The sequence below is a fragment of the Coturnix japonica genome, chromosome 16 (assembly GCF_054131305.1).
Source record: "Coturnix japonica strain WE chromosome 16, WE-NBRP24, whole genome shotgun sequence".
Classification (NCBI taxonomy): Eukaryota; Metazoa; Chordata; class Aves; order Galliformes; family Phasianidae; genus Coturnix; species Coturnix japonica.
This window is the reverse complement of record NC_140678.1, coordinates 15,635,601-15,779,779: the sequence shown is the minus strand read 5'-3', so window position 1 is coordinate 15,779,779 and position 144,179 is coordinate 15,635,601. Positions and strand designations below refer to the sequence as shown.

General features: G+C 46.7%; 1 protein-coding gene and 3 long non-coding RNA genes across 5 annotated transcripts; 3 read left to right on the top strand and 1 right to left on the bottom strand.

Moving 5' to 3' along the window:
• Positions 1–16,380: 16,380 nt before the first annotated feature.
• Positions 16,381–18,110, top strand: LOC146758295 (uncharacterized). The gene is made up of 3 exons (XR_014934914.1): positions 16,381–16,522; positions 16,835–16,968; positions 17,959–18,110. It is a non-coding gene; the product is annotated as an uncharacterized LOC146758295 (long non-coding RNA).
• A 10,217-nt stretch (positions 18,111–28,327) lies between these two features.
• LOC146758294 (uncharacterized) lies at positions 28,328–34,487 on the top strand. 2 transcript variants are annotated; one of them, XR_014934912.1, is made up of 3 exons: positions 28,328–28,474; positions 30,738–30,817; positions 33,690–34,487. It is a non-coding gene; the product is annotated as an uncharacterized LOC146758294 (long non-coding RNA). The 2 variants fall into 2 exon arrangements; XR_014934913.1 differs by lacking the exon at positions 33,690–34,487 and adding an exon at positions 31,868–32,287.
• An 11,471-nt stretch (positions 34,488–45,958) lies between these two features.
• Positions 45,959–47,052, top strand: LOC146758293 (uncharacterized). Its single transcript, XR_014934911.1, has 3 exons — positions 45,959–46,034; positions 46,126–46,227; positions 46,936–47,052. It is a non-coding gene; the product is annotated as an uncharacterized LOC146758293 (long non-coding RNA).
• A 23,125-nt stretch (positions 47,053–70,177) lies between these two features.
• On the bottom strand, positions 70,178–132,503 carry LOC146758292 (myosin-binding protein C, cardiac-type-like). The gene is made up of 3 exons (XM_085517305.1): positions 132,257–132,503; positions 131,053–131,289; positions 70,178–70,278 (listed from the first exon to the last, which is right to left on the bottom strand). The coding sequence occupies exons 1-3, from the start codon at positions 132,465–132,467 to the stop codon at positions 70,178–70,180; spliced, it is 549 nt and encodes a 182-aa protein (XP_085373431.1). The 5' UTR covers positions 132,468–132,503.
• Between the last annotated feature and the right edge of the window lie 11,676 nt (positions 132,504–144,179).

The window sequence follows — 144,179 nt, the reverse complement described above, 5'->3', positions numbered from 1 at the left end:
AGAGCAGAGTAGAGAGGGACGATCACCTCCCTATCCCTGCTGACCACCCCTCTCCTGATGGAGCCCAGGATCCCATTTGCTTTCCAGGCTGCCAGAGCGCACTGCTGGCTCATGTTAAGTTTCTCATCTATCAGGACCCCCAGGTCTTTCTCTGCCGAGCTGCTCTCAAGGACAACTCCTCCCAGCCTGTACAGGTGCCTGGGGTTCTTCCGGCCCAAGTGCAAAACCTTGCACTTTGCCGTGTTGAACCTCATTAGGTTCACCCGAGCCCAGCTTTCCAGCCTGTCGTGGTCCCTCTGAATGGCATCCCTTCCTTCCACCGTATCAACCGCACCACTCAGATTGGTGTTGTCAGCAAACTTGCTGAGGGTGCACTCCATTCCCTCATCGATGTCATTAATATAGATGTTAAGGAGCACCAGTCCCAAGACAGACCCGTGAGGGACACCGCTAGTTAGGGCCTCCACCTGGACATAGAGCCATTGACCACCACCCTCTGTCTGCGGCCTTTCAACCAATTGCTTATCCATCGAGTTGTCCACCCATCACATCCACTTCCCTCCAATTTGGATATGAGGATGTGGTGGGAGACCATGTCAAAGGCCTTGCTCAGGTCCAGGTAAATGACATCGGTTGCCTTCCCTTCGTCCACCAACATTGTCACTCTTTCATAGAAGGCCACAATATTAGGTAAGTATGACCTTCCCCTGGTGAAGCCGTGCTGGCTGTCTCAGATCACATGCTCATTCTTTATGTGATTGAGCATGTTGTCCAGCAGGATCTGTTTCATGATCTTCCCAGGCACAGAGGTGAGACTCACCAGCCTGTAGTTCCTTGGGTCCTCCCTGCTCCCCTTCTTATATATGGGAGTGACGTGACCCATCCAGCTGCAGCTCAGCACAATGCTGCCATGCCATGTGCAGGGTGCCTTCCATCCAGCTGCAGCTCAGCCCAGTGCTGCCATGAGTAGTGCAGGGTGCCCTCATTCTGCAGATCAACCCAATGCTGCCTTGCCATTTGCCACGTTCCCACCCTCTACAGCCCAGCCAATGCTGCCATGCCATGTGCAGGGTGCCCCCCATTCAGCTGCATCTAGACCGAATGCAGCCATAACTTGTGCAAGGTGACTTCGGTCTGCAGCTCAGACAAATGCTGCCATACCATATTCAATGTACCACCCAGATGCAGCTGAACCCAGTGCTGCCATGACTTGTGCAGGATGCCCTCCATCCATCTGCATCTCAGTCCAATGCTGTCAAACCATGCGTAGGGCACACTCCAGATGCAGCTCAACTCAATGCTGCCATGCCATGTGCAAGGTGCATTGCAGCTGCAGCTCAACAAAAATGTGCCATGTCATGTGAAGGGTACCCTCCAGATACAGGTCAACCCAATGCTGCCATGCCATGTGTAGGGTGCACTCCAGCTGCAGCTCATACCAATGCTGCCATGCCATTGGCATGGTGACCTCCTTCCAGCTGCAGCTCAGTCCAATGCTGCTATGCCATGTGCAGGGTGCCCTCCATCCAGATGCAGCTCAACCCAATGCTGCCATGCGATGGGCACTGTGCCTTCCAGCTGCAGCTCAACCCAATGCTGCCATGCCATGTGCATGGTAACCTCCATCAACATGCAGCTCAACCCAATGCTGCCATGCCATGTTCAGGGTGCCCTCCAGATGCAGGTCAACCCAATGCTGTCTTGCCTTGTTCAGGGTGTCATCCAGATGCAGCTCAACCCAATGCTGCCATGCCATGTTCAGGGTGCCCTCCAGATTCAGGTCAACACAATGCTGCCATAAATAGTGCAGGGTGCCATGCACATGCAGCTCAATCCAATGCTGCCATGCCATGCGCAGGGTGCCCTCCATCCAGCTGCAGCTCGGCGTAATGCTACCATGCTGTGTGCAGGGTACCCGCCCTTTGCAGCTCAACCCAATGCTGCCGTGCCATGTGTATGGTGCTATCAAGCTGCAGCGCAATCCAATGCTGCTATGCCATGTGCAGGGTGCCCTCCGGATGTTGCTCAACCTACTGTTGCCATGCCATGGACATTATGAACTCCACCCAGATGCAGCTCAAACCAGGGCTTTTATGCCATGTGCAGGGTGCCTTCCATCAAGCTGCAGGTCAGTCCAATGCTGCCATGCCAAGCGAAGGGTGCCCTCCAGATACAGGTCAACACAATGCTGCCGTGACTAGAGCAGGGTGCCCTCCCTTTGAAGCTCAATCCAATGCTGCCATAGCATGTGCAGAGTGCCCTACCTCTGCAGATTAACCCAATACTGCCATGGCATGTACAGGGTGCCCTCCATCCAGCTGCAGCTCAACCAAACGCTCCCATGCCATGTGCAGGGAGCCCTCCAGTGGCAGAACAACCCAATGCTGCCATGCCATGTGCAGGGTGCTTTCCATCCAGCTGCAGCTCAATCCAATGCTTCCATGCCACATTCAGGGTACCCTCCCTCCTTCTACAGCTCAACCCAATGCTACCAGGCCATGTGCAGGGTGTCCTCCAGATGCAGCTCAATCAAATGCTGCCATGCCATGGGCAGGGAGCCCTCAATTCAGCTGCAGCTCAACCCAATGCTGCAATGACTTGTGCCAAGTGGCCTCCATCCAGCTGCAGCTCTACCCAATGCTGCCATGCCATGTGAAGTGTGCCCTCAAACCAGCTGATGCTCAACCCAATGCTGCTATGCCATGTGAAGGGTGCCCTCCCATTGTAGCTCAACCCAATGCTGCCATGCCTTGTGCCGGGTGACCTCCATTCATCTGCAGCTCAACCCAATGCTTCCATGCCATGTTCAGGGTGCCCTCCCTCCTTCTACAGCTCAACCCAATGCTACCAGGCCATGTGCAGGGTGTCCTCCAGATGCAGCTCAATCAAATGCTGCCATGCCATGTGCAGGGTGCCCTCCCTTTCCAGCTCAGACAAATTCTGCCATGCCATGTGCAGGGCACCCTCCATCCAACTGCAGCTCAATCCAATGCTGCCATGCCGTGGGCAGGGAGCCCTCAATCCAGATGCAGTTCTAACCAATGTTGCCATGCCATGTGCCGAGTGCCCTCCATCCAGCTACAGCTCAACCCAATGATGGAATGCCATGTCTAGGGTGCCCTCCATCGAGATGCAGATCAAACCAATGCTGCCATGCCATGCGTAGGGTGCACTCCAGCTGCAGCTCAACCCAATGCTGCCATGCAATGGGCAGGTAGCCCTCAATTCAGGTTCAGCCCAACCCAATGCTGCCATGCCATGTGCAGTGTGCCCTCCAGGTGCAGCTCTTACCAGTGATGCCATTCCATGTGCAGGATGCCCTCCATCCAGCAGTTCTTCATAAAGCTGCCATGCCATGTTCAGGGTGCCATAGATCCAGCTGATGCTCGACCCAATGCTGTCATGCCATGTGCAGGGTGCCCTCCAGCTGCAGCTCCACCCAATGCTGCTTTGCCATATGCAAGGTGCCACACCCAGGTGCATCTCATCCCAATGCTGCCATGCCATGTGCGGGGTGCCCTCCATCCAGCTTCAGCTCAGCCTAAGGCTGCCATGCCATGTGCACTGTGCCCTCCAGTTGCAGCTCAACCCAGTGCTGCCATTTCTTGTGTAGGATTCCCTCCATCAACATGCAGCTCAACCCAATGCTGCCATGCCATGTGCAGGGTGACCTCCCTTTGGAGCTCAACCCAATGCTACTATGCCATGTGCAGGGTGAACTCCATGTAGCTGCTGCTCAGCCTAATACTGCTATGCCATTTGCAGGGTGCCTTCCAGTTGCAGCTCTGCCCAATGATGCCATGCCATGTGCAGGGTGCCCTACCTCTGCACCTCAACCCAATGCTGCCGTGCCATGTGCAGGGTGCTCTCCAGATGCTGCTCAACCTACTGTTTCCATTCCATGGTCATTGTGAACTGCATCCAGATGCAGCTCAAACCAAGGCTATTATGCCATGTGCAAGTTGCCCTCCATCCAGCAGTTCTTCCTAAAGCTGCCGTGCCATGTTCAGGGTGCCATCGATGCAGCTCAAGCTCAACCCAATGCTGCCATGTGATGGGCAGGGTGCCCTCCAGGTGCAGCTCAGTCCAATGCTGCTATGCCATGTGCAGGGTGCCCTCCATCCAGATGCAGCTCAACCCAATGCTGCCATGCGATGGGCACTGTGCCTTCCAGCTGCAGCTCAACCCAATGCTGCCATGCCATGTGCATGGTAACCTCCATCAACATGCAGCTCAACCCAATGCTGCCATGCCATTTTCAGGGTGCCCTCCAGATGCAGGTCAACCCAGTGCTGCCATAACTAGTGCAGGATGTCATGCACATGCAGCTCAATCCAATGCTGCCATGCCATTGGTAGGGTGCCATCCTTCGAGTGGCAACTCAGCCTAATACTGCCATGCCATGGGCAGGGTGCCCACCCATTGCAGCTCAACCCAATGCTGCCATGCCATGTGCAGGGTACCCTCCATCCAGCTGCAGCTCATCATAATGCTGCCATGCCGTGTGCAGGGTGCCTGCCTTCTGCACCTCAACCCAGTGCAGTCATGCCATGTGCAGGTTGCCGTCCATCAACATGCAGCTCAACCCAAAGCTGCCGTGTCATGTGCAGGGTGCCCTCCAGATGCTGCTCAACCTACTGTTACCATGCCATGGACATCATGAACTTCATCCAGATGCAGCTCAAACCAAGGCTTTTATGCCATGTGCAGGGTGCCTTCCATCAAGCTGCAGGTCAGTCTAATGCTGCCATACCATGTGCAGTGTGCCCTCCCTTCTGCAGCTCAACTCAGTGTTGCCATGCCATATTCAGGGTGCTTTCCAGCTGCAGCTCAACTCAAAACTGCCATGCTGTGGGTAGGCTGCCCTCCTGAAGCTCAACAAAATGCTGCCATGCCATGTGCAGGGTGCCCTCCATCCAGCTACATCTCAGCCCCATGATGCTGTTACAGTGTGCTTTAAATAGTAGTAGCTATCTAGTACAAAGACTACTTTGGTCTCTTGTGTGTGTGATAAAAGCAGAGATGAGACAAATGTCCCATTTCTTCTGCAAAGGCTCAAGATAGAAAGGGATAAAAAAAAATTTGTATAAAAATATAACTGCAGATTTCCCCTTCTTAGAAGGACCTCCCACTGACTATAACATTATCCGCCTCATGTAGGATATTGGATTCAGGATCTATAGCAGTGAGCTGTGTTAGTATTGAATCTCATTTGATGTAATAAACCTTCCTTCTCCCTTACCCGCTTGGTCTTTCCAGTCCTTTTCATATGATTGTAGCCCCCCCCATAGTTCTGACCATAGAAGGATGTATAATTCACTGCCCTCTCTGTGGCAACATGGGGACCTACATGTGCTATAGGAAATGCAGATGTTTGTTTTGCAAATACAGCTCCTTCTTCCCCCCCATTATGCATGTATGTCATATGGCCCATTTTATATGTTTGCTATTTGCTTGCTGTTGTTCTCCATAGGTGGACCCATTTACAGTGAACTTTTTCATCAATAAATATTTCTATTGAGCAGACTTAAGATCTGGAATTATTTCAGGGTTTTTTTTTAGTGTACGAAATACAGGTTTGGAAATAAGCTCTCTCAAAATGGGAGGGAAGAAAACGGGGGAAAGGATTTAATCTGTAGTGGAAAAGTGCATCATGAATGGTTGTCAGTGGACATTTTCAAGGCTGTAGGAAAAGGAGGACGTTAAAGCAGAGAGTAGAGTTTCAAATCTTGCAGAATTAACTGTGTAGCAAAATCAGTGCTTCAGGAAGAGGGAGCTTTCAGAACCTGTCTTTAATTTTCACATGGGAGCTTTTCTTGCAGGATGCGATGAGGGCTGGTGTGTCTCTTGGAATGTATACGGATAGCAAACTCGGTGTCTATGGGCTCCAATTTACCCAAAAGAATTTAAATAAACCTTTCTCAAGCCAATCCGAGCTAACAGTACAGTAAGAAAATGTGCTCTGTGTCTATATGGAGATTGGAAAAAATGGAATTTTTCTCTGATGTGTCAGGCAAAGCTGGCTTCAGTGAGTGTGCAGATGTGAGATTTTGCTTCAAGAACTGGAAAAGACTGAGGCTTGACTGCAGGCAGTAGGCAAACCAGCAACCCTTTTCAGTTTGTTTTAAGCATATGATGTGTGTAGGTCTGAAGGATATTAAGTTGATAAGAATTTTATGGCAATGGGGTGCCTGGTGAGTTCTGGGTTCTAGCTTCAGAAAGAGCTGTATTGTGAATGCAACTCCCAGTTTTACAGCAGAGGCTCCATGAGATCAAGCCAAAAGGAATGTCCTCACCAGAAGCCAATTAAAGCCTGTTGTAACAAGGAGATCCAAAGATATTATATTAATCTGTAAAGTATGGTAACTAATGGAGCAACTTGAAGATAATATGCCGTGGCCATGGGAATTAGGGTAGCCAAATCCTCTACATCAATGCCATCAATATACACCAAGAGAGGTTCTAAAATTCACCTGCCTCTGCTGTAGGTTACCGACTCAGAGGAAGCAATGAAAACTTGGATCCCAGTAATTTCCAGCACAGTTTTTCAGACCATTGAAGTACTATTATTCCTACTCGAGGAGATTTGTGGACAAAAGCACCAAATCCCATCCCCAAACACAGTAATTGTATTTTGAGTGCCTCCTTCAGTCTCTTATCAATCCCTTTGCCTTCATAAGGGGTGTGCATTTCTTGATCCTGAAAGATGCAGTGTCTCCTAAAGCACTGCCCAGCTGTGCCAGGCAGTGGGAAAGGTGAGAACTGTTGTTTTGAATTGTAAAATCACCCTATTCATAATGCATGAAAGGACCTGTGCCACCGCACAGTGTTTCAGTCCTCCTGCAGCTCTGGAAAATTGGACAACTTCATAGTCTTTTATGAAAATATAATGTATCTTTGCTGCCTTTTGAGTAGTAAATTATGAATTTGAAAGTGACAAATATTAGCAAGCTGCCTTTATTGCTAACAAAACCAAAAGAGAAAAGGAGTCTGCAGAGCCTTTGGCAGAATGTTTAATAACTTTTGTGATTACTGTTTCCCAGAGGTAATGTGTATAATATGTACTTTTCCTCTTTCATTTTATCAAAACACTTATGCTGGAGACCACTGTTGTGTCTCTGCATTCCTGAACTTCTTTGTCAATTAGGGGTTATAGAGGTTTGAGCAAGCACAGTAAAAGCAAAGCTGTGAAGGCTTCAGCATCCTTTAAAAGAGAATTGCACTACTTCAGCTTGGCCCAAAATTATGTAAATAAGCAGTAAGGTGCTGAAAGTCTGCAGTAGTAGAGCAGCTGTGACAGAAACATTTTGCAGATGGATGGTGAATAATAGTAGATCATGCCAAAACAGACTCTATCTTCGGGGTATTCAGGTAGAAGAAAATTCATTTTAGCTGATGGCTTTGGTATCTTGACATAGAGACATTCATAGGATTTTATATACAAATTGATTGTTGAATAAAATTTCACGAGATTGCATTCTTAACTTCAAGTATAAAAGCAATATTTTTGGACTTAGCACACAGAGTGCAGTTGTAGTTGATGTGAAGGAAGAACAGAGGATGGGCAGCAGCATGTGTGCTCCTGGGACAAGCACTCAAGGAGCTCGCCAAGGCTGTGGTTCTCAAGTCAGTGATAACAGGATGAGGTTGCAAGATACATTTAGGATGATATCATGCAAACAAGGAACATTTCTTTTGAATGAAAACACCAGAGCTGGAGTGAAAGCTGAGTTCCCACTGAACTAAGGAATGGGTCCCACAGCTTCTAGACTGAATTACATCTATTTCTTTGCATCTGTTTTTGTAAATGCAGAAAGAACTGCTCAGAATGGTTTAACATCAAGGAACCAATGCTGCAGACTGTTATCCATGCTTGGATGAATGCTGGTCAAGGATGCGGATCAAATCACCAGCAACCATCTACTCTGCAAGGCCAAAGCCAACCATAAAGAACAGCTGTGCTATGGAGAAAAGGAGGAGTTTTCATCCTTTCATCAAGCTATCGGTTACAGAACACAAATGCAATTAAAGTAAGTATTAAAAGAGTGATCCTAACTTTTGGCATTGGTAAATAGCTCAGCTAAAGCAGTGCACATTTGCTGTTATTACGTAGGTTTGCCGCGAGGTGGGTTCTAGACAGCATCTGGATCCAAAACTGGTTGGTTCCTTGTAACAAAGCTCAAGCTACAGTCAGACAAACGTATTGAAACCTAGTATGAGCTTTGCTGCCTGCAGTTTGGGGTGGGCTGTCTCCAGTTTCACTTCTCTTTAATATATGGAAAAGTATTCAAACTCTGAGTGTTGCTTTGAGGGTAATCTTCACCATTCCTAAAGACATCTCAAGTGCATTGAAGCACCTACACTTCCTGGTCTCCAGCTTGCTCCCTCTTTACTCTCATCCTGGCTTCTCTCCAGTCATGGCTTTGTACTGCACTTCATAGCACCTCCGAGTGAGAAAATGTATTCTAGCTTCCCTCCTAAATCTGACTTCATCACCCTTTTTTTCCCCCTAAACTTCAGTTTTTTTCTGTTTTGGTTCTTGGGTTCCCTTAAACATATAGGAAGATAAGTGGAACATGTTGTCAGTCTAAATGTTTTCTGCTCTTGGGTAAGGTGATACAGTTTTGCCCACTGACAACTTTTCTTATTGGTAACCTCATAGTTTGTGTAATCAGAAAGCATAGTATTAGCTTCACAGACTGAAAGCAGAGAACAGATGCCTGAGAAAGGGAGGTGGAAAGTCACTTGAACTGTTTTTATTACCGGCTGTAGAAAGCCCAGGAGGGTTCCAAATTTGGAGATGGAAAGTAAGACATGATGCTATTTTTATTTGCCTGCTGTCCTGAGAATAGAACAACCAGTGGAATGATGCCCCAAAGTAATTTCTGGTACAGATGTACTTATGTTGTTAAGATCTACTAAAAGCCTGGATTTTCAGTGCTTAAATTCAATTGAAAATATGCCTAGGGACTCAAACTGCACAGACTTGCTGAGAAGTTTGTTTTGAGGGAACTTCTTCGTGGGATGCTCTCTCATGGAGCAACCCCCAAAATATCTCATTATTTTAGGGCAAGGAATTGCTCTAAGTCATCACAGAAGTTCTTCGGCAGCACAGTTTGGTGCTGGTGATAAAATACACGTAGCTTTTTCATCTTGAAATATTTGGTATTTTAAAAAAGAAGACAGTGTTATTTACTTCCCCCTTTGTCCCCCCCAATGGATGGTGTTGCTTATGTGCTGTTGGCAGATGGGATGTGGATCATTTTAATTAGATTTTATTGGACTGTTATACGGCCCATAATTGTGATCATTACTCATTTTCACTGTGGTTCAGATAGATCCTCTATTTAGACATGATGATATTTTGATGAGACAAGCCCCATGTAACTTGTTATGTTTGGGGCCAGTAGCCAAAGCAGTGGAATTGGGTGTTTTCACACCATAAAAATTAGAGTAGATTAATAAAGGACATAATGGTCAATTTGTGTTTCTAATTGTGCTCAGACTGCGTATGCTATGAGCAGAGTGTCTCCTTGGGCTGCTGGGTTCTGCTGCAGGCTTTTGCAGCCAAAGGAAGGGAGATGTGGCAAGGGGACAGGGGTTAGAAGCAAGGTCTGAGCTGCGAATGGATCCATGATCCAACAGATGCTTTTGTGAGGCTGTGTCCTTTTCTCAGATAGGACTGTCTGCTTACCTCCACCCCATGGTCTCCTTATTGCTTGGTGATCAGAATCAGCTTTCGTCTCCTGGCTATCCAGAAGCACAACTGGCATTTTGGATGTAATACTTCTGGAGTATGGAGCTGCCTCTCCTTTTGTGCCCTAAGGAACGCTGGTCATACATTGACAGGGATCATGGTTCAAGGATGTTGCCAGAAATACTTGGAAGAAAGATGTAGGTTTTGACATCTTCTGACCTCAACTACACTGTGTTTGCAGATGTTTGTGTTGGAGAGTTGAAAGTATTGGGGACTGTGGGCTTTGGGGTGCAATATTAGCAGCTGCTGATGCACAGATGTTAACTGAACTGCAAATATCTCCATCCCAGTAACAAAATGGTGAATATAGTTCAGTAAAGCAATCAGCCACCTCCCTCCAGCTGCCTGGTTTGTGTGTAGAGCCTTTCTCTACTTTTACTTTATCTGTCTCCTCCTCCTTTTAAACAGGGGATGAAACAAAGCAGAATATTCCAACAAATGGATACAGCTGACTTATAGATCACTTTATTAGCCATTATGCTCTTGTTTATGGTCAATGATTGTCTTACGCTTGAAAAATAAGTAGTGCTCCAAATAAAATGCTTCCTGTGAAGAATCAGTTAGAAACTCAGTTGCTTCGTTCTGCCTAGTGGTAAATATTCTAATTTATTAATAAAATGCCTTTTTTTTCCTTCTTGGAATTGGATGAGCTCACCTAAGAACACTGTTTTTCTCTTTCGTTTAGTTCTAATAGACTCCAAATCAATGTTACTGCATAGGATGAGAGAACCTTTCCTAACAAGAGAATAATAGTCACTAAATTCTGGTGTGAATTTTCACAGAATGAAAGCGTACTAAAATGGATGAAACATCATGTTTCATTTTCTCATGCTGATTTTTCAAGTGAATAATTGCGAGCCATGATTAATGTCACCCCAGAAATCTGGCATGCTTATTTGTGAACATATTAATGAGTCTAGTTTTATTATTATTCAACCAACTCTAATGCCTCAGTGTGAGCCTTACATTTCCCAGTGTTTCTATCCTTATCCTTACAGAACTTTTTTTCTTCTCATTGGTTTTGCAATCCAGATTTTAAAGGCAGTAACTTTTGGCTTTTCAGGACTTTTAACAGTCCCCTTTGTGCTGATGGTGCTATGGCAGAAACTGCTTTCCTTGTGCCATTTAATCTTAATGTAGATATGCAGGATAGGCAAAATAATTACACTAAGAGCGCTGGATGAATCTTTTATTTGGTTCTTAAATGCTCAGATAAAAAACATTACTCATTAAAACTGAATCTGTTGGGTGGAAAATTCATGCACATTTTCGCTGCAAACCAACCAGGAAGCCTTTCCGAGTTGAATGTTTTAGGGAGTGAAACATGCATTGGTTTTACCCTTTGGTGTGTATACAGTTTGAATAGACAGTGATGTTTTTGTCCTCTTATCTCAAATACATGTTGGGAATCGGAAAGGTAGAGCAAAGGGGAACAAAGGTGATGTAAAAATACAAAATAATTAGTCACACTCTATGGAGATGCGAACTTTGGATTCTTCAGCTTGGAAAAGGAATCTCTGCTGTGATAGAAGTGAATAAAAGCCTGAGCTGCCAGGAGGAAACACGTAGGGAGAACCTGATCATTGCGTTTCTCACAAGAGAAAATGAAAGACATCATAATGATTTATCAGGTTGCAAATTTAATATAAACAAAAGATGATACTTTTTCATATGACATATGGTTACATTAAGGAGCTGTTTGCCATGCAGTAATGGGAGATGGAAGTTTGCCTGGGTTCCAGTATCCTGATACATGGGAATAATGTTATCACTAGATACTGAATATGTTGTTACGTATCTTGCTAAGGCTGCTTGACTTGCTCCTACTTTTTGTTTTTCCCAGGCTGGCTGCTGGTTGGAGGAAGGTCACAGAATCAGATGGGCTTTTAGCTGCCCCATTTCTGTCATTAATTGTAATGATTTCAGGAGGGATGTGAAAAGGATCCCCCAAGGCCTGACATCTCATTGATTTCCCCATCAGTGTACCAAAGGGTCCAAGAAGCAGTTATCTTGGAGGTTAACACCTTCAGGACTGCACTTGCTGCCACCTGGATGAGTTTGTTCCAGCAAAGCCCCGCTGAGGTCTTTGAGAAATACTTGCATGCAAGTCGCTGCAAAATCTGAGTTCATTTCTGCATTTCCAAGGATGAAAAGGGGAGCATGTCTCAGAATGGCAGAGAGGAAGGTAAGGAAGAGGGGACTGTCAGCAGCAAGAAAAGTCCTGCTTTACCTACCGAGAACAAATCGGACTAGGAAATATCTGGCAGAGTTCACAATAATTCAGACATTGCCCAGACCTTAATTGCTGGCACAGGCAACCGTGTCCCTGGTAGGAGGGAGGTGGATCATGTCTGTGTGCTCCATCTGCTGCCTGCAGAGACGGGAACATTCCAGGCCAGGTGTTGCTGAGCATTGCTCTTGTCTAGCAGCAAGATAAGTTTAATTAAAGGGCTAATTATTCCCATTCTGGAACGGACCTATTCGTTGTACTTGCAATTGCTTTCTAACTCTCTTCCTCTGGTGTTCATGAATTATACATTTATCTTCCATTGTCACATTACTGACTTGTTTTGCTTAAGTCTTTGGTGTGTGTGAAAATTGGAAACAAAGGGAATTGGCGAGACTTGAGTTTAGGTGATACTTCATTGTAATGGCATTTGTCAGCACAAAAAGGCACTTCATGCTGGCTTTCTAACTTTCTTGTGAAATAGGTATTTTACAGTTGTGGTAACGAAGGGCTCCTATCAGTGGGGAATTGGACCCAGATGTTTGTGTTCTGCTACAACTGTTAAGAGCATCAGGCAAAACTTTTCTTCCAGTTCAACAAGGAGTAACCCACTGATGTCCAAAGAGCTGCTGGATTTACTTCAGGAAGGCAGTCCACTGGAATATGTCTGATTTGAAGTGTTATTCTTTTACATTCAGTTTAAAGTCTTTAATGTAACCTATGCTTGCTTTCTTTGGCTCTGCGGGTCATGCAGAGCTTTGAATCTTTGCACTACTAGTAGCAGATGATAGTTTTCTCTGCCAAAATGTTACAGACTTGCTCATTAAGATGCTGTGTTCTTGTGGGTTACCTTCCTTTTGACATTTTTGGACCTTACTCAAAAACAGCCAATCTGGGTGAAACATTGGTTTAGAGCCATACCTTCCTCCTCACTCTTTGGAAACCTGTTGTCCTTTTGTAGGGTCCACAGAAAGGATGGTCATAGATCACCCTGTTGACAGTGCAGAGCTATTTGTTGGAAACAGGAGTAATTCAAGTCAAATCTATTCTGAAAAATGAGCAGCTTAATTGCATTTTCACTCTTCTCTTTTCTACCATACAGTGAGGACTTTGGTTTCTGCACATGTCCTGGAGGACTGGAAAGAGAGAGGGAATCTTCCTGTGCCTAGTTTTGTACCTATGACATCTTACATTAAACATAAATGACTACTTTTATCTAGAGCAGGAATTTAATTTCATGTCTTTTTAGGCCTTTTGTCAGTTAAAGCTTTGAACCAGGTCAAACCTACATGTGAGATTTTTCTCCCTCCACGTAGCCAAACTTCAAAAGACATGTTACTCACCCCATTTTAGTGTTCAAGGCTTGCATTAATTAACCACGAAAGGCATCTTCCATTCCTTTTCCTTTCCTTCTTTTCCCTGGAAGCAGTTTTTATCTTAATCATGGAGCCAGGAGAACCATCACTAGGATGGATAAGGATATACACACAGTGTCGGTAACCTGAATATAATCTCTGAATATTCCATGACTCTGTAATGTCTGTCATGCTGGGATTGAGCCCTGGTGCTGATGAACTGCCTGGGGCACTGTGTTGCAAATGCATTCTTTCACAAGCTAAAGCAAAGCGGAGAAAACCATATAATGAATTCCAGTCATGTAACATTATGGACTAAGCAGAAGTGCCACTCCTTTACTAGGATAGTTGTAAGAAGACATTTTTGAAACCACATAGCTCAAATGATAGCAGCCACCAGCCAAAACCCCAAAATATTTCTGCATATGAAACAGGCGCATGTGGAATACATGGAAAAGCTACGGACTGGTTTATAAACTATATTTGTAGAAAGACCATGAAATTGGAAAGTGATAGCATTGCAAAATATACTGCGAATATAGTTTTGTCAGAAAAACTAGAGGGAGGATTTGGATCTGAGTGTTGATCAGAAGAGCCACAGTGTGGGCAATTCTGCACAGCAATCTCTTCTCATATTTAATGCCATGGAAGAGAACAAGGGACATTCAGTGTCCTTTGTGAACAGACAGGATCTGCTCATTGACTCCGCTGTTAGTCCTTTTCCCCTTACACAAGAGGAAAACTTGCAAGTACCCAAATTTTTTGCTAACTACTGAGGACAAAAGGGGATAAAAATAATCTGCAATCTCTTGAAACCTATGCAAGCTATCTAGGATATACAGAACTGTGACAGGGCATAACTAAGCTCTGAGATCTCCTATCTAAGTTTTCAATGTAAATACATCTAACATGCATCCCATAAGTACAGTTGAAGGCTGGAGAGAGATAAAACCCCAAACCACAATTAAACATTTTTGCACCACGGGAAGACTGGAAGATGTAAAATGGTGGCAGTGGGGCTCAGACTTGGCAGTATTTATGTGAGGAGACATTGATTTGTTTCAGCTTGTGTTTTGAAAATACGGTGTTTCAGCAGAGGTTTATTGTTGATGCATTTGTTGTGAAACCAAAGAAAACGTACATGAAGTTCTTGTCAAAACCATCATAGGAAGGAAAAGGGCAGCCAAAAGTGGAGGAATGGGCGTTCAGGGGCTTGTCAGAGAAGTCAGATGTATTTGAATGTATGGGTCCAAGAGAATCCACCCAAAGGTGAATTTCAGACCCGTGGGTTTGAAGGAACAAGGTGAGAATCTGAAAAAATCAGCATGGGTTTATGAAGGGCAAATCATGCTTGAGCAGCACAGCTGCCTTTGGTTAAGAAATAACTTTATGGGTATAGCACAGGACAAAGCGGCCCATCTTATTTATGGAACTAAAACCATAGCCTAGTGCTGGCAACAGTATGGAGCAGCAGGTGGGATCAGAGGGCCCTTCCAACCATCATTTCCTAGATTTTGTGGGTTGCTGAGCTGAAGCAAACGAGGAGCTGTGAAAACATTTGTATGACTTGGTATGGTACTCAGCTATTCAGTGCCATGAGGAGCTATTAGCTTTGGGAAGAGTTCTAGTATATACATTTCTGTAAGAAGAGAGGTTTGTTCCAAACATTCATAGGAAAAACCAACCTTCTTTACTTGAATGCGGTCAGAGAAAGAGTTTATATAATCAGGAAAGAAACCTGGCCTGTCATGGGTAAGCAAGGACCAAAAGCTAGGAACCCAGATTATTTATATTACCAGTGTCTTAAAATAATTTAAACTTCAGTCAGTTTTCAAAGCTTCCAAAAACATTAATCCACAACAATGTAGAACTCAGAGATCTCCAGCTTTCATTTCCACAGCCTGTGCCACTCAGGCTGAGCTGGGTGCAGAGAGGCCAGGGTGTGAGCAGGATGGATAAATGCTGCCCTTATCCACGCATCAGATCCTGCATGTAGAAATCCTTTGTATTCGTTATTCATGAATGCAATATGGCATGAGGATCCATGATCTTTATGGACAATGAATTCTGAACTCCCTGGGAGAGGAGAATATTTGCCTGTGGAAACCTGAGTCCAAGAACTGAATGTGCCCAGCTGGGGAAAGCACACACAGAAATAGTCTCTTGTTTCTGGCTGCAGCTCATACAGGCAGATCGCTTATTTACCTCATCTAAATATTTGACCTTTATGCTTTTTGGAAATTGTATTTTTTTTTCTTCTTAATTATGTGGAAGGAGTACCTCCTTTCAGTGCTCTGATGGATTTCTCTATAAATAGCCCCTCACATCCCAGAACTTCACAATGAAACCTTCAGCAAAGTCAGCATCCTGAGGACTTTTTAAGCCTGAGATGGGAACCATGTGGAGTTTAATCATTAATCACCAGCCTTTAATTAACAGTTCTGGGCTTTGAACAAAAGGTGCTTGCTGCAAGGCTGCTGAGGGGTCCTGAGCTCTTCTGTGCGCTTTCATTTGAGGGACCCAGTGGCATTCCTAAAGGAGGCTGTTGGAGTAACCTTCTCCTTGTGGGAAGGGGTCATGCTTCCCAAGAAGAGCAGATGTTTGTGGCCCAATCTCCATTTTCACAACTGCCCTGCTGGCAGGCTGGAGGTCTGAGATGGCTCAGTGCAGGGATGCTACCAGTTCCCTAAGCCCTACTTTGCTCTGGAAAGGACTTGAGCATCTCCAGAGCCTTGTTGCCTCCATCAGGTGAGGTGGGCTTTAACCAAAGGAAAGAGGAAAGTTGCTCCAGGCTTGGAAAATTTTATAGGGGAGTGTTCAAAATTGAGCACTTGGGAGAGAAAGAAAATATTGCTATAAAAGTTGACTCAGCCAATATTTTCTACATTCTTGCTGCTGTGATTGAAGATATTTGTTTTTAATATAGGTTTCTCCCATTTGTAGTCTGGCTTTCCTGTAGTAAAAACTAAAGGGCAGATCCTCAGCTGATATAAATTGGCTCCACTGAAGTTAATGGAGCCATGCTGGTTTGTACCAGCTGAGGGATCTGGCTTGTGCTGCAGTGCTCCATACCCCCATTATCCTGCCATGATTACGATACTAATTCAGTAAAATGGCTTCGCAGTGTAATAAAACCAACCCAGAGCATGGAAGATGAAAGGACTCCCTTCTCCATTTGACCTGGTATTTTTCACCAGAGTGTTTTCCCTTATTTTCTCTTTTGTTAGGAAATGCTCTAAACTTTTTTCTTGCTTTCTTGCTTTTTGGCTTCAGCACGAAGGCTGTGTGTGTGCAGAAAGCATGTGGCACATGCAGTGGTGTGATGGGTCAGGGCACAGTGAGCCTCGTGCAAGGGAATGAATTGGTTCTTCAAAGGGCAGGACTGATCCTGCAGAGCAGCTAAAGCCCTGAGCTAACCTTGACTCCTGAAAAATGGGAGTTATCATACTCCAGGGCAGAGCATTGATCATTTTACTCATTCTCTGCCCTGTGTAGTTTTTCTTGATCTGCCTGTGGTGGAAGACGCAGCCCAAGAAGCTCAATAAAGCTGCATCCACTTCTGTCACAGGGGAAAAAGACATGTTGGTGGCTTTCCTCCTTGTGATCAGCTCTTCAGCCATAGCAGAAAGGTGAGCAGTGGGGAGCAGGACGAGGTGTGCTATCTGGTTGCTTGGAGCTGTTGAAAACCGAAGGGAATAAAGAGACACAGAGATCTGAATAAAGGCAGACAGATGCATGGCTGGATCCCTAGGATGAAATGTTTTGTTTGCCACAGCGCAGCTGAACTGCACGGAGGTTTTGTTCTGAACCAGGAGGGAGTTTCACAGGGATGTTGCTAAATGGAGGCAGTAAATTTAACTTTAAAGGGCCGTGAATGGAGGCTTTTGGCTAAAAGCTGAAGTGCTGTTACTTTTTACTGGGCCTGTTTAACTCCACTTGGAACAGGACAGTGTGTTTGACTTATAAGGCTCCTGGAAGGCTTGGCCTGTGGGTCCTGCTCCTGGCAGAGTAGCAACGAGCCATAAAGGTGAGTGTGTGCCAGCCTGGCCCTTCTGTGCTAAAGGAAATACAAACTGATCTCACCTGTGGCTTAGGGAGAGCTGTGGGTGTAAGTGCTGGGAGCAGGGCTGTGCCATGGCAGCACAGTTTTAACTGTCAGAATAGCTAAAGGGTTCAAAGGCAGTCAAAATGTCCAATGTCCAGAATTGGCAGGTTTGCTTGAATCCTGCTCCCAGACCTGTGCTAATCCTCTAATATCATTGTAATAATCCTGATTCAAAGAAGGGTTTTCTTACCAGCTCATCATTTCAAAACAGTCTGAGCCTTCTTGTAGTATTATCCAATTTAAAACTGTTTAAACCTTCTGCTTCTTTTAGGGAAAAACATGTGTTTTGCACTAAAGTCTGCTCAGAAGCAGCAAAACCTCTCATGCTCATATCTACTAGTGTCTCGTTGCAAGCAATTTTAAAACATGCCCTGTGTTTGGATTGTGTTTGAGACTCGGTTATTTGTTGTGGGTTTAGCAGACTGCAATCACCCACTTAAGGTGGAACTTGGCCACCTTCATTCCTTTCCTCCCAATGCTAAGGAAGCATCCAAAATTCTTGTATTTGGCACAGGTTGGCAGTGGATGCTGTCCCAGACTGAGAGGACCATTCCTCATGTTGTGTGGTTGTGGTCTGAGTGTCTTGGCAGTGGGAAGCTCTGTTTACCAAGAAAGATGGACCCAAGCTGCCTGGCTGAGGGGACAGGAGCATGCACACAGGCCTTACCTGTGGGGTAAGTGCACCCTTTTCTTGCATTAATTGGAGAAAAGAATTAATGATCTGGAAAGCTCTGCAGAACACAGGTGTCCGTGTCCTTAACCAAGCATTGGTGGCCAAGTGATGGCTGTGCAGAGCCCAGGGAGCCTCTGTGCCCCCAGTGATTGAGCACTGTTCCTGAGAAGGGGAGGCAGAGCTGCAGCAGTGGGTGCGGGCAGACATCACTAGACCTAATCAGGCAAGGAAAAGCTTTGGAGCATATGGACCCCAATGTGTGGTCCAAGTACAACAGCTTGGTGAGTGTCCTGCAGGGAGACTTTTACTAGCGCTGCAACAATAATTCATCACTGCCTGAAGGCTTGATGGGTCTGGTACTCCTTGTCTTAATTGACCTCGGCTGGTGACCTGCGTTTCAGTCCAGCTTAGTCACAAAGGACTTGGTCTGTACCTGGGCCTTAAAGAGGATATTTATCAGAAAAATCATATGATTAATGGAACTGAGTGATGTTCGCTTGAGAGTGGATGGGAATTGAATTAACAGAGTAGGGATTTTGGCAGGTGTGAAGTGCTGAGACCGATGATGTCTGGGGGACAGAGCACCCCAAGCCCCACTGTTGTGCAGCCATAGGCTGGGAGCTCAGGGTGGGGGGCTGAGAGAAACACAGTGCCAGAGTCTGGGCTTGTATGTGGGTAACACATGGTGTGCAGCTTGTTAAGCCCTCACACCACAGTGCCCAAATTGCCATTGCTGCCAGCCCTCTCAGAAAGGGCAAGGATAAAAAGGAAGCTGATACCCCCAAGTAAATGGTGATGGAGGGGGAAGAACAAGTGAAGAAATAATCAGAAAACTCCCAAAGCTTACTTTCTTGCCTGCTTCTTTTTCCCCACTCTTCTTTCTTTTTCCCTCCATGTCAACACCAAACAAGACAGGACTAAAATTAATGGGGAAAGCAGCAATTAGCAAATTAGGTTAGCAGTGTGTTGCAGTGTGCCATGGCTGCCAGGTGTGAGGGGCTCTGGCAGTATATTTATTAATGGCTGTCAGAAAAGTGACACTTTGATGAATGAAGCTGGGTAATCGGCACCCTCCGACAGCGAGCACTGAGAGGCCTCAACATGCTAAACTGCAAAATCAAACCTTTTTTAACCCCCATACAAAAATACAACAACAGAAATCGCTGCAAGAGGAGTGTGTTTTTCCATCAGGGGCTGGAATTCATGTTCTCCCCTAAATACCTCCTTTCTGTAACTTGCTGGGAGGAGTTGTCAGCATGGAAGGTTTTCCCTTTCCTTCAAATATGGGCCTCAAGAGTTTATAAATGCAGGCAGCTTAAAAGTATGTTTTGTTTTGGGTATATATGGCAACCCTATTAAAGGCAAGGGTCCTGTGCTCGTGCTTTTTGGCCTTTGCCCTTTAAACATGATGGTATCAATAATCTACAGACTGAGATGGTGTGTTAGGTATCGTTTTCTCTTGACTGGTGGTCAGCACTTCTCCTCATTAGTGCCACTGATGTGTGATGTCCAGGAGCCCACGCTGCCTACAGGAAGAGAGAAAATGCAACAATATGTAAGGTTAAATGTGTCTGATGAAACTTCACCTGCAGCACTGTTGCATACTGAAGTTTCCACTCTTGATAACCTCAGCTGTACTGAAGTTTCCACATTGATAACCTCAGCTGTGGGCATCTCCCTTCTGATGAATGTGTGTGTGCTGTGGGACATCAGCTGCCATGCTCCCAAGTGAACGTGGCTATATGGTATAATGGCAGGGTGCATTGCTGGTCACTTGGTGAATGGGAATTCAGAATTACTGGCCAACGAGATGTGAGTATAGAAGTTCTCTTCAGGAAAAAAAGACCACAACAGAACTGTACTGAAGTTGTTGAGGAGATCAGCCCAGCTGCTGGGATAGCATCTGGATTAAAGATTGCTCTGCAAAATGCTGCATTATGTGAAATATTTCTTCCAAGTTTTCAGGCTTTGCATTGCACGCCGGAGGTAAGTTCTGTGCACTGCTTTGATAGCTCAGCACGGGGTTGCTCAAATCCCCCAATTCCATAGAGAAATTGAATACCTTTCTACAAAATCTTGGTTCTGGGTTTGGCCAGCTAAAAGGACTGTGTAAGTTTTGATTAAAAACATGAGAATCAATGTAAGTCATATCCCAGGCATTCATCTGGTCTTCTAGTTTGAAATGAAGCTGAGTGATCTGTGTGGAGTTACTTGCCAGGATCTGTGGGCTTGTTAAGTTTGAATTGGCACTTGTAGCAGATCTGAAATTATTCTCTTATGCTTTAATAATTGTATTTAGTTTCCTAATTTGGCTGCTGAGTTTATCAAAAGATAATTGAACTTTTAAAAACATAATCTGATCGGGCTGTAGGAAATACTTTAAAATAAACTTCTTCTGAGACTTTGATCTGTTTTCACGCCCTCTCTCACGAAAGCAGCCTGTCTGCAGGGCTCCAACCTGCTGAGGTGCGTGTTCCTAAACCAGGCAGTTCTTGAGCAGAACCGGGTTGCTCCCTGTATGCAAAGGAAGCCAGCAGCTCCCTGCCAAGACAAACTCTGGCTGCATGGACTGCTCCTGGGTGCAGCCACCTGCCTGCATGCTCTGCCTGGGTGCAAAAATCCCCTTGTAAATGATTCCAGGGAGCAAGAGAAATGGCTCTCAAGTAACTTCAGTTTTTTGATACAACTAAAATTGTTACTTAAAGGTCAGAGTATTGTTTTCTTGTGCACTGAGAAGCGGATCAGTTGCCTTGCATGGAGCTGTGGGCTCAGTTCTCCTGGGCAGTTTGGGTTCCTTGCGAGCTGTGGTTTCAAGTGATGTGAGCTTTCCTGCCTTCTGCTGTTGGCTTCCGTTGAACAGGCATGTTTTCCCTTTTTGGTGAGACTTAACCCAATTCCTGAAGTTCTTATAAGCAGTTCCTGAGTCTTGGGGGTAATGGAGTGTGGTTCTCCAGTTTCAGTGATAGCATGTAGAAGTTTATGGGCCCACTGCAGGCCTGTAAACTCAAGTTTTCCAGGTCCTACATTAGCACATTAACTACTGGGCTGTTTTTCCTGCTCACCTACCTGACTTCCTTCCTGTTTTAAAAAGGATTTGCTGCTTTTCATGTTCTCCATTTTATGAATTTGCAAATACTTCTGTCATTGTATAAGCATGCACCAAACAGTTTATTTTCACTTACTTCAGTGCTTATGGTTTATATTTACTTCCCATTGACTTGCTCAGGACTCAGCCCAGGGAAGACCTCTGACTTTCCTCTTGGTCTATGACATGGCTGGGAGGCTCCCAGCCCAGCAAGCAATCACTGCACCAAAGCTCAAGGAGTAAGCAAATATGAATGATTGTCCAGGCTGAGCTTGTCTTGGTTTTTAAAGGGGAAACTCTGCTTGAAGTTCCCTCTGTGAGTGCCAGGAGGGTGAAATCACCCACTGCTCACTGTGGCTCTGCTGCACAAATGGTCTCTGGGCACCTGCAGTGCTGCCCCTCACAGCTCTGTACATCCCCTCCATATAGACACGAAGGTTTGTCCATGACTTGTTCCACCTGCACAAGCTATTTTCTGATTCCTTGTCACTGTCAGCTCAGTAGTGCTGTCATTTTCCAGATACGTGGTGTGTAATTAATGAGAATGTCATTTCCAGATTGTTTCAAAAACTAGATTGAGCATCTGAGAAATTATTTCACTCAGTGCCTTAAGATAGCTCGTTCATTCAGAAAGCTATCTTGGCTGCTTGATTTGAGGGGAGTTGTGGAGGGAAGCAGCTGTGCTTATATTATTAAGGACTGCCAGCTTTGAACTCTTCATGCAGATGCAAAGCATGGGTTCACGTGCTGCCAACCAGGCAGCTGGGTGACAGGGCAGGGGAGGGATGTGCCCAAATTGCATCAGCCCTGGCCATGACAGCCTCACGTCTGTGTGTTGTGAGGATGGTCTCCTTGTGGTGGTCTCTGGGGGCAGCAGTTGCATGCTGCAGGGCTGGAGGGATAGGAGGACACATTGTAAGTTGGCTTTGTCCACTCGCTGCCCCTGGGGGCTCACCAGGCTGGGCAGAGATGTTGGCCGGGATATAAGTATTTTATTAGATCTATTATTTCTTTCATGGGGGCAATAAGTCTGCTTTATGTGAGACCTCAAGTGACTCTGTATGGAGCACAGAGATTGGTATTAGCCACCTTTGCTCCCCAGGACATTGCTGTCCAAAGCACTGGAAGACTGTGCCCAGGTGCAGGCTCCAGAGATGCATGGCATATAGCCATGGCAAGGGCATCTCCCTTGGGTTCTTACTAAGAGCTGTGTCTGGGGCTCATTTAGGGTTATTCTCTGCCATTTTTCTCCTGAGCAAACATCTCCAACTGTTTCCACTGAGGCTTATATTGCTCTATAATTTAATTTTATTTTGCTGTTTGTAAAATGAGGGGTGAAGGGAAGGACTTTGTCAGCAAATGCTTCTTTGCCTCCTTCCTGCCTCAGTGGGTTAAAGCAGCATTCCCCCAGCTGATAATGCCTTCAGGCATTCCAGCAATGCTTTGCTATGAGCTCTGCAATGCCCCTCATGTCCTACAGGCTGGCCAAGGCTTTGCCTCCGTGTGCTGGGGTGGGTTTGTGTTTCTACATTTTATATGTTTAATTTTTATATATTTGAAAGTAATTATTGGAAAACAATGAAGTGGTTGCTTCCATCAATTTTCTGTGGTTATTTTATTCCCAATAATCTTCAGGTGCCTCTTGAATGGGTGAGATTTGCACAGAGCTAAGCGTGTGCATGTGTCCGTGTCTTCTGTGATATACGGAGCTCTGGTGCTGCAGCTGCCATTAGTGTTAATGGGCTAAAAACCCCCCACATCAAGCTGAGAATACACTCCTGCTAATTGTGTACCAGCAGTCCCCTGAGACCTCTGTGAGAATGATGCATCCGAGGATAGGCGCTTCCAATGGTAGGTTGCTTTGGGATAAATAAATAAGGGGCTAAAGTTAGACGCTGGGTCAGTGCCAGCATTATAACACAGGGAAATCGGCTAACGGCCATGCCAACCTTTATCCTCTTCGTCCTGGCCTGGTCCACTGCTGCACGGTACCATCTTCTGAGCCATACATCACTACTCAGCCTCACCTTGATGTATGATGCCCATAGATCCTTATAGTGGGAGTGCACTCTGATGTATTGCGCCAATACATCATGGACAGGGATCGCCCAGGTGATGTATTAGTGCCCCGAGAATGTATTACTCAAACGCTGGTATTGTTCAGGGATAAAGCCAAGCCAAGTAGTGGATTCAGTTTAATTACAGCGCAGATGATAGTCCAGAGCCAGCAGCACTTTGATGCTGAGATGCTGGCACCCTGTGGAAATATGAGTTGCGACTCTGGTGCTGTTGAGTCACATCGCAGTGTGCCATGAGAGGAGGTGCCGTATTTTAAGGGAATGGTCATTTTTCAGAGAAATATAGGAGGACCATTTCAAGAACTCCATGGAGAGCAATGTGGCTGCGTGTAAGAACTCCTGAGCAGCAGAGGAGGGACGTGGTGGTGCAGGTGAGACACGGGGATCTTTCTGGAAGGCTCTGAATCCAACCTGCTTGCAAATATTTCTGTTGTTTTTGGCAGAATGACATTATGAGAAATTTGGAGAGATGATTCTGTAGTTTCCTTGGATTGTCTTATATAGATGCCATAAAAAAAAACACCTGGAGAAAAAACACTCAGGCCATTAAAAGCAGCCCTGATTATTAAGGGTGGGAAAACCACCTAATGATGCAGTCAAAAAAAGATGGAGAGCCAGGAGGAGCAAGATGGCAGCAGTATTTGGCTCATGTTCATCGTTCTATGTCTATAAATGAGTGCATTTTCTAACAAAGGTAAATATAGTTTTGCAGATGAGACGCTTTCAGCACAAACAGATGAAGTGACTTGTGCAAGGTCACATAGTGAGCTGGTGGCAGGGCCTGGAAGAGAATCCAACTGATCTGACTCAGTTCTCCTCCAACATCCCTAAGTTTGGATGCAGAATGGAGAAGGCTTAGTCTGCTGCACAGGAACAGTGGATGCTCCCAAGAAAGTGAGTTCCTTGCAGAGCTCCTCAGTTGTCCTTCCCTGCCATAGCCATACCTGCAGGTAAAGCAGCACAAATAGTTTTCTGTTAGTTGGCTGCTTAAAATACAAGAGAGAGGCAGTATTATTCAGGAATTCATACTCCTTCTTGCAGCTCCTGAGCTTTCTGAATTTGGAGAAGAGCATGTGGTGATTCTGAGTGTGTTCACAGAATCCCAGAATGGGCTGGGGTTGAAAAGGCCCAAAATGCTCATCTAGTTTTAACCCCCCTGCTATGTGTAGGGTCGCCAAGCACCAGACCAGGCTGCCCAGAGCCACATCCAGCCTGGCCTTGATTGCCACAACCTCCTTGGGTTCCTTCAGGGCTCATCCTTATCGTGCTCCAGGACACACACCAATGTCCCTATCTATGTGTGACCTAGGAAGCTGTTGATTCCTTCTCTGTTGTGTGGCCTCCTCCTGTGACTGGTTCATCACCACTTGTCAGCAGAGCCTGTGGTTAACAGTCATCCCTATCGCCCTGTGATAACCATAGTAAACATTTCTATAAATAGAATTTTCTCCTGTCCAAGTCATCTTGCTTACTCAGCTGTTTTATTTTTAATAGAAAGGCATGTTGATGCTAAGCAGATTTTTTTTTTCTTCTTCTTCAAATCTCTATTAAACATAAGAAGATGCTGTGTCTGAATAAAAAGAAAAGGTGCCCCTTAGATATTTTTAAAGCTTCCAAAAATAGTCTCAAGTCTGCGACAAAGATTATTGAGTGGGAATATTGCGGACAGTGGTTCTGCAATGGAGACAGTCATGGCTCCATGCGCTTTTGGCTGGGAGCTACAAGGAGGGAGACTCGTAGGACAAAGACCTCAAAAGGAATGAGTTTACTGAGGGGCTGCTCTTTAGATGGTGAAACCACAGCACTGCACAAGTAGTTCTGCTGGTGATCTCATGTCTCTTTTCCCTTCTGGGTTTGCAACTGCCCTTTGAGGCTGGCATCTCATAGCTGGAATTCAGTCTTTGCTGGAGACCTGCAGCCCCACTGTGAGAAGCACCGCTGTGCAGTACAGGGGTGACGAGGGAAGGCAGTGAGTTCTCTGTCTGGAATTTCTGAGTATAAAGGCAGAAGGAAAAGGGACTGCTGATTTTTGCCTTGTAAGCACAATTGATGTTTGACTTGAAAAGAAGTATAACTTGGGTTATTGTTTCTGCCGCTGCACCCTCGGGTCAGAGCACTGCCATATAAGCAGTTGGTTCAGAGCAAGAGGGGAGGCAGAAACTTGGAGGGGAAAGAAGCACATGGGAGTGGAGCTGTCCCAGCAGGGTTCCCAATGCTTTCTTTCTCTCCCATCGTGAAGGCTTTTGTTTCCTTACTTGTGGCAAATGCCAAATCTACCGCTTGTGCTTTAATGCCTGGTGAGAGGGGAGAGGTCTCCAGAGAAACCATGAAAATGGGGAAAGATAAACTGGTGATTATTGAAATGACAAAATATTGCATTGGTGAATGCTGAATGGCTTATATGGAGAAGAGAGCGTTGCAGAATGGAGGGAGCTCTTCTATTGTTTGCACTTAGGAAAAAAAGATAAAGGGGTAGTAAATATTCGCCTGCGTTGATCACGCAGTGAGTAGTTTGCTGTGCCAAAGCAGCCTGCATCAGTGCTCAGGGTTAGTGCTTATTGCAGGTGAACTGCCCATGCAAATGGTGGGTAGTTTGGAGGAGCACAGGTAGTTTTCATCCTGTATGGGCAGACACAAGGTTGGTTCTGGTGGGCTTTGTTGGCCCTCAAAGCAGAAAAGGAACAAAATGGGACTGAGCAGTGGATAAGGATTTGAGGCTCAGTTCTTATTTCTCCTGTAAATACCCTGTATCTCCTCAATAAAACTGATTTATGGCTTTTAGCCATGGTTCCTCACCTGTAAAATTGGGAAAAAATACTTCCTTTGTGCCCCATTTATTTACATGGTCATCTCTTCCTATCTAACACCGCGCTTGGTGCAGCGGGGCCTCGTTCCTTTCTCAGCACTCCATGCGGAATTTATATTGCAGCGATCCTTGTAACTATCAGCAAAAGAAAATTACTGCAGACAGGCCTGAGGTGCCGGTGCTTCAGCTCTGCTCTGATAGTGCTGCTGGCTGTGGTTTGGTGGCTGTCCCCTGCCCGTGGCTCTCAGCGTGTACCCACAGCTGTCAGTGTGAATGACAGATTAACAAATGCACAGTGGCTTTGTTCCTCACTGTGCTGCCCCAGTGCCACGCTGGGTCTGCAGTGCAGAGGGATGCATGGCATTGTCTCACCCACTAACACTCTGTCTGGTAACTGGCAAAAGCAATGCTTTTCACCCGTTGCAATGGGTGTGCTCTAGAAAATGAAGACCGTAGGGATGTGAGGGTCTCGTTTAATTTGTTTTATTTCTTAATCCAAGAGTAAGAGAATGCAAAACTTCCAAGCTGAAAGGCTTTGTGCTCTGCTTGCTCCAGGAGATATTAGTGAGGGATCAGCTGGGTTCACCAGACTCCACAAGGTACCTTTGTTTATGGATGAGGCCGTGCAGTTGGGGATCAGAGGTTGTGCATAGCTGCTGTAGAGCACGCTGGGCTGCGAAAAGTCGGGCACCAGAGATTAATTTCTTGGTTTCTTAGAGCCAAGGTTTAATAGCAGACCTGGGGAGGACAGTGATTGAGCTCACAACCAGCAGAACCTATAGTTCAGGTCAAGTGAAAGGAAGGAGCTAAGGGACTCATGCTGCTTGCAGGAGGAATTCTAATAGCTTCATGGTATGGGGTCTGCACAAGGCATACAGGAGCTAGTGCCCGGGCTGCCCCATGAAGCCTGCACAGCCCCGACCCCCTGCTCACTGCCCTGCTCACAGCTGGGCATGGCAAGAATAAATCTGGAAGGGAACAAGAGAAAACAGAAAACGCTGGCAGTTTTTCAGAAGGGAGAATGGTGTGTTTGAGCTGCAGTGGAGAGGGACAGCTTTTGGTTCTAACTTTTTGAGTTGCATACTTCAACAAACAGTGTAAATTTGGCAGGATGAAGGCTGGGTGACCTATTCTGGCTGGATCGAGGACTGATTCTGAAGCTGGGATTTAACTCAGCTCTGACATTTCATGCTGCTATTCCATTCCACTTCAGTTTCAAAGTTTTCAGACTTTTTTTTTTTAAAGATGTGCCCTTTATGTAACTCATTTAATTGTGTCTAACTACACGGTGATTTTTTTCCCCTCCCTACCTTCACAAATGCGATTGGATATACATGTAGATCTCAACTTATAGCATATATTACAGTAGGGGCAAGAGAATCTGCCTTGAGCTTTCATATTTATCCTGAATGAGGCTGTACCAACTGGTTCTGCCTTAAATTCTCTACCTCAAAGTCTCCTGGTGTTCTGTTTTCTCAGGAAGGAAACAGGTTGCACTGAACGCAAACTGCGCAGCATGGATTTACTGGTTAGACACAGATGGGATTCCTCTATCAAAGTACTCTTGTGTTGTCTGCATTCATTACACTCACTAGAAAAGCTACTGACATGACAGCATTCTCCTGTTAGGATTTTTTCTGCTCTTTTAGAAGTGCCTGTTGGGTTGCAGTGGCCTGAAAATGCAGTGACCAAGATTAGAGGTTTGGACCTTGAGAGCCACAGGAGAGGAGCTTTCAATGTCTCCTGTATTTGTTATGATCAATTCATAGTGACTTGAGTCTGCAAATGAAGACGTTCTTATGAAATGTTTTTGATTTTATGCATTTTGATTCTGGTATTAAGTAGTGTGAGAAAAGCAAATCAGTCTTTTTGTTTGGCTGCTGGTTTAACGTCCAGTTCACATTAGCAGGATGCAAGGAATCTGGATGCTTGTTTGGAAGCCACTTATGAGATGTTCGATTTCCTTCTATGGAAGGAAATACTGGAGAAGACTTCTAATCTTATGATTCAAAGCATGAATCAGTCCCCAGATTGGATCTGTGCCTGCAGCAGTAAAAGGGGCAGATTGTCACAGGGTTCCTGCTTTGTTCTTCTCTGGAGCACCCTGTACAGCGGCTATCAAAGGCAGAAGAGCAGCATCAATGGAACCTGCTCTGCTCAATGCAAGCTCTGAGTCTGGTGATTTTCAGCAGCATGTCATCTTAAATATATATGTTTTTTCTTTTCTCTTTCTTTGTTTCATGTTCCAGCTGACTTCCTCCAAGAGAGGAACATGCTTTCCCATCAGAACTACGTGAAACACCTGAGTTCATTGGGACTGGAAGAAAACTGTCTCAGAGACAAAGATACACAGCTTCCCTGGATTGCTGGCTACGTGCCTGATCTGAGGTCTGTGGTCATTTACTTTGCAATGGATTTTTCACTTTTCATTTGCCTTGTATAGGTATCACCAAGTGGTTTATGCTTTCTGCTTTGCACTGTCTTTTTTTGGGGAAAAACTACACAACAGCTCTGCACACTCCTTGTGCTGATAATCCCTGATGTGGCTGAACTGAAACAACACCCAGCCTGTGCCACTTAGGTGCTGCTGGACAGGACAATGCAGTGATGGTGGTATTTGAGGGAATGATATTCTATCACAAAGGGAATTTGTTACAACCATAATTTTACCAACACAAACGCAGAGAACAGCACTGATCTTGAAAAGCCAGAGCCCTGCCTGTGAGTGAGCACAATCTGCAGATGGAGAGAAGCAACTTTCTGATTTCACTGCTAAACTTCCCCTCCTCAAACCAAAACAGTTTAATCAGTCAGATTCCTGTTTAATGAGTTGCACTGCTGCCTCTAACCAGGAACGTATCTTAGATGATGGAAATAATGGTTTCAGTAAGACTTACTGTGATCTCATTACCCCATAGATGGCCTGTGTACATTCTTCCCCTGCCTCTACCACTCACCTTCACAAGCAGGACCCCAAGTTTGAGACTGAACCCCTCTGGCTGTGTGAGCTGCCACATGAAGGTGCTTTGCTGCACACTGTCCTCTAGTTGCTGCCATCGAGCAGTTGGTAAAGTCTGCAGCTTGCGGACAACTTTTCTTGCCAACCATGCATTACAGAGGGCTAATTGTAAAAGTGGTGCACCTGCTGGCTCCCTTGGTGGCTGGAGCCAACAGGAAAAAAAAAAAAAAAAAAAAAAAAAAAAAAGTAATAGTAATTTATTAATGATCAAGTCACAAATAGTAATGAAAACAATAGGAGCATCTGAAGGAAGCGCTGCCGGGGGCAGAGGTGCAGGTGCTCTGTGCCCTGAGCAGGCTTGTCAGCATTTTTATAAAGCTACTTTACAACCCTTATCAATTTCCTACTGCTTTCTGTGTACCCCCTGCCCCTTTGCAAATGTTTTGCCTGCACAACAGGCTCAGCATTTCTTCTTGTAGGTGATAAAATAGCTGTCACCCTGTGGAGGGAGAAAGGAGGCAAATAAAATAAAATAAAATAAAATAAAATAAAATAAAATAAAATAAAATAAAATAAAATAAAATAAAATAAAATAAAATAAAATAAAAATGATAGGTCCAGGGAAACAAAGCAGAGGAAGCAAAGCATTTCGGAGCAAACAAATGAGTTCTAAGGGAGACGCTGAGTCGGCACAGGGAGAGCGATGATGGGAGCTGAGCTGAGGAATGGGGAAAGATTGGGGATAGCAAGAGCTGGAGGGCGAGGGTGGCTCTGCTGAAAGTGATTTGTGCATGGCCCTGGGTTTCAAAGGAGACTGTATGTACAGCCAGCGCCATCCATGAGGAGTTTGGGATCTGAAAATCCCAGCCGTAGTCTGAATAACTGCACTGCATTGGCAAGGTGAGAATTTGTTTAAGTAAGGAGAACAGAAGGCATATGAGCAACACCAGTTCAGGTGACATCCCCATACCAAGTGTCTTAAGTAGACATGGTAGAGATTAAGTAGACATTAAGTAAAGATGGTCGTGCTGTATCTCAAAATACAGTTTCTATATCTATATCAGAAGCCATGCTAGAGCTGATAGAAGGCAGATAGAGCAGACACCAACCAGCCCAGTGTTGTTCTTTGAGCCGTAGGTAGGGTCTGCAGTGCTCCTTAGGGGTACATCTGCTAATGTAATATAGCAGTTTAATTCAGCTTGCAACAAAATAAAGCTGAACTAAGTGGAAAACTCTAGAGCTGCGATGGCTTAATTGCTCATACATGAGCCTTTACTATGCAATTTGGAAACTTTAGGCCGTGGGAACTTGCTTCTGTGTTCTTGAGCTCATGAACTGCCTTAGTCTGTGGGTCTAACAACAATCAGCTCATAAAATGCTGTGAGTGCAGATTTCAGAGGTCAGCCTGAGTCCGTACCCAATCCATGTGGCTCCTGTGCCCTGCATTCGGCGCTCCAACGAGGTCAGTGAGCTGTCGAGCACACAGTCAGTGCTCTTTAAGCTACTGTGAATCTACCCCTGCTTTCTCTTTTCCCTTTTCTCATTCTCTCCTTGCTCTCACACACCCCCAAATCACAAACCCTCGCACCAATGCCAGAAGCCTCTGAGGCTGTCGTAAGCCTGCAGTTATCTGCATTAGGAATAAAGCTGCCATTTTTAAAGCTTTTATACTTTTTATTCTTAACTCCACAGGACCCAGGAATCTTTTCCTGAAGTTAATGTGAATTCAGGGGGTGCGTGTTTTAAGAACTGAGCTGGGTCCTGTAAAAGAGGTAAGAACCAGCAGTTGGCAATGCTAATTATTGCCCGGTGATTTGAGGGGACCTGCACAACGTGCTAACGTGCCTATGATGACACGCAGCATGATACATGGGGAAAGGTGAAGGCATGGCTCGTATATCCCCATAACACTGAAGGCATATTTCCCTCTCTAATAACTTACAAACAGTCACCATTTGCTGTCTGCGAAATTAACCTCTCATCTCCTCCAGCCTGCTGATCTGGTGCATAGATATAGGATTTTAAGCTTCTCTATTGAAAAATGTCCCTGCAAAGCTGTCCATCAGAACTCCCGCTGCTTTCCAGAGAGTATTATTAATAAGTTCTTCCTATCAGAAATGGGACCCTTTTAGAGCTCAGATAAGGTTTTTTTCCCTGTTAACCAGCTGGGCTGCTTGGCTGTGGACAAATGCCATGATGAATGACGGGTCAAGGATGGAGCAGGCTGATTTCTCTCCGAGCCTGACCTTGTCTCTGGTGTGACATCTGAAATGACAGGTGCATTAAAAAGTTATTTATGTAGGGGAGCTGCGATGCATTGTACCCTTTGCAAGGTAGCACCCAGTCTTGCAAGAGTATTAGAATAAAGGCTGCCTCTGTGTCTGCTGCCTCTTGTACTGCTGGCTTTCTGTAAGCAGCTGCTGTGAAAGCAAGAGGAGAAGCACGAAGCGTTTTTTAGTGCACAGAGGATGCTCTGGAAACTGAAAGGCAAAAAAGGGAGCAGGGTCTGAGAGCAGCAGCAGCAGACAGCTTCCCAGCAAATCACCTGCGTGTCTGCAGATTACTTGCTTGGAACAGCAGTAATCAGCTCTGGAAATGCACCTGAAGGGTTCTGGGCTGTTGAAGGGCCAATGTTGTGGATAAAATGCAGCACTGAGGATTAAATGATTTCTACTGTTCAGCTCTTTATGGCCTCAGTGCACTTGTAAGACTTTCTCTGTTGAATCTCAGACTCTTTGTGAGTAGTTGTGCTGTGGCTCCCTTCTGTCTTTACTGTTGCTGAAATTAAAGGGACACTTCTGGCTTTGTCCTTCTTCCTGTAGGACACATAAGTGGAACTGTAACCATCCTGTGAACAGTCACTTCATTCTGGGAGATGAATAGTTGCTGAATGGCAAGAGATCGCAGCCTAAATCTCCAGAAAAATGCATGCAAACCCTATCAGGTTTCTATTGTCATCTGCCTGACATTGTGCTCCAAGTAGGAAATAGGAAAGGCAATAGGAAAGCTGCCTGTGTTTTGAAATCCAGAACTTTCTCTGGACAAATAACACACTTGCTGTTGCATGGCCAAATGAGGACACAACATCCTATGGCACAGATTAAGTTGTAGAGCAGGGTTCATGGAAGAGCCCATGTGCAGTGATTTCTGCATCCTTCTGAGTGCTGATCAGATTAATGAGGACCACAGAAACATTGGAAAACTGTCGTAGTGACACATCAGTATCCTGTTAGCTTCAACAGAATTACAGCATTTGATATCGGCTCTTCCTTCCTTGCTGTTTCTCCACCCCTCCAAAACACCCCCTGAAACACTTGCAGGAGAAATTGTAAAACACATGTAACAGCTTATTTTGTATGATGGGACTGTTAGAAGAGCTGCATGCTGGTGTGCGTCCAACTCACATTAACTTCAGTTTTGGGCTGCAGCCATACTCGAGTGACTTTGCAAGTCTTTTCTGACTGTCCAATTAAAGTTGATGCGTGCAGTAAATCTGCAGTATCCAAACAGTATTTGATATCTCCATTTTGGATCAGTGGTTGGGTCTGGGAAGTGGATGAAGCTTGCCTGAAGGCAGCATCTGCAAGTTGTTTTTTTTCATCAGAAAAATGAATGGTCTGGTATAATGAATGATTTTGTATAATATCAAAGAAAGAGAGTATCAGCTGTGCACTTCATACGCAGTATTGATTGCAAGTACGCTCATTAATTTGTGTGGTACAGGAAATTCCAGCCAAGGTTAGGAGAGCTTTGCTCTGTAGTGGAGCTGTGACTCCTATTGCCTTCAAAGAGGTTTGAATCAGGTTGCAAACAACCAAAATTCATACTTCAGTTATTTCGCTATAGAAGTGTGTTGTCACAGACGACTTTGTAGACTTCTGGTAGAACAGCAAGGAAAAATGGAAATGTCCTGTCCCTGTTTGAGCCTGCTTAAGGGTTTGATCTGTACAGTTTGGGTGCTCTGGGCAAATGTAGGATGCACGGTGGAACTCTGTTCTCAGTGTAGCACAACAAAAGAGAGGAGCTGGGGAGGGGAGGGAGAAGGTATGTTTTCCACCATGGCCTGTTTAAAACATTATGAGCTACCTCTCTTCCATCATGAGTCGTGGTTTAAAGCTACTGCCCAGGGGCATAAAAATCAACTCCTAACAACTTCCAGTGGGACCACCATTCCATCAGTGCTCCCATCAAATGTTGACTCCATGATTAATATTCACCCTCTTTCTTCGTTAATCATCAGTCTTCATTCATTTCTTTGTAACTTCCTGCTGACAGGGGCACTGTTCATACAGAAGCTGGTAGGGAAAACAGAACGAGCTGAACTGCTGCACGCAAGCTGTGAAGGGAAAAAGCCACAACAGTGCATTGTGTCAGCTCAAAATGATTCCTACGGATGCAGCTTTTTCTTTTCTCCTTGCCCTATATGCTCAATTTTCAATAGACGTTGTGAGGCAGGACCTTCAAACAATCTGTGGTTACTATCGCACTGCTTTACCTTGAGTGCCATTGGCACTTGGTAATTTAGAGCAGGAACTCTGCTGATGAAAAGTGAACTGTCAGAATTTGGCTTGTCAAATAAAATCTGTGTACAATCCTAAAATAGACAGTTTTGCAATTAACGCTTGCACTGTGATTTGCCAACAGGAAGCCCACTCCCAGCTTTGCCACAGCCCTCCTGAAGACCTTGTGTGTGAGACCAAACCTCTTCCCCATTGCCCAGCCTATGAGCTGAGAAGAGCTGCTGATTTCTCTATCATTCTGACTCTTTGGGCAGCTAATATTGCCCTTCTGCAGCACAGGGATCCTGTCCAAGATGCTCAAAGGGTACAAGCTCTGCACCAAGGCAATACTATTCTGCAAAGCCAAGGAAGTTACTTCTTCCTCCCACTAATTTATTCCCCAAAAAGCTGCAGTAGATGCTGCCACGTTTACAAGTACACAGATATTTGCTCTCAGTGCCAGTCAATGAATGCTGCAGCTATGCAGTGTAACTGGAACACCATTGAAGATAATTCCATTTACTTGTGTGAGGGGCCCAATAATTAAATTTGGACATTATTCCTTTAATTACTACAATTTCGGATCACGGTTAGTATTCTTCTAAACTGATGTGATTTCATGCTAAATGTAGGATGCAAGTCTGTCCTTGCTCAGACCCCTCAGCATTCTGGAGTAAGATCCTGCACTGTTGGTTTTTGCAGACCTACAATATGACGTAGCTCCTGGTGCAGGAAAAAAGCATTGGATGGTTCAAGCCTTGTGATACTTCACTGACAAGCTGTGCTGTTTTTTTAAGCCCTGTGCTATGCTTGTTCTTCATGCTAAATGGTGTTTTGATCATTTGTATTATAATAATTCATACTAATTAATTTGTAATTCCTAAATTAAGTGCACATGGGTTTCAAGCAGAGAGGTTACACTCAGGTTAACTATTGATTTTGGTCTTTGCTGTGAAGAAATTTAGATCTCGTGTCTGTCAGATTTAAGACAGCCATCTTGACATCTATTAAGAGAGAGATACAGTTAAGAATCAGATTTTGTGCCTGAAAATATGCTTGCCTGGTGACTTTTGGGATCTGTTCTGCACACAGTACTGCATTCCTTAAGGCACCAACTGCTATACGTGCTGCAATGCCACTCAGCAGTGAATTGGTGCTCTTGCAGATGCTGATATTATTAATGTCTTCTCAAAGAAACTGTGATTTTAAGAAAATCCAAGTTGAGTAGAGTCTCTGTGAAATAAACAGCTGTTTTAAATACATATGATGCTTTTGCACCCTGCAGAGTAATGCTTTAAACAACCACTCCCAAACTGCAAAGGAAAATAAGGTGTTTGATTTGTTTTCACTTCTTTCCAGCCCATTTTCTTTCAATGAATAGATAGAGATTTTAACAACTTAATCATTCTGGTGGACTTGGAAGGAATTTGGCTGGATGCTACTGGCAAACTCCTCAAACCTGAGGCTGGAGGTGCCACAGTCCGTTTGTTCTGGATCGAAGGGACAGAAGGCAGCTGCTCATGGTTATGGATAGCTGGACGTATAGAGTGCTCTGAGCATCAGGAACAGTTTCCAACCATATAGAAAGAAGAGTTTCCTTGAACATGGTCACAATCTCATGTTGCTCTTGTGCCTATAGGAGTATGAATTCTGGAGTGGGGGGAAAGATAAGACTTTGCAGGGGAAGTAAATGTTCCTATTTGCAATAACCACGATAGATTTTGCTTTTTTCCTTTTCCCTCTATTCGATGGAGAGGAGTTCGATTACTTTTGGATACGTTTTCTTTTGCATAACCTTTTCATGCACTGTGTTTTGAGCGATGTGACCACTAGAGAGCAGACTTAGCCTAGTAACAGGAGTTAATTAGTTCTTGGCCTCTTCATTTCCTCCTGTCCCCTTTCCCCTCCCCCTGAATACACAGGCAGAGGGGGTTTGGGTGGCTCTGAGCTTGCCTCCAACGCTGTGCAATCTTAGGCCTAATTAAAACGCCGCAGACGGCCTGAACCCCGCATTAAAATTTGATGAGGAATTGATCAGCCAAGCAAACAGGAAATTTAGCTGTGTGAGTGAAGGTAATGTTTGCTCAAATGTGTAATGAGGTCCATGGGGAATATTTATGGGGATCTCAGTGACAGTTTCAGCAGTTCCTTCTCCTTGAAGTCATCTTCCCTACTTGCCCTCTCTGTTATGAGGCTGTAGGCAGAAGGGAATCCAACACCGCATCAGCCGGGCGGTGGAAAATGGTCTGTGTGTGGCTGCGATGGTGCCATGGAAAGGTCTGCAAGAGGAGTTGTGAAACTGCAACCTGACTTCTTTAAAAACATCAGTGGCTCCAAAATGTAAGGAGTTGTGTAGCACAATTGCTGGTGGAACTCCTTGCAGTGTGTTAGAAAGCAAACCTGCCCCCTAAAAGGGTCAGGTGTTGTGTTACAGCAGATGCTACCTTTATCTCCATGGACTGCAGGATAAGCTATACATGCTGTCAGCACAGGTATTTGGAGGCATGGCAGTACGTTCACAGGGTAGGGAGCAATGCCCTCCTCAGCACATCTTACCTATTTCTAATAATCAGTAAAAGTGTAAATGCCTTCTACTTGCAGCAAACAGATAAATTTACATGCTTCTTATTTATCACTACTCTGTCAAACGTAAATCAGCATGAGAGAGTCTTAACCTAAGCTGTTACTGACGGGTAAGATCACCCTCACACCTGTATCTGCAAGTCACTGCTGTTGCCCTCAGCTCCTGGCAGAGGCTTTGCAAAGATGTAGGGCTCTGCATTCAGGGCTCACACAGGCCCCGAGCTGCAGATGTGCTCGTCCCAGCCGTAGGACTTCTTGTGGTTCCTTCTTGTACCACTCGTGGCTACTTTTGACTGGTTGCAATTAAAGTTGAAGCTGACTCTGTAAGGACTTGGAGCGAAAAGCAGAAGGATGGGCAGCCAATAGTCTGTGCCCAGTGGAACAAAGTAGGAAGGAGAGATGATGGGTGTCTTGGTGTGAGCCCTGCAGATGGGTGAACATGGTGGTTGCAAGCCAGTGCTTTGCTTTCTAATGCAACCGAGCTGTTCAACCTTGTGGCTTATCTGGTCTGCACTGTGTGAAGATGAATTGTCTTGGGCCACATTGAAGAGCAGAAAGGACCCCATAATAAATGAAAAGGGAGCACTTTGCTACTGAAAGGGAAAGGGGGCCTCATAGAAACCAAAGCAAAGGGTAGTTACAGGTAGTTTATGTTGAGGGGGAACACATCAACATGTACAACATTATATATGGTTTATATAAGTAATATAATTTATTTAGTATATATTTAAAGAAAAAAAAAAAAAAACAAAAAACAATTGGGAAAGATACAAGGCCATAAAACTGTTGGGATACCAGACCTTGTTTTTCTGAAACAAATGCATCTGTCTGGTTTGGTGACAGTGGCTGCCATTCTCAGTAAGGCCATGTTTGGTTGTTGTGAGTGACGGGTGTGCACTGGGGCCAAACTGAGATTCACTGCCATGATGGCAGGGGATGGCTGCAGGATGGGGTGGGTTGTTTGTTTGCGGGTTGGGATAGGAAAGGGAAGCTGCTTACAGTGACGGTGGGAATGACTGTCACTGAATGCAGCATGAGAAGTTGGTAGAGCTGTAGGATTTCTTGTTGCCAATAAAATCCAGGAAGATTTGCTCAGTCCATAGCATGTGTAGGGTGGCACTTGCTATATACATCTTCCAGGTGTTGCATCAACAGCAGGGATGGGATTAATGCAAGAGATGGCGATTTTTTTTTTTAGATTCTGGTGGCAAAAATCGAGGGGAGCTTTATGTCCCATTTCAGGTGCACTCTAATTTCTTGACAGTGTCCCGCTCCCCGTGCACCGTGTGTCGCAGGAGGGCCATCTCAGCCCTATGGTCGTGGTGATGATGTTCTGTTCTTCCAGCTCTCAGCTGCAGCTCTGAGCTCTGGGTGTTGCTGTTCCCGGCTGAGGTTGGGCCGCCCGCTCACACCTGGGGCCCGTCGTGGCGCCGCGCGTGGTCTCCGGCGGCCATCCGCCGCTCCTGGGCCACCCGCCTCAGCCATTCCCCGTCCTCTTCTTCGCGGGGTGGCTCCTCGAAGCAGCTGCGCTGGTTGGGGTCCCCGTGCCAGGAGTTGCTGCGCACCAGCGGGCGGGGGGGCCTGGAGGGGCTGCGCTGTGTGCGCCGTGCTGGGACGCTGCGGGAGCGATGGGCAGATCTTGATCTCGTCTGCCGCCGCTCCCTGGTGCGCTGCAGCCTTCCCCGGGGCCGGCGGGTCGGGGGGCGACCTGAGGGGCGCCAGCTGAGGTGCAGCATGCCGGTGATTAACCCCCGGCACAGGGGGCAGTTGGGCGTGTTGGCCGTCCAGTGCTGGATGCACTCCCTGCAGAAGATGTGCCTGCAGGGCAGAGCGCGGACGGCGTCCTCCATGGGGCCCAGGCAGATGGGGCACGGCTCCTCGTGGGCCTCCACTGGCCATGTCCACGTCTCCCTCCTCCTCCGGTTGGAAGCCGCCTCCCGGCTCATGGCTGCGGCTGCCCTGGCGCTGTGTGGCTCCAAGGATGGATTTGGATGAAGCTGCCTCTTGCAGAGCAGTCGGCAGCCTCTGGGCCTCAGCGCCTGTCAGGCGTCCTACCTGTGGCAGACAGCTCGTGTGCCACCGGCAGAAGCTCTGAGCTCTGGGGATCCTCCAATGGGATCCTCAGTGACTCGCAGTCCTCTCGCAGGACTCTGATGTCTCTCGCACTGGCAAGGTCTCAGTGTCTCGTGCTCCCACAGGAGACGTTCACACCTCGAGAGTCGCCAGCAAGACTCAATGCGGGCTGGGCCCACTGTCTATGGGTAGGTACCCGGCCCACTGTGAGGTCACGGGGCCACTGTGACCCTGCGCTGCCATCACAGACTGCACAGATAGGTGGAGGTTTGCTGTCCGGTGGTTGTGGCGTTGATATTTGTGGCGTTTTCCAGCCAGAGTCCACCCTAGGGCTTTAACTGGGACATTTTCACTAACAGTGAGAATAAATGATCTATTGAAGCTAGAAATGTAACAGATTTGTGGATGCTGTTGCTCAGTGCTGTGGCTGTGACTGTGCTGGTATTTGGTAGCAGTGCTAGCAAAGCAAATGCTATCCTGGGTGTTTTTCAGCAGGAAGTGAAGGGGCAGTGCTTACCAAGAAGGGATCCCTGTCTTGGTTAGGAAAGCGCAGCCCAGCTTCTTGGTTTCTCTCGTCTCCTTAATCTCTCATCCCACCCCTCCTCTGCACCCTCCTGTACTATCCCTCACATCCCAGCCTTCTCTCTTCCCTTTTTGGGTGATGTTTAATATGACTTGGATGGAGAGTTGTGAACATCAGCCTCATGTTTATAGCATGTTCTTATGGATTGTGTGATCCTACTCAGGGCTTTGCTCTTTAATATTACACCTCTGCCTCCTGCATGTCATTTGTTAGCCATCAGTCCCCCTGTCTTGTTTGTTGGTGGGATGTGGGTTGAATATTTTCTGTCCTCTCCCTTTTCTGGCCAATGTACTTTGGTAGCCTCTGTTTGTCTCCGTGTCCCTTGCCAACATTGCTTCCCCGGGGCTTTTCTACAGGGTTGCTTTCCAGCTGGTCACTCCCCACATTCCCTGGTGCCTCATTTAGGTCCTCCACAAGGGAGGAACTTTGCCCTTTCCCTTGGTGCAATCTTGAGATTTCCCTCAAGCTGTTTCTGGCTGCACGGCCTTCTGCTGCATCAGCCGCTGCTCCCAATTTGGGATCCTGCGTTGCCCTGTGAGGGTACGCTGTGTTCCATCACCCAGAGCATCCTTGGGGCTCTTCTATGGGACTGGACCCACTTTTGTCCCCTGCAATGATCCTGCAGGGTGGCTGCAATTCTCCCACATTCAGGCAGAGCAGCAGAGGTGTAGAGTTATGAGGAGAAACAGGTGCCTCTGCTTTTCATTGTCTGCATGTTGCCCTGAGTCATTTTCCAGGTGCAGGTGAAGTTGTTTCATGGCACAGTTACAATTGTCACCCTAACGCCTGCACTTGCTGATGGCACTGCTAGCATGTAAACATCCCATACTGCCATCTGAGTGTGGTCGCTCAGCTTGCAGCCCTGTCTCTGAGCTTCGTTTCCCTTGGTCAGGATCCGGCCTCATGTCACAAACTCATGTTTCACTCCCATGGCCTGATCTTGTGAATTGCTACGTATTAACAGCTTGAGGCTTTAATATTTCCAATCCCAACAGACTTTCCTGGTAACAATTCTAAGCACAACTGCATCTCTCTGTATTCTTGGGCTCATGTCATGGCTTAGGTTGGAAAGGACCTTAAAGCCCACTCACTTCCAGCCCTTTGCCATGGCCAGGGTTTCCGTGCAGCTGCTCAGGCATCACGAGCTCCATCCAACTTGGCCTTGGAAGCCTTTGGGGTTGGGGCACCCACACTTCTCTGGGCAGCAGTGCCAGGGCCTCACCGCCCTCTGAGTAAAGAAATTTCCCTTTGTGTGGAACCTGATTGTCCCTTGTTTTGCTTAAAACTCTTTCCACTTGTCCTGACAGTGGTAAATGTTGCTCTCCCTCCTGTTAGGCTCCTTTTAAGTGCTGGTTGATTTAGAATCCAGAACCAAGAGGTGTGAGATTTGCTTGTAAGCATATGGGCAGGTGAGCCTTACAGGCAGTAATGAGCCGCTTGTTGGGGCAGAGTCACTGCCATGATGGCAGGGGATGGCTGCAGGATGGGCTGGGCTGTGTGGCTGTGGGTTGCAATGCAAAAGGGAAGCTGTTTACAGCGATGGTGGGAATTACTGTCACTGAATTGTCCGTGTGCTGCTGCACAAAACCATGTGCACACCAAACCCGCTCTGTCTTCAGCATGGTGCTTCACTGTGCCATTTCAGTGTGTGTATTTAATTCAAGAGCAGCTGTATTTAATTCCTGTCTGCAGCAGATTAGAAAAGTTGAGGCCTGGCAAACCAATCACACTGCAGCCTGCCTCTGGTGGGAGCTTCGGCCACCTGGCCTCGTTTGGTTGCACAGGGGAAGTGTTGTAGAAACCAAAAAGTGTGCTTGAAGTCGAATCTGATCATTTGTGTTGTAGCTGGGGGTCACATGTTGTCATCCAGCTTAATGTCCGTTACCAAACGTGCTGCTTCCATCCTTGCTGACGCTTTGGCTTATGAGATGTGGCATTGAACAAAACACTGGAATTGCTGGGAGCTGCCGACTGACTTGGGTTGGAAGGGACCCTGGGATGCCTGTTGTCTGTGGTTCCCCGTAGACTCGTGCACGTTCAGTCTTATCAGGCTCCTGTGGCAGCCTCTGCTCTGGCCGTACCAAGTCCACCTCCCTGGCAGCCCCACACTGCCCTGCTTGCAGCAGCAGCCCCAACAGGGCAACAGCAGGCGGAGAGCTGGCACCCAACATGGGGGCTCTGGGCATAGGGGAGAGATGGGCACCAGGGAAGGGTTCCTATTGGAGGAGTTGAGTCTGATGGTCTGATGGTGCTGAGAATAACTAACTCCACGCAGGCCATTTTACATAGAGTGCTGGCACCCAGTTCGGTGTTATCCATCTGAGGGTTTGGAGTCTCAGTGTTCTGGGAGTAAAGTGCTGAAAAGCTGTGGCACCTGGGTGTCTGAATCGTTTTCTTTTTGACAGTCTTAGGCTGTTCTGTTCCTAGCCGTCAAAGTCACGGTGGTGGATCTGACTGGATGGAGTTGCATCACAAAGCAGGGGTCAGCCTAAGCAGCCTGAGAGATCTTTTCAGTATGTTTGTTTATCATTTGCAATTAAATGTCGTTGTACCTCACAGCAGTGGCAAGTCGTCAAAGTAGGGAGGAGAGATGATGGGTGTCTTGGTGTAAGCCCTGCAGATGGGTGAACATGGTGGTTGCAAGCCAGTGCTTTGCTTTCTAGTGCAACAGAACTGTTCAACCTTATGGCATATCTGGTTTGCACTGTGTGAAGATGAATTATCATGGGCCACAATGAAGAGCCGAAAGGACCCCATAATAAATGTAAAGGGAGCACTTTGCTACTGAAAGGGAAAGAGGGCCTCATAGAAACCAAAGCAAAGGGTAGTTACAGGTAGTTTATGTTGATGGGGCAGAGGGGGAACAAATCATCATATACAACATTATATATGGTTTATATGAGTAATACAATTTATTTAGTTGTTTTTTTAAATAAAAACTGGGAAAGATACAAGATCATAAAACTGTTAGGATACCAGACCTTGTATTTCTGAAAGAAATGCATTGGTCCGGTTTGGTGACAGTGGTTGCCATTCCCAGTAAGGCCATTTTTGGTTGTTGTGAGTGACGGGTGTGCACTGGGGCCAAACTGAGATTCACTGCCATGATGGCAGGGGATGGCTGCAAATTTCACTTCTGCTCCATCATCGTTCTTAGTGACGTTCTTTATGATTAGGCTGTGAGTAGTTTGGGTTCTCTTGATGCTGCAGGTCTCGCTTTCCTGTAAGACTTTACTATTGGGTAGTATTGGGTTTAATACTGGGTGATAAGGAGGTTATCAGGAGTACCCAGCATGGGTTCACCAAGGGGAGGTCGTGCTCGACCAACCTGGTGGCTTTTTATGAAGATGTCACTAGCTGGGTAGACGGGGGGAGAGCAGTAGATGTAGTCTACCTTGATTTCAGTAAGGCTTTTGATACTGTTCCCCATGACATCCTTATAACAAAGCTGAGGAAATATGGGATAGATGAGCAAACAGTGAAGTGGGTCGAGAATGGGCTGACTGGCAGAGCGCAGAGAGTTGTCCTTGGTGGTAGGGTGTCTGGCTGGAGGCCTGTAACTAGCGGCATCCCCGAGGGGTTTGTACTGGCTCCAGTCTTGTTCAACGGCTTCATCAATGACCTTGATGAGGGGATAGTGACCACCCTCAGCAAGTTTGCTGATGACACGAAGTTGGGAGGATTGGCTGATACACCTGAAGGCTGTGCTGCCATTCAGCGAGACCTGGACAGGCTGGAGAGCCGGGCAGTAAGAAACCAGATGAGGTTTAACAAAAGCAAGTGTAGAGTCTTGCACCTAGGGAGAAATAATTGCATGCACCGGTGCAGGCTGGGGGAAGAGATGCTGGAGAGGAGCTCTGCTGAGAGGGACCTGGGCGTCCTGGTGGACGACAGATTGACCATGAGCCAGCAGTGTGCCCTTGTAGCCAAAAAAGCCAATGGCATCCTGGGGTGCATTAAAAAGAGCGTGTCCAGCAGGTCGAAGGAGGTGATCCTCCCCCTCTACTCTGCCCTGGTGAGGCCTCATCTGGAATATTGTGTCCAGTTCATGGCTCCCCAGTACAAAAAAGACAGGGATCTCTTGGAAAGAGTCCAGCGGAGGGTCACAAAGATGGTGAAGGGCCTGGAGCATCTCCCCTATGAGGAGAGACTGAGGGAACTGGGTCTGTTTAGCCTTGAAAAAAGAAGGCTGACAGGGGACTGGATCCAGGTTTATAAATAACTGAAGTGTGGGAGCCATAGTGGTGAATCTGGTCTCTTTTCAGTAGTGCGTGGGGACAGGACTAGGAGTAACGGGCTGAAACTTCAGCATAGGAAGTTCCGCATTAATGTGTGCAAGAACTTCTTTACGGTGAGGGTGACGGAGCACTGGAACAGGCTGCCCAGGGAGGTGGTGGAGTCTCCTTCTCTGGAGCTATTCAAGACCCGCCTGGACGCCAAGCTGTGCAACATGGTGTAGTGAGCCTGCTTTGGCAGGGGGGTTGGACTCGATGATCTCTAGAGGTCCCTTCCAACCCCTACAATTCTGTGATTCTGTGATTCTGTGATTCTGTGATTCTGTGATTCTGTGATTCTGTGATTCTGTGATTCTGTGATTCTGTGATTCTGTGATTCTGTGAAGTCACCTCACCACCCAGGCAGGACCGCTGAAATCAGTGGGGTGCACCTCTCCTGTCCAGGAACCTGAAAGAGGTGATAATAATCCCAGGCCAGCAATTGTAGTATTGATATGATGTTAAACAAAGAGGGAAGGAAGGGAGGGGTGCGTTGGGGGGGGAATGGGAGGGGTGGAGGAGGGTTGATGTCAGACTGTGAAATCAATTTTTTTAATCTTAATTCTGCTTCAGAAACAACATCTGATTACCATGCTCTCTGCTTGGTATTTTGTCTTTTGATGCAAACACATAAGCTCCATTGGTGCCTGGTTCAGCAGTTCAGCTTCCTTTGCGCCCTTTGCCTGGTTGTAGGGAAGGTGGCAGGCTCTGATTCAATGAGGGTGTTGTATGGACACAGTATTTATCGCCATGTATCCAAAGGTGCAACAGTTTCTGGAAACCCAGGTGGGATCCTATAGGTGATGGTTCTCTCGCCACCAAGCATCCAGTTGCCAGCAGTGGGCGAGTTTACTGGGACTTAGTATAGGAAGTGCCAACTAGCAAGCCTTCAATATCTGCTACTAAAATCAGACTTGGAAGCACGTTACACGTGGGAAATACACTTGGTGCAGGAAAGGGGATTTCCTTAGCCATCAAAAAAAAGATGAAACTGCAGATCTATCAACAAAAATGTAAGCACGTGACACTTGACTTGGCGGGTCTGTGGGAAGGTCAGCTTCTCCGTGTTTGTATTTCAGCCATCATCCTCCACACTGGAGAGGATTTATCCGCTTGGCTTGCTTAATTGCAGCACATTTCACATGCGTGGATAACCTGTGCATATTGCGTCACTACCCCTGTGGCCTGAGGTGTTGCACCAGGCTGGAAATAATGCCTTCTTGGGGTTGTTGAAGCTCTGCAAAAGTTTGCCAAGCAAAGTTGTGGATGCTCCATCCCTGGAGGTGTTCAAGGCCAGGCTGGATGGAGCTCTGGGCAGCAAGACTCTGTGGGTGGCATCTCTGCCCGAGGCAGTGGGGCTGGGATTCTGAGTTCTTCACTGTCCCTTGCAAGCCAAGCCATTCTATGATTCTGCATTTCTATGATGTAAGCACCAGCCCCACACAGCCCTGGTGCAGTGCATCACAAGAGCAGCAGCCTGCGGGGAGCCACCACCCGGAATCACAGAGATGTGAGGTCACAATGCCCCATCCTATGACTGTGCTGAGCTGCGTCATGAGCTCACGAGGCCTGGCCGCAGGCTTGGCTCAGTGCAACACTCACTGTGGCTGCAGCAGTGGTGTTGGAAGCGTGGTGCAAGTGTGGGGGTGGCCATGGACCCTGCCCGCCTTGTCCTCTTCCTCCTATTGGTGGCCATGAGTTTCCAGGAGAGCTGTGCTGCTCCGTGGCGAGCACGGGGAGCAGGTGAGTGGGTAGAGATGGGACCCAAACTGAGCAGCGCTGGGAGCAAGAAGTCAGGCTGTGTCCCCACGGCCCTGTAGTACACTTGCCTGGGGCCTGCCTTCCATGGGGGTGTTGCTGGGTAGGGGGTGATGGGCAGCACTGCAGGAGCCGGGCAAGAGCCCGTGGCTGCGCTGCTCCCCAGGGCTGGCTCCAGCCATGCCAGGCTGTAGCTCTGCTAATTGCTGGCTGCAGCACAGCCTTCGTCCTGGGAGATGCCCGGGGAGAGTTCAGAAGAGGCTTGCTGGGCGTGCATGAGCATTTCTGCTTCAGGCTCATGGCACTCCCCAGTTTCCAAGCCAGAGCCCCTGTCCACAGCCCAGGGGAAGAGACAGGTGTGCTTTCCTCCAGTGCCTCAGTGTGACCTTGCTGTCCATCAGAGGCCTCCCAGTAAGAAAGCCCTGGGGGGCTGCATCTTCTTCCACGTAATCTGTGAGAGATGTGGCACGTGGCCCGGAGAGAGCACTGCATACGCTGCCAGGTGCCAGCCTACGGGTCATCCCGTCCACCCTGCAACTTTGGAAATCATGACCTGAGTTATTCTTCACATCCAGTTACTGAGGGAGAAGGAGATCACACCATATAGTGCATATAGTGGGAACTTATCTCATCTGTTCTTGATTCTAGATGATGAGCTTCGTGCTCCCTTTCCGGATGCTCCTTTGGATCCAGACTTCATGCCTGTGCCTGGGGGACAACCCAGGGGTGAGTTGTGAGTGTCTGTTTCCTTGGAGGCTGAAACGTTCATGCTCTCATGGTTTACCTGGGTGCAATTTTACTGGAGATCCTCTCCAGGTCTTCCAAGCCTGTTTGTGCTCGGAAGGGTTTGCACAGATGAGCCCATGAGTATTTTTTCTCTCGGAGAGCTGCCACGTTTCAGTGGGAAGGTTACCGCTGCCCCTCTGCAGCTGAGGGAGCCCAGACCTTTGTATTTGGGCTGTGGCATTCCCCAACCACCGCCAGACCCTACAGGTCACTCAGGGAAAAGGAGGCCCCCACATGTGCCGGAAGCTCTCCTCACCTGTGTCTGATCACACTTGTGTCTGCAGGCCCTCCCCTGTATGCTCTGCTACTCAGTTGATGCTGTAGTGTGTGACTAAAACTTTTCATGGGTCTTTGGTTGCAGAAGTGTCCCCAGTGTGGGCCTTGCCCGGTCATCGGTTTCCTCCTGTGCTGGAGCCCAGCTGGAATCCCAGCAGTGAGTACTCTGTCTTCACTGACTTGGCTGACTCGCCGCTGATCTTCAGATCTTCATGCACATGATATTTAACTTCATACGTTCTGTTAAGGTCCGGAAAGAGAAGAGGATGAATCCAAACGAGGAAAATACTCTCAGGGCTCATCCCGTCTCCTGAAGCGACTGCTGAAGGAAATGGAGAAGGCAGAGCGTGGTGGGTATACTTCAGTCTGTTCACTGTGGGACCTGGGAAGCTGAGGTGTGATATACAGGTGTGGGCAGGCTGTAGCCTGCACAGCAGGAAGGGATGGGTCAGAGCCGTGCTGCAGCCGTGTTCCATGTATCACCTTGCAGGTGCTGTCAAGCACCAGAGCTGGTCTGCTGCCAGATGGTCTGCATCCAGCCAAGACCCAGAGGCAGCTGCTCCCCCAGCACAACCATTACTTGTCAGAGCTGCTTTGTGCAGTCATTGGCACCTAGATGGCAGCAAGTGGCAAAGTGGCAAGCGCTGTGCTTCTGTTCATCCAAAGCCCTCCGTGCAGCTGAGCAAGTTCAAGGCAGGAGGAGCATCCCGAGCAGGGTTGGCTGCCTTTGCTAATGCTGGAAATGAGGTGGAGATGCTAATTCTGAGGGCTTGGACTGTGTGTTAGAGCTTGGATTTCAGCCTGCAGCTACCTGGCTGTGACGGGCTGGTGACAGCACAGAATGTGAGGGCCTTGCACAGGAGCTGATTTCTCAAGAGGTGTGAGGGAGTCAGCATTGTCCAATAGCTGGGAGGGCCCAAATGCCCTTGGGTAACAGAGGGGTTCACAGTGTACTTGGGGGGGGGCCTGGACTTTACCTGAGCTCGGGATTGGAGAAGCTCAGTTTTTGATGAGGGCACGTGACATCCCAATCCTACTACCCTGCTTTCTTTCTAAAGGAACGGACCAACAAAGTGAGCGGGATGCACTCCAGGAAGGTGGATATCCCACACTGCCGGTCCCGGATGCACTGCAGGAAGGCGGATATCCCACACTGCCCGTCCCGGACAGAGGAATACAGGCAGCACCAACTGGCATGCCAGGTAATTTCTGTCCCATGATCATACGGTGTCACGAACCAGAGTCACTGCATTCTTGCAGGCTCTTGCTGCCAGCTCTTGCACACCAGGTCAGCAGCCAGACCTGAGCGTGTGAGCATAGAGCACATGTAAAAGAAGCAGGAGTGTTTCTCCCCTGGGCTGGCTCTGGCTGTGCCCTGTGCTGGCTGAAGCCTGACCTTCAGCCTGGGGGACGTCCCACAGGAGAGCTCAGGACACGCATGCCGGGAAAAGTGTGAGGGATTCTGCTCTGTAGCTCTCCCCACGGATCAAGCCCAGACCCCAGAGTACAGCCCCAGCTCTCGGCCCAGAGGAGGACACGGGTAGTGCCTGTGCAGCCTCTCCATACCCAACGAGAGGTGGAAGCAATCCTTCTTGTCCTCCGGTGCTTCGGCACCAGAGACGGAGGCACCCACTGACAAAATGACCTCTTGGGTCCATGAAGCACACTGAGAGATTATCTGTAGCGCAGCTGAAGGTAACGTGGGACATTGTCTCATTTCTTCCAGGGATGAACACAGGCAAAAGCACAGAGGCTGCTGCTCACACATCTGTGCGGAAGCGCCGCATTCCGGTGACGGTCTCAGCGATGCTGCTGCCTGCGCTGGTGCTGGCCGTTGGTGTTGTGATATGGGTGCTCAAAGACTACCTGTGAGTTGTCCTTTCCCCAGAACACCTTATTGCTGCATTTGGCCATGAAGCATTTGTGGTGCCAGGATCCTGGACGGCCAAATCAGCCACTGGCAGTACACTGCCAGGACTTAGGTTGCAAAGTCTTTCAAGTTTCCCCTTATTTCCTGTCAGTGAGTAGTGCTTTCTGAAACTCATTCTCACAGAGCACGCAAGAGGGAAAAGAGAGCAGCAGAAGCAGCAGATGGAGCTGGGGAAGGCAACGAGACAGACTCTGACCCAGTCAAACAAGAATCTCCGTAATAGCTCCAGTCCATTCCATTCTGCCATTGAAGAGGCCCGAAGTCTTCAAGGTCATCTGGAAGACCTGGAGCTTGAACTGAAAGCCATGAAAGAGATCCTTGGGAACAGTCCTGAGTGCTGCCTTCTGTCAGAGGACGGCCCTGAATGTGAGAGCAGAGCTTTTGTCCTTCATCCTGCATTCTCCAGGACAGGTATCACCAGCAGTTTGAAGATTCTTAGCTCGACACAGCTACATTCCTGTTGAGGGTCCTAATAAGGACCCAGAAAACGAGCTTCCTCTGACTGCCAGACAAAACGTAATGTCTTTGGAGATGCGGGTGAGAATGGCTGGTTTCAGGGAGAGCTGACAGATGGCACAAGAGGACTGGTCCCTTCCAATTTGGTTGCGGAGCTTTCAGTTGATGAACTGGTTACACCTGGAGATCCTGTCAGAATTCCTGCACTGCTCCATCTGCAAGACTACCATTGCTCCACTCAATGGAACAACTCGATGTTGAGCAGAATGTGGTTGAGCTCCTTCGGGAACTCTCTGAGGCGACTGACAGCAGAACTGCATAGCTTTATTGTATATTAAAAACAACCAAACAACTGTCCCCTCCCTCTCCCTTCCCCTCGCACCCCTCCACCCCTTCCTACCCCCTCCCCCCCCAATTCCTCCCCCCCCCCCAAAAAAAAAGACAAAAAAACCCAAAAAAAACCCTAAAAAACCAACAAAAAACAACCCACCCTCAATAAAACAAAAAACCAAAACCAATTAAAATCTCAACGCTGTTCTTTTTCTGGGATACACTGAGGTGACGCTTCTTCTAGCTTAGACTTTGCAATGAGTTTGTGTCACGGAGTTCTCTCTAGAGCTCACTCGGTGACAGTGGGAACAAACCCAGGGACAGAAGGAACAAGGAACCTCCCCTCTCTAACAGCGCGGTGTGGCGCAGCCAAGAGCGGAAGGGAAGTAAGATTGCGAGTGGGTCTAGGAGGGAAAAAATGAAAAAAAAACAACGATCTGAGAATGAACAGCAGTTTAATGAACCCAGTGACACTAAACAACAACGATGTTGCAGAACGGCGGGAGAAAAGCAGACGACCACACCTGTCATTGACATGATCAGCGAATCTCGTTTATTCCTTGGCTGCTTGTACCTTTATAATACGGATAATTAGCTCATACATATTGCAAAAGTGGAGCTCATCATTGGTTCCCAATTACATACCATCCCCAAGTATCTTAACAGCTTGTTGTTATCATCCTGAAAGATACTCCCTTGCTGAGTTCCCAGAACCATGGCTAGTTTCTAACCATCACAGGGCATCCTGATGTTCTCACTATCCTTGCAGGTGTTATGGCTGCTTGATTAACCGCACCGTGTTTACGACCCTTCTCAGCTAACTAGCTGTAAAAAACACTCTCTACAGGACCCCACAGATTACCTTCAGAATTCAACAGTTAGTTCTGTTTCCTTTCTGAGTGCATAACAACCTGAGCAAATGAATTGAATGACGTGGCTTGTTAGTCTGGTACAAACTCTGCTGTACACTGGAACTTGGTCCATTTGTAAGCAGGACTTCGTCCATCTCTGCAGGACAGCAGAAAACCCTTTGTGCTAATCATGATGCCAAGAAGCAGAATGCGGCAAATGGCAGATGATCCAACTGCTTCAGGTGTTCATTTCCTTAAAACTGAGAATAATTTTGGGCTGAGAGTTTGTAAGCAGAATGGAGCTCTTAAAGCTGTCAGAGATTATTTCTGCACTGTTCAATTCTATCTGCATAACATACACAGGATCTCAGAACTGCGTTGCTTGAATTGGTGGAACTTGTTGAAGTGAACTGGGATGTGCAAGTTTAAGAACTTAGTCAGAATGCAGTAAAAAATGGATAATCTCATGAGTATTAAGGTACAGGATTGCTATTTCTGCACTGAATTTGTTTTTATTTTACATGGCTGTGATCTGAAAGTTGCTTGAAACGCAGGCACCTAGGCACTGTTGTGTAACTGAATTTCACACATGATAGGTCCTGAAATATCCTGGAATCTAAAACTCTGACTTGATTTAAGTCTGCTGCTTGAGTCTAATCAGGGTCATAGTGTCTGTGTGCAGTGTTTCTTTCCCTGTAATGCTCCACATCATTTCATTTTGGGAATATTGAAGGAAATGGACTATGTGCCATAACTGTTGTTAGAACAAAGTATGTCTGGTGTGATCTTATGCATAGGTTCTGTAACTGCTCTTCACAGCTCAGGTGTTTGACCTTCCTTTTGGTGAAGTGATGAAATACTGCTGGTTTCTATTTGTGCTTCTAGGCACCTTGAAGCTCTTAGGAATAGAACAATTGTCTCCAGTTCTTTTCAGTGATATCAGTAACAGCTCGAGTGCTGCTGCCCACTAGATAGACCCAAAGAAGCGGATTACAGTGAAACAACACATGAGTTGGACCTGCATGAGGATCACTTTCAAGACAGTGGCTCTGTTGCTTGAAGCCTATTTGCTTCTTCCTGACGCCACTCTATTACCAAATATCAACAACCTCTTTCATGATTCAACTTGCAAACGTTTGACACTAACCCTTGTGTTTCTATGCCTTCCTAGGTGATTCGAGCCCTTGTCAACCCCAAAGATCCAAACCAAGTAGTGATGTGCAGTGTGTTTCTATCAATGAAGAGTTCTTATTAAGCATGAATCGCTGCAATTCGGATGACAGCCTTCCACATGGTAACAGTGATGGACACAAGGGGCTCATCCACGTTCATGCTCTCATATCTCCTGGCTCTGCTGAAGATGCTGACCTGAGCCTGCCAGACACAGCAGTCACCTGCCTGGATTGTGACCCAGCGCCTTTGCAGTGCTGCCCATCCCAAGCACAGCCCGAGTGCCCCAACAGCAGCACCACCATGCAGGAGCAGGTCAGCATCAGTGAGGTGAAGCTGAGCATCTTAGATGGGGACTTAGAGTCAGGCTGCAAGTCCCAGGCACCAGGCAGCAGCACCAGCTCTGAGCCACTCTCATCTTGACAAGAGGAGTCCCATCTTCACCCTTGACCTCTCAAGCCCTCCTGTCTTTTATTGAATAAAGTCACTCTCATGCTCAATCATCGCCTTGACTGCATTCCGAGTCTTCATTCACAGGGATTGGGATGAATGCAACAAACAGCAAGGCAGCTCAGCTTGCAATGCTCTGGCTGTGGGGTTCGTGCAGGCAGAGCTCTGGGTTCCCATTTTGCCTGGCTTTGGGATGTCTGCAGCAAGATCTCTACCATTTTGTATGGGAGCAAATACTCTCTAGCATCCAGGTTGCTGCTCATGATAATCCCAGTCTTCCTGGATGTTGCTTTGTGATACCTTTCAAAGCCTTTTGATACTCTTTGATGCCTTGGCTGCTCCCTAACACCTCTGTCCTCCTGCCATGTTGACTCACGTCTCCCACTTTTAAGCTGGCTTTGCAGATCATCTCCAGCCCTGTCATCATCACGCTGCAGCAGGAGGTGCTCACCTGGCCCAATGTCTGGCAGTACTGCTTGTTCTGCAGATGAGCAGCTGCCTCCTCATCTCTTCAGCTACAGTAGTTTTTCTCAGGGAAGTTAGATGCAGTCATGCTCCTCTGGATTTGGTGTGTTAAATCCATGCTGCGTGGCAGCAGTCAGTGCAATACAAAGGTGTTCTGTGTGCCACAGCATTTCTCCAGGGGCTGCCAAAGGTAGAAGCACAACACAGCACCATCCTTCTGACAGTAATGTCTGTGAGTGTTAGACATGTGAGCACTGCATCATCCCCAGCGTGTCAGTGCTTTTCCACACCAACCTGACTCTCACACTCTGCACTGAATGTAACTCTGCTCTTGTGGAGACAAATGCTTTCTGTCACATCCTCCATCCCTGCAACCATTTGCCGGCAGGCAGCTCTTGCAGAAGAATCAAGCAGCAGAACCTTTTGCTCACCCTACAGCATGCAAATGCTATGAAAGCAGAAATAACCTGGCGTGCTCTGGGTCTGCAAGTCTGCACAGATGGGAGAGGTAGATTGTGTTCTTGCAGTGGAAGTTTCCAGTATTTTCAGTACATAGTGTAGGCCCTAACTGAATGTATAACCCTCTTGTAAAACAGCTGTATAAGTAGTTTTTCCACCAAGAAAGTTGCTGAACAGAGTTAAGTTCAGACTGGGGGCATTCTGACATGGGGAGAATTGAGACAAGCACAAGATAAATACAGGGTGGGTAGAGCCCAGCACAGGACAGAATGAATGTACTGACTTTTGGAAACATTGCCCTTCTCTGTCCGCAGAAAAGTACAAGGCAGACCTAAAAACAAGAGGTTGGTAATTGACCTCCTATGGAAATGAATCCTAGCCACAGTCTCGAGGAGTCTGTGAGCCTGAGATGCTCAACCAATGAGAGCCATGAGAGCATCACCTGCAGTGGGTTTAGGGCATAGAACAGAATTAATGTCACTGACTGGTGTGCAGTTTCTCCCTTGCCAATAGGGGATGTGCGCGCAGTATTGCAATAATGAATAAGCACTGCTGCTATCGCTGCCATCTTTGCCTAACTAGAAATCTTTGACTTTGAGAGTTTCTCACACAAGGGGAGAGGGTAAGAAAGTAAAGAGGCACAGAAAACTAAGGGAAACTGCTCTTCTTTATCTTATCTATAAAAATTGATACGATGCTGTTGTGCATTTTTTTTAATTTTATTTTTAATTTTTTGCTAATGTCAGTTAGATTGTTTTAAAATATCCACACACCAAAATCTGACTACCAAGCAAATGTAATGAAAATGAAATGAAGGTGAGTTAGTGGAAAGCACAAGGCCATATTATATTAGGCTCCAGCAAATTTACAGGCAGTCACTGCACGAAGAGGTAGATCTGAGTTGCACATTATATGATTCCCACAAAGATTAAGGAAATCTGAAGCTTTCAATATATTTTTTTAATTCTTTTTTCATTTCATTTTTAAACACCTGACCCAGACCCCAACCCTCACAGGAGCTGTAAAGATAACAGCATTAACCAGCAATGTAACTCTAATCCTAACCCTTACCCTGATTCTAAAATCGTCCCTAACTCCAAATGCAACAACAAAAATGATGCTAGAAGTTTGTAGCAAAAGGAACCTTAACCCTGATCATAATCCAAAAAAAAAATCATTATGGTAACAATAATCTTTACCTTAAGAGTAATATTAATCAGAGCCCAGATGATGCCTGCATCCAATCAGAAGCATGCTTTGCATTATTTAAGAGTTGTATTTTTTCCAATGAACTCTCTCTATTATCACGTTTATAAAGTAACAGAGTCTGTTCTTTTTCTCCTGACACTGTGCCTTACTCCTGACATCCCCTGGAAATGACCCAGATAGGGCACCATCAAAGTAATGCTAATAGTAATGTCAATCCTAAGGGTATCTCTAGCCTCAGTGTTAATGGGACGCTAACAACAATCCCAACAGCCTTAAACATTCTGGTGGTGTGAAAGAGGTGCTGCCTTGCACATGCTGGGCAGTCCCATTGCCTGTTAAATGCAGGCGGCAGTGTAGAAACATGATGCCCGTGGTCAGAATGCCCTGTGGCAGATCCTGGCACCGGAGAACTGACCGGAGAACCATGAGAGAACTGACAACAAATCACGCGACATCAGAACCGACCCAGTGGTTATTTACAAGCCTTGGGAGACCCAGACAGGATCTCAGAGTGGTGAATGTAGGTACAGAAGTTGTTACTACTCTGTTTTCTTCTAAAAGAAGTGGTTTTTTTTCATCTCAGAAGTTGGGGGGGGGGGTGGGGGGGGGGCGGGGGGGTGGGAAAGGGATATCAATTTAATTACTCATTAATTTATTGACAGACATTCACGTTTGCTACGTTTGGAGAAGTTTTTATTTGTTTGCTGTGGTTTGATTTTTTTTTTTTTTATTTTTTTTTTTCCCCCTTCCCTCCTCTTCCATCTTTGTGTTCTTCCCCTATAATCAAAAGAACGGATCCCCAGGGTCTGTCCCGCAGACGTTCTTTCCGTGGTCTCTGCTGCCACCTGCTGGCCAATACACGGAACTGCCACTGTTGGGCGTTTGGTGCCGCAGGAAGCACAACGCAGATCTGAGTTCTGACCGGTCTACGCAGCAAATCCGCCAATCTTTATTGCGATAAGCCCTCCAGACAAGAGCATAAAGTCTTTGCCTGAGGGCAGGGTTAGTAGTAATGGATGTCAGTTTTGAAATTTCCAGTCCATTCACCATAGCACTTTCTGCCTCCATGTCCCATAACCAGAGCAGCTATGCTGGCATGCTCTCTTGGTTTCTGTCTAAACCACTGTACTATATCCATCAGTTCAGCTGCTGTATTATCGGCAGCAGGGTTTGGGGGGTGGACACTGGTCAGGGCACTCCCACCAGCCTATCCTGCATTTTTTTTTTTTTTTTTTTTTTCATTTTTGGGTTACAATCAGTCAGATCTCAAATAGATCTAGTCCAAATGGAACCTCAAAATCTGACCTTTTAGTGCCTTCATTTACAGAGTCCATTTTATACAGATTCCCTTGTACAGGGCCCCCATGGTCCTCCAGACAGTTGTTACTGATCTTCCATAGGAGAATGATTGAATTAGGTTTTTTCCCATCAAAACTGCCACCTGTCTTTCCAATTTTTCAACACTATCATTCAATAGCTGATTTGCATCAGCCTGAGCCTCTTCAGTTATGTTCAGACAGTTCAAGGCCATTAAAAGTGGCCATGCCACCATGAACACAGCTAACTGTCATTCTCAAGTTGTAAGTATGTCTTTGCTAAGACCATGGAAATACTCAGTCAGGTGGGCCAGGGACTCATGGACCCTCCCTCCGTCCCACACAGGGCCCCATTTTTCAGTGACAGAAGCAGTGCTGCATTTTGAGGATCCTAGGAATCCCAGGACATGCCCTGACAAAAGGTCATTCAAAGGGGTAGTCTTTCCCCATCCAAACAACTCCATGATATTCACAGAATCACAGAATTGTAGGGGTTGGAAGGGACCTCCAGAGACCACTGAGTCCAGTCCCCCTGCCAAAGCAGGTTCCCTACACCACAAAAGAGGTACGAAGAGGTAGATCTGAGTTGCACATTATATGATTCCCACAAAGATTAAGGAAATCTGAAGCTTTCAATATATTTTTTTAATTCTTTTTTCATTTCATTTTTTAAACACCTGACCCAGACCCCAACCCTCACAGGAGCTGTAAAGATAACAGCATTAACCTGCAATGTAACTCTAATCCTAACCCTTACCCTGATTCTACAGGGGACTGTCTGAAACGGACATCAATTCAATTACTCATTTATTTATTGACAGACATTCAAGTTTGCTACGTTTGGAGAAGTTTTTATTTGTTTGCTGTGGTTTGGTTTTTTCTTTTTTTCTTTTTTTTTTCCCCTTCCCTCCTCTTCCATCTTTGTGTTCTTCCCCTATAACAAAAGAGAACAGATCCCCAGGGTCTGTCCCGCAGACGTTCTTTCCGTGGTCTCTGCTGCCACCTGCTGGCCAATACACGGAACTGCCACTGTTGGGCGTTTGGTGCCGCAGGAAGCACAATGCAGATCTGAGTTCTGACCGGTCTACGCAGCAAATCCGCCAATCTTTATTGCGATAAGCCCTCCACATGGCATTGCGCATGCACTCGAACACGAAACAGGCACAGATTTCTCCAAACTCCTTGAGGAGCAGGCAAGCAGAACAACTGAGCGCACCACTGCTTGTGATTGGGCCACCCCCATCATAGAGATGTGTGTTAGATCTTTTACCCACCCCTGGACTGGCCTTGTTGTTTAATGATAACCTCTGAAATCTGAGTTACTGGTTCTACCACCTGTAGTGTAGAATAGGTAGCCAATAAATGCTTTTCAACTGTGATGTATCTTTATTCTGCTCCATGCCAAACCTGTGACCAAAACCTCATAGGGGTTCACAAAGAACTCTGGCTCTGCCAGAGCCCCCATCCAGACCCTTCTTGAGTTACATTCACATCTAGTTTGGCAGTGCTTGGGCCTGTTTAACAGATATTTTTTCCTGATTATGCTGTCCATTGATCTTTTTAAACTGAACTCCTGCTCTAATCTGGTCTTTAAACATTTGTTGTCTCAAGACCCTAATGGGTCCAGACTGGATTACCTTAGGGGCTGGACACCTAAGTCATGGCAGCAGATGGTTCTCTGACCTTTCCACCACCATTCAGAGCCTGCATCTGGCCGTAGGCACTCTTGTCTCCCCATCAATTGGGCAGCCTGTTGTATTACAGCACCTGAGGGCCACTGGGGGGTTCAGTATGGATAACATAGACCCATACTGATGTAAAGGTGATGGCTGTAGGATGAGATCCCTCGTTCCTGATGAAAAATTTATTGACTGGGCTCTCAAAATCATCTTCATAGATTGCCTCTTTCATGCCTAATTCTCTAATATATTTGTGTTAATCCTCCATAGAGGACCACAGGCTGATATTTAATGGTATGTCATTCTTATTTGGCCATGTTATATGACACACAGCCATAAATCATTCACTGATCAAATGGCTATCCTCATTATGTTGGACAGAGCATACAGTCTTTGCCTGAGGGCAGGGTGAGTAGTAATGGATGTCAGTTTTGAAATTTCCAGTCCATTCACCACAGCGCTTTCTGCCTCCATGTCCCATAACCAGAGCAGCTATGCTGGCATGCTCTCTTGGTTTCTGTCTAAACCACTGTACTATATCCATCAGTTCAGCTGCTGTATTATGGGCAGCAGGGTTTGGGGGGTTGGACACTGGTCAGGGCACTCCCACCAGCCTATCCTGCATTTTATTTATTTATTTATTTATTTCATTTTTGAGTTACAATCAGTCAGATCTCAAATAGATCTAGTCCAAATGGAACCTCAAAATCTGACCTTTTAGTGCCTTCATTTACAGAGTCCATTTTATACAGATTCCCTTGTACATGGTCCCCATGGTCTTCCAGAGAGTTGTTACTGATCTTCCATAGGAGAATGATTGAATTAGGTTTTTTCCCCATCAAAACTGCCACCTGTCTTTCCAGTTTTTCAACACTATCATTCAATAGCTGATTTGCATCAGCCTGAGCCTCTTTAGTTATGTTCAGACAGTTCAAGGCCATCAGCAATGGCCATGCCACCATGAACACAGCTAACTGTCATTCTCAAGTTGTACGTATGTCTTTGCTAAGACCATGGAAATACTCAGTCAGGTGGGCCAGGGACTCATGGACCCTCCCTCCGTCCCACACAGGGCCCCATTTTTCAGTGACAGAAGCAATGCTGCACTTTGAGGATCCTAGGAATCCCAGGACATGCCCTGACAAAAGGTCATTCAAAGGGGTAGTCTTTCCCCATCCAAACCACCCCATGATATTCACAGAATCACAGAATTGTAGGGGTTGGAAGGGACCTCCAGAGACCATTGAGTCCAACCCCCCTGCCAAAGCAGGTTCCCTACACCATGTTGCACTGCTCGGCATCCAGACAGGTCTTGAATATCTCCAGAGAAGGAGACTCCACAACCACCCTGGGCAGCCTGTTCCAGTGCTCTGTCACCCTCACCATAAAGAAGTTATTGCACACATTAGTGCAGAACTTCTTATGCTGTACTTTCATCCCATTACCCCTAATCCTGTCCCCACGCATTACTGGAAAGAGACCAGCCTCACCACTATGACCCCCACACCTCAGGTATTTATTAACCTGGATCCTGTCCCCACTCAGCCTTCTTTTCTCAAGGCGAAAGAGACCGAGTTCCCTAGGTCTCTCCTCATAGGGGAGATGCTCCAGGCCCTTCACCATCTCTGTGACCCGCGGTTGGACTATTTCCAAGAGATCCCTGTCTTTTTTTTACTGGGGAGCCATGAACTGGACACAGTATTCCAGATGAGGCCTCACCAGGGCAGAGTAGAGGGGGAGGATCACCTCCTTCGACCTGCTGGACACGCTCTTTTTAATACACCCCAGGATGCCATTGGCTTTTTTGGCTACAAGGGCACACTGCTGGCTCATGGTCAATCTGTCGTCCACCAGGACGCCCAGGTCCCTCTCAGCAGAGCTCCTCTCCAGCAGCTCTTCCCCCAGCCTGCACTGGTGCATGCAATTATTTCTACCCAGGTGCAAGACTCTACACTTGCTTTTGTTAAACCTCATCCGGTTTCTTACTGCTCAGCTCTCCAGCCTGTCCAGGTCTCGCTGAATGGCAGCACAGCCTTCAGGCGTGTCAGCCAATCCTCCCAACTTCGTGTCATCAGCAAACTTGCTGAGGGTGGTTGTTGATGAAGATGTTGAACAAGACCGGACCCAGCACAGACCCCTGAGGGACGCCGCTAGTTACAGCCCTGCAGCCAGACACTGCATCGCCAACGACAACCCTTTGCGCTCTGCCAGTCAGCCAATTCTCGACCCACTTCACTGTCCACTCACCTATCCCATACTTCCTCAACTTTGGTATAAGTATGTAATGGGAGACTGTATCAGTTATAGAGGTTATAGAGTTCAATTCCTGTAGTCAATTTGGCAGCCCAGGTGGGACCAGCTCTGTTCGCTGCAGGACCAGCTGAGAGGGAGACACTTTTGGCGCACCCTGAGATTTCTCTGAAGGACTCCCTTCCTCACCTGATCACTGCAGGGACAGACAAGGACCACCCATAGGTGGACCAGGTATGTGTATGGTAAGTGGAGCCCATATGTCTTGAGGAGACATCCTACAAAGTTTACAGCCATACGTGCTGCTCCCAGGGAGGTGAGCTCATGGCTTTGGTTGCCAGCTGGGGTAGGAAGACTCCTTGGGTGAGTTCCTTTGAAAGGGAACTGTATGTCATATGAATGGAAAGAAGAACAAATACTCTCTCCCAGGTGGTTGGCGATAGGAGGGACCTAGGTTGGTCTCTCCTACGGGTATGGGATATAGTGGATAGCCTGTCAAATGGTAGCCTGGGTTCTCCAAGGTGTAATCACGGGGCTTATAGGTTGTATGTTCAATATTATCATCTGCTTTAAGTGTTTGGTACCGTGTGTCAAGCCGACTCTGGGAAAAACATTAACGTTTGCAACTGGTCGACCAGAGTATGAGTGTTATTAAGATTCCAGCTAGAAAACGTTGTCAGCATTGTGTAGTATGAATAAACCATGGTTTTTGATCTAAATGTCAGAGTGAGTGTGGTGTGAGTGAGACACAGAACAGCTGCAGGGTGAGTGTCGAGTTCCGATCCATGTTTCCTTCCTCCTGTGAGGGAAATGGCCAGACACGGACAAAGTGAAAGACTGTGTTGTCTGTCCACTCATATGTACTTTCTGCTTGTATGTAAGAAGACGGGAGTTTGTACTCTGTAGATTAATAAGATGGTCCTGAGGAGAGGTGTACATTCCACCACCAATGAGTGTCAACCCATTTATGTAATACTATGTACTGCTTGCGAGGAAGTGTGTGAGGGAGGTGGTTCAGTCAGTGCTGGTTCTGTGGCACAGTGTTTATAACTGAAGAATACAGACTGTATTAAGGGAGTTTATGTGAACTGAAGAACTGTACTGTTTGACAAACTGTTTTGATGGTATAAGAAAGTGTAATTGTTAATTATTTATGAAAGTGTACTTGAGGGAATGTGGAAGTGTATCTGAGCATAGAAACAGAGGAAGCATTTACAGAGGAAAAAGGGTTAAAGCGAGTTTACCTGCACTGACATGAGAGCAACACCCTGCCGGACCGCTGCCCTGTGAGCTGAGCAGAGCAGAGCGGAGACACAGTCCCCATGTATCAGGTAGTGTTATTCTGCTTACCAAATGAATGAGTTCACTACAGAAGAGGCAAATCTTCCCCTCTGCTCCATCTGTGGCATACTCTGGAATTCAAGGCATTGCAAAGCTATGGCACATCTACTTTCTTTCAATGATGACACCTTAGTATGCTCTGGGCTCTCATTTCAATTGCATCTAAAGAAGTCTAGGGTCATGCCAGCTGACAGGAAGCTGGCAAATGTTGACTCATTGTAAGGAAGAGCAAGAAAGATGACATGGGCAATTAGGGACCTGTCAGTCCAGAGCCTGGTAAAATTATGGAGAAAATGATGGTGGGAGTTATGGAAAAACAGCTGAAGGACAATTCTGTCATTGGTCGCAGCCAACACAAGTTTGTGAGGCGAAGATCCTGTTTAATTTAAGCTCATTTTGTGACACAGTTATCCGTTTAGTCGACCAAGGGAAGCCAGTTGATGTAATCCTTGAGGATTTCAGTGAAGATTTTGACACTGTTTCTCACAACAACCTTCTGGACAGAATGTTCTGCATATGGCTAGACAGAAACACAACGTGGTGGGTGAGCAGTTGGCCCGTAGGTCAGTCCCAAAGGATTATAGTCAGTGGGTTCCATCAGGCTGGTAGATGGTCACTGTTGGGGTCCCCAGGGTTCCATTTTGGGGCCACTTTCCTTTCATGTTTATGCAGATGACTTGAATGCAGGACTAGAAGACGTTCTGAGCAAGTTTGCTGATAAGACCAGATGAGGAGGTGCTGTTGCCTTGACTGAGGGTGGAGAGGACTTGCAGAGAGATGTGGACAAGTCAGAGAACTGGGTACCAGTTGGTACTAAGCACCAAGTGCATAAAGTATAACAAGAACAAGTGCCTGATTGTGCACCTGGGTAGGGGCAATGCTGGACATACACACTGACTGGATATGGGACACTGGAGAGGAGTCTGACTGGAAAGGGTTGGGGTGCTGGTCAGCATCACACTGAATGTGAGTCAGCAGTGTGCCAAGGCAGCCAGGAAAGCCAACAGTCCCCTGGAGTGCATGAAGCAACTTATTGCCAGCTGGGTGAGGGAAAGGATCATCCCTCTGCTCTGCATTGCTACTGCGTCACTATGTTCTGGGCACCACAGAACATAAAGGACTTCAAACTCTGGGAGAATGTGCAAAGGAGGGCACTGGAACTGAGAGATATAAAGTTCAGTTTCACAGGGATTGACTGCTTGTTCAGACTGGGCCCTTCTCACATCCCACATCCTGTGATGAAACATAGGTCTCATATGGGACATGAACCTCACAGTGTCCTTGCACCACATGTAGAGCCTGGGATCTTCTGTCCCCATGTCTTTCATTTAACATCATACAGACCTCCAACCCATTGCCCCAGGAAATGCCAGGAGCCAACATGAGAGACGGGATCTCTCTACCACTGGTCTTGTAATCAGGGCTTGACCTGTCTGCTTCGCAAGGCAAAGGAGAGGTTTCTTAGCATGCCAGTGCCTTTGCCTGCCTGTAGTCATGGCTTCCAGTTATCTTCTCTAACAAGTCCCTTGGGAAGCTTGCTTGTTAATGGTCCTCACTGGGCCCATTAATACTCCAAGAAACTTCACTGTTACTTCTGACTTTGTCTTGTTGAGCACTTTGTGCAAACTTCTCTCTGCACTGGAGGTTGATCGACTCAGCATCAAATGCGCCCTGGGGCCCATTATAACCTAAAGAATCTCCTGTGCCTTATGCCATCTTGTTATCTTCTTCAGGTTATCAGAACTTGTTCAGCAAAAAGGAGGGATATCTGGAGAGAGATTAAAGAGAAATAATCCATTAAAAATTTATTGTCTCTTTATTTATAGCTGGGTTTAAAGCAGCACTGTGCAACTGATAGCAATCCAGGTTGTCCCAATGAGTTCTGTACTGTTACTGCGTTGACAAAGATCCTTCTCAACCTCCCCACACAATTTCTGCTCACAATGGACCTATGGGACTTGCATCACTTTTCTTCACATCACTCTTCTCCTCTGCATTCATCCGCTCAGTGTTAAAACTGCTTTGCACCAACTCCCACTGGCTTTCCTCAGAGAACCAGCTACACATGGAAAAGGAAAGATTTCTCTTTTTTATCTGGCCAGCTAATGGAAGGAAAGGTGATGCAATTGAATGAACAGTAAAACACAGTGATCAACTGCATGCCATGTTCAAGCGGCATCTATTGAAGTTTGTCTTTCATATTGAATACTTTTAAAATAAATGATTAAACTGAGATAGGATAGGATAGATTGAATCACAGTGAAGGAGTTGACAACAGAGGCCATCAGACTCTGGGAGATGGAGCAAATTCCAGTAATCTTCCTGGGATAGATCAGCCAGGTAGTTGAGAGGTATCAACTTAAAATTGATCAGGACTTGTGAGTATTTCACACATTGAGATGGGTTTACACATTCTCATTGATTTCTATCTTTGTCTCCAACTCTGTTTTTCACTTTTACTGACATTAATGAACATCTTTCAGACTTCGTGCCTTAATAAAAAAGAGACAGTGATTGAGAAAAAGAAAAAGTATAAGCCCGGGGAGCTGCCCAGGGCGCTGCGGGGAGATGTGTGGGGGGAAGGAGCCCCCCGGCAGGGCTTGTGCTGCCACAGCTGCTGCCTGGGGCAGGGGGATCACAGCTCCACTGCACAACTGAATGTTTCTGAGGGTTCTCTGCAAGAGCAGAGTGAAGGCAGAGATTTTCCATGCCCTGCTCCTAGGAAAGGAAAAAGGATTGGAGGCAGGAATCTAATAAGGGCTGTAAAATTTAAAACACAGTTCTGAGACTCCCCGGTATTTCTTCAATCCATCACTTGTTTTGTGAACAGTCACACAAGTTGTGCTTTCAGCCTTTCTTTCTGAAAGGATACAGTCACTTTCAGTTCTTCTGTTTTTCTGCAGACATTAATAGTTCGCTTATATTGCAAAAAGGCTGATTTCTCTATGAGAAGTTGTAGTGCACAGAGATAGGGGCTGGAGTCTTGAAAAGCAGTTGTGCTAAACAGGAAAATATCCAGGAGGCTTTGATATGATTAGGAAATGAGAAGCAAGTAAGAGCTTCCTCATCTTCTGCTCCTTAAGGGATGGTGTAGCTCATGAAAATAACTTCAAATTCTGGAGTTAAATGAACATTTTGCAAAGGGAAAGAAAATCTTTTACAATACAGCAGAAAGCAGAAAGGAGAACATCTATAGTATAGCAGAAGGAGTGTCTCTGAGAATGGTCTGGACTTGTCATTATCTTCTGCACTCTGAACAGGACTCCAAGCCCAGGATCAGCAGATGCCCAACAGCAGCTCCATCAGCGAGTTCCTCCTGCTGCCATTGGCAGACACGCGGCAGCTGCAGCTCCTGCACTTCTGGCTCTTCCTGGGCATCTACCTGGCTGCCCTCCTGGGCAACGGCCTCATCAGCACAGCCGTAGCCTGCGACCGCCGCCTGCACACCCCCATGTACTTCTTCCTCCTCAACCTGGCCCTCCTCGACGTGGGCTGCATCTCCACCACAATCCCCAAAGCCATGGCCAACGCCCTCTGGGACACCAGGGCCATCTCCTATGCAGGATGTGGTGCACAGATCTTTTTCTTTCTCCTCTTCATGTCAGCAGAGTATTACCTTCTCACCATCATGTCCTATGACCGCTATGTTGCCATCTGCAAGCCTCTGCACTACGGGACCTTGATGGACAGCAGAGCTTTTGCTACCATGGCAGCAGCTGCCTGGGGCACTGGGGTTCTCAATTCCCTGCTGCACACTGCCAGTACATTTTCACTGCCTCTCTGCCAAGGCAATGTTGTCAACCAGTTTTTCTGTGAAATCCCCCAGATCCTCAAGCTCTCCTGCTCAGAATCAAATCTCAGGGAAGATGTGTTTCTCATTTTTAGTGTCAGTTTAGCCTTTGGGTGCTTTGTTTTCATAGTGGTGTCTTATGTGCAGATCTTCATGGCTGTGCTGAGGATGCCCTCTGAGCAGGGACGGCACAAAGCCTTCTCCACGTGTCTCCCTCACCTGGCCGTGGTCTCCCTATTTGTCAGCACTGTCATTTATGCCTACCTGAAGCCCCCGTCCATTTCCTCCCCACTCCTGGATCTGACAGTGGCAGTTCTGTATTCAGTGGTTCCTCCAACACTGAACCCTATTATCTACAGCATGAGGAACAGGGAGATCAAGCAGGCTCTCAGGAACATGTTGCAATACGCACTATTTCAGCTTACATAAATTGCACATCTTCATCACACAATTCACTGTGATGTTTCTTTATGTTTTATTCTTGTTTGTATTTTTTATTTTGTTCAATACTCTAATCTGCAAATACGTTGCAATTTATTTCACTACTTCTTTCCTACCTACTTTCCACTTTCTTACTCCCAGAGCTTGTGTAAACATTAAACCAGAATGCCTGAATAGGTTAAGAAATAAATAAAAAGCTTTAAAAATAGACTTTTCCTTAGCTCTTCTCTCTTCCTACCTTGTCTGGGTCTGGGGTAGGTACAGACATGGACAGCAGCACAATGTGCTCTTTTCATTCTGGCATCATTTACACAGCCACAGTGCTCTCAGGTCCTCGCATCCGTGCAGGCCTGAAGGTCTTGTGTGTCTGACAACAGTCCTGTTGCCTCTACAGCAGCACTCCAAGACAGCAGTCAGTAGCCAGCAATATGAATGGCTGTGTCAGGGCTGGTTTCCTTGCTAGCACTGTCATGGATTTATCTAGGTCAGTCTATGTCCATGACAGAGGGGGCAGTAGACCCGTGGTCCGCCTGGCCCCAAACAAATGGGAAGGGAAAAGAGAAAGGGGTAGGGAAGTGGGAGCTCAGCTCTAGGAAACAAACATAGCAGTGGCAAAGACCTAAGGAGGAAAACTTGTTTTACTAGCTGTGATATGTGGAATACCAATAGAAAGAATGACAAAACCATGACATTCCACCCTTAATTGTACATCACTATATCATGCTTAGAAAACATATCTGTGTACAAATAAACAATAAATAAAATGCATTACACACACAAGTCTGTATACATATATAGTCATGGAATTACTGTCTTCACTCCCCCAACATCACATTCCCTTGTGGTACACATTGAACATCCCCACCTTTCTGCATCACCCACCAAGTGCACCCTGTGCAAAAATGGTTCCAAGGGGAGGTTTGCACTTTCCAGAGGCTGGAAGGACCCAAACAGATTTTCCCAACATGTTCTTTACATGCACTGCAGGGACTTTATCTCCCTCTACAGTATGTAGGGAGCTGGACTGTGTAGCACCATCTCTACTGACAGATCCACTTGTGTTAACTAGCCATGTTCTTAATTCTTAAATGTTCAGCCTCCCATTGCTTTCAGCACAGTTTTTAACAACCCTTTGAAGCATTCAGTCTTACCAGAGGCTGGTGTATGATAGGGGATATGATAAATCCACTCAATGCCATGGTCTCTGGCCGAGGTATCCAGAAGTGAATTTTTGAAATGAGTCCCATTATCAGACTCATTTCTTTCTGGGGTGCCATGCCACCACAGGATTTGCCTATCCAGACCCAGTACGGTGATGCAGGTGGTAGCATGGGGTACTGTGTATTTTTCAAGCCTGTGGTTGCATAACGCCACAGAGAGATCGTGGCAAAGTGATATAATCATCCTGCCATGCCTCTCCATATTTATACTTTTGCCATCGCCCTTCCCCCCAAAAAGGTTTCATCCTCTTGGCTTGTTTAATTATGGCACATGTTTCACAGTCATGAATAACCTGAGTAGTAGCATCCAGAGTTAAGTCCACCCCTTGGTCTCTGGCCCACTAATATGTTGCATCCCTTCCTTGATGACCTGAAGTCTCATGGGCCCACCGAGCTAGGAATAATTCACCCTTGTTCTGCCAGTCCAAGTCTATTTGAGCCACCTCAGTTTTGGCAGCTCGATCAACCTGATGGTTATTTTTATGTTTTTCAGTAGCCTTACTTTTAGGCACATGAGCATCTACATGGCTCACCTCCTCATATCTATAATTCTGCCATCTCCCTTCCCCCCAGAGGCGTTTCATCCTCTTGACTCATTTAATTACAGCACATGTTTCACAGTCATAACCTGAGCAATAGCGTCCACAGTTAAATCCACCCCTCGGTCTCTAGCCCACGTATATGTCTCATCTCTTCCTTGGTGGCCCGAGGTCTCATGGGAACAGAGGGCTAGAAATAGCTCTGCCTTGTTCTGCTAGTTCAAGTCTATTTGAGCCACCTCAGTTCTGGCAGCTCGATCTACCTGATTGTTATTCTGCAGTTCTTCAGTAGCCCGACACTTGGTTACATGGCCATCTACATGATGCACATTTATAACCATATTTTTTGTTCAGGCAGCAATGTCCTTCCACAGTACAGCAGCCCAAATAGCTTTACCCCTCCACCGCCAGTTGTTTTGTTCCCACTCTTGTAACCATCCTCAACCTGTAGCTCCCGACACAAATCATTGCACAAGGTACCCCTCGTACAACTTATGTTCCCCACATACGACTTATGGATCCCTTTGTAGGAACTCCCAAGGAGTTTTCCTACCCCAGCTGGCAAACAACCAGATCTATGAGCTCACCAGTCCAGGGAAAGCGACAACCACTTTGCTTATACTTCACATAGGACGTTGTCAGGTCCCCTCTTACTCATTCCCTGTGAGACCCTGCACTAGACAAGATCTTGGATATGGGTTATCATGTCAGAACTTTCCAAGCTTCCTTCAGGACTGCTTCCATTTTGTACACAGAAGTGGTCTCTGCCTCCAGGATTGTCTGTTGTAGAGGAATCTTGCACAAAGTTCTGGTAAAAGTTACCCATCACCTACAGGAGCCATTCTTGGAGCATAGGCTCTTAGGCAGAAAGCTGCCGCTAATGAGATGACTGAAATGAGGAGGTTGGGAGAAGCCTGGAGAACAGAGATGGGAGACTGAGGGGAGGGAAGATGCGCCTATGTGCCGTGCTCATTACCATCTGCACCAGCAATGTTGACCCACTGTTACCACTGCTGAAACACACCTCCCATTGCCTCACTCTGCTCACATCCACTGTTTGGTCTCCAGAAATGTTCAGCAAACATTGCTGAATGTCAACATGTGCCATTTTTTCCACTTGGAGGAATTCAATGGCACACCGTTGCTTCATGTGTGCTTCCACATCAGATGCCATTCTGTCACGCTACCCCTCTGCTGCCATCTGTCACATGGCAGCAACTCATAATGGGATTTTGGTTGGAAGATTCACCCTCTACAGCCACATCTCCTACATCTGCCTCTGATCTTACGACCCAGGTAATACAAGAGGGGGCATTACAATTGAAGCAGATCTTATCCAAGTTAAAGTTGGATGGCCTGAGAGGTCATTTCTAACCTAAATGATGCCATGATGGGGAGATCGCTGCTTGGGTGTCTGTTGGCTGAGCAGCCTGAGAACTCAGACCTAATCACATTTCACTTGTTCAGAGTTTGACTGTTACAAAAACCTGAGACTTTCTTTTTAGTTGTCATCAAACCAGCCAAGGGGGTTTCCTGAGGAGAAAATCCTAATGCAGCTTGTGAGAGAGCCCACGAGAGGAGTTGCCCTTCTAGACCTGATGTTCACAAACAGGGACAGTCTGGTGGGAGATGTCGAGGTTGTGGGCTGTCTTGGACAGAGTGACCATGAAATGGTAGATTTCTTGATTCTAGGTGGAACCTGGAGGGAGAATAGCAAGACTGCCACCTTAGACTTCCGGAGGGCAGACTTTGACTTTTTCAGAAGACTAGTAGGGGAAGTCCCCTGGCATTCAGTCTTAGCGAACAAAGGGGTCCAAGATGGCTGGTCGCTCTTAAAGAAGGAAGTCTTAAAGACTCAGGAGCAGGCAGTCCCCCTGAGCCCCAAAATGAGCCAGTGAGGAAGAAGACTGGCGTGGATGAATAGGGAACTGTTCTTAAGGTTGCGGGAGAAAAAGAGAATCTACTGCTTGTGGAAGGAGGGAAGAGCAACTCAGAATGACTACAAAGAGGCTGTTAAGATGTGTAGAGGGAAAATCAGAGAGGCAAAAGCCCAGCTTGAATCTAAGCTGACTGCTGGGGTAAAAACAAACAAGAAACTCTTTTACAAATACATCAACTGTAAGAGGAGGACAAAGGGGAATCTCCATTCTTTACTGGACGAAGCTGGGAATGTGATTACAGACGATAAGGAAAAGGCAGATGTTCTGAATGCCTTCTTTACGTCTGTCTTTAAAAGTCACAGAATCACAGAATCACAGAATTACCCGGGTTGGAAGGGACCTCAAGGATCATGTAGTTCCAACCCCCCTGCCTAGCAGGGCCACCAAACATACACATTTACTAGATCAGGTTGCCCAGGGCCCTGTCCAACCTGGTCTTGAACACCTCCAAGGACGGGGCATCCACAACCTCACTGGGCAGCCTGTTCCAGGACCTAACCACCCTTCTAGTAAAGAACTTTCCCCTAACATCCAACCTAAATCTTCCCTCTTTCAACTTAAAACCATTTCCCCTAGTCCTGCTATTATCAGCCCTTTCGAAGAGTTTACTCCCCTCCTGGGAGTAAGTTCCCTTCAGGTACTGAAAGGCTGCAATGAGGTCACCCCGCAACCTTCTCTTCTCCAGGCTGAACAAACCCAACTCCCTCAGCCTGTCCTCATAGGGGAGGTGCTCCAGCCCCTTGATCATCTTTGTGGCCCTCCTCTGGACCCTTTCCAAAATCTCCATATCTTTTTTGTACTGAGGGCTCCACACCTGGACACAGTACTCCAGATGGGGCCTCACAAGAGCAGAGTAGAGAGGGACGATCACCTCCCTATCCCTGCTGACCACCCCTCTCCTGATGGAGCCCAGGATCCCATTTGCTTTCCGGGCTGCCAGAGCGCCCTGCTGGCTCATGTTAAGTTTCTCATCTATCAGGACCCCCAGGTCCTTCTCTGCCAAGCTGCTCTCAAGGACAACTCCTCCCAGCCTGTACAGGTGCCTGGGGTTCTTCTGGCCCAAGTGCAAAACCTTGCACTTTTCCGTGTTGAACCTCATTAGGTTCACCCGAGCCCAGCTTTCCAGCCTGTCAAGGTCCCTCTGAATGGCATCTGTTCCCTCCACCGTATCGACTGCACCACTCAGCTTGGTGTCATCAGCAAACTTGCTGAGGGTGCACTCCATTCCCTCATCTATGTCATTAATAAAGATGTTAAAGAGCACCGGTCCCAAGACAGACCCTTGAGAGACACCGCTCGTTACCGGCCTCCACCTGGACATAGAGCCATTGACCACCACCCTCTGTCTGCGGCCTTTCAACCAATTGCTTATCCATCTAGTTGTCCACCCATCAAATCCACCTCCCTCCAATTTGGAGATGAGGATGTTATGGGGGACTATGTCAGAGGCCTTGCTCATGTCCAGGTAAATGACATCGGTCGCCTTCCCTTCATCCACCAACGCCGTCACTCCATCATAGAAGGCCACAAGATTAGTTAAGCATGACCTTCCCCCGGTGAAGCCATGCTGGCTGTCTCGGATCACATGCTTGTTCTTTATGCGATCAAGCATGTTGTCTAGGAGGATCTGTTCCATAATCTTCCCAGGCACAGAGGTGAGACTCACCGGCCTGTAGTTACCCGGGTCGTCCCTGCTCCCCTTCTTGTAAATGGGAGTGACGTGACCCTTCCTCCAATCATCCGGGACCTCACCTGACAGCCACGACTTCTCAAATATGATGGAGAGCGGCTCAGCAACCACCTCAGCCAGCTCCTTCAGGACCCTGGGATGCACGCCATCTGGCCCCATAGACTTATACTCATTCAGTCTAAGGAGGCACTCTCGGACTTGCTCTACCCTTACAGTGGGGAGGGATTTACCTCCTTGGTCCCCACATGGAGGTATGGGGGTGCAAGACTTAGGGACGTGAAAAAGACTAGAATCCTGGCCACCAGTGAAGACCGAGGTGAAGAACTCATTCAGCACCTCAGCTTTCTCTTCATCTGTTGAAGCCATTTCTCCTTTTAAATTTACCAGAGTAGGTACGCCCATTTTGGCCTGTCTCTTCTGGCCAATGTACCGTAGAAGGTTTTCTTATTGTTTTTCACATCCCTCGCCAAGTTGTCTCGGTCATCCCCAGGGCTCCCCACGCTCTGACCTGGTAGTCTCGGCTGGGGAGCAGACTGAACCCCCTGTGATTCTTGAAGAAGTGGTCAGGGAATTACTACTCCAGCTGGACTGCCACAAGTCCATGGTTCCGGATGAGATTCACCCAAGAGTGCTAAAGGAGCTGACGGAGGTGATCGCTGAGCCGCTTTCCATTATCTTTCAGCACTCCCTGTTAATGGGTGAGGTCCCAGAAGACTGGAGGCTTGCCAATGTGACTCCCATTTACAAGAAAGGTTGTAAGGAGGATCCGGGGAACTACAGGCCTGTCAGCCTGACCTCGATGCCAGGGAAGGTAATGGAACGGATAGTCTTTGGGGAGATCATGTGACAGGTGTGGGAAGACCAGGAGATCCGACCTAGCCAGCATGGGATTGTGAAGGGCAGGTCCTGCTTGACCAATCTGATCTCCTTCTATGATCCCATGATCCGTCTAATAGATGAAGGAAAGGCTGTTGATGTGCTCTACTTAGACCTCAGCAAAGCCTTTGACACTGTCTCCCATGCTGTTCTCCTACAAAAGCTGGCAGCCCGTGGCTTGGATGAGTACACTCTCGGCTGGGTAAGGAGCTGGCTGGAGGGCCGGGCCCAGAGAGTGGTGGTGAATGGAGTTAAATCCAGTTGGAGACCAGTCATGAGTGGTGTTCCCCAGGGGTCGGTGCTGGGACCTGTCCTCTTCAACATCTTTATTGATGACTTGGATGGGGGCATTGAGTGCACCCTCAGTAAGTTCACAGATGACACCAAATTAGCAGGGAGTGTCGATCTGCCTGAGGGTAGAGAGGCCCTGCAGAAGGATCTGGATAGGCTGGAGAGCTGGGCCAAAGCCAACGGGATGAGGTTCAACAAGACCAAATGCCGGGTTCTGCACTTTGGCCACAACAACCCCATTCAGCGCTATAGGCTTGGGGTGGAGTGACTGGAGGACTTTGTTGAGGAAACAGACCTGGGGTTACTGATGGATGCTCGGCTGAACGTGAGCCGACAGTGTGCCCGGGTGCCCAAGAAGGCCAACGGCATCCTGGCTTGCATCAAAAACAGTGTTACTAGCAGCAATAGGGAGGTAATTGTCCCCCTGTACTCGGCATTGGTGTGGCTGCACCTTGAGTACTCTGTTCAGTTTTGGGCCCCTCACTGCAAGAAAGACATTGCGGCCCTGGAACGTGTTCAGAGGAGGGCTACAAAGCTGGTGAGGGATCTGGAGCACAGGCCTTACGAGGAGCGGCTGAGGGAGCTAGTATTGTTCAGCCTGGAGAAGAGGAGGCTCAGGGGAGACCTTATAGCTCTCTATAACTTCCTGAAGGGGGGTTGTAGTGAGCTGGGGGTTGGCCTCTTCTCTCGTGTAATCAGTGATAGAACTAGAGGGAATGGTTTTAAGCTGCGTCAGGGGAGATTCAGGCTGGACATTAGGAAGTATTACTTTTTGGAAAGAGTAGTCAGGCATTGGAATGCACTGCCCAGGGAGGTGGTGGAGTCACCGACCATGGGAGTGTTCAAGAAATGCTTGGATGTGGCACTGAGGAATATGATTTAGCCAGGAAGTATTGGTAATGGTTGAACTAGATGATCTTCTAGGTCTTTTCCAACCTTGATAATTCTGTGATTCTGTGATTCTGTGATTCAGATCTCTCAGATCCAGTGCCCTCCTGTGCACACTCTCCCATAGTTTGATGTTTTCTATGTTCCGCTTTGCCCAGAAATGCACCCAGTGCTCCATGTGAAGCTGCAGCAGCGCAGAGCAGAGAGGGACAATCCTTTCCCTTACCCAGCTTGCAAGAAATTGCTTTATGCACTCCAGGGTACCGTTGGCTTTCCTGGCTGCCTGGGCACACTGCTGACTCACTTCCAATTTGATGTTGAGCAGGACCCCCAATCCTTCTCATTCAGACTTCTCTCCAGTGTCCCATATCCAGTCAGTGTTTATGTCCAGTGTTACCATACCCAGGTGTACAATCAGGCACTTGCTCTTGTTATGCTTTATGCACTTGGTGCTTAGTACCAACTGGTACCCACTTCTCTGACTTGTCAACATCTCTTTGCAAGTTTTGTCCCCACTCAGTGGAGGTAACAGCACATCCTCATCTGGGCTCATCAGCAAACTTGCTGAGAACATCTTCTAGTCCTGCATGCAAGTCATCCACAAAAACATGGAAGAGAAGTGGCCCTATAATGGAGCCCTGGGGAACCCTGATAGTGACCATCTACCAGGCTGATGGAACCCATTGACTATAATTCTTTGAGCCTGACCTATTGGCCAACTGCTCACCCACCACGTTTTGTTTCTGTCTAGCCGTATGAAGGACATTCTGCCCATAAGGTTGTTGTGAGACACAGTATCAAAAGCTCTACTGTAATCCTCAAGGATAACATCATCTGGCTTCCCTTGTAGAACTAAATGGACAACTGTGTCATAAAGGGACCTGAAGTTAAACAGGACCTTCCCCTCAGGAACTTGCTTTGGCTGCAACCAATGACAGAATTGTCCTTCAGCTGTTTGTCCATAACTCCCACCATCACTTTCTCCATAATTTTACCAGGTGCTGGAGTGAGACTGACAGGTCCATAATTGCCCCTGTCATCTTTCTTGCTCTTCCTTACAATGAGACAACAATTGCCAGATTCCCATCAGCTGGTATGACCCTAGACTTATTTAGATGCCATTGAAATGAGAGCCCAGAGAATACTAAGGTGTCATCATTGCAAGAACATAGATGTGCCATAGCTTTGCAGTGTATTGAACTCTGGAGTATGCCACAGATGGAGCATAGAGAAAGACTGGCCTCTTCTGTTGGCAAGCAGAATAACACTGCATGATACATGGGGACTGTGTCTCTGCTCTGCTATGCTCTGCTCGCAGGGGAAAGGTGCAGGGGGTTGCTCTCATGTCAGTGCTCATATCTGAGGTGTGGAGTCAAAGGGGAGAGACCAGGCTCTTTTCAGCAGTGTGTGGAGACAAGACAAGGGGAAATGGTCAGAAAGTTGAGCATAGGAAGTTCTGCACAAATGTGTGCAAGAACATCTTTACAGTGAGGGTGACAGAGCCCTGGAACAGGCTGCCCAAGGGGTTGGGGAGTCTCCTTCTCTGGAGATATTCAAGACCAGCCTGGATGCCCACCTGTGTGCCTACCTGGTGTTCCCCAGGGGTCTGTGCTGGGGCCTGTCCTCTTCAGTATCTTTATTGATGACCTGGATGAGGGCACTGAGTGCATCCTATGTAGGTTTGCAAACTACACCAAATTGGCTGGGAGTGTGGATGTGCCTGAAGTTAGCAAGGCCCCACTGAGGGATCTGGACAGGCTGGAGAGCTGGGCTGAAGCCAGTGGAATGAGCTTCACCAAGACCATCATCCTGAACTTTGGGACCTGGCATGGACTGCCAAGGGTGGGGGTGGATTCACCGACCCTGGAGGTGTTCCAGGAATCACTGTACGTTGTGTTGAGGGCCGTGGATTTGTGGGAGCTATTGGTGATAGGTGAACAGCTGGACTGGATGATCTTTTAGGTCTTTTCCAACCTTGGTGATTCTATGATTCTGTGATATCCTGTCCTTGTATGACTGCCCTCTTTGAGCAAACACTCTCTGGGAGGACTCAGCACATGTCTGGAATTAGTCATTGACCACTAGAAATCTGGTGTTTAATTCAACAGATTTTAATGTACTGTCATGATGTTGTTGTCTTTCAGGAGCTGTTGGCCGTGAGGACCCCGGGACACCATAGGGGAGATGAGTGGGAAGGATAAAAAATGACATCATCTGTTACTGATCTGGGCTGGGCTTCTGGGACACAGGGAGCTCATAAAAGTGGAAAGTATTGTAGTTGTAGTGCTCAGCTGTGCCCAGGAGCAGCTCTTGTGCACAGCACAGCAGGGCTGGGGCTTGAGGAACAGTTCACAAGAGGATAGAAGAGAAGGGAGAGAGAGCTTACTGTGTTTGTACAGTGTGAGCCTGCTGTGAGCTGACTGCAGGAGCATTGATAACAGATCAGCAGAATGGTAAGTGTCATGCAGTAGGCAATGCAACTGCTTTTCCTAGAGGGATCACCAAATTTGGGACATCCCATAGCAGATCTGGCTGCAAGCACCACATGTTTCTTTAATATGTTAAAAGCCTTCTGCTCCACCTGAGGGCTTCTGTACTGCAAGGTCTGAGCACAGCCCTGAGGGCTGCGTGTCCCAGCATGGCTGCAGGCTGTGTTGCTGGGGTTGAAGGCAGGTGCCCAGGGCTGTCCTGCAGAGCAGGGTCCCTGCTGTGCCCCAGGGGCTGTGTGCCGGGTATGGGACTCTGCCGCCTGCCAGGCTCAGCACTCAGCCTGCCCGGGGAGCTGCCCAGGGAGCTGTGGGGAGACGTGTGGGGGGAAGGAGCCCCCTGGCAGGGCTTGTGCTGCTACAGCTGCTGCCTGGGGCAGGGGATCACAGCTCCACTGCACAACTGAATGTTTCTGAGGTTGCTTTGCCAGAGGAGAGCCAAGGGAGGGGGTGTCCATTTCCTGTTCTGGGGGAACACAGAAAGGATTGGAGGCAGAAATGTAAAAGGGGCTGTCACAGCTCTGATAATTTTTCTTCAATCAATTGCTTGTTTTGAGAACAGTCACACATGATGTGCTCTCATTCTCCTGTTTCCTGAAGGATTGAACCAATTGAAAACATCCTCATTTTCAGTAGACATGAATAATTCACATAACCTGCAAAAAGGCAGTTTTTTAGAATTCACACTGAATGGCACAGAGATCTAAGAGCAGTTGGGTTAAAGATATGAGACATGAAACACATGAAAATATCCAGGGAGGAGGAATAAGAAAATAAGTGGAATGTTACAGCTCCATATGCTGCTCCTACTTAAGGAATGATGAACTACATGAAATTAAATGCAAGTAATGTTGCTAAATGTACACTGTTGTAGGAGAATGAAAACATTTTATATTATAGCAGGAGGAGTGTCTCTGAGAATGGTCTGGACTTGTCATTATCTTCTGCATTCTGAACAGGACTCCAAGCCCAGGAACAACAGCAGATGCCCAACAGCAGCTCCATCAGCGAGTTCCTCCTGCTGCCATTGGCAGACACGCGGCAGCTGCAGCTCCTGCACTTCTGGCTTTTCCTGGGCATCTACCTGGCTGCCCTCCTGGGCAACGGCCTCATCAGCACAGCCGTAGCCTGCGACCGCCACCTGCACACCCCCATGTACTTCTTCCTCCTCAACCTGGCCCTTCTCGACCTGGGCAGCATCTCCACCACTCTCCCCAAAGCCATGGCCAACGCCCTCTGGGACACCAGGGCCATCTCCTATGCAGGATGTGGTGCACAGATCTTTTTCTTTCTCCTCTTCATGTCAGCAGAGTTGTCCCTTCTCACTATCATGTCCTATGACCGCTACGTTGCCATCTGCAAGCCCCTGCACTACGGGACCTTGATGGACAGCAGAGCTTGTGCCACCATGGCAGCAGCTGCCTGGGGCACTGGGGTTCTCTATTCCCTGCTGCACACTGCCAGTACGTTTTCACTGCCTCTCTGCCAAGGGAATGTTGTCAACCAGTTTTTCTGTGAAATCCCCCAGATCCTCAAGCTCTCCTGCTCAGAATCAAATCTCAGGGAAGTTGTGCTTCTATTTTTTAGTGCCAGTTTAGCCTTTGGGTGTTTTGTTTTCATATTGGTGTCCTATGTGCAGATCTTCATGGCTGTGCTGAGGATGCCCTCTGAGCAGGGACGGCATAAAGCCTTCTCCATGTGCCTCCCTCACCTGGCCGTGGTCTCCCTGTTTCTCAGCACTGGCCTTTTTGCCTACCTGAAGCCCCCGTCCATTTCCTCCCCACTCCTAGATCTGACAGTGGCACTTCTGTACGCAGTGGTTCCTCCAACACTGAACCCTATTATCTACAGCATGAGGAACAGGGAGATCAAGCACGCTCTGAGGAAGGTGTTGCAATAAGCACTATTCCAGCTTCCATAAAATGCACAACTTCCTCATACGATTCCCAGTGATGGTTCTTTATGTTTTATGCATCTTTGATTGTTTGATTATGTGAGATATAGCAATGTGCAAAAAAAAAAAAAAATGTTAGTGAACTTATAAATAAAAATTTATTTCACTTCTGTCCTACTTAATTTGAATTTTTTTCACTCCAAGAGCTCATGTAAACATATAACCAGATTCCCCGAATACGTTATATGATACCTAAAAAGCTTTCAAAATTGACGTTTACTTAGCTTTTCTTTCTTCCTACTTTGTCTGGATTTGGGGAGGTACAGCTGCAGACATCAGCTCAACGTGCTCTTTTCATTTCTGATCTCTTTACACTGCCATAGTGCTCTCAGGCCCTCTCATTTGTGCACTTCTGAAGGTCTTGTGTGTCTCACAACAGTCCTGTTGCCTCTACAGCAGCAATCCAGGGCTGCAGTCAGTGGCCGGCAATACGAACGGCTGTGTCAGAGCTGGTCTCCTTGCTGGCACTGCCATAACAAGAGGGCCCCTTTAGTGCAGGACCAGAGAACTAAAGGGAGGCCTCCTCCAAAGCTGGTGCAAGGAATATACCTCAGGAGCTGCTCCCTGAGAAAACCTCGAGATCTTCTGGTGCTCTTCACTGTGTGACCAGATCAGATTAAATAGTCCCAAGGAGATCCGTAAGCGTCTTGGGGCAGTGCTGTGGTTTAAGGTTTATGGGTTGAGACAAAGAGAAAAAGAAAAGGATAATAATTATGACAAATGTATTTATACATATATAATATATTTAGTGTATTTTCACACATATACAACATATGCAGTTGCAAACATATATGAACTAATCCCTATGCGCATCTGTTTGCAAGTCCAGGATTAGTTGCAGGGGTTTTAACAGCCACAGGGTTCACTGTAGGAGCTGAAGTGGCTGTTGGGCAGTTGCAGGAGTTGAAGTGACCTCAGAGTTCATTGCCAGAGCTGAAACCACCACAGAACCTGTGACTATGTTGGAGCAGCCACTGGGCTCATTGGAGGGGTTGTAGCCACCGCAGGGCTGAACCTCCTGGCACAGTGCACCTCCCTTGGGAGGAATTTGTAGGATTTTCTTATTAAAATACTTGGAACAGCTACAGGATCCGTAGCACGAGTAACTGCAGAGCTCATTATGAGGGATGGAGTGACAGCGGGATCTGTCCCAGAGCTTGGAGCAACTGCAGGACGTGTAGCAAAACCTTGGAGCTGCTGCAGGGTCTGTGCCAGGAGTTGCAGAGGTTGCAGCATTGTCAGCAGATCCAGCTCTCTGGATCTGGCACACTGCAGTCATACCAGTGCCACAGCAGACCTGCACCCAATATTCTACCAGTTTCTCAGGATCCTGCAGTTGTTCGGAGATGAAGTTCCAAAGCCCTGGGGGTGCCCACCGCTCCAGGCAGCTGCCCAGACCGTCCCACACCCTCTGCCATGCAGAGCCTTCTCACCTTGGGGCAGATCTCTCACTGATATTCCTGAATAATTGTTTAACCTCAATCATAGATTCATAGAATCACCAAGGTTGGAAAAGGCCTAAAAGATCATCCAGTCCAACCGTTCACCTATTACCTATAGCTCCCACTAAACCATGTCCCTCAACACAATATCCAGTACACCCCCAGACTCACAGAGGCGACAATGTAAATTGTGTAATTCCTAATCATATGGACAATATTACTTCCAAAACCCAAAGATGACCGCAGAGCTGAATGTGCACAAAAATTCACTTTGTCAGCTGCCAATTTTATCATGGTACAAACTGAGGTCAAACAGCATAGCAAAATAAATACCCTAATCCAGCATCCAAGCACCAAGTAAGGAGCTGTGCAGTGAAGCTTCATGAGAAGACTAAACAAGCTCCATACATAGGGAGCACATCCACACATATCAGCACCATGGCCTGCACTTCTCCAGCTCCCACAAAGCCCTGAGTTATCTCGCTCTGGACAGATGTTTACAGCTGCTGCTAAGCAGTGTTGTACGGAGCCAAGGCCATGGTCAGTGGAGGGCACATGGAGCTGGGAGGGAACAGAGTGAGGACAGCTGACTGAAAGTGGCCAAAGGGACGTTCTCTATCAGCTGACAGCAAGCAGAAATTGTATTGAAAGGGGTGGGAGTTCATCTCAGTCTCTTCACTGCCCAGGGTCCAGCTGAGCATCAGTCTGGTGGTGCTGAGCAAGTGCTTGTGCATAAGTTGTTACATACAATTCCATATCAACGGATATATAGTGATAACTATTACTCCTCTCCTTTTATCTCTCTTAGGAAACTGTTTTGTTACAACCCAGAAGTTGTACTCTTTTTCCCAGTTCTCATCCCCATCCCACTGGGAATTGGGCAGTGAACAAAGCACTGTGTGCTGCTGAGCCACATGTTGGGTTCAACAACCACTGTCATTTTGGTGCCTGATGTGAGGCTCCAAGGGTTGTGATAACAGCACATCTGTCCAGAGTGGACAGGGCTTTGTGGGAGTTGGAGATGTGCAGGCCATGGTGCTGATAGTTTCCCTATTTGTGAAGCTTGCTGAGTCTTCTCATGAAGCTGCATTTCACAGCTCCTTGCTTGCTGCTTGTTTTCCCTGTTGCATTATTTGTCAACTCTGGATGCTGGATTAGGGTATTTATTTTGCTATGCTGTTTGACCTTGGTTTGTACCACGATAAAATTGGCAAAGTGAAGTTTTGTGCACATTCAGCTCTTTGGACATCTTTGGGTTTTGGAAGTAATATTGTTGGTATGATTAGGAATTACACATTTTACACTGTCGTCTCTGGGAGCCCAGAGGTATTCAAGGAGAGACTGGATATTGTGTTGAAGGACATGGTTAAGTGGGAGCTATTGGTAATAGGTGAACGGTTGGATTGGATGATCTTTCAGGCCTTTTCCAGCCTTGGTGATTCTATGATTCTAGGATTGAGGTTAAACAATTATTCAGGAATATCACTGAGAGATCTGCCCCAAGGTGAGAAGGCTCTGCATGGCAGGGGGTGTGGGATGGTCTGGGCAGCTGCCTGGAGTGGTGGGCACCCCCAGGGATTTGGAACTTCATCTCCGAACAACTGCAGGATACTGAGAAACTGGTAGAATATTGGAGACAGGTCTGCTGTGGCACTGGTAATCCTAAACAGGCACAAATGACTGCAGTGTGCCAGGGCCTGGCCCACACCTACTGAGCTGTGTTCAACACTATTCAGCATCTTCAAGGGGAAGAGAGCTGGATCTGCTGACATTGCTGCAGCCTCTGCAACTCCTGGCACAGTCCCTGCAATAGCTCCAAGTTTTTGCTACACATCCTGCAGTTGCTCCAAGCTCTGGACAGATCCCACTGTCACTCCACCCCTCATAAGGAGCTCTGCGGTCACTTATGCTACAGGTCCTGTAGCTGTTCCAAGTATTGAGATAAGAAAATTAAGCAAACCCCTGAGTGCTGCTGTAGAGACGATGGGACTGCTGTGAGACACACAAGACCTTCAGGCCTGTAGAAATGAGAGGACTCAAATCCTCTGTGCACTGTGGCAGTGCAAAGAGAGGAGGAATGAAAAGAACTAGTTGTGCTTCTATCTGTGGCTGTACCTTCCCCAAATCCAGACAAAGTTGGATAAGAGAAGAGCAAAGGAAAAGCGTATTTTGAATGCTATTTATTTATCTCTTAACCTATTCGGGGAATCTGGTTCCATGTTTACATGAGCTCTTGGAGTGAGAAAACAGAAAGTAGGTGTGAAAGAAGTGAAATAAATTTTAATTCATAAGTTCAATAACATTTTTTTGCACATTACTATATCACACACAATCAAACAATCAAAGATGCATAAAACATAAAGAACCATCACTGGGAATCCTGTGAGGAAGATGTGCACTTTATGGAAGGTAGACTAGTGTGTAATGCAATACCTTCATGAGAGCATGCTTGATCTCCCTGTTCCTTATGCTGTAGATAATAGGGTTCAGTGTTGGAGGAACCACTGAGTGCAGAAGTGCCACTGTAATATCCAGGAGTGGGGAAGAAATGGAGGGAGGCTTCAGGTAGGCAAAAAAGCCAGTGCTGAGAAACAGGGAGACCACGGCCAGGTGAGGGAGGCACGTGAAGAAGGCTTTGTGGTGTCCCTGCTCAGAGGGCATCCTCAGCACAGCAAAGAAGATCTGCACATAGGACACCACTATGAAAACAAAGCACCCAAGCTCCAAAGGCACACAAAATATAATAAGCCCAACTTCCCTGAGGTTTGATTCTGAGCAGGAGAGCTTGAGGATCTGGGGGATTTCACAGAAAAACTGGCTGACAACATTGCCTTGGCAGAGAGGCAGTGAAAACGTGCTGGCAGTGTGCAGCAGGGAATAGAGAATCCCAGTGCCCCCCCAGGCAGCTGCTGCCATGGTGGCACAAGCTCTGCTGTCCATCAAGGTCCCGTAGTGCAGGGGCTTGCAGATGGCAACGTAGCGGTCATAGGACATGATGGTGAGAAGGGACAACTCTGCTGAGAGGAAGAAGAGAAAGAAAAAGAGCTGTGCAGCACATCCTGCGTAGGAGATGGCCCTGGTGTCCCAGAGGGCGTTGGCCATGGCTTTGGGGAGAGTGGTGGAGATGCTGCCCAGGTCAAGGAGGGCCAGGTTGAGGAGGAAGAAGTACATGGGGGTGTGCAGGTGGCGGTCGCAGGCTACGGCTGTGCTGATGAGGCCGTTGCCCAGGAGGGCAGCCAGGTAGATGCCCAGGAAGAGCCAGAAGTGCAGGAGCTGCAGCTGCCGCGTGTCTGCCAACGGCAGATGGAGGAACTCGCTGATGGAGCTGCTGTTGGGCATCTGCTGTTTTGCTTGGAGTCCTGTTCAGAGTGCAGAAGATAATGACAAGTCCAGACCATTCTCAGACACACTCCTCCTGCTATACTATGAAATGTTTTCATTCTCCTACAACAGTGTACATTTAGCACCATTACTTGCATTTAATTTCATGTATTTCAGCATTCCTTAAGCAGAAGCAGCATATGGAGCTCTAACCTTCCTCTTATTTTCTTATCACTTCTCCCTGGATATTTTCATCTGTTTCATGTTTCATATCTTTACCCCAAGTGCTCTTAGAGCCCTTTACCCCAGCTTCTGTGGCATTCAGTTTCAGTTAGAAAATGCTGCCTGTTTGTAGGATAAGTGAATTATTCATGCCTACAGAAAATGATCATAATTCCATTCTTCGAGAAAGGGGAGACAGAAAGCACATCATGTGTGACTGTTCACAAAACAAGCAATTGATTGACGAAAAATTCTCAGAACTGTTATTGCCCCTTTTAGATTTCTGACTCCAAACCTCTTTGCCTCAGAACAGGAAGTGGAAACCCCCTGCCTTGGCTCTCCTCTTGCAAAGCAACCTCAGAAACATTCAGTTGTGCAGTGGAGCTGTGATCCCCTGCCCCAGGCAGCAGCTGTGGCAGCACAAGCCCTGCCGGGGGGCTCCTTCCCCCCACACGTCTCTCCACAGCGCCCTGGGCAGCTCCCCGGGCAGGCTGAGTGCTGAGCCTGGCAGGCGGCAGAGTCCCATACCCGGCACACAGCCCCTGGGGCACAGCAGGGACCCTGCTCTGCAGGACAGCCCTGGGCACCCGTCTCAGCTGGAGCAGAAAGCTTTTTCCACAGTAAAGAAACATGCAGTGCCTGCAGTCAGATCTCCTATGGGATGTCCCAGTTATAGTTATCCCTTAATTAAAAGCAGCTCATGGTCAGCTGTGAGACTTACCTTGTCATGGTCTGTGAGCAATGCTCCTGCAGTGAGCTCACAGCCCACTCACACTGCACACTTCCTGTAAGTTCTCTTCAATTTCTCTCCTCTCCTTCTGTCACCTGCAGGCTGTGCTGTGCACAAGAGCTGCTCTTGGGCACAGCTTTCTCTCTGCAGCCCTGCACACTTTTAGAGCTCCCTGTGTCCCAGGAGCCTGGCCCAGCTCAGCAACAGATGATGTCATTTTTATCCTTCCCACTCGTGTCTCCTGACACATCCCTGGGTCTTCATGGCCAACAGCTCCTGAAAGACAACAGCATCATGACTGTGCTTTGAAATCCGCTCAATTAACCATCACATGTCCAGTGGTCAGTGACTGATTGGAGACATATGGGGAGTGCTCCCAGAGATCGTTTGATGAAACAATAAGGGCAACCAGACAAGGAAGGCGAGGTTTGGACTTTCCCTGTGCAGGGCAGTGATCCAGCTGAGGCAGCGCAGGAGTCTCATCCCTTGACAGAAATCCTGGAGCTGAAATGGGATTCGGCTCCCCACAGAACCACAGGAGCTGGGATTTCTCTGGTTCAGTTCAGAAGTGCACAAGGAGTTGCCTGCATGTGAGCTCCTGCTCTGAGTCCTCGGACCTTCAGCTGGGAGGCAGCAGCTCACACACAGACACTGGGTGATGCCCAAGGTGCCTGGGCTGTTCCTGATGTGTGCCAGTGCTTGTAAACCGTGTGGGAAGTCCCTGAGATAGACAGCTCCTTCCTGGGCATCAGCTGAGGACCAGAGAGGGGATAGCACCGGCTGTCTGGTGAATTCACACGCAGCTACAAGAGCAGTACAGGGCCTTCAGCAAAGCCATGCCTATGGTGTGTCCATGCTGATACGTCAGCTCCAAGACCCACGATCGGTCTAATGTCTGTGTGCCACCTTCTGTACACTGATACCATAGATGAGCTATCCAGTCAGGCTATGTCCAGTGATGCTTTTCAATTAGGATGTTTACTTCTGTGGTTTTGCACTAATGCAAACACCAACAAACAGTAAGCTAGAAATCTTGGTAGAGCTGCTGGTTTGAGCTCCTGTTTGGACCATGGGGACACAGTTTAATGGCTTCCACAACTGCACTGTAGCACAAGGGGGATACCGAGTCTTTAGGATGGGTGGGCGAGGAGATAAAGAAGGGTGACTGCCCTCTGTGAGAGTGCACTGAGCTCTGCCTGGGGATGGAAGAGCAGACAGGTCAGAGCTTATGGAAATGGCCAACAGAGGAGACCATCAGTGTCTTTTCCTGTCTTCCTGATCAGGGAGAGTAAATGGAAGGTGCCCTCTGCAGACAGATGGGAATCTGATGTTGTCTGTCCCTTGTCCCATTTGGTGGCCTTTGTCACTCAATTATCTGCGGCAGGAACAGCACAGCAGGGCATGTGGCATCCAGCAGATCCATGGAGAGCACAGATGGCAGCTTCTTGACCAAGTCATGGAGGAACCAAAGAGGAGAGGTGCTCTGCTGGATCTCATACTTTCTGTCATGGAAGGACTTGGGGGAATTGTGAAGGTCAAAGGGGCATCAGGCCATGTGCAAGATGCAAATGTATCTCTTTTTATTTATTTATTTATTTTGAGGCTGTAAGCTTAATAGTTGATCATAAATGTCAATAAAACTGAAACAAATAATTGAAGACAAAGATGGAAATCAATGAAAATGTGTTAACCCTTCTCAACATGAGAAATTCTCATGAGTCTTGTTCCATTTTAAGTTGTATATATGAATCTTTGAGGTGATTTGATGTCTTTTTTTTTTTCTTTCTTTCTTTTTTTTTTTCTTTTCCTGAAACTACAATGTTTTCCAGAACTGTGTTCGCTGAACACAAATGTCTTCAGATTCAGAGACACAGACAGCGGTGCCAGTGCCAATGCCCTGTGACTATAGCCCGGTGCCCAGCACTACTCTTCCCTGCTGCCTATTTGATGTGTCTCATCCTCCAGGTGTTTTCAACTCTCCTAAAGAAATGGCCATGGTTAAGGGCATGTTTTCAGCAGGCCATTTGGGCACACACTACTCCCACTGCCCTCCAGATTTCTCCATCCCTTGCTCTTTGTTCAGTCAGATACCTCCAAATTATCTGTCTGATTTCTGACTTTCAGGGGGATTACTGGAATTTGTTCCATCTCCCCAAAGTCTGATGGAATGTGTTGTCAACTCCTTGACTGTGATTTGATCTATCCCTTCCTATCTATTCTTTTTCTTTTTCTTCTTATACTTTTTCTTTTTCTCAATCACTGTCTCTTTTTTATTAAGGCACGAAGTCTGAAAGATGTTCATTAATGTCAGTAAAAGTGAAAAACAGAGTTGGAGACAAAGATAGAAATCAATGAGAATGTGTTAACCCATCTCAATGTGTGAAATACTCACAAGTCCTGATCAATTTTAAGTTGATACCTCTCAACTACCTGGCTGATCTATCCCAGGAAGATTACTGGAATTTGCTCCATCTCCCAGAGTCTGATGGCCTCTGTTGTCAACTCCTTCACTGTGATTCAATCTATCCTATCCTACCTCAGTATAAATCATTTATTTTAAAAGTAGTCCATATGAAAGACAAACTTCAATAGATGCCGCTTGAACATGGCATGCAGTTGATCACTGTGTTTTACTGTTCATTCAATTGCATCACCTTTCCTTCCATTTGCTGGCCAGATAAAAAAGAGAAATCTTTCCTTTTCCATGTGCAGCTGGTTCTCTGAGGAAAGCCAGTGGGAGTTGGTGCAAAGCAGTTTTAACACAGAGCGGATGAATGCAGAGGAGAAGAGTGATGTGAAGAAAAGTGATGCAAGTCCCATAGGTCCATTGTGAGCAAAAATTGTGTGGGGAGGTTGAGAAGGACCTTTGTCAACACAGTAACAGTACAGAACTCATTGGGACATCCTGGATTGGTATCAGTTGCACAGTGCTGATTTAAACCCAGATATAAATAAAGAGACAATAAATTTATAATGGATTCTTTAATCTCTCTCCAGATATCCCTCCTTTTTGCTGAACAAGTTCTGATAACCTGAAGAAGATAACAAGATGGCATAAAACACAGGAGATTATTTAGGTTATAATGGTCCCAGGGCGCATTTGATGCTGAGTTCATCAGCCTCCAGTGCAGAGAGAAGTTTGCACAAAGTGCTCAACAAGACAAAGTCAGAAGTAACAGTGAAGTTTCTTGGAGTATTAATGGGCCCAGTGAGGGCCATTAACAAGCAAGCTTCCCAAGGGACTTGTTAGAGAAGATAACTGGAAGCCATGACTACAGGCAGGCAAAGGCACTGGCATGCTAAGAAACCTCTCCTTTGCCTTAAAAAGCAGACAGGTCAAGCCCTGATTGCAAGACCAGTGGTAGAGAGGTCCTGTATCTCATGTTGGCTCCGGGCATTTCCTGGGGCAATGGGTTGGAATTTTGTATGATGTTAAATGATAGACATGGGGACAGAAGATCCCAGGCTCTACATGTGGTGCAAGGACGCTGTGAGGTTCATGTCCCATATGAGACCTATGTTTCATTGCAGGATGTGAGAAGGGATGTGAGAAGGGCCAAGTCTGAACAAGCAGTCAATCCCTGTGAAACTCTGAACTTCAGATCTCTCAGTTCCAGTGCCCTCCTTTGCACATTCTCCCAGAGTTTGATGTCCTTTATGTTCTGCGGTGCCCAGAAGTGCACCTAGTGCTGCTAGTGAGACAGTAGCAATGCAGAGCAGAGGGATGATCCTTTCCCTCACCCAGCTGGCAATAAGTTGCTTCATGCACTCCAGGGGACCATTGGCTTTCCTGGCTGCCTTGGCACACTGCTGACTCACATTCAGTGTGATGCTGACCAGCACCCCAACCCTTTCCAGTCAGACTCCTCTCCAGTGTCCCATATCCAGTCAGTGTGTATGTCCAGCATTGCCCCTACCCAGGTGCACAATCAGGCACTTGTTCTTGTTATACGTTATGCACTTCGTGCTTAGTACCAATTGGTACCCAGTTCTCTGACTTCTCCACATCTCTCTGCAAGTCCTCTCCACCCTCAGTGGAGGCAACAGCACCTCCTCATCTGGTCTCATCAGCAAACTTTCTCAGAACGTCTTCTAGTCCTGCATTCAAGTCATCTGCATAAACATGAAAGGAAAGTGGCCCCAAAATGGAACCCTGGGGACCCCGACAGTGACCATCTACCAGCCTGATGGAAAAAACTGACTATAATCCTTTGGGACTGACCTACTGGCCAACTGCTCACCCACCACATTGTGTTTCTGTCTAGCCATATGCAGAACATTCTGTCCAGAAGGTTGTGAGAAACAGTATCAAAATCTCCACTGAAATCCTCAAGGATTACATCAACTGGCTTCCCTTGGTCAACTAAACGGATAACTGTGTCACAAAATGAGCTTAAATTAAACAGGACCTTCGCCTCACAAAATTGTGTTGGCTGCGACCAATGACAGAATTGTCCTTCAGCTGTTTTTCCATAACTCCCACCATCATTTTCTCCATAATTTTACCAGGCTCTGGACTGACAGGTCCATAATTGCCCGTGTCATCTTTCTTGCTCTTCCTTACAACGAGTCAACATTTGCCAGCTTCCTGTCATCTGGTATGACCCTAGACTTCTTTAGATGCAATTGAAATGAGAGCCCAGAGCACACTAAAGTGTCATCATTGAAAGAAAATAGATGTGCCATAGCTTTGCAATGCCTTGAATTCCAGAGTATGCCACAGATGGAGCAGAGGGGAAGATTTGCCTCTTCTGTAGTGAACTCATTCATTTGGTAAGCAGAATAACACTACCTGATACATGGGGACTATGTCTCCGCTCTGTTCTGCTCAGCTCACAGGGCAGCGGTCCGGCAGGGTGTTGCTCTCATGTCAGTGCAGGTAAACTCGCTTTAACCCTTTTTCCTCTGTAAATGCTTCCTCTGTTTCTATGCTCAGATACACTTCCACATTCCCTCAAGTACACTTTCATAAATAATTAACAATTACACTTTCTTATACCATCAAAACAGTTTGTCAAACAGTACAGTTCTTCAGTTCACATAAACTCCCTTAATACAGTCTGTATTCTTCAGTTATAAACACTGTGCCACAGAACCAGCACTGATTGAACCACCTCCCTCACACACTTCCTCGCAAGCAGTACATAGTATTACATAAATGTGTTGACATTCATTGGTCGGGTGGAATGTACACCTCTCCTCAGGACAATCTTACTAATCTACAGAGTACAAACTCCTGTCTTCTTACATACAAGCAGAAAGTACTTATGAGTGGACACACAACACAGTCTTTCACTTTGTCCGTGTCTGGCCATTTCCCTCACAGGAGGAAGGAAACATGGATCGGGACTCGGCACTCACCCTGCAGCTGTTCTGTGTCTCACTCACACCACACTCACTCTGACATTTAGATCAAAAACCATGGTTTATTCATACTACACAATGCTGACAACGTTTTCTAGCTGGAATCTTAATAACACTCATACTCTGGTCGACCAGTTGCAAACGTTAATGTTTTTCCCAGAGTCGGCTTGACACACGGTACCAAACACTTAAAGCAGATGATAATATTGAACATACAACCTATAACCCCCGTGATTACAACTTGGAGAACCCAGGCTACCATTTGACAGGCTATCCACTATATCCCATACCCGTAGGAGAGACCAACCTAGGTCCCTCCTATTGTCACCCACCTGGGAGAGAGTACTTGTTCTTGTTTCCATTCATATGACGTACAGTTCCCTTTCATAGGAACTCACCCAAGGAGTCTTCCTACCCCAGCTGGCAACCAAAGCCATGAGCTCACCTCCCTGGGAGCAGCACGTATGGCTGTAAACTGTGTAGGATGTCTCCTCAAGACATATGGGCTCCACTTACCATACACATACCTGGTCCACCTATGGGTGGTCCTTGTCTGTCCCTGCAGTGATCAGGTGAGGAAGGGAGTCCTTCAGAGAAATCTCAGGGTGCGCCAAAAGTGTCTCCCTCTCAGCTGGTCCTGCAGCGAACAGAGCTGGTCCCACCTGGGCCGCCAAATTGACTACAGGAATTGAACTCTATAACCTCTATAACTGATACAGTCTCCCATGACATCCTTATAACAAAGCTGAGGAAGTATGGGATAGGTGATTGGACAGTGAAGTGGGTCGAGAATTGGCTGACTGGCAGAGTGCAGAGTGTTGTCGTTGGCGGTGCAGTGTCTGGCTGAGGGCCTGTAACGAGCGGCATCCCCCAGGGGTCTGTGCTCAGTCCGGTCTTGTTCAACATCTTCATCAATGACCACCCTCAGCAAGTTTGCTGATGACACGAAGTTGGGAGGATTGGCTGACACACCTGAAGGCTGTGCTGCCATTCAGCGAGACCTGGACAGGCTGGAGAGCCGGGCAGTAAGAAACCGGATGAGGTTTAACAAAAGCAAGTGTAGAGTCTTGCACCTAGGGAGAAATAATTGCATGCACCGGTACAGGCTGGGGGAAGAGCTGCTGGGGAGGAGCTCTGCTGAGAGGGACCTGGGCGTCCTGGTGGACGACAGATTAACCATGAGCCAGCAGTGTGCCCTTGTAGCCAAAAAAGCCAATGGCATCCTGGGGTGCATTAAAAAGAGCGTGTCCAGCAGGTCGAAGGAGGTGATCCTCCCCCTCTACTCTGCCCTGGTAAGGCCTCATCTGGAATATTGTGTCCAGTTCTGGGCTCCCCAGTAAAAAAAAGACAGGGATCTCTTAGAAAGAGTCCAGCAGAGGGCCACTAAGATGGTGAAGGGCCTGGAGCATCTCCCCAATGAGGAGAGACTGAGGGAACTGGGTCTGTTTAGCCTTGAGAAAAGAAGGCTGAGAGGGGACAGGATCCAGGTTCTATAAATATTTGAGGTGTGGGGGGCAAAGTGTTGAGGCCAGACTCTTTTCAGCAGTGTGTGGAGACGGGACAAGGGGAAACAGACAGAAACTGCACCATAGGAAGTTCTGCACTAATGTGTGCAATAACTTCTTTACGGTGAGAGTGACAGAGCACTGGAACAGGCTGCCTAGGGTGGTTGTGGAATCTCCTTCTCTGGAGATATTCAAGACCTGCCTGGATGCTGAGCTGTGCAACGTGGTGTAGGGAACCTGCTTTGGCAGGGGGCTGGACTCAGTGGTCTCTGGAGGTCCCTTCCAACCCCTACAATTCTGTGATTCTGTGAATATCATGGAGTTGTTTGGATGGGGAAAGACTACCCCTTTGAATGACCTTTTGTCAGGGCATGTCCTGGGATTCCTAGGATCCTCAAAATGCAGCACTGCTTCTGTCACTGAAAAATGGGGCCGTGTGTGGGACGGAGGGAGGGTCCATGAGTCCCTGGCCCACCTGACTGAGTATTTCCATGGTCTTAGCAAAGACATACTTACAACTTGAGAATGACAGTTAGCTGTGTTCATGGTGGCATGGCCACTTTTAATGGCCTTGAACTGTCTGAACATAACTGAAGAGGCTCAGGCTGATGCAAATCAGCTATTGAATGATAGTGTTGAAAAACTGGAAAGACAGGTGGCAGTTTTGATGGGGAAAAAACCTAATTCAATCATTCTCCTATGGAAGATCAGGAACATCTCTCTGGAAGACCATGGGGACCCTGTACAAGGGAATCTGTATAAAATGGACTCTGTAAATGAAGGCACTAAAAGTTCAGATTTTGAGGTTCCATTTGGACTAGATCTATTTGAGATCTGACTGATTGTAACCCAAAAATGAAAAAAAAAAAAAAAAAATGCAGGATAGGCTGGTGGGAGTGCCCTGACCAGTATCCAACCCCCCAAACCCTGCTGCCCATAATACAGCAGCTGAACTGATGGATATAGTACAGTGGTTTAGACAGAAACCAAGAGAGCATGCCAGCATAGCTGCTCTGGTTATGGGACATGGAGGCAGAAAGCGCTGTGGTGAATGGACTGGAAATTTCAAAACTGACATCCATTACTACTCACCCTGCCCTCAGGCAAAGACTGTATGCTCTGTCCAACATAATGAGGATAGCCATTTGATCAGTGAATGATTTATGGATGTGTGTCATATAACATGGCCAAATAAGAATGACATACCATTAAATATCAGCCTGTGGTCCTCTATGGAGGACTAACAAAATTATATTAGAGAATTAGGCATGAAAGAGGCAATCTATGAAGATGATTTTGAGAGCCCAGTCAATAAATTTTTCATCAGGAACGAGGGATCTCATCCTACAGCCATCACCTTTACATCAGTATGGGTCTATGTTATCCATACTGAACCCCCCAGTGGCCCTCAGGTGCTGTAATACAACAGGCTGCCCAATTGATGGGGAGACAAGAGTGCCTACGGCCAGATGCAGGCTCTGAATGGTGGTGGAAAGGTCTGAGAAAGGCAGAGAACCATCTGCTGCCATGACTTAGGCGTCCAGCCCCTAAGGTAATCCAGTCTGGACCCATTAGGGTCTTGAGACAACAAATGTTTAAAGACCAGATTAGAGCAGGAGTTCAGTTTAAAAAGATCGATGGACAGCATAATCAGGAAAAAATATCTGTTAAACAGGCCCAAGCACTGAGTATTTATAGTCCAACCTTTTCAGCCAAACTAGATGTGAATGTAACTCAAGAAGGGTCTGGATGGGGGCTCTGGCAGAGCCAGAGTTCTTTGTGAACCCCTATGAGGTTTTGGCCACAGGTTTGGCATGGAGCAGAATAAAGATACATCACAGTTGAAAAGCATTTATTGGCTACCTATTCTACACTACAGGTGGTAGAACCAGTAGCTCAGATTTCAGAGGTTATCGTTAAACAACAAGGCCAGTCCAGGGGTGGGTAAAAGATCTAACACACATCTCTATGATGGGGGTGGCCCAATCACAAGCAGTGGTGCGCTCAGTTGTTCTGCTTGCCTGCTCCTCAAGGAGTTAAGAGAAATCTATGCCTGTTGCGTGTTCGAGTGCATGCGCAATGCCATGTGGAGGGCTTATCACAATAAAGATTGGCGGATTTGCTGCGTAGACCGGTCAGAACTCAGATCTGCGTTGTGCTTCCTGTGGCACCAAACGCCCAACAGTGGCAGTTCCGTGTATTGGCCAGCAGGTGGCAGCAGAGACCACGGAAAGAACGTCTGCGGGACAGACCCTGGGGATCCGTTCTCTTTTGATTATAGGGGAAGAACACAAAGATGAAAGAGGAGGGAAGGGGGAAAAAAAAAAGAAAAAAAGAAAAAAACAAACCACAGCAAACAAATAAAAACTTCTCCAAACGTAGCAAACTTGAATGTCTGTCAATAAATAAATGAGTAATTGAATTGATGTCCGTTTCAGACAGTCCCCTGTAGAATCAGGGTAAGGGTTAGGATTAGAGTTACATTGCAGGTTAATGCTGTTATCTTTACAGCTCCTGTGAGGGTTGGGGTCTGGGTCAGGTGTTTAAAAAATGAAATGAAAAAAGAATTAAAAAAATATATTGAAAGCTTCAGATTTCCTTAATCTTTGTGGGAATCATATAATGTGCAACTCAGATCTACCTCTTCGTACCTCTTTTGTGGTGTAGGGAACCTGCTTTGGCAGGGGGACTGGACTCAGTGGTCTCTGGAGGTCCCTTCCAACCCCTACAATTCTGTGATTCTGTGAATATCATGGAGTTGTTTGGATGGGGAAAGACTACCCCTTTGAATGACCTTTTGCCAGGGCATGTCCTGGGATTCCTAGGATCCTCAAAATGCAGCACTGCTTCTGTCACTGAAAAATGGGGCCGTGTGTGGGACGGAGGGAGGGTCCATGAGTCCCTGGCCCACCTGACTGAGTATTTCCATGGTCTTAGCAAAGACATACTTACAACTTGAGAATGACAGTTAGCTGTGTTCATGGTGGCATGGCCACTTTTAATGGCCTTGAACTGTCTGAACATAACTGAAGAGGCTCAGGCTGATGCAAATCAGCTATTGAATGATAGTGTTGAAAAATTGGAAAGACAGGTGGCAGTTTTGATGGGAAAAAACCTAATTCAATCATTCTCCTATGGAAGATCAGTAACAACTGTCTGGAGGACCATGGGGGCCCTGTACAAGGGAATCTGTATAAAATGGACTCTGTAAATGAAGGCACTAAAAGGTCAGATTTTGAGGTTCCATTTGGACTAGATCTATTTGAGATCTGACTGATTGTAACCCAAAAATGAAAAAAAAAAAAAAAAAAAAAATGCAGGATAGGCTGGTGGGAGTGCCCTGACCAGTGTCCACCCCCCAAACCCTGCTGCCGATAATACAGCAGCTGAACTGATGGATATAGTACAGTGGTTTAGACAGAAACCAAGAGAGCATGCCAGCATAGCTGCTCTGGTTATGGGACATGGAGGCAGAAAGTGCTATGGTGAATGGACTGGAAATTTCAAAACTGACATCCATTACTACTAACCCTGCCCTCAGGCAAAGACTTTATGCTCTTGTCTGGAGGGCTTATCGCAATAAAGATTGGCGGATTTGCTGCGTAGACCGGTCAGAACTCAGATCTGCGTTGTGCTTCCTGCGGCACCAAACGCCCAACAGTGGCAGTTCCGTGTATTGGCCAGCAGGTGGCAGCAGAGACCACGGAAAGAACGTCTGCGGGACAGACCCTGGGGATCCGTTCTTTTGATTATAGGGGAAGAACACAAAGATGGAAGAGGAGGGAAGGGGGAAAAAAAAAAATAAAAAAAAAAAAAAATCAAACCACAGCAAACAAATAAAAACTTCTCCAAACGTAGCAAACGTGAATGTCTGTCAATAAATTAATGAGTAATTAAATTGATATCCCTTTCCCACCCCCACCCCCCCCCCCCCCCAACTTCTGAGATGAAAAAAAACCACTTCTTTTAGAAGAAAACAGAGTAGTAACAACTTCTGTACCTACATTCACCACTCTGAGATCCTGTCTGGGTCTCCCAAGGCTTGTAAATAACCACTGGGTCGGTTCTGATGTCGCGTGATTTGTTGTCAGTTCTCTCATGGTTCTCCGGTCAGTTCTCCGGTGCCAGGATCTGCCACAGGGCATTCTGACCACGGGCATCATGTTTCTACGCTGCCGCCTGCATTTAACAGGCAATGGGACTGCCCAGCATGTGCAAGGCAGCACCTCTTTCACACCACCAGAATGTTTAAGGCTGTTGGGATTGTTGTTAGCGTCCCATTAACACTGAGGCTAGAGATACCCTTAGGATTGACATTACTATTAGCATTACTTTGATGGTGCCCTATCTGGGTCATTTCCAGGGGATGTCAGGAGTAAGGCACAGTGTCAGGAGAAAAAGAACAGACTCTGTTACTTTATAAACGTGATAATAGAGAGAGTTCATTGGAAAAAATACAACTCTTAAATAATGCAAAGCATGCTTCTGATTGGATGCAGGCATCATCTGGGCTCTGATTAATATTACTCTTAAGGTAAAGATTATTGTTACCATAATGATTTTTTTTTTTGGATTATGATCAGGGTTAAGGTTCCTTTTGCTACAAACTTCTAGCATCATTTTTGTTGTTGCATTTGGAGTTAGGGACGATTTTAGAATCAGGGTAAGGGTTAGGATTAGAGTTACATTGCTGGTTAATGCTGTTATCTTTACAGCTCCTGTGAGGGTTGGGGTCTGGGTCAGGTGTTTAAAAATGAAATGAAAAAAGAATTAAAAAAATATATTGAAAGCTTCAGATTTCCTTAATCTTTGTGGGAATCATATAATGTGCAACTCAGATCTACCTCTTCGTGCAGTGACTGCCTGTAAATTTGCTGGAGCCTAATATAATATGGCCTTGTGCTTTCCACTAACTCACCTTCATTTCATTTTCATTACATTTGCTTGGTAGTCAGATTTTGGTGTGTGGATATTTTAAAACAATCTAACTGACATTAGCAAAAAATTAAAAATAAAATTAAAAAAAATGCACAACAGCATCGTATCAATTTTTATAGATAAGATAAAGAAGAGCAGTTTCCCTTAGTTTTCTGTGCCTCTTTACTTTCTTACCCTCTCCCCTTGTGTGAGAAACTCTCAAAGTCAAAGATTTCTAGTTAGGCAAAGATGGCAGCGATAGCAGCAGTGCTTATTCATTATTGCAATACTGCGCGCACATCCCCTATTGGCAAGGGAGAAACTGCACACCAGTCAGTGAAATCAATTCTGTTCTGTGCCCTAAACCCACTGCAGGTGATGCTCTCATGGCTCTCATTGGTTGAGCATCTCAGGCTCACAGACTCCTCGAGACTGTGGCTAGGATTCATTTCCATAGAAGGTCAATTACCAACCTCTTGTTTTTAGGTCTGCCTTGTACTTTTCTGCGGACAGAGAAGGGCAATGTTTCCAAAAGTCAGTACATTCATTCTGTCCTGTGCTGGGCTCTACCCACCCTGTATTTATCTTGTGCTTGTCTCAATTCTCCCCATGTCAGAATGCCCCCAGTCTGAACTTAATTCTGTTCAGCAACTTTCTTGGTGCAAAAACTACTTATACAGCTGTTTTACAAGAGGGTTATACATTCAGTTAGGGCCTACACTATGTACTGAAAATACTGGAAACTTCCACTGCAAAAACACAATCTACCTCTCCCATCTGTGCAGCCTTGCAGACCCAGAGCATGCCAGGTTATTTCTGCTTTCATAGCATTTGCATGCTGTAGGGTGAGCACAAGGTTCTGCTGCTTGATTCTTCTGCAAGAGCTGCCTACCGGCAAATGGTTGCAGGGATGGAGGATGTGACAGAAAGCATTTGTCTCCACAAGAGCAGAGTTACATTCAGTGCAGAGTGTGAGAGTCAGGTTGGTGTGGAAAAGCACTGACACGCTGGGGATGATGCAGTGCTCACATGTCTAACACTCACAGACATTACTGTCAGAAGGATGGTGCTGTGTTGTGCTTCTACCTTTGGCAGCCCCTGGAGAAATGCTATGGCACACAGAACACCTTTGTATTGCACTGAGTGCTGCCATGCAGCATGGATTTAACACACCAAATCCAGAGGAGCATGACTGCATCTAACTGCCCTGAGAAAAACTACTGTAGCTGAAGAGATGAGGAGGCAGCTGCTCATCTGCAGAACAAGCAGTACTGCCAGACATTGGGCCAGGTGAGCACCTCCTGCTGCAGCGTGATGATGACAGGGCTGGAGATGATCTGCAAAGCCAGCTTAAAAGTGGGAGACGTGAGTCAACATGGCAGGAGGACAGAGGTGTTAGGGAGCAGCCAAGGCATCAAAGAGTATCAGAAGGCTTTGAAAAGTATCACAAAGTGACAGCCAGGAAGACTGGGATATATCATGAGCAGCAACCTGGATGCTAGAGATTATTTGCTCCCATACAAAATGGTAGAGATCTTGCTGCAGACATCCCAAAGCCAGGCAAAATGGGAACCCAGAGCTCTGCCTGCACGAACCCCACAGCCATAGCATTGCAAGCTGAGCTGCCTTGCTGTTTGTTGCATTCATCCCAATCCCTGTGATTGAAGACTCAGAATGCAGTCGAGGCGATGACTGAGCATGAGAGTGACTTTATTCAATAAAAGACAGGAGGGCTTGAGAGGTCAAGGGTGAAGATGGGACTCCTCTTGTCAAGATGAGAGTGGCTCAGAGCTGGTGCTGCTGCCTGGTGCCTGGGACTGGCAGCCTGACTCTAAGTCCCCATCTAAGATGCTCAGCTTCACCTCACTGATGCTGCCCTGCTCCTGCATGGTGGTGCTGCTGCTGGGACACTCGGGCTGTGCTTGGGATGGGCAGCACTGCAAAGGCGCTGGGTCACAATCCAGGCAGGTGACTGCTGTGTCTGGCAGGCTCAGGTCACGAGCTTCAGCAGAGCCAGGAGATATGAGAGCATGAACGTGGATGAGCCCCTTGTGTCCATCACTGTTACCATGTGGAAGGCTGTCATCCGAATTGCAGCGATTCATGCTTAATAAGAACTCTCCATTGATGGAAAGACACTGCTTGGTTTGGATCTTTGGGGTTGACAAGGGCTCGAATCACCTAGGAAGGCATAGAAACACAAGGGTTAGTTTCAAACATTTGCAAGTTGAATCATGAAAGGTTGTTGATACTTGGTAATAGAGTGGCGGCAGGAAGAAGCAAGTAGGCTTGAAGCAGCATAGCCACTGTCTTGAAAGTGATCCTCATTCAGGTCCAGCTCGTGTGTTGTTTCACTGTAATCTGCTTCTTTGGGTCTACCTAGTGGGCAGCAACACTCGAGCTGTTACTGATATCATTGAAAAGAACTGGAGACAATTGTTCTATTCCTAAGAGCTTCAAGGTGCCTAGAAGCACAAATAGAAACCAGCAGTATTTCATCACTTCACCAAAAGGAAGGTCAAACACCTGAGCTGTGAAGAGCAGTTACAGAACCTATGCATAAGATCACACCAGACATACTTTGTTCTAACAACAGTTATGGCACATAGTCCATTTCCTTCAATATTCCCAAAATGAAATGATGTGGAGCATTACAGGGAAAGAAACACTGCACACAGACACTATGACCCTGATTAGACTCAAGCAGCAGACTTAAAACAAGTCAGAGTTTTTGATTCCAGGATATTTCAGGACCTATCGTGTGAAATTCAGTTACACAACAGTGCCTAGGTGCCTGCGTTTCAAGCAACTTTCAGATCACAGCCATGTAAAATAAAAACAAATTCAGTGCAGAAATAGCAAGCCTGTACCTTAATACTCATGAGATTATCCATTTTTTACTGCATTCTGACTAAGTTCTAAAACTTGCTCATCCCAGTTCACTTCAACAAGTTCCACCAGTTCAAGCAATGCAGTTCTGAGATCCGGTGTATGTTAGGCAGATAGAATTGAACAGTGCAGAAATAATCTCTGACAGCTTTAAGAGCTCTGTTCTGCTTACAAACTCTCAGTCCAAAACTATTCACAGTTTTAAGGAAATGAACACCTGAAGCAGTTGGATCATCTGCCATTTGCCGCATTCTGCTTCTTGGCATCATGATTAGCACAAAGGGTTTTCTGCTGTCCTGCAGAGATGGACAAAGTCCTGCTTACAAATGGACCAGGTTTCAGTGTACAGCAGAGTTTGTACCAGACTAACAAGCCACGTCATTCAATTCATGTGCTCAGGTTGTTATGCACTCCGAAAGGAAACAGAACTAACTGTTGGATTCTGAAGGCAATCTGTGGGGTCCTACATTACCTCCTGATTCTGGAAGAGGAAATTCTAATAGCAAATGCAGAACTTTGATCTTTGTAGACATGAGAAGAGCTGGCATTTAGGAACATTCATTTCAGGGAAATCAAATGATGTGTCTATATTTTTACTACAGATAGTATAGAGAGCAGCCAGTTGAAGAACCAGATACAAAAAAATCCAGCCCATTGGCAGGAAAATACTTCTCCTTAAATTCTGTATGCTATCATGGTACAGAATTAGGCTACAGTGCCACATAGGCCAACCAAGCGTAGAACCAAATCCACAAAATACTGGTAGACAAAGCAGCAAAAACAGGGACAATATTCAGCAGACTGTGCTGTGGCCTTTCTACCCACAGCTCAGCATGTTCTGCCATCCGAAAAGCAAGGCCTCTTGTCAAGCTCAGCTATTTCCCTTCTCAGTGTATTCTAGCACCACTGATACCCACTGGTATCCTCCTGTAGAGTGCCATCATATTGTCATCATCCAAAGGAAAAACCCACACAGCAGAGCATACAGCAGTACACCCATGCTCCAAATATCCGCCTGAAAAACAAAAAGACAAGCTTACAAACCTGAAGCACCTCAAATGGCTTCCTGACAGACTGGATTGTCTGCCCTTGCCAAAGCCCACATATAGCCCATGAAAAGCTGGCTCTTTCCCTCAGGAAATAAAACCTTATCATCCCAGAGAAAGCATATAACCCTCATTCAATTGCCCTTTCACTCAGCTTAGAGCACTACTAAAACCAGCATCTTCACCTTAGCTCATCACACTGCTGCAGTTCCTTTTACAAGGATTTCACTGGCAAAAATGAAATCAAAGCCGTCACAAGGGATTTAGCACAGTTACGTGTTACTGGCTACGAGAGCTGTCAGCACAGTCACCTGTCTGGCTTTGCTGCTGTTCGGTTCTCTTTATGTAGAGGCACAACAAGGTTCAGACACAGTGCAGTTCTCACTTTGACTGTAAAGAAAAAGGAGGCTTGAAAAGCAGCGTGTGGAAAACAAAGAAACAAGAATTAGAACAACAGTGGGGCCATGGCACTTGTAGGAATTGCTCTGCCTTTAACAGCGATTCAAGAAGTACGAGGGCATCCCAAACCAGACCAGTTTGGACAGATTAACAACTGCAAGTAGTGGGTTCCAAAATTCCAGACATGAAATCAAAGCTGGAAAAACTCTTCACATTTTCATCTCTCAATTTTTAGTTCATTGTGCATTACAACGGAAACAATTCTTCACATACAACTTGGAAGCTAAAGACAAGTCTGACAAAACAGACTGCACAGAAATGATGGATAATTAACAGAGCAAATTGCTCTTTCAAACACTTAGTAATAGAAAGAGATCTCTGAAGTTGCTGTTCCGTAGAGCCCCAAAGCAGTCGCTTGAGGCAGTTCAGGATTAGCCTGAGACAAACCAGCCAGCTGTGTGAACTGAGACCAATTGCACTTTTCTAGTCTGTGGCCACTGACAGCTTCTGAGAGCTACCAAGCGATGCAACCTAGCAGAATTCAGAAGGGAAACCAAGAGAGCCTACCTGAGCTCCACTGCCTTTAAATGCTCTGTGGAGTGGGAAGGGAAAGAGGGGAAAACAAACACCGCTCTACATCCCTCTGAGCCAATAGACACTTTGCCCTGGATTTGCTCTGGTGCTGCATAAGCTGGGCTTCCACAGCATGTGTTCAGGCGGTAATCAAGGCCTGCCTGGAATAACACAAAAAATAGAGAGAAACGTTTGCTTTAACAGAGTTTATGTCTTCTGGTCATAACACTTGAGAAGCCTCAGAGGCTTCTTCTCCTGTGCATATTTTCATTCATCTTAGAGTTTGCTTTCATTCAATGTGACCTCTCTAGGCAAATATTGTCTAAGACCATGAGCATCACATAAATGTGCAGATCTCAAGCTGCTCACTTATCTAGTACCCTTGGCATGATGCTTTATTTTCCTCAGCTGATCATCTAGATTGTGTCTGTTGATTGTGCAACAACAGCCTGTTGATCTCGATTACCTGTGAGAGGCTCTAACTTTGGCCAGGAAAAATCATTTGAGGATAAGTAATTATCTGGGACTCAGTAAGTCTTCCCATGCTTTCATAACAGCAGAGATACACACACACACAAACTCGTGGAACCCCACTGCTTTGCACAATCCTGTGCACACTCACGTGTGTCATGCACTGATTTCCCAGCCAGTCCTCATAGGGTCTCTTACTTAGGACGGGAGTGTAGGGGAGCAGCCAGAAGCTGTTTGCATTCCCTGCTGTCTGCTGGGCAGCTTTGCTGGAGATGCTTGGGTTGCTTTGTTTTTCCTTGGGAGGTGGGAAGGAGCTTTGGGTTGGAGGCACATCCCGTGCCAGAGCATCCCAATGGCACGTGTGGGGCACTGATCTGCAGCAGATGAAGGGGAGGAGGTCCCAGCACAGCTCTGCACCATGCTCTGCCACACTGGGCAGCTTGTTCCTGGCTCAGCAGCGTCATCAGACAAGAAGCAGGGAAGGAAATCAAGGATGGGGGGTACCATCAAACGCAGTTAGTGCATGCCTGTGCAAGACAAACAGACCCAGAGCTTGCAGGTTGTTCCTGCTTTTGTAGCATTTGTGTGCTGTAGCTGAGCAAAAGGTTCTGCTGCTTGAATCTTCTTCTGCAAGAGCCACCTACCGGTAAATGTCTGCGGGGATGTAGTCGGTGTGCACGTCTGAAGCCATTTGAGAACCTAGTCGTTCTTGCTGCAGGACCCCTGTCTTCTGTTAAAAGCTGAACGGTCCCCAGAGCACCTGTTTCCATCAGCTACCACCATCCAAAGCAGCCAGCCTTCTTACAGTCACCTGGCCCAAACATCCCTTTTGCTCTACACTTGATTCCTGCAAGAGATGGGAGCTCGGCACGCACACCATCCTTCCAACACCCCATCCCTGCAGCAAGGGATCACAGCGCTGGCACAGCTGAAACAAAAAGGGTGTGCGAGTTTCCTGTTAGCACTCAGTGTGAACCAATCTACCACTGAGCAACACCGTGAGTCCCCACTCACCTCAGCACAGGTCAACCTGTAACCCCAACCTTCCCCTATCCATGTGCACACGCACACCCATTCACCACCCTGCCTGCTTTGCACACCCCCATGCACACTCTGCATCGTGTGCCCTCCTTTGCATTCACAGACGTGTGCAAACCATCCCTGGGAACACCTACGTGCCTACACCTTCCACAAACACCCCTTTGTGTGCACCTGTGTGCAACCCAACTCCTCAGCACACGCACGCGTTTGTGCCACCCTGTCCATGCACTCACCACGTGCCCTCCAGCAACCAAGGATTGCAGAGATGCTCCAGACTGTGCCAGAGATGGAATCTCAGAGTGCTGGGACATTATTGATCACTAAGGAAAACACTTGGAAGCATATTCAATCTGCAGAAGCTGTAATTACTGGGCACAGTTAGCTTTCCTATGGCTCAGCTGGAGGAGGCAGGTGCTCTCATACATCTGAGACACTCGCACAATGTTGGGATCATTCTGATGGAAACTATGTCTTCAGATATCATGGTTAAAACCATCCAAGATGATCATGCAGAGCCTTAGCTCTTGAGCAGCACTTCCTCCCCACCCTTCACTACTCCAAGCAGCTCCAACAAACTTCTCAGAAGAAATCCAGGCCAGCACAGACCTGGCAGACCAGAACCAAGTGCAGCTTGTGGGACGGCAGTGCCCACTCCTTGCTTCCACCCTGCTCCAGCAGGTTAAGGAGTCTGAGCCTCACTGGCCTTTGACAACTCAAGACTTTCAGCACCTCATGCCAACATTTCTCACTAAGATACACCTAAGGCATTGAATTCTCTTCTCACTACCTCCTCCCAGTCCTCCCCTAGGAACAGAAACAATTCAGATTCTACAGCAAACTACAGCATCTGCACTGCAAGAGCACACTGAACCACCTGCAACAATGAAACATGGTTTTGGAGAGTGGGTATGAAAACACACCTTTAGACAGCTGTCTCCCTGTAGCCAAAAGGAAACCAAGAAGGAAAAGTCCAGCCTGAAACATGCCCATGCTACTAGCCCAGGTTTTTCACAGTCAATGCAGAATCCATCCTGTTCTTGAGGTAACAAACGACCAGTGAGTCTCCCGTTGCTCCACCCCTTCTCCTTCAAAGCCTGAAAAAGAAAGAATAAACAAGCAGAAGAAACCCAGACGTACCTTTCCACACACAGAGCAGAAAGTGGAACAGCAGTTGTCTCCTTCCTGAGACATGGTGGGGAGCATCCCAGAGGAAGCCCAAGTTCTTTGCTTCTCTCCACAGGGACTTCAAGCACTCTTGGCAAGAGCTGCTTTGGTTCTTTCTTCAATTGCTTCCATCACCAGAATCTCCTTTGGAAAAGGAACCCGAATGAAAGAATCAGCAAATGAAAAAGAATGAGCAATAGCCACTTTACCAGCTTTCTTCTGACACTCAATTTAGACTCTTGACTCGGGCAAGGTCTTAAAATCAACTGGTTACAAGAACTGTCCCAAAATATATCCAGCTTCTGTACAGCTGCCATTCTTTCTGACAGCGAGTGTAATCACAGAATCATAGAATGGCCCGGGTTGGAAGGGACCTCAAGGATCATGAAGATCAATCACCTCCCTGTCCCTGCTGGCCATCCCCTCTTCTGATGGAGCCCAGGGGACCATTTGCTCTCTGAGCTGCAAGAGCACGCTGATGGCTCACGTTCTGTTTTTCATCCACCAGGACCCCCAGGTCCTTCTCTGCGGGGCTTCTCTTAAGGACTGCTCCTCCCAGTCTGTAGAAATGCCTGGGATTCCTCCAGCCCAAGTGCAAAACCTTGCACTTTGCTGTGTTCAACCTCATTAGATTCACGTAGGCCAACCTCTCGGTTGAGCTCCCTCTGAATGGCATCCCTTCCTTCCACTGCGTCAGCCGCACCACTCAGCAAACAGCAGAAGGTGCACTCCATTGCATCATTGGTGTCTCTGATAACCATGTAAAAAAGCACTGGTCCCAAGACAGACTCCTGGATGACACCACTTGTTATCGGCCTCCACCTGGACATAGAACCATGAATCACCACCCTCTGTCTGTGGCCTTTCAACCAATCCCTTATCCACCAGGTGGTCCACCTGTCAAATCCACATCCCTCTAGTTTAGAGATAAGGATGTGGTGGAGGGCAATGTCAAAGATCTTGCTCAAGTCCAGGTCAATGACATCTGTTACCTTCCTTTTGTCCACAAATGCCGTCACTCCATCATAGAAGGCCACCAGACTGGTTAGGCATGGCCTTCCCCTGCTAAAGCCACGCTGCCTGTCTTGGATCACATGCTCATTTCTTATGTGATCAAGCATGTCTTTGAGGCAGATCTGTTCTTCACCATCTACATCAGTTACACATTTGAATCAAATAATTGGTGTTCCTGTCACCAAGAAAACCTCTTTGTCTTCTACTCCTGCTGCACTTCTGTGCTTTCATCAGAAGCAAAGGAAGAGACCACCTCCTAGATCCAAATTTTAAGAAACCAACACCCAATAGGTGTCATCTGAAGTAAAATAGCAGAGAAATTAAGATGACTCTTCTGCATCCAGCTTGGATCACTCCCTCACTCAGGCACACCACCATCAGATCAAGGAGATGCTGCCTTCAGCTTAGAGACTGTATGGGAAATCACAGCTTGAACCTCTGATTAATCAGCTGAGGCAAGTATTGGGTCAGCTGCGGGAGCACAGGTGAGAGTAATCTAGCTGTGCTCCCAGAAGGGGTGGACCTCGACTCAACCTCCTCTGAGACCTCATTTAAAGGCTGACCACCACTGAGACAGCATGTCTTAGAGATTGCTCCCTAGTTGAGGCTGCCTCAGCTTTCTAGTCAAGGTATCGATATTGGTGAGTTTCCCTTTGCTAATAACCTTAGGCTATTTACCACCATCTTGGTTAATATCTTTTTATTAACCACCCTTACAGAGACCATAAGGGTTTGGGCTTCCAAACTCTCAGCAAGCATTTGGATCAGCCAGCTTCCTGCCGAGGAGCCCCCTGCATCACTGCTGCCTATTCTGGTACCAGACCCGCAGATGCTTCAGAGCTCATTAGCATGGACTTCCTTCCTCCCCTCAGCAGCTGCTCCTGCACTCACCTTCATTCCTACTCAGATACCGGCCGCTTCCAGCACCAGCTGACCTGCAAGACACAGAAAGGAAAGGTGGGAGTCATGCAAACGCACAAGCCCAAGGCTGTGTCACCACCACACATGGCAGCCTCGGGAAGTCAGCTGAAACTACAGCCTTTGTCAGAATGGAAACAGGCACCGTCAATTAAGTGTGACCTCTGAACTCATTGCCACCATCAGAAATAGGCACTGAAATCGCTCACTTCACTGCAGCTGGTTAACTCCAAATTCTTTTGCTTTTGGGAAAATGCGGACACGGAATTGAAGGACACCAGAAAAACGACATCTACTTCATTGTAGGTGGTTAAGCTTGGAAGCAGGACTTGAGCAAGAAATGCTTCTCAGCTCCTTGAAAGGCACTAATCCTGACCTCTGCCACAGGTGGCTGAGTGACACAAAAGTTGAGCTGCCCATTCAGAAGCACATGGAGCAGGCCATGGAGCGGTTACATACCAACACATGAACAGGCACTTTCCCATTGGAAGGGAAATCCCTTCTCCCTGCCATGCCATGCCCACACCGCTCCTCAGGGCTGCACTGACAGCACAGACAGAATTGAAACATCTTTTGTCATCATTGTGGTTTTTCACAGACCCAGACAATGAGATACTGGGTTGCTGTGTGGGTTCCCAGGTGGCACTGCCATTTCCAAGACATTGCTTCCTAGGGGCACAGAAAGGAAAACGCCTGAACAAAATTTCACCCAGAGATTGCTATTTTACCATTCTTCCATGCAAAACAGGAGGACAGTACAGCGGATTTGTGCAGCTGCATCAACACCCTGGGTGCTAAAGGAATGCAAAGACAGAAATATCAAAACTACAAGGAGGGAAGCTATGTTTAGTAATATCTTTTCTCATTTACAACAGGCAGTTGGCACTACTAAAGGAAAATCCCAGGCCTCAGGTTCTGACAGTGCGACAATCTGGCACGGACTCAGATGTGAGTGATCCAAATGGTTTATTCCAGGTTCTAATACCACTTCTGTGAATTCACACGTTTTCTCTCTTAACTTTCCCACAGCCTTTACATGTCCACAGAACATCCCACAAACTCTCCTTTACGGCGCACGTAGGCACTCATCCCACCAGAGCCATCAGTCATTCCTAGCCATGTGCTTCTCCTCCAGTCACGGACAGTATCACACGGCCATAATGCATCTTAAATGACTTAGTTTTTCTGTTCTTTCTGGAGGTGTCCTTGGTTCCTAGCCTTACCTTCTCATGCCGTTCATCTTCCTCTGCAGCTCCTGCTCTGAAGAGTCTTCTTAAGTTCCCACATGACAGGAAGAAAATGAAGACACAACCCCTGCCACCAAGGTCAGCTCGGCAGCACACGTTACCTGAGGAGCACTTGGCTACTCATGCAAACTGCACAGTGCCAGGAAGATTGTTACATGTTGCACTTCTTCTTCTCCTGGCTCAGAAATTAAATTTTCTACCTAGAAAATGGAAAACAAACAAACAAGCAAACAAAAAACAACAACAACAAAAAACACCTCACCTGACATAAAGGAGACATGATTGTTACTATGGAATTCCGGAGGGCAAGGTATTTGCCCTCTCTATGAAGAAGCTGACTGCAAAGGACTAAGAACAGCCACGATCACGTTGAGAACTTGCGGGTAAAATTCGGGACTGAACCAATAATGGGCTTCTGGAGGTGAGGGTCTGCTCCAGGCCGCCTGGTCAAGGGAGCCTGTTGATGGGCCCTGCTTACTGCAGCTACCAGAAGCACCGCGCTCACTGACTCTCAACTTGATGGGGGATTCCAGTCAGGCTGGGAAATCAGCATGGCTGGCTGCAAGCTGTCTGAGAGACTGCTGGACTGCACTGGGAATAACTTTGTGGGCCAAGCATTAAGCACACCAAGCAGAAGGGAAGGTATTGGACAGACCGACCAGAGGTCAAGCGTTGCTGGACCTGCTGCTCACCAACGCTGAGGAGATCATCAAAGGTGTCAAGGTTGGAGGCTGCCTGGGCTCCAGCGATCATGCCCTGGTTGAGTTTGTGATCTCAAGCGATGTGGGCCTGGCAAAGAGCAGGACCAGGATGCTCAACTTTAGAAGAGCAGACTTCAAGCTACTCAATGGAATGCTGGCCAAGATCCCCTGGCACGCTGCCCTCAAAGATAAGGACGTTGAGGAGAGCTGGCTACTGTTCAAGGATGCCCTCCTGGCAGCACAAGAGGTCTCCATTCCCCTGATTAAGAAAGTGGGCAGGAGAGGTAGAAAACCGGCATGGCTCAGCAAGGACCTGCTAAGAGAACTGAGGGTGAAGGAAGGGGTGTACAAGCTCTGGAAACAAGGCTGTGTCACCCGGGAAGAATACAGGGATGCCGTCCGAACTTGCAGATGTGGGATCAGGAAAGCCAAGGCGCAGGCAGAACTGAACTTGGCGAGGGATGTGAAAAACAACAAGAAAACCTTCTACAGGTACATTGGCCAGAAGAGACAGGCCAAAATGGGCGTGCCTACTCTGGTAAATTTAAAAGGAGAAATGGCTTCAACAGATGAAGAGAAAGCTGAGGTGCTGAATGAGTTCTTCACCTCGGTCTTCACTGGTGGCCAGGATTCTAGTCTTTTTCACGTCCCTAAGTCTTGCACCCCCATACCTCCATGTGGGGACCAAGGAGGTAAATCCCTCCCCACTGTAAGGGTAGAGCAAGTCCGAGAGTGCCTCCTTAGACTGAATGAGTATAAGTCTATGGGGCCAGATGGCGTGCATCCCAGGGTCCTGAAGGAGCTGGCTGAGGTGGTTGCTGAGCCGCTCTCCATCATATTTGAGAAGTCGTGGCTGTCAGGTGAGGTCCCGGATGATTGGAGGAAGGGTCACGTCACTCCCATTTACAAGAAGGGGAGCAGGGACGACCCGGGTAACTACAGGCCGGTGAGTCTCACCTCTGTGCCTGGGAAGATTATGGAACAGATCCTCCTGGACAACATGCTTGATCGCATAAAGAACAAGCATGTGATCCGAGACAGCCAGCATGGCTTCACCAGGGGAAGGTCATGCTTAACTAATCTTGTGGCCTTCTATGATGGAGTGACGGCGTTGGTGGATGAAGGGAAGGCGACCGATGTCATTTACCTGGACCTGAGCAAGGCCTTTGACATGGTCCCCCATCACATCCTCATCTCCAAATTGGAGGGAGGTGGATTTGATGGGTGGACAACTAGATGGATAAGCAATTGGTTGAAAGGCCGCAGACAGAGGGTGGTGGTCAATGGCTCTATGTCCAGGTGGAGGCTGGTAACGAGCGGCGTCCCTCAAGGGTCTGTCTTGGGACCGGTGCTCTTTAACATCTTTATTAATGACATCGATGAGGGAATGGAGTGCACCCTCAGCAAGTTTGCTGATGACACCAAGCTGAGTGGTGCAGTCGATACGGTGGAGGGAACAGATGCCATTCAGAGGGACCTTGACAGGCTGGAAAGCTGGGCTCGGGTGAACCTAATGAGGTTCAACACGGCAAAGTGCAAGGTTTTGCACTTGGGCCGGAAGAACCCCAGGCACCTGTACAGGCTGGGAGGAGTTGTCCTTGAGAGCAGCTCGGCTGAAAAAGACCTAGGGGTCCTGATAGATGAGAAACTTAACATGAGCCAGCAGTGCGCTCTGGCAGCCCGGAAAGCAAATGGGATCCTGGGCTCCATCAGGAGAGGGGTGGTCAGCAGGGATAGGGAGGTGATCGTCCCTCTCTACTCTGCTCTTGTGAGGCCCCATCTGGAGTACTGTGTCCAGGTGTGGAGCCCTCAGTACAAAAAAGATATGGAAATTTTGGAAAGGGTCCAGAGGAGGGCCACAAAGATGATCAGGGGGCTGGAGCACCTCCCCTATGAGGACAGGCTGAGGGAGTTGGGTTTGTTCAGCCTGGAGAAGAGAAGGTTGCGAGGTGACCTCATTGCAGCCTTTCAATACCTGAAGGGAACTTACTCCCAGGAGGGGAGTAAACTCTTCGAAAGGGCTGATAATAGCAGGACTAGGGGAAATGGTTTTAAGTTGAAGGAGGGAAGATTTAGGTTGGATGTTAGGGGAAAGTTCTTTACTAGAAGGGTGGTTAGGTCCTGGAACAGGCTGCCCAGTGAGGTTGTGGATGCCCCGTCCTTGGAGGTGTTCAAGACCAGGTTGGACAGGGCCCTGGGCAACCTGATCTAGTAAATGTGTATGTTTGGTGGCCCTGCTAGGCAGGGGGGTTGGAACTACATGATCCTTGAGGTCCCTTCCAACCCGGGTAATTCTGTGATTCTGTGATTCTGTGAAGGGAAGCATTACTGGACATGCTGCACAGCAGGGGTTAAGACTGGAGGTGGTCAGGGCTGTAGTGACCATGCCCTCCTAGAGTTCCTCATCTCAAGGAATGCGGGCCTGGCAAAAAGCAAAGTCAGGACCCTGAGCTTCAGGAGAGTCAGCTGCAGGCTGTTCAAAGAATTCTTGGACGAGAGACACTGGAAAACTGTTCTTAGGGGCAAAGGGTTCAAACATCCCTTTGTGTGCACCTGTGTGCAGCCCAACTCCTCAGCACAGCCCTGTGCAAGCACACATTTGTGCCACCGCATCCACGCACTATGTGCTCACACACACTCACACAACCACATCCCTTAGTGCAGCCCTGTGCGCACACACACTCACACATGTGTAACCCCTTCCTTTCACTCCCAAAGTGCACGCACACACCGGTACCACAATGTCCTTGTGCAGCTCCAACACTCTGCACACCCCTGTGCACGTACATATATGTGCATGCTCGTCCTTGCACACATACCCACAGACCTACACACACCTGAGCAACACCACTGGTTTGTACACTCATGGACACAAATGTGTGTACAACACCATCCATGCACAAATACACACACACACACACACGGATCCCCACTGCTTTGCACATTGCTGTGCACACTCACGTGTGTCATGCACTGATTTCCCATCCAGTCCTCGAGGGGTCACTTACTTAGGACAGGAGTGCAGGGGAGCAGCCAGAAGCTGTTTGCATTCCCTGCTGTCTGCTGGGCAGCTTTGCTGGAGATGCTTGAGTTGCTTTGCTTTTCCTTGGGAGGTGGGAAGGAGCTTTGAATTTGAGGCACATCCCGTGCCAGAGCATCCCGATGGCACAAGGGGGATCAGGGCCCCTCTATTGGTTACCTCGGTGGCTTGCAGCAACTGGAACTTTTTGCCTATTGAGAAAGCTAAAAAGTGTGAGTTCCTCCTGACCCATATCAACAAAAATCTCAACCATAAAAAAGAGACGTCTTCGTATTCAAGCAAATGACAACAGTAAGACCATGCATGTTGTTTTGTTGTATTTCCTCTGTAATCATGGGGAGGATATGAAGAAGTGGTATAATTCATCCACTTCTGCACTTCAGGCACAAGTTCCTTAGAATTGGAAGAGACCCTTAAAGGCCATCTAGCCCAGCTCCCCTGCAATAAAAAGGGACATTCACAGCTAGATCAGGTTGCTCACAGCCTGGTCATTAGTCATCCCAGAGGCAAAACACACACTGAATGATCTCTCCTTCAGTCATAAATCCTTGGAGACAACAGCATTGACACTGCATGTTACTGAAGCAGTAAAAGAAATTGCTCCTGTAACTCTCCTTGTGTTAAGTAAAATGATGATAAAAAGCAATGGAATGCTTTGGCAGGACACCAAAACCATCCTCCTTCCTTGATATCTGCTGCAATGGAACCTTCCACTGGAAGAAAGCCTCTGATGACTTGTCACCCCAGAGAGGTCAGCTTTAGAAGCAGGACTGCTGCACAATAGAATGAACTGGAGCTCCTTAGCATCTCTTACATCCAGGAGGGGTGTGATCAGACCCACCTATCACCTTCAGGTGCGCTTTCTGACACCTTGTCTGACTTCACTGTCACTGTGCCAGCATCCTCAGGCTTAACCTGCTTCATTGTCAGTGTGCAGCAATTGCCAACGTTCTTGATGTCATTGTAATTGTTGGTGTAAAGGAGGTTGCCATTCAGGAACCATTCCACGTCCTCGTCATTATGGGACAGCTCGCAGGAGAAGACAGCAGAGCTCTCTTCTTCAATTTCTACATCCTGCAGGTGCTTCGTTACTTCTACATTGCGGGCTGTGGGGAAACAAGGTGAACTGTTACCACTGTTACTATAAATCATACTGGGATGTGGTAGAATGGTTGGACTAGATGATCTTTGTGTAATCATCTATGTGAAGATAATACATGTATAAAGTTAGCAGGAGAGAACGGCAGAAGTCAACCTCAAGAAGAGAAATCTGAGGTGAAATAGGACATGGAAGAGGCCACCCTCCCTGCTCATACCTTCAGCTGTCAGCGTGGCCTCAGTCTCTGCAATTCCTGCCTTGCACTTGTACACACCAGCATCATCGGGCTTCAGCTTCAGAATTCTGAGCTCTACTGAATGCTTATCCCTCTTGATCTTGTACTTCTCAGAGGGCTCGATGGGTGTGCGGCCCTTGAACCATTTCACAACCTTTGGAGAAGGCCTGAAGTCACAGGACAGGATGACAGAATGACGTTCCAAAGCTGTCTTGTCCTCCAACTTCCTGGTGATTTCTATATGGTAATCTGCAAAGCAGGGGTGGAAGAGAAGAAAGGATGAGGACAATTGGAAGAAGAGGAAAGTCTCTTGCGTGTATTCCATTCCAATTAACGTCAAGTTCACAATGGTTCTTTGAACGACTCTAAAGATAAAACAAACGATTGTCTATAGGGAATGCCATTGACTACATTTCTATGAAGTAATACTGTACAGTATCTACCAAATGCAAGGTCCAGCTCTTGTTCTGTGCTTATTAAATTGCTCCCAATTGTTGAGGCTTTTATTCAAATAAGAGTGAGTTGAAAATATAACAAGTACTTTAGGATGTGAATGGATAATCTTACGCTGGGGACAACAGCAGATAAAAAGCCTGCAAGTTTCTTTCAGATGAAATCAATGACAAACCGCACCAAATTTAGGTGCTACCAAACTTAAACTTGTCTAGTTCAGAAATACAATTAATTTCACCTGATTTGACTTCTTTGCTATAGCCAAGGACAAAACCTCAGCTCTGTAAATCTGAATAGTAAGCACATCACAGCTATTCAAACACATCTTTTACTGAGATGCAGCTGTCTCATTTAGTGTCCAACGACTTTGAACTGGAAATGGAGCAGACCAAAGCAGAATCTAAACATGGCTTCTACAAGGACTGATCAAATGCGGCCACCGTCAAATTCAAAGTATCTGATACAGAAGGATCACACTCACTGTCAGACAAAACCTCTTTGGAGAGGTGAACTGACTGCCCTGTTCACCCCCACTTTGGAAATAACTGCACTCATTTCCTACCTGCTCCCAGCAGTGTGGGATGGTGGGATAGCATCACACTTCCCACACTAAGCATCCCACCATGTCACTTGTTCCACCTAAACCTCAGTCCCAAAACAAAAGGGGAACTCGCTTCTGAACCCTCTTCACTTCATTTCAGATGTCTTATATGCTTGATCTCCAACCCACCCCCCACTCAGGAGAAAGACCCCCCGCTTACACCCTACCATCTTGTTGCATTCTGATGTTGTCATCAGCCTTCAGCTTGTTGTCCTCTTTGTACCACTGGGTCTGAACCTCATCGTGTGAAATATCACAGACAAAAGATGCACTCCCATATTCATTCACTTCCACATCTTCCAGTGCTTTAACAATCTTGATATCTCCAGCTGTGAAACAGTAGAGATATATTTGTCAGGGTATTTCCAGAACTGAGTGCAGCATCTTTTCCTTACACATATTTGCATAGAAAATAAGTAGGATTATGTTTTATTCTAAACCATCATCCATTCCTGAGTCATTTCTCTCTTCAACACAGTCAATGCATTATTGCCCTTGAACTTAAAGACAGACCTACTAGCTACAATGGAGCTCCCTGCAAACAGTTTTCATGGAAACCAGAATCTCATTTATTCTAAAACCTTTCAAGCAAAATTAAGGGTAGAAAAACAATAGAACTGACTGAATCTTTAAGGTCATTTAGTTCCAGTCCCCCTGCTATAGGCAGGGACACCTCCCTCCACACCAACTCTTCTCCTCAGGGTCAAGGCTTCTCTCAAATCATTCTCCTCTAAGCCTGTGCCTGTGCTTGGGATTGCCCTGACCCAGGTGCAGGGCCTTGTACTTGGCCACACTCAAGTTCATGAGGCTGCCAAGGGCCCACCTCTCCAGCCTGTCCAGGTCCCTCTGAGTAGCATCCCTTCCCTCTAGCACATCAACAGCACCGCTCAGCTTGGTGTCATCTGCAAACTTGCTGAGGCTGCATTTGATTCCACTCTCCATGTTGCCTACAAAAATGTTAAATAACACTGGTCCCAACACCACCCTCCACCTGGACACTGAGCTATTGACTGCAGCTCTCTGAGTGTGACCATCCAGACAGTTCCCTATCCTGCAACTGGTCCATCCATCAAAATCATTTTTCTCCAGTTTGGTGACCAGGATGTCATGCAGGACGGGATCAAATGCTCTGCACAAGTCCAAGTAGATGATGTCAGTTGCTCACCCATTATCCACTGATGCTGTTACTCCATCATGAAAGGCCACCAAGTTTGTCAGACATGGCTTGACCTTGATGAAGCCATATTGGTTACCACCAATTACCTCATCTTTATTTTCCAAACTATGCCAAGGAGAACTAGACAGAACTCTACAGTGTTGTGTCACTACAAACCTGTCTGAACCATTGGCTTCTCTGCATGCTCATCACTAGTCTCTCCTTAGCTTGTGTGCCTACAAACAATGTATGGGGAATGTCAGCCACAAATCTTACCTAGGGGACATCTTTGCTTCAAAATCCTTTGAACATCACACAATCCCTTTTAACTCTCCAGGTCTGCATTTAGTTATGTCAGAATCAGGCCATATTTCTGTGCTGCTATATCCCTTTCCTTCTGAAGGGCCTGGATACAACTTGGATTAACCTCAGGAGAAGAGTTCCTGCATAGAATCATAGATTTACCCAGGTTGGAAAAGACATTGAAGATCATCAAGTCCAACCGCAGCCTAACCAGTACCCTAACTCTAAAAACCCTACACTAAATCATATCCCTGAGTACCACATCCAAAAGGCTCTTAAACACAACCAGGGATGGTGATTCAACCACCTTTCTGGGGAGCCTATTCCAGTACCTAAAATCTCTAGTATCTAAATCTCTCTAAAAGAGCACAGGTATTAATCTGACCAGAAAGGTTCCTGTTTGTTCATAAAATGAGCCTTTTCCGCTCCATCTTGCATAGGCCACTGGGCACAGGGTAGCTGGGAGACCACAGAAAAAGTGGTTCTGTGAGCAATAGGGAAACTACTGCCTAATCCAACTCCTCCAATCTCTGCGCTCTGCCAGCATGTCTAAATAGGGTGGCAGATACACACAGGAGATAAATATTTCCACTTCCCTCAGCCAACACTGCTCTGAATTTCTATGGGACACACAGTTAGATGAAAAGGCATTTGACAAAGAAGGAAATGAAAGAGTTTAATCTGCTGTGTCATTCTCTCAGTAGCCAGAATAACTAACCCTCGCCAGTGTTAGTTCAAAGAATAGGCAGATTTTATCTCCTGACATGAGCAGTAATTCAAAGAAGCTGGTATATGATCCTGTATCCTGCATATTCACTGCAGGCAGGAAAAGACATTATGAGATAAGGGAGATCTACACATCACTTGTTATGAACACCTCATAAAGATAAAACCACACACAAGAGGAGAGTTTATGAAGAGGACCACTCTTGGACTACTTTCCAAGAGGCATCAATTAGTAACTCTCTTCGCTCATTTTTCACACTACTCCACAGTGTCCTCCTGAGCCCCCTTACTCCTGTTGCCAACTGCTGATGCAGGGAATCCTGAGGAACCAAGGATTCATAGTTGTTCCATCAGTAGTCCTTGGTCAGCTCTCCCTCCCTGCCCCTTCTGTTTTGATCCCACTAACCAAATTTTAGTTAGTCTGAAAAGAGGATGGAAACCTCCGCAGCAATTAGTTTCTAAATATCTTGCAATGGGCAGCTTGTAGGAGCCCCATCTCAATGCCCACAGCACAGGAGGCAGGACTGCTTAGCCCATGCACTAGTGCATTTACCAGCACAGATGTAAGCCCAGATCTATGCACACCAAATACAGGCTCTCAGTTTGCACAAGGAGGCATCCATGGAGCTGAAGTATTAGGCAGATATTGTGGTGGGGCAGCAGTTATTGAGACGCCAGACAGAAAGGACACAGATAAAGTGGCAACTCAGCTTTACCATTATGACTGATGATGGAACATCTAATTTCACTGCTCAAAAGAGAACTTCCATATAACTGGAAAGAATGAAATTCACAGGGGAAACCACACACAGACACACACAAAAGCAATACAAAGGAGATGAAGGATGGTTCACATACTAGTGATTCACTCTGAGACGCAAGCAAATGAAAGAGTATCCCCAACCATTTGCCTCCTGAAATGCTAAGTATATAAACTCATTGCTGTGATAACTCTGCCAGACGTGAGTCATACACTGTAAAACCTTATGGGGTCAATCAGTTTAACTTCATAAATTCATTACACCAACAAAAACAGACCATCGTGTCCAGGCTGGTTCATTTCAGCTCTTCAAAGCTGTTGGTAAAACTGCCTGAGAGCTGAAATGCTTACCAGCAAAAGCTAAAAACTGTAAATCAAATGTAATAGGCTGGCTTTGTCTACTGTATAGAAATGATGCCTGAAAAAAAGAAAATAAAAAAGAACGTAAACCAGAACAAATGGAATGGCTACATAAAACAGCCAGTACTGAAACAGCAACCCAACCTGGTTGCAGAATGAGAGAGAAAATGAGAGTTCACCAAAGTCATGGGACAGGACACATGTTCATGTTCATGCTAACACTGAACCCAAGTGGCCACATGAGGACAGCATCTAGTAGGAAATCAGAAAAAAGCATCCTTTCATACGTCCCTTGGGAAGGTGGCATCTACCAGGGCACAGCAGACCCATGTGTTCAGTAACAAGTCTGATGCTTCAGAGGCCAATGATGAGCTACAAACTGGGGTTTAACCAATGCAACACATGGAGGGAAAATCTGTCTTGAGCATAAAGAAGAAAGAGAAAGGTATCCAAAAGGACTAACCAAGAAATGCCCAAACTGCCCATGAAGCATTTCTTCCCGTGGTGCAAAATACCACAAGAGGATTTATTTGCTCTTTCAGTTAAACATAAAATGAACCTTTAGGGTAGCTGATGTCTTGTCTTAGGCTGCTCAGCATGTGGATGTTCCCTGATCTTCATATTCACACTTGTGAATAATGAGACTTCTCTTATTTCCCTGGGAAGTAATGCCCACTTTTTTACTTTGACAGAGCTCCTTCCCATCCTAGAAGGGAAAATATCAAGTCAGATCTCCATTAGTCCTTCCATCTCTGCACTCAGCAAAGGGAGCCTTCAGATCTATGCTTAATTCACCCACTCCCCTAGAATTAATGGAACTGTGCTTACTGGAACATATGCTGAAGCTTAAGCACAGTGCAGTGTTTTCAACATGAAGGAATGGCTATAGAACATGCATAAATTCTGGCTGACCTATGACAGCTTAAAGCACTGCGGAGGACTGTTAACAAGCCTGTTTGGACATCACCTTGAATAAATGACGTTATCCCCAAGTAAGGGAAGGAACAGCTGAGCACCGGGGAGGTACACAAAGTGCCAGAGCAAATTCTCACACTGTCAGGTGCAAAGAAAACTGAGATTTCACCCCAAAAACCCAGTTCACAACAAGGCTACAAAATCCCGGCTGAGAATTTCTGTGTTAGACTTGAAGCTCAAGACTGTACTGTAGTTCAACCAACAATATTTTGTGCAGCATGACCTAAAAAGTTCACAATAAAACCAAAACAAACTTCAATTTCAACTTGATAAATGAACTCAGGACATAATAACAAAGAGTGCTGATCTGGGCAAATAAAAGAGCATAAAGAAAAGAGAGCAGTGAAAAAAGCTATCAAGGAAAAGCTCAGACTCACATCCCTTGGAAGTGAAATTAAAGGCTCTCATTCATTTCCAGAGAAGTCAGAAAGGAAAATACCATTACATGCCATACCTTGAACCACTTGACGTCCATGTTGGGCCTGGACAGCTCACACTCAAATGTGACCTTGTCCTCAATGACGCTACTGTCTGCCAATGGTTTGCTGATTTTCACAGGCAATTCTGAGAAGGAGAAAGAAGAATGTGGATTTAGTTGGGAACTTAGTTTTGTTCATAACCAGGTCCATGGGTGCTGTTAAATGGATCCTTCCAGATGGAAAAAACATTTCAGGTGGCCTCCTAGATTTTACCCCTTTTTGTGTTGCACGCAAGACTGAAAAAAAAAATTACTTCTGCAAAGTTCTTCTTGTCATAAGGAAACAAATATTTGGGGAATGGCAGAACCAGGTAAAATTTTCCTTCACGTCAAGAAAGTATAAATTTCACTCTCATGCTCTTGGTGTGGTTTCTGCTATGATTATTTGGACTAATTAAGCTTCTCCCTGATGAAAGCCTAGAAGTATATCACAAGAAGGACCAACTTACCCGTGACCTTTTATTTGTCTTACTCAAGCATCTCCTCCTGACCAAAACTGACAATAAAAGATTCAGCCAGACTACAGGTTTGAGCAGCTGAGTTGTTTCTAGGATCTCCTGCAATCTCAAGCTTGGAACACACACTTGTCTTTTGACTAAGTGTCTCTTATAGTGCAGTAAAACAACAGGTTTTCACACAGCGATTCCTCATTTACCTTGATCTGAAATCATTCTCAAACCATGTGGGATCAGTCCAGGGAGAAGGGGAGGAGAGGGGAAGGGAAAGGGGAAGTCCACAGTCCTCTAAAATCAGGCTTCTTAGCCTAAAGCTCAACAGCAAATAGCAGTCCACTTCCCCACATTGCTAGACTCCGAGCATTTAAAGAACATCAGCTGACCTCATTATGAGCTCTAACATAGCCAAAGGAATTCATATATTCAAATATTCTCTTGAGTGATGAGAAATATGGAGCATAACTTCAGACTTCTGCTGTTAAACTCTCACTTCTATCATAAACCAGAGTAAGAGTTCAATGCTGTTTTAGATGGAGGACTCATATTTTAAATAACTCATCTCATTAAGGCTTGGATTCCCTACTACAATTAGTTAAATTCCAGTTTGGATCATGCTTCACCTTGGATCACTTAGGGCTTCAGCCACTTATTGGAACTAACTCAATTTGTCTACAGAGAAGCTGTTTTCTATAGCAACAATAAGCTGTGATTGCAACTGGATGTCGGGAGAGCACAAATCCCGCAGTTATCCTGTACCAACATCCTCTCCTTCCATCAGAACAGCAAGTTTTTAAACCAGACTCATGCAAGCTTGCATGACACACCTTGTGTAAAACTGTTGGCAGCCATCAGGACAGCCAGTTGCTTCCTGTATAGACACTGTTCCATCAGTTTTGGTTTTTTGTCTCGCTAGAACAACAGCCAGTGTCTGAAAACTCCCACAACTGAAGCAACCACACTGATATACCGCAGTCACTGGAGGTGCTCAAGAGCCACGGGTATGTGGCACTGGGGACGTGGTTAGTAAGTCCAGTGAGGGTGGGCTGGGTTGGACTCAGCTATCTCAGTGGTCTTTTCCAGCCTTGGGTGCAACTTGTAAGAGGGAATGAAGCAGCAAACTGCCCAGCACTGAGCTGCATTCTTCTGACACATGGTATCAGTGAACTGCTGTATTTCCCTATCTTCTCTGGAGCTATTGATCTAACCTAACTGAAAAAGTAAGCCTGAACCTAGATATAAATCAGGATCATAGTCACCCATGGTTGCTTATATATTCAGAAAGACACTCCAGAGGGTAATTCAGCGCATCTAGAAATTAAAGTAGAAGTTCCTTAGTCAAAAATATTCCACAGCCAGATTTTCACCTCGCTACCACTACATTAAAAAGGAGAATCCAACTTGTGGTGTGGGTCATTGATGTTGTTCCGGGGGGAATTGTGGCTGTTCCATGCCCACAGGGTAGAAGACAGCCAGTCTTCCTCTAAGCCACATAAAAAGCTGCTTAGTGCTCCCAAAGCGAATGCTCACCAGTTGTTTCCAACTTGAAGGTCATCTTCTGGCCAGCAGCCTCGCAGATGTATTCTCCAGCATCTTTCTTCTCCAGCTGCTCCACAACCAGACGCCGTGTTTTGCCCACAGATTCCATTCTGAACTTTCTGGAGGAGGCAAGCAGTCTTCCATCCTTGTACCATTTTACTTCGGTTGGATCCTGTGCTACTTCACAGCTGAGGGAGGCACTTGCTGCCAGGGCAGCACTCACCTCTTTCTGCACCTGCTCCTGGTTTATAAACACAGGTTTTGGCTCTGAGGGAAGAAAAGAAAAAGTATTGACTGAGGGACCGAAATGAGACCAACTTGCAGGTTTGTATGTACAGGTTGGAACAGGTTTAGGTTACCACTTGTGCCCAAACTAATAGCCTTCACTAGAGAATATCAGCTCTTCTGTTGAAACAAAGTGTCAAATCTAGGCAAGAAAGAACCTAGGAACTGAAGGAACCAAGAGGGTCCTTGAACACCAGTCCCATGGTTGCAAGTCACTATGCAAACATATTGAACCCAAAAGAACATCTGTCCTGCAGGCAACCAAAACCTGAGTTCCTTTTACTTAAGACCCACTGTGAAACATCAAAACACATAAACATGTGATAGTCAAACCACTGGCTGCCTTTTCATGACCCAGAACAGTACTCCTGGCTTCCTGAACAGACTCCTCATGGCCTCTACCATTGCCACAACTGTGACTGTCAAAGGCACAAAGGAAATATGCTCACCAACGCAGTCCTTTGTTCTTTGTGTGTGATTTGCAGATATCTATCTTACTTTGAGCTCTGGCAATAGTCAGCTCTACCAGGTCTCTTACTGTGAGTAGCAGACTCACCTATCCAGATGCAGCCTCCAACATAAAGGCATAGTAAAAAGGCAGTGTACTACTAGGAGAACTTCCTGCTTCTCCTGCCATGAAAGGCTGCACGTAGAACATGCACTCCAGCCTCACTGCACATACTTATCTTAGTCAAATGTTTAGGTGAACAAGAATTACAGTTTGGGATCTCAGGCACAGGAGAGATTTGAATAATATCTTGAATATTGCTTCCACTGTACATATATTACTAATTATTGCTCTACAGACAGACTGAAACAGGTCTTTGTGTCATACTGAAACCAAATACTTTCTACAAACCCAGGCAATCAAGTCTAGGGAAAAAACCTCAGCACAGACTACAGTGATCCAGGTGCAGTATAATAGAAACTAGATTTTACTTTACTGTTCTCTGCTGTATTTCATACAACACCTGTCTTACCTGTGACATGAATCTTGAAGGTGAGTTTCTGGCCAGCAGCCTCGCAGCTGTACTCCCCTGCATCTTTCTTCTCCACCTGGCTCACCACCAGCCGACGCTGTTTGCCCTCTGATTCTACCTTGAACTTCTTGCTCGAGGTGATCAGTTTCCCCTCCTTTTATCACTTGACCTCTGTGATAAAATGTTTGCTCATTAAGACCGGGATGTGGTAGCATTGTGGTGGAGTGCTTGTTCATTAGGACCGGGATATGATGGTGGAATATGGAGGCCACAAAGGTTGCAGAACACTCTAATTTTATGGGTAGATTGTGTACTCTGCGTAGTTACAGGCAAAGCGCGCCCCGATGGATACAAAGTTCCACGGAAGGACCAACCAAGGAACGACACACCAAGTCGCACGATCACAACCGACCAATTAAAGGACAATACGCTCGGGATGGACAATACAAAAGAAGTTGCAAGGGACGGGACGGCGCGGCAGTTGGAGGAACAATAATCCCCCTGTCGCCCAGCGCTGAATTGCCTTTTAGTTTTACCCGCTACAATTAATAAAAGTTTATAATTGGAACATTATTGGCTCATTGCTTATAAATTGATGACAACCTCCATCTTCTCCTGCGCCACCTCGCAGCTCAGCGTGGCATTTTTCTGTTGTTGCAGCCTTCACCACCTTCTGTACCTTCTCCTTGTTTGTAAATACAAATTCTGGCTCTGAAAAGAGAGAGATACATTAGTTTGGCCTCTTGAAAGAAGAGCAGGTTTTGGGGAAGGAGTCAGAAAAATGAATCAGTTCTCCCAGTCTGATGCCCCAAGAGAATGATGTGGAGAGAAGTTGTGCAATTTATGGATGCCCCATCCCTGAAAACATTCAAGTCTAGGCTGGATGGGTGTTAGAGCAACCTAGTCACAAAGAATGTGTTCCTTTCCAGGACAGAGATTGGAACTGGATGATCCTCCAGGTCCCTTCCAACAAAAGGCATTCTGTGATGCTTCTTGTATGACTCTCATGACTCTTTCGTCCCCTAGCTGCCATTTACTTATGTCTTCAAAACATCAACTTATACAAAACATTCCTGTAGTATTCTCTCCCATGCTAAATGAGCCCTTCCAAGACAAAAACATGTTACATAGAGCACACCCCCTAGTGCTTGACACAAAGCCCCTGTTCTGAAACTTCCTGAGACGCAGCTGCATTGCAGAGTTGTTCTAGTGGTACAGGCACGTGGGAATGGAGAAGTGCAATCAGAACTTTCTTGTCTATGGCCTCATTCCCACAGCAAAAGGAAATTCCTGAAGATTTTAAAAGATGGAGCTGCCTCACAACTGTATTTAGAATAATTTGTTCAATTTCCTCATCAGAAATTAACCACCCCAAAGTTCAGCTCCAAAAATTTTAAGCATAGCAGGGAAAACTTACAAACTAATGACCGTTTTCTAAAACATTCTAGAATGAAAGGCCAAAATGTGTTCTCTCTCACCTGTGACATGAATCTTGAAGGTGAGTTTCTGGCCAGCAGCCTCGCAGCTGTACTCCCCTGCATGTTTCTTCTCTACCTGGATCACCACCAGCCGACACTGTTTGCCCTCTGACTCCACCTTGAACTTCTTGCTCGAGGTGATCAGTTTCCCCTCCTTGTACCACTTCACCTCCATCTTCTCCTGGGCCACCTCGCAGCTCAGCGTGGCATTTTGAGTCAGTGCAGCCTTCACCTCCTTTTGTACCTTGTCCTTGTTTGTAAACACGTCTTCTTTCTCTGCAGGGACATCACAACAGTCACACCATTTTGCTGTAGTCTGCTGCAGAGCTTACTCCAGTTCCCCATTTTCATTATACTTGCCCTTCACAGGGACCATCATGATGCCTCATTAAGACAGGAAAATACTTTCCCCTCTATTTTGCCTTGGGAAATGAATAGGCATATCATTTCATATCATATCATAAATCTAAACATTTCGCAGTCTGATAGCAGATTTGGACATGAGATTTAGAACACCTGCATGCACTGCTGAACCTCCTCCCTTCTCTTTGTTTCTTGTGATGTCTCTCTACATTTCCAGTAAATCAGAAGGGAATGGCCCTCTAGAACAGGTTGCCCAAGGAGACTGTGGATGCTCCATCCCTGCAGGCATTCAAGGCCAGGCTGGATGTGGTTCTGGGCAGCCTGGGCTGCTGGTTGGCAACCCTGCACATAGGAAGAAGGGGGTTGGAACTGGATGAGCACTGTGGGCCTTTGCAACCCAGGCCATTTATGAGTCTGATTAGTGGCATTTTCCACCTCATTGTGTCATTCAAATTTTGTAACCAGATCTCATCAAACACCTCCCCTTTTCTCACTCCGTGCATGCCTGGTGTGCTCTTGCACTGTAACCCTGCAGACACCAGCTGACTACAAGAGCTGCACAAGTTACCCTCCTTGCCTATTGTTTGTTGCAGTAATTCATTCCTGGATGGAAAAGCACATGTAGAAAAGTGTTGCTATGACACTAGATGACAAAGAAAGTCCTATAGCCAAAATGTTTTGCACCAGAGAGGCTGTAAGTTGATCCTCCAAATGCAAGACACACAAAATGAAGTGTTCCTTTATCTCTGGGATTCCAAGCATTTTCTCACCTCTGACTTTCACTTGGAATGTTGCTTTGTCATCTTTTGTTTCACAGCTGTAGCTCCCTTGGTCTTTCAGGGTCACATTTTTGACCATGAGCTTGCGGTGCGTCCCCTGGGAGATGATGGTTGTCCTCTGGTCCTGCTTCACCTCTATTTGATCTTTCTTCTATACGACAGCTCCGCTTGCAGCTGACACCTCAAACACCAGCTCCAGGTCTTCAGAAGGACTGACTGATATTTCTGGAGTCGTTTTGGACTTGCTGACAAAATTAATGGCTTCATCTGAAGAAAAAAAGAGAAAGTGGTTTACATCCTGACTCAGGCTTATTCAGCACAGCATTAAGATACAGTTAGAACTGATTGTAATGTCTCTGCTCATTACATCTGGGGGATCAAGTTTCACCTCTGGAGGTACTCACATACAAACGTGTGCTTGATTCTCCTGTGTAAGGAAAGAGTAAGTTCTATGCAGACAGTTCTTATTTCTTTTAATCAATTCTGTATTCTGCACATGTTCTTCTGAAGCTAAAATGAAGGCAGCTAAGTAACCTGTTTGCAATACATGAACAAACCAATTCAACACCTTGTCTCTAAGCTAACAAGCAGCGTTTGATGAGCACATCAGTATTTCATGCCCTTCATTCCATCCAGACTGTATTGGCAATAACTATGCTGGTATTAACAAGGATAGCAATTACAAGCAAAATGGTAGAAATACAGAAGATATAAGGAAAAGGGAACTCACCAGAGCTGAGGCGATCCTCCCTGGTGAGCGATCTCCAAGAGATGCTGCCTCAGTGAGGGTCAGCCCTTAAATGAGGTCTCAGAGGAGGTGGAGTCGAACTCCACCCCTCCAGGGAGCACAGCTACATAACTTTCACCTGTGCTCCCACAGCTGACCCCACACTTGCCTCAGCTGATCAATCAGTGGTTCACATTGTGATCTCCCATACACTCCACCCCTTCACAACGTGAACCAATGATTAGGTGAGTTCCCCTTATTACAGAGACCCAATCACGACGCTGATACAATCTCCCGTCGCATTAGATGTTGATATTATTCAAATGATGATGATTGGATGGGTGTTTATGATCTTCCATGGGCCAGTGCTTGATAGATGTTACCGGAGACAAATCATCTTGAAGTGCAGGTCCGTCTGCGTTTCATCAGTCCAGAGTAATGGTCCTAGAGGCTTAGAATCAATCTTAAGGGGAGTAATATAGATGTTTCAAGGGTACTAGGAGGGGAAGATCCGCCCTCCAGGGCAAGATACAGGCCGTATTCTTATCTTGGGTCAATATTTCTGCTTGTACTGGATTATGTCCCGGCCTCCGATACCATACCCTCTGGCCAGATATCTGTGGCTGTATAACTATATCTGGCACCAGAGGAGGAGTCTTGATCTGCCATAGGGACATAATAGGTGTTCCTTTAGCAATAAAGGCCGGAGTATTGACCACGATGTCAGTAGGCCATGTACCTATCACCGAGGGGGTGACTGAACCTCCCACCTCCAATAATCTCCCCCAAGGTGCAAGTAGGCCACACCATTTGGGTCCTACCTGCACCTTCCAAGGCCAATTTATCTTATGGATTCCCGGTTCTAAATTCTCAGGGGCAGGGAGCAGAAGATTATTTTCAGTACCAACCTGCGGTTTTACCTTATTATCGGTGCCTGTAATTTGGATCCTAAGAGGGGAGGCCCATATAGTTTGTAACATTTTCAGGGCACTGGGTCTGCCATCCCGAGGTCTTTCATTCAGGTCCCGCACGGTTTCATATAATCTTTTTGTCCACCCCTGCAGGGACTGAGAGTCTGTCTTCAGGGCAGCCTTAAGGATACCATTATAACGTTCAATAAGGCCTGCCCCTGTTGGGTTATATGGCAGGTGGAATCGCCATTCAATGTTGTTTTCTTCTGCCCAGCGCTGTATCATCGCTCCAGTGAAGTGAGTCCCTTGGTCACTCTCGATAACTTGAGGTGTCCCGTATGCAGACATCAGTTTAGTAAGTGCCTTAATTGTGTATGCTTGATTTGCCTTTGGTACAGGATAGGCTTGCAGCAGTCCACTTACAGTGTCAACGCAGGTCAGGGCATATCTCGCCCCCTCAGACCGAGGGAGGGGCCCAATGTAGTCGACCTGCCATCTCTGAAGAGGACTATATCCTCTAGCAATGTGGGATGTTGTTTCAGGCAACGGTCTCGGTCTCATCTTTGAGCAAGCATCGCAATCCTGACATGCTTGAACGATATCAGATAGTTGTACAGGCAGCCCCCATGCTTTAGCAGCTGCCCACATTATCTTCTGTCCAGCATGCCGTAGCTTCTGATGTAACCAACGGACAATATTTTCAGATTGTGAATTCTCAATCCATCGGATTCGGGCCAGTGTGTCAGCTTCATCATTTCCTGGTGACTGCAAGGGTTGATGACCAGAGACATGGTAGACACATACTGTCCTGTGTTTGACCGTATTCCAAATGTCTACCCACATGTCTTTACCCCAAATCGGTCGGGCGTGGATAGTCCATTCCTGGGTAGCCCATTGCGTAATCCACAGAGTGAGCCCCCGGTACACAGCCCAACTATCTGTACAGATGTTCAGGACGCCGTCACCAGGTTCTTTAGTTATAACCATCCACACGGCTCGCAATTCTGCCCATTGGCTGCTTTGACCATCCCCCTCATCAAACCAGATGGTCTCAGTAGAGGGATGGTATGCTATTGCTCGCCACTTGCTCGGGTTGCCTCTGCTGGACCCATCCGTATACCAGGCATCTTCAGGAATAGGATATCTTCCTTCCTGAACGGGACTCTTCTCTGGTGGAGCAACCATCGGTTCTTTTGATGTATCACTGTGATACGTCACTGGGCCTAGGATCTTCTGTAGTTCTTCTTTAAGTGGAGATGAAGACAGACTGCTTCTCTGGCTTAGATAGGCGACCCATCGTGCCACCGTTTGTGCTTGGGCCACCCCCGTCTTAGGAAGGTGAGTCAAATCTCTCACCCACCCCTGGATTGGTAATGAAGTCTTAACTATGACCTCTGCTGTTTGCGTTATCGGCTCTACTGCTTGTAATGCCGAATAGGCAGCCAATAACTGTTTCTCAATCATGCTATATCGTTCTTCTGCTCCGTGCCAAACCTGAGACCAGAATCCAATGGGGGTTCGAACAGAACTCTGGCGTTGCCACAGGCCCCAGCCAAAACCATCTTGAGTAACATGAACATCTAGTTCAGCTGGGAGGGTCGGATCAAATATACCCAACGCCTGAGCTTGTTTAACTGCCAGTTTTGCCTGTTGGAAAGCATCCTGTTCTATCTTTCCCCAATTCCATGATTGACCCTTCTTTGTAAGCTTGTATAATGGCCTTAATAGCTGAGCTAAATGAGGTATAAAGGAGCGCCAATACCCCAATATACCCAAACATTCTTGCAATTGTTTTGATGTTGTAGGGACTGGAAACGCTTGGACTTTATCTACTACCGCACTGGGTAGTACTTTGGTTTTCCCGGACCAAATTACTCCCAGGAATTTTACAGATAGCCCCGGACCTTGCACCTTCTGTGGGTTTATAGCCCACCCTCTTTTCTGCAGGTAAGCTATCAACAAATCTGCTGCTTGTCTCACCGCCTCTAACGAATCGGATGTTAACAGGAGGTCATCAATATAATGATATAAATTGACATTATTTGGCTTTTCCCACTTAGCCAGATCACGTGCCACTAAATTATGACAAAAAGTGGGCGAATGTACGTACCCTTGGGGTAGGACCTGGAAAGTCCATTGCCTCCCTTCCCATGTAAATGCAAACTGATCTTGCGATTCTTCACTGATTGGAATACTGAAGAATGCATTCGCCAAATCCAAGACACAGTGATATGTTTTGATTTCCCTGCTTAGTGTGTCCATTAGGGAGGCAATATTGGGTACAGCCGCATGAACAGGTGGCGTGACCTTATTTAATTCCCTATAGTCTACTGTCATCCTCCATGTTCCATCCGGTTTTCGCACTGGCCATATTGGGGAGTTATATGGGCTATGTGCAGGCCTTATAATACCCACTCTTTCTAATTCCTGCACCGTCTTTGTTATTTCATCCTCCCCACCCGGGAGTCTGTACTGTTTCACATTAGTAATCCGGCGTGGCTTCGGCAAACAAATAGGCTCATGTTTTGCATGGCCTCTCAATATTGTCTGGATTGCCCGGATACTAATGCATCTCTGCCGCAATCGGAACTCTCCCACTGTTGTATGGAGAGCCAGACCCCACAGGATATCAATTCCTAATATATACTCTGGAATTGGGGCAATGGATACCTTGTACTCCCGTGGTGGAAGACGCCCGACCCCCAGTTTTACCCAGGTTTGGGTGACCGGAATGGTTTGTCCCCCAAAACCTCCAATTATCACTCTATTACCTTTAAATTTAGTTGGGTCTCCATATATTATAGATGTCTCTGCCCCGGTATCAACTAGGGCCATAACCTTCTGTATATTCTTTCGGGACCAGTATATCGTCAGTTCCACATAGGGCCTCCGGTCCCGTCTAGAGGCCCTAGGAGGACTGACATCCCTCGTCAAGCCATGAACTGAGCCAGATTCAAGTCTTTTCCCTCCGATACCTCCGGTGTCATAACCCGAGGCACCTGAGGTGGCTTCTTTTTCCTATTTGGAACTATAAAATCTTCTAAATTCCATGTTGTTGTTGGTCGCCGCTCTATAAATCTTATCCCTGGCCTTTTGGGTTTATTCTGAAATTTTTGTTCATCCTTCAGTTGCTTCCACAACTGAAGGAGAACCTGATTGGGCTGCCCATCAATTTTTGAAAACTGAACGCCTGCCCGGAGCAGATCATTAAACATTTGTTTCCGGGATACCCTAACAGGTCCTGCCCGAGAAGTTCGCGGGGCCGATCTTCTGGCTCGCACTATTGGAAAAGCCTCGGCATCCTCAATCACCCTGATATTGCGCTTAGCTCGTAAACGCTCAGTTTCTCCGAGGTCTGCTACCAATTGGGCGGCTTGTTGGACTACTGCCTCTGCGGATACTACTGGATTAAGTATGGAAACCAAGGTTCCATACATATGAGAGGGTGCTTACTGTAAAATTAGGTCCCTCATTCCCGCAGAAAATTTAACCATATCAGGGCTATCGAATGTGTCTTCGTAGATAGCCTCTCTCATACCTAATTCGCGTATATAATTTTGAAGGTCTTCCATAGAAGACCACATCCCTGTGTTTACTGGCATGTCAGTTTTATTTGTCCACACCATGCGGCAAGCAGCCATTATCCATTCTACAATTGAATGGTTTTCTTCAGGGAACTGAGTCCCAGCATACAGTCTCTGCCGAAGGGCAGGATGTACTGTTATTGTGGCCAACTTAGATACTTCGGGGCCACTAACCAGTACACTATCTGCCCCTGAATCCCATAACCGTAATAACCAAGCCGGAACACTTTCCCTTGGGCTTTGCCTAAATCGTTGCACTAGGTCCATGAGTTCAGTAGGCGTATATGGACGGGCTGTTACATGTAAAACAGATTCGGCAGGGGGCCATTGATCAGGAGGCACTCCTGCTGGTCGATCTTGAATTTTCTTTGTTTTTTGAGTTATTACTGGACGGACTTCTAGTGAGTCCGTCTCAGATGGTTTTTCTAGATCAGATTTAGTGATCTTATTTTGATTCATTTCTTCAGGATCTTGATCGTCATTAAATGAAATGTATCTAATTTGAGGGTTGGAGGAAGAAAATGACGGTTTTTTTTCCTGTCAATAGATTGATCTCACCCTCCAATTTTTCAATACGGGCCTTTAACAATTCATTTTCATGTGCAATGTTGTTTGATTTTATCTCTGCCCGATTTAAAGCATTTAATAATGGCCAGGCTGCCATAGATGCAGCCATTCGCTTTTCTTTTGTAATTAAGATATCTTTTTGTAGTCCTAGAAAGTAATCAGTTAGACAATAGGCGTCCATGTTATTTGGTACTCTTAAAGGGCCCCATTGTTCAATAATTGTTGCTAATTGGTAATATGGGGACGCCTCAAAACCTGGAATTTGTCCAGGAAGGCATGTCCCTAAGGGGGTGGTCTTCTCCCCCTTGTACCAATTAAAGATTTTCCACACAAAGGACATTTTTTTTTTCCTTATATTTCTAGATGCCAAGTCAGTGGCTCCTGCCTGGCTTGCCAAATGTATTGGCAATAACTATGCTGGTATTAACAAGGATAGCAATTACAAGTAAAATGGTAGAAATACAGAAGATATAAGGAAAAGGGAACTCACCAGAGCTGAGGTGATCCTCCCTGGTGAGCAATCTCCAAGAGATGCTGCCTCAGTGAGGGTCAGCCCTTAAATGAGGTCTCAGAGGAGGTGGAGTCGAACTCCACCCCTCCAGGGAGCACAGCTACATAACTTTCACCTGTGCTCCCACAGCTGACCCCACACTTGCCTCAGCTGATCAATCAGTGGTTCACATTGTGATCTCCCATACACAGACAGAACCTGCCTGAGGAGCAAGCTGATGGCTGTCAGCTACAGGCAGACCTAGCTTTGTACTGCATTTCTTAGAGCAACAACTGTTGCTTTCAGTCACTGAATATACCAAGGCCAATTACTATGCCAGGAACATTTATGGCATCAGTGAACAAAAAATGCGTTAAAAATTGTAATAGACAGGAGCCATTTATTCTTTTATAACTAGGTGACCAAAGAACAACAGTCCTTCTAGAGTCAAGCTGTTAAGAACTAATAGCATCAATCAATATCACATAGATAGATTACTTCCCTGCCCTAAGACCATCTTGCGACCATTTGGTGCTCCTAATTAAGCCCTCTTGATGGCATTTTGTCTGAGCCATGCGACATTTTGTGATAGGAGTTACTGCTAGTGTTCCCTTAACCCTACACCAAAGTAGGAGGTATCCATTCTCAGGGAATCATGCAGGCTTCCTCTGTATTTGATGCTCAGAGACAGCCCCAGAACTTTTTAAATGTTAGCTTAGCTCTCATCCAATAATGTTCATCAAACAGTGCAACTTGTCCTTTGGGGATGCCTTTGTTCTGCATCAACCAGTTCCAACGGAGTCTTCTTGGCTTGTTTTAGATCAGTTTTTCAACAGATAAAGCCAGGGTCTTTGAATTACAAAGTGAAATTGCAGAATGCATGATTCTCAACCAAACAGAACAGCAGGTGGGATGCAGGGTGAATACCTGAACCAACACCACCTGCAAGCAATCCTTCAATATCTTAGGAATCTCTAGCCACCCCAAATCCAGTGTTGTGCTTGATCTATCATCTCTGCTGAGTTTTTAGCTAAGCTGATGGTGAGCATCACGGTGGTGATGGGTGAGCAGTCAGACTAGAGGGTCTTAATCAACCGTAAGGATCCTGTGATCAGAGGAACGTGAATGTGCTGTTAAAGGTCACAAGCGCTGCACTGCAGCATGAGCATACACAGCGAAAGGCTTTCAGTAGAGCTTCAGTTCATAAATGAGGACTGGGTTATGGAAAATAGGCTCAAGATATAAAACAGAAAACAGATCTTAACGCCAGGTTCTGTGAATGCAACCAGCTGAATTTCACAGATATTGAATTTCAATGACAATTTCTTGGGTTATTTTACCCTCCAGCTCCACCCTGAACAGGAACATGTCAGTGACAAGCATTACTCCTCCAGGCTTGACCTAACAGTGCTTTACTTGCACTATGAGCTAATGGCTGTGCTTACAGCACCTCAGGGAGACACCTCAGAGATCACAATGTCCTTCGGGTACAGCAGGAGACACTCAACTCTCCAAATGTGGAGTTTAATTTGTCCAAAGAGGAGACAGGATTCCCATGCTAATAACTTAGGACCATTTCAGTCATAGGTTTAAAGATGATGTAAGTGCTGAGGCAATACATGAACTAGATGAATGAAGCCCAGATGTCAGGGCTCAAGTCGTGACTCCAGCCCCAGCTGGAGCTAAGGCTGTCTTGAATTCATCACAACACAGTTACATTATTTGCTCATACTGTGGATTTGCATAGGGACAACAGGAAGGTCAGAATTGCTTCAATAGAGCTATGCAATCTTTGTCCTAAATACTGGAAACCCACAGCGTTGGACAAATAAAATGAATTAAGTCTGAAGTGCTTTACATGGATTGTGATCCTATGTTTGCCTCACAAACTTACCTGAGACTTTCCAATCAAAAATCAGAGTGTCATCTCCAGTTGTGTAGATGTATGTTCCCTCGTCTTCTTTCGTTACAGCTGAAGCCACAAGCTTATGCAGTTTCCCTTTATCTTCCATTGTGAATTTCTTACTGGTCTTGATTTCTTTGCCATTTTTGTACCACTTCACCATGACATTGGCTTCAGAGGTCTCAGAAACAAATTCAGCTTGTTTTCCAGCAACGGCCCTGATTACTCCTCCACTTGTCTCTTTGATTACGAAGTTTGCCAGTGCTGAAACAAAATATGAAGACACAAAATACATATGATGGTAAAGAACTGCAGGGACATTGGTGACCAGAGGCATTCATTTATCATAAGATCAAACGTGCACGTTTAGTCCTAGTTCTAATTGCTAGATTCTAATTCAGAAGCTGGCAAATTGGCAGCTTTTATAAACCACGTGCCAGATTACCTTATCTCCACAAGTTGAAGGACATACACTGGACAGGGGACAGAGCCAAAGGAAGAAGCCCAAGGCTTCAAGAAAATGTCTAAAATAGGAAAACTGAGGAAAGAATTGGAACAAGCAAACTAGAAGGAAATCAATGGAGGGGGTATCTATTACTGCACTGTAACCCCCTGGCAAACAAATCGAGCCTAAAAGATAGAGATATCACTTAGGACTGAAAAGAAAAACAGAATTCCTTTATGGAAATTAATTGGAGTGCAAAAGTTAGATGATAAAACTGGCCCCTATTAACACACAGTGGAATAATTGACTTCAAAGATTCAAAATCTCACCACTGTCTTAGCCAAAAGTTTAAGCCTAAGGCCATGGTCCTATTTTACTGAGGGTAATTGAGCTTGTTTTCCAACTTCTTGTTAACATATCATTTTAAAACAGCGCACACAACTGAGTTGGGTCTGTTGAGACAGCGCAGTCAGAGCTGCTAAAATCAAAGTCTGGATTATGCATGCATTTGTTCTGCAGTTCCAAGAACACGCATGTATAATACAAATTCAACAACGTTCTACAGAATGCCTGTATTTAGGAGCTCGAGAGCCAGCTGATGGACACTGGGATGACTGAGATCCTGTCAATACATTTAACTCCATCCTATCATACAGTCAAATTTCATTCATTTTTTCAGGAACTGTCTCTTATCATTGTAGTCCCGTCACCACTGCTGGATGTGAGCCCAACCACACAAAAGCAGCTGCTGGTTTTCACTGCAGATACTGCAGTAAGGAGAAACAGCCTCCAGACTGGACCAGCTGAGCGTGGCCCTACCAGGATTTGCTCCAAAGGTCTTATTACCAGTAGTGCTTCCCGATGAAATACATGGGGGTCCTCCTTTGATTCCAACCCCAACCCACCCCACCATGCCCCCTGATAACATCCATCAGGGCCACATCTCGACAGCTCCTGAACACCTCCAGGGATCCCACCACCTACCTGGGCAGCCTGTGCCAGTTAATTCTATGGGCAGACCTGCCAGTATGAAATATTATGCTAACATGACAAAGAGAGAGAAGAAAAGCAAAATTAAGACTAGCTGACAAGCCTTGGCAGGAAGTTCTGCTCTCCATCAATTTAGTCCCTGTGACTCTTCACAGGTGTTTTCTACATTTGGGATCACTGCTACAAAAAGAGATGTTGACATCATCTCTTGTGGCCACCCTGACAGAAGAGCAGGAAGGCTGGGATGCTCTTTTTCCTGTCTTTCCCTTGATTTCCTCTATATCTTAGGGACGAATCACAGGACAGAACACAGAAATCAAATGGCTCTACAAAGCAGATTGGCCAGTTCAAGTCAAAACAGCCACTGAAAACACCCCAGATGCTGTCTGACAACAGCTGGACTGTCGGGGAGTCAGGTGAATGCAGTCTGCTGGCCCTGGGCAGGAAGAGGACAGCCCAGACTGTCACATACCTTTCACTGAAAGCTGATAGAGCATTTTATCCCCCTCACAGATGCACTGATAACTTGCAGCATCATCCATTGAGTCGTTGTGAATTTTCAGGGTGTGTTTCTTCCCCACAATTTGCAGTTCATAATTTTCACTGGCCTTGAGCTCCTTCCCATCCTTCATCCACTCCACAGTAGCGCCTGTGTCTGAAAGCTCAGCCTGCAGTTTGGCTTCCTCACGCAGCCAAGCGCAGATCTTTTCTACATCTTTGCTCTTCTTGGTAAATCTCACTGCAGCACCTGTCAGGAGCAAAGGCCTCGTTATTTCAATTTATATCAGGCTAACGTGGTCAATGTTTGCTGCAACATCTCTGAAAAAGTATCACCTTCTGTTCCTGCACTCATCATTGTGTCAGTGCTGAGCAATTCACGATATTTCATTTGGTCTTCTTGCTGGATTTACTAAGTAAAAATCAACCAAACATCTCCTTCTACTGATTAATAATGCTCTAAACATGCTTCTGCAGAGGTTTCCACCCAATGACAAACAGGTCCTCCCATCATGAATGTTTATTTGTTCTACTTTGTCATGCAAAGCTGATTGATAGAGATATTATTGGAATGATTGCTCCCCTACTTCTAAACTATTCCAGTGCAATCAGAAAGGCTGTCTGAACCTGCAGCTGAAAGTACTGCTCTATGGTCATGCAGTGGTAAACCTGGTGACTGAATGCACTGGCCAATAGCTGTGAACTGCAGACATTCATCAGCTGGCATGCTTGCACGTTGTTGTAAGGTCAATAGTAAACATGGCATCCCCTCCAGGTACAGCTTCACCAGTTGTTAGGGGGGATTTCACAGCCAGGACTGGGTCTGAGGAAGAACATGTATGTCTTAATGCTCTTTAGATGCAAGTCTGGTATCTCATTTAGAGATGGAAGATTAAATCATAGGTACATTTCTACTTCTCCCTTTGCATGAGTGCTAGAAGAAGCACTTCTGTGCTTAAGATCTGTTACAGAAAGTTCTGCCTCTTGCACATGTGAGATATCAAAAGATAAGGATATTCATGTCTCTGTCACAGAAACAACTCGTATCACTTTAGTGGTAGCTGGAGGTTGATAGGAGATAGGAGAACTAGGAATAAAGGAAAGCCTTTGGTGTGTTAATGCACTGCTAACCTTAAAGTCAAAGGAAGCATCTTTAGGGAACCAACACAGCTGCTCAGCACACACTGACCCATTTCCATTGGGGTTTTTGTGCTTACCAAGGTGCACGCTCCCTGGGAATTCCAGAGACGGGCTCTGTCCATGCGCATTGACTGCAGACACTCGGAACTGATCATCAGCCTCTTCAGACAGATTGCTCACCGTGAACTCTGGGACGGGGACATGAGACTCGTGGCACCTCACCCAGGTGAAGCCAGTTAGTTTCTTGCATTCCACAATGTAGCCATCGACTGGAATGGGGCGGTGCATCTTCGGAGGGGACCATGCCAGCGTCACTGAGGTTTCTGTTTTATTTTTCACCACGGGGTCAGTTGGGGGCTGGGTGGGAGGTTTTCTGGGAGCTGAACAGAAATAAATTTCAGAAATATTAGCATAAGGTCATGTAGGCTGGAAAAGACCTTCAAAAGACCTTCAAAATCAGCAGACTCAACTTTCAGCATGACCTACTGAGTCCCACCATTAACTACTGTGGTACCTGAGGACATACATGACAAGCTTATTCCTGCAGGTATTTACATAGTGAATATATTCACCCTCTGGTTGCTTTGGAACATTTTAGAGGTTAAAATCCCATCAGACTTTTTCACTGTGTGCAGCCACTGATACAGGCAGGAGGCTGGGAATTACCTGATGGGCTCTAGTTACAGACTACTGACACAGTAAAGGATTGATTTCATTTAATTTTGGCCATCAGAAAGTTTGGTGTCTGGTTTCAGTCACCCATCTGGACTCCAATTATAATCATATGGAGAACAGCGCATTCAGGAGAACTCATCTCAATAAACCTGAATGAAATCACAGAATCATAGGATCATGGGAGGGCTTGGGTTGGAAGAAACCTTCAAGATCATTAAGTGCTAGATGCCAGAGGTCCCACTAACACAGTATTAAGCCAAAAGCTAGATGCTGGAATCAGATCTCCTGACCTTACCATCAGAAACTGAGATGTCATATTTTGCTCGGAGGTGCCTGCTTGTAGGAGGGACAGCTTCCGAGCTTTTTCTGCTCCAGGAACCAGCTCGAGCTTCAGAATTTAAACAGCAGTCAGAAATTAAACTGAGCTTTGTCACCTCCATCAAATAGAAGGAGTGGTTGGGTGGTACAGCTTTCCAAATTGCTTAGAAACTGTCACAACAATCAGATGCCTACCTTTTCTTTTTTAACTTGTTAATACATAGAGCTTAATAGCATCAGAATGCCCCAAGCACTTCAGACAACAGGACAGCTGTAAACCCTTCTTTAAGGATTCCTTTGTTTAACCACTGAGTAACTGTAATTCAGTGGTGCTGGTAGGAGAAGGGAAGTCTTAATCTTCCCAGATGGTGAACAGAGTTGATGTTCACATGCAGACTGGTGCTGCAGCAGAGCCAGAAACCACTCATTTGGGAAACACAGCACCAAGAAAATAATGGGAATAGCTTCATAAAATCAGGAGCTTCACTCAAATTTCATGTCAGATCTATAATTCTTCCTATTTTCAGGAAGAAATGATTTCCCTTTTTCTTGTAGTTTTATTTTCTTTTCCTTTCCAGCAAGCAGCTTTGTAGCTTACAAATTGTTTTCTAATCACCTCCTGGTGTGGACAAATCACACAGGTCTGACTCCATGTTTTACATAGTTAGCATATTATATTTGTTCCACTATGGAACTGTACAGTCATAGAATGGCCTGGGTTGAAAAGGATCCCAAAAATCATCCAGTTCCAACCCCCTGCTATGTGCAGGGACGCCATCCACCAGACCAGGCTGCCCAGAGCCACATCCAGCCTGGCCTTGAATGCCTGCAGGGATGGGGCATCCACAGCCTCCTTGGGCAACCTGTTCCAGTGCGTCACCACCCTCTGAGTGAAAAACATCTTCCTAAGATCCAACCTGATCCACAACCCCTACACACCCTCAGAGCCCCCTAGAGCCCCTAGTCCTCCTATTGCCCACCACAGCCCCATATGCCCACTAGAGTCCCCCTCAACTCTCTTTACAGGCCCTGCACAGCTCTATATAACAGTCTTATAGAACTACCTCTAGTAGAAGCAATCTCCACACAGAGATCCTTTCCCAGCACACTGCGCCACGGGGGGAGCAAAATGGGGGGGGGCACATACACACACAGCGCCGGGGGGGCCCGTAACCGACCCCCACCCATCCTTTAAAGGGGTGGGGGGTCCGTTTTAATGGGGGGGGGGGGCGAGATCACCTTCACCCCCCACCCCCCCATCCCCACCCCATCCTTTAAAAGGGGGGTGTCCATTTTGGTGTTGGGGGGCAGTGACAATCCGCCCCCCCACCCCATCGTTTAAAGGAGGGGGGGTCCGAGACCACCCCCCCCACCCCATCTTTTAAGGGGGGGGGTCAGGGGCTCATGGGGGGCAGCACATCGTGCACAACATTGTGGGGGGGGGGGGCTTTAAAAGGGGGGGGTTACAAAAAGCATAGCTCTCAACTATAGATGGGATTGGGGGGGGCTCAATCGATGGGGGGGGGGCCTTCATGCAGGGGGGGCACAGCGTAAGTCAGCGGCTTTGAGGGGGGGGGTTGGGGCTGTTTGGCCTTTGGGGGGGTTATTGTGTGCCTCACCCCCACCACCCCCACACACAATGGGGTGTTAATGTGGGGGGGGGGCTTAGATTAGTTGCGTTCCCTATAGCGCTGCCCCCCCCCCGTCATTAACCCCCCCGCTTTATCCTTACGGCTGAGCCCCCCCCCCCCGACAGCTTGATGGGGGGGGGGGGGTTTGTCACACGATCCCGGCGCGGCTTACGGCAAATCGTCGACCCCACCCCCACCCCCCATAAACCCACCCGGGGGGGTAGGGGGCGATGTGGTGAGTGGGGGGGGGGGGTTCCGGAGTTGGGGGGTGGGGGTGAGCAAAGCGCAATATAGGGGGGGGAGGGGTGTCCTATAACTGGAGGGCAGCGGCTGCACAAAGAGCCCGCGGGGGTCGGAGAGCAGCACTTTTGCTGGGGGGGGGGGTCCACGGGGTCCGGGGGTAATGCTGCCCCACCCCCTCCCCCACCCCCCACTGCCGACCCCCCCCCCGCGTTGCCCCCCTGCCCCAACGTCAGCTCCTGCGGCAGCTCCTCGTCGCTCTCCTCCTCCTCTTCCTCGTCTGGGGGGTCAATATGTGGGGGCGGGGGGGTCCCATCGGGCAGCGGCAGCTCCACCGGCTCCGATTGGCTGAGCCGCAGTGCGCGGGAGCGGCTGTTGTGTGCCGGTCGGTGGAGGGGCGGCTCTTCATGGAGCTGCCCCGCAGCCAACAACAGCCTGAATGAGATCCTGGAGTCCCAGACGCTGGAGGATGAGCTGGGAAAGAGCAGAGGCTCCCCACAGAAGGGCAAATCACGTCTGATAACGTGAGTGTGGAGCACAGCCAGCCCCTTCCTCACATGTGCGGGGCTTCCATGTTCCTCTGTGCCCATTGCGGTGTGCCACCCCAATCCTGCTGCCCAGCCAGGAGTGGATGGGATGAGCAGGTTGGGATGCACAGAGCAGTGCTCAGACATTGCTGGGACATTTGTGCACTGCTGTTGAGCTTCCCTTTGTGCAGCAGGGGAGAGGATGGAGGTTTACAGGTGGATGGTTGTTCTTTCTATGGCATTGCACAGGTGGTAGAACCTTGTCCATTCCCAAACTTATTCCAGGGCATGCGGGAATTTGTGCAGTTGTAGTTCCTGAATTGTGCTATGTAAAACCCTCCTATGTAAATGGGGATGTTTTGTAATGCCTGCTGGGGCTGCAGGCATCATTGCCTTCCTCCTTAGGGGGCAGGTTTAATCACAAACCTCCCTATTTCCTCTCACAAACGTCCTACAAACCATGTCTGGGCATTGCTGTCTCGGCCTGGATCTCAGCTCCTGAGACTGTCAGATGTGAAGCAGCAGCAGCTGGGACAGGGCTGGCTCTGTGTGCCCTCTGTGGGTCTGTGGGCACAGAGTGGGGCAGAGGGATGACTGTGAGAGGGAGGAATTGCCCAGCCACTAGAAAGAGGAAATCAGCTGAAAAGGGGAGATTTTAGAAGCACTGAGGCTGTGGCTGCTTTGACAGTAAGAAGAAACCAAGCTGTCACTGTGCAGATGGGAACTCCAGTAGGAGAGCTGTGGTGGCTTTACAGATGGCAGACAGCAGCTGGAGTGTAGAGCCAAGGGTAGGGGGGGGATCTTCCTCTTAGCAATGCCATGCAAAGAATGATGCAGACTCCTGCAGGATCGGCTTTGCTGTGTGACCCTGGGTGGAAGCAGCTGGAAGGTCTCAGCCCTTCTGCGTTATCCCAGGAGCTGGGGCAGTGCTCGGTCTCATCCCACCTCTGCTAATAGCAAATGCAGAATCCCTTATCATAGTGCCCTTTTCTCTCATGTAGAGTCACCAACCCTGGGAAGTTCACAAAAAGTTTGGGTGTTGTGTTGAGGGATGTGATTTAACTGGGAAGTATTGGTGATGGTTGGACTGGATGATCATAAGATCATCCAGATCATAAGATCTGAGATCATAAGATCATAAGATCATCCAGGTCTTTTCCAACCTTGAAAATTCTATGGAGTTGTAGCAGATTGTGGGGGCGTAGGTGTGGTATATATATGTACACAGATGGGAATATCCGTATGGAAAAGATAGATCCATGTGTGTTCTGGGCTGCACTGAAAAAGGGGTGGCCAGCAGGAGAGGGAGGTGATTGTCCCCTCCTGCTCAGCTCTTGTGAGGCCCTATTTGCAGCACTGTGTCCAGGCCTGGGAAGGATGTGGAGCTGTTGGGGGGGGTCCAGAGGAGGGCCACTGTGATGATCAGAGGGCTGGAGCAGCTCTCCTATGAGGAAAGGTGGAGGGATCTGAGCTTGTTTAGCCTGGAGAATGGAAGGCTGTGGGGAGACCTTACTGTGGCCTTTGAGTACTTGATTGGAGCGTATAAACCGGAGGGGGAATGGCTGTTTATGAGGGTGGACAGTGATAGAACAAGGGGGAATGGTTTTAAACTGAGACAGGGGAGGTTTAGGTTGGATCTTAGGAAGATGTTTTTCGCTCAGAGGGTGGTGACGCACTGGAACAGGTTGCCCAAGGAGGCTGTGGATGCCCCATCACTACAGGCATTCAAGGCCAGGCTGGATGTGGCTCTGGGCAGCCTGGTCTGGTGGTTGGCATCCCTGCACATAGCAGGGGGTTGGAACTGGATGATCTTTGGGATCCTTTTCAACCCAGGCCATTCTATGACTGTACAGTTCCATAGTGGAACAAATATAAAATGCTAACTATGTAAAACATGGAGTCAGACCTGTGTGATTTGTCCACACCAGGAGGTGATTAGAAAACAATTTGTAAGCTACAAAGCTGCTTGCTGGAAAGGAAAAGAAAATAAAACTACAAGAAAAATGGAAATCATTTCTTCCTGAAAATAGGAAGAATAATGGACCTGACATGAAATTTGGGTGAAGCTGCCTGATTTTATGAAGCTATTCCCATTATTTTCTTGGTGCTGTGTTTCCCAAATGAGTAGTTTCTGGCTCTGCTTCAGCACCAGTCTGCATGTGAACATCAACTCTATTCACCATCTGGGAAGATTAGGACTTCCCTTCTCCCACCAGCACCACTGAATTACAGTTACTCAGTGGTTAAACAAAGGAATCCTTAAAGAAGGGTTTACAGCTGTCCTGTTGCCTGAAGTGCTTGGGGCATTCTGATGCTATTAAGCTCTATGTATTAACAAGTTAAAAAAGAAAAGGTAGGCATCTGATTGTTGTGACAGTTTCTAAGTGATTTGGAAAGCTGTACCACCCAACCACTCCTTCTATTTGATGGAGGTGACAAAGCTCAGTTTAATTTCTGACTGCTGTTTAAATCCTGAAGCTGGAGCTGGTTCCTGGAGCAGAAAAAGCTCGGAAGCTGTCCCTCCTACAAGCAGGCACCTCTGAGCAAAATATGACATCTCGATTTCTGATGGTAAGGTCAGGAGATCTGATTCCAGCGTCTAGCTTTCGGCTTCATGCTGTGTTAGTGGGACCTTTGGCATCTAGCACTGACCAACAGCAACTGACAGGCTGGTAACAGTGCACCCCAAAGCAGTTATGTGTCTCTTTATGTTATGAGGGAAAATTGTATCGCATTGAGATTTCCTATTTTTACTCTTTGCAGATCTAACTAGCTGCTGGAAGAATCCTGTATGCCATGTTCACACCATTTTCTATGAGCTGGATGAGTCTGTTGTTGGCATTTTAATACCATTGACCAGGCAGGCAATATGTATGGAGTATTTGGCTCTCTCTACAGTCATGAATATTTGAGTATCTTCAACATGTGGCTCATTGCTTCCATTTCAGGCTGCCCAGAGAAGCTGTGGGTGCCTGTCCTTGGTGTTGAAGGCGAGGTTGGATGGGTGATGGGCAGCCTGAGCTGGTTAGTGGGCAGCCAGCCCATGGCAGGGTGTTTAGAACTGGATGATCTTGAAGGTTTCTTCCAACCCAAGCCCTCCCGTGATCTTATGATTCTGTGATTTCATTCAGGTTTATTGAGATGAGATGAGTTCTCCTAAATGTGCTGTTCTCCATATGATTATAATTGGAGTCTAGATGGGTGACTGAAACCAGACACCAAACTTTCTGATGGCCAAAATGAAATGAAATCAATCCTTGACTGTGTCAGTAGTCTGTAACTAGAGCCCATCAGGTAATTCCCAGCCTCCTGCCTGTATCAGTGGCTGCACACAGTGAAAAAGTCTGATGGGATTTTAACCTCTAAAATGTTCCAAAGCAACCAGAGGGTCAATATATTCACTATGCAAATACCTGCAGAAATAAGCTTGTCATGTATGTCCTCAGGTACCACAGTAGTTAATGGTGGGACTCAGTAGGTCATGCTGAAAGTTGAGTCTGCTGGTCTTGAAGGTCTTTTCCAGCCTACATGACCTTATGCTAATATTTCTGAAATTTATTTCTGTTCAGCTCCCAGAAAACCTCCCACCCAGCCCCCAGCTGACCCCGTGGTGAAAAATAAAACAGAAACCTCAGTGACGCTGGCATGGTCCCCTCCGAAGATGCACCGCCCCATTCCAATCGATGGCTACATTGTGGAATGCAAGAAACTAACTGGCTTCACGTGGGTGAGGTGCCACGAGTCTCATGTCCCCGTCCCAGAGTTCACAGTGAGCAATCTGTCTGAAGAGGCTGATGATCAGTTCCGAGTGTCTGCAGTCAATGCGCATGGACAGAGCCCGTCCCTGGAATTCCCAGGGAGCGTGCACCTTGGTAAGCACAAAAACCCCAATGGAAATGGGTCAGTGTGTGCTGAGCTGCTGTGTTGGTTCCCTAAAGATGTTTCCTTTGACTTTAAGGACAGTAGTGCATTAACACACCAAAGGATTTCCTTTATTCCCAGTTCTCCTATCTCCTATCAACCTCCAGATACCACTAAAGTGATACGAGTTATGTTTCTGTGACAGAGAGATGAATATCCTTATCTTTTGATATGTCACATGTGCAAGAGGCAGAACTTTCTGTAACAGATCTTAAGCATAGAAGTGCTTCTTCCAGCACTCATGCAAAGGGAGAAGTAGAAATGTACCTATGATTTAATCTTCCATCTCTAAATGAGATACCAGACTTGCATCTAAAGAGCATTAAGACAAACATGTTGTTCTTCCTCAGACCCAGTCCTGGCTGTGAAATCCCCCCTAACAACTGGTGAAGCTGTACCTGGAGGGGATGCCATGTTTACTATTGACCTTACAACAACGTGTTGCGGCACTTGGTATCTCAATGGTAAAGTTTTACAGGAAAGAGAGACCTGGATCATCAAGAGAACCCAAACTACTCACAGCCTAATCATAAAGAACGTCACCAAGAACGATGATGGAGCAGAAGTGAAATTTGTTGCCAAAAATGTTGGTTTCAGCAGCAAGATGAGAGTGAGAGGTATTTGCTTTGATCCTTCTCCTTTCCTCTTACAGTCAAGGCATAGTTGCTGTGATCTGATGATTAGAACTGGGGCTGCAGGCATTCACTGACTGTACCAAATACCTGAAATTGCATCACATGGACTGACGTGAGTCCTGGTAATGACCTAAACATGATAGCACTGACTGTAGGGTAAGCCAATCTACCCAGCTGCTTGGTATCTGAACCAGATTGCTTCATGCCAGCTGATGAATGTCTGCAGTTCACAGCTACTGGCCAGTGCATTCTGTCACCAGGTTTACCACTGCATCACCATAGAGCAGTACATTCAGCTCCAGGTTCAGACAGCCTTTCTGATTGCACTGGAATAGTTTAGAAGTAGGGTGACAATCATTCCAATAATATCTCTATCAATCAGCTTTGCATGACAAAATAGAACAAATAAAGATTCATTATGGGAGGAGCTGTTTGTCATTGGGTGGAAACCTCTGCAGAAGCATGTTTAGAGCATTATTAATCAGTAGAAGGAGATGTTTGGTTGATTTTTACTTAGTAAATCCGGCAAGAAGACCAAATGAAACATCTTGAATTGCTCAGCACTGACACAATGATGAGTGCAGGAACAGAAGGTGATACTTTTTCAGAGATCTTGCAGCAAATATTGACCACGTTAGCCTGATATAAATTGAAATAATGAGGCCTTTGCTCCTGACAGGTGCTGCAGTGAGATTTACCAATAAGAGCAAAGATGTAGAAAAGATCTGCGCTCGGCTGCGTGAGGAAGCCAAACTGCAGGCTGAGCTTTCAGACACAGGCGCTACTGTGGAGTGGATGAAGGATGGGAAGGAGCTCAAGGCCAGTGAAAAACATGAGCTGCACATCGTGGGGAAGAAACACACCCTGAAAATTCACAGCGTCTCTATGGATGATGCTGGAAGTTGTCAGTGCATCTGTGAGGGGGATAAAATGCTCTATCAGCTTTCAGTGAAAGGTATGTGACAGTCTGGGCTGTGCTCCTCCTGCCCAGGGCCAGCAGACTGCATTCACCTGACTCCCCAACAGTCCAGCTGTTGTCAGACAGCATCTGGGGTGTTTTCAGTGGCTGTTTTGACTTGAACTGGCCAATCTGCTTTGTAGAGCCATTTGATTTCTGTGTTCTGTGCTGTGATTCGTCCCTAAGATACAGAGGAAATCAAGGGAAAGTTAGGAAAAAGAGCATCCCAGGCTTCCTGTTCTTCTCTCAGGGTGGCCACGAGAGATGATGTCAAGAGCTCTTTTTGTAGCAGTGATCCCAAATGTAGAAGAGACCTGTGAAGAGTCACAGGGATGTTTACTTAGCTGTCATTCCATGGTGGGCTTTTTCTTGCACAGATGTAGAGAGAAACTGAACTTTCCCACGCAGGTCTCTGTTTTGCTGCAGGGTGTAGGTCTGATCTCTGAGATCCACACGCTGGGCCTTGATTGCAATAAATGAGAGCCCTTTGTTTGCTCCAGTGGAAGACTTTCCATTTCTGCAGTACCCTCTGCAGATGACACAAATGCAAATGCACCTTCTTCCCAGCAACAATTGCCTTTTTTTTTTTTACACTGAGTATGCATGAGGCTCTTTATCATCTTCTGCTGGCTTGTCACCCTTGTTGGTCCATGGAGAAACAACAAAGCCCTAGAGTAGTGTATGCACTTTGGCATTGGAGAGCTTACTTAATTGCTTCTTCTCAAAGAACAAACTCCAGAGAGGCATGGAGAGAGTTCCAAACAGAATTGAATAATGGGACTAAATTTATGGAGAGCAGAACTTCCTGCCAAGGCTTGTCAGCTAGTCTTAATTTTGCTTTTCTTCTCTCTCTTTGTCATGTTAGCATAATATTTCATAATGGCAGGTCTGCCCCCAGAATTAATTGAATTAGCTGATGGATGTTTCCATGTGCTTTGCACTGTAATGTGACTATCAAATGAGTAATCAATGCTATTATTTTAATATATGTGCTGGCAAACTTTAAGACAAACAACTGCTGTTGGTAGCTTGGTTACTGCAGAATCAGCTTTCGTGTATCTCATAGATAGGGAAGAGACCCTTAAGAGTCAGCTAGTTGGACTCCCCCCGCAATGAACAGGGGCACCGCAGCTCCATCAGGTGCTCTGAGCCCTGTCCAGCCTGACTTTGAACATCCTCAGGCTCACCAATCTTATACCCATGCCACACACTCGCAGTATTTCACCATTCAGCATCGCCACTTGTATCTTGTCTTGCTGTAAACCAGAGCTAGCTGGTAAATCATCTGCTGTGCGGGTCAGCTGTGTCTCTCCCATGGGCATCACGTGGCTGCTGGGAGGCTCTGAAGAGCTGCAGCCAGAGGTGTGTCACCCGCTGGGCCTCGTGCCCAAAGGAGCCCACAGGAAAGTGTTGTTGCAGTTTGTCATGCACTGCACTGCCATGAGACTTGACGTGCCAGACATCCTCTGACACGTGACCTCCTGCATCCAGGCAGGACATCTGAGATGTCTCCATCAGCCTGACGTGGCTGCAGTTTCACACTGGTTTTACTAAGGAAGGAGAAGGCACGTGGATGAAACTCTTTTCCTGCTCTTCCTGGCATTAGCTCATAGTACAAGTAAAGCACTGTCAGGTCAAGCCTGGAGGAGTAATGCTTGTCACTGACATGTTCCAGTTCAGGGTGGAGCTGGAGGGTAAAATAACACAAGAAATTGTCATTGAAATTCAAGATCTGTGAAATTCAGCTGGCTGCATTCACAGAACCTGGCGTTAAGATCTGTTTTCTGGTTTCTATCTTGAGCCTATTTTCCATAACCCAGTCCTCATTTATGAACTGAAGCTCTACTGAAAGTCTTTCGCTGTGTATGCTCATGCTGCAGTACAGCGCTTGTGACCTCTAACAGCACATTCACATTCCTCTGATCACAGGATCCTTAAGGTTGATTAAGACCCTCTAGTCTGACTGCTCACCCATCACCACCATGATGCTCACCATCAGCTAGCTAAAAACTCAGCAGAGATGATAGATCAAGCACAACACTGGATTTGGGATGGCTAGAGATTCCTAAGATACTGAAGGATTGCTTGCAGGTGGTATTGGCTCAGGTATTCACCCTGCATCCCACCTCCTGTTCTGTTTGGTTGAGAATCATGCATTCTGCAATTTCACTTTGTTATTCAAAGACCCTGGCTTTATCTGTTGAAAAACTGATCTAAAACAAGCCAAGAAGACTCCGTTGGAACTGGTTGATGAAGAACAAAGGCATCCCCAAAGGACAAGTTGCACTGTTTGATGAACATTATTGGATGAGAGCTAAGCTAAGATTTAAAAAGTTCTGGGGCTGTCTCTGAGCATCAAATACAGAGGAAGCCTGCATGATTCCCTGAGAATGGATACCTCCTACTTTGGTGTTGGGTTAAGGGAACACTAGCAGTAACTCCTATCACAAAATGTCACATGGCTCAGATAAAAAAGCCATCAAGAGGGCTTAATTAATAGCACCAAATGGTCACAAGATGGTTTAGGGCAGGGAAGTAATCTATCTATGTGATATTGGCTGATGCTATTAGTTCTTATCAGCTTGACTCTAGAGGGACTGTTCTTCTTTGGTCACCTAGTTTTAAAAGAATAGATGTCTCCCGTCTATTACAATTTTTAACGCATTATTTGTTCACTGATGTCATAAATGTGCCTGGCATAGCAATTGGCCTTGGTATATTCAGTGACTGAAAGCAACAGTTGTTGCTCTAAGAAATGCAAGACTAAGCTAGGTCTGCCTGTAGCTGACAGCCATCAGCTTGCTCCTCAGGCAGGTTCTGTCTGGATGGAATGAAGGGCATGAAATACTGATGTGCTCATCAAACGCTGCTTGTTAGCTTAGAGACAAGGTGTTGAATAGGTTTGTTCATGTATTGCAAACACGTTACTTAGCTGCCTTCATTTTAGCTTCAGAAGAACATGTGCAGAATACAGAATTGATTAAAAGAAATAAGAACTGTCTGCATAGAACTTACTCTTTCCTTACACAGGAGAATCAAGCACACGTTTGTATGTGAGTACCTCCAGAGGTGAAACTCAATCACCCAAATGTAAT

Coding starts and splice junctions, on each gene's coding strand:
- LOC146758292 (XM_085517305.1), bottom strand. CDS start 132,467: ATGCACCGCCCCATTCCAGTCGATGGCTACATTGTGGAATGCAAGAAA. Junction 131,290..132,256: donor CCCAGGGAGCGTGCACCTTG/GTAAGCACAAAA, acceptor TGCTCCTGACAG/GTGCTGCAGTGAGATTTACC. Junction 70,279..131,052: donor TGCAAGTTATCAGTGCATCT/GTGAGGGGGATA, acceptor CATGCTGGCTAG/GTCGGATCTCCTGGTCTTCC.